Source organism: Coenobita brevimanus, chromosome 21 (genome assembly GCF_032717465.1).
Source record: "Coenobita brevimanus isolate Jiangsu-jjx chromosome 21, ASM3271746v2, whole genome shotgun sequence".
NCBI lineage: Eukaryota > Metazoa > Arthropoda > Malacostraca > Decapoda > Coenobitidae > Coenobita > Coenobita brevimanus.
Genome location: NC_136974.1, coordinates 35,998,996 through 36,123,995, shown reverse-complemented (window position 1 = coordinate 36,123,995; position 125,000 = coordinate 35,998,996). Strand labels below are relative to the sequence as shown.

Sequence of the window (125,000 nt, the reverse complement as noted above, 5' to 3'; positions counted from 1 at the left end):
GGAGCGATGCTAAGTAGGTAGAGCAAGGGGTATTTTGATGGGTAGGACTGTAGGCAGATTATTATTAGGTAGGACAGTATGTAAGTAAATCGCAGGAACAGTAGCTAGGTAGGTAAATAGAGAAGAAAACGTTAGGCATTTACATTAAGAGGAGGAGGGAAGGAAGGAAGGAATAAAGATAGCAAGGACTGATGGTAGTAAAGTAGGCAAATAGGCAGGTAAGTGGTATGAAGGTAGGCAGGCAGGCAAGCAAAGAGGCAGGTAGGTAGCAGTAGGTAAGCAGGACGGGTGGTGAGCAATCAGGCCAGAGTGGAGTCAGGTAGGTGGTTTGGTGGGTAAGAATAGAATGAGGGGAGGAAGGGAGAAAAAGAAATGAACTCACCAAAGACAATAGTAAAGGCGCGAGGGAAGGGAGAAGCAAGTGTAACATGTGCTTTATATGTATGTGCACGGGTATATATATATATATATATATATATATATATATATATATATATATATATATATATATATATATATATATATATATATATATATATATATATATGTATGAGATGTGGTGTGTGTGCCTTAAGGTGTAGGGTGTGAGGTAAGGGTGTGAGGTGTAATACGTAAGAGGCAGATATGTGCATGGTGAAGTGTGAGGTAGTGTGAGGTGAGGTGTGAGGCAGTGTGAGGTGAGCTGTAAGGTAGTGTAAGGTAAGGTGTGAGATAGTGTGAGGTGAGGTGTGAGGTTGTGTGGGGTGAGGGTTGAGGTAGTGTGAGGTGAGGTGTGAGGTTGTGTGAGGTGAGGGTTGAGGTAGTGTGAGGTGAGGTGTGAGGTAGTGTAAGATGAGATGTGAGGTAGTGTGGGGTGAGGTGTGAGATAATGTGAGGTGAGACGTGAGGTAATGTGAGGTGAGGTGTAAGTTAATGTGAGGTGAGGTGTAAGGTAAAGCAGCAAAGGAGGTTACATAATGGATTAACTATGGATTTATCGACAGCGTTGCAAAGCACTGTAATACTCTAACGACGGGATATAAACTATGCCTGTAAACTGCTTGAGAACTATTTAGGGAGGGACCAAAAGAACATGACAAAAAAAGAAAGACAAGTGAGAGGAGAGAAGAGGAGAAGACAGGAACACAAAAGAGAGGAGAGGAGAGGAAAGCGAGAGGAGAGAGGAGCAGGAGAACAAGACGGGAAGAGTAGAATGGATGAATGAAAAACAGATAAGAAAGAAACAAGAGTGGAGGACGTGGAACACAGAAATGGATGTGTGGGGGAGAAAGAATTGGAAGATGAAGACGGGGAGGGGAGGGAAGAGAGAAACAGACGAAAGAGGTAAAGACAAATAAATGACCGAGGTAGGTAGGTGTGAGGTGTAGCAGCGATGGAGGCTACATAATGCACTGGCTATGGATTTATCGACAAAGTTACAAAGGACTGTAATATTGTAAGGAGAGGTCCCACACCACGAATGTAAACCCCACATGAATAATAAAGGAAGGGAGCAAGGGAACACGAGAGGAAGAGGAGAGGATAGGGGAGGAGAGACGAGGTGAGAAACAGACTGAAGAGAAGGGAGGAAATATAGGAAAGAGGATGAACTGTGGAAGAGAGAAATAGAGATGATGGGAACGATAGACTTCATAGATGGAGACTGAATATGAGGAGAGATATACCTGGAAAAAAGATGAGAAAGAAGAAAATCGAACTTAAAGACAAGAGAATGAAGAGGACAGAGAATACGGAAATAGTGAAGGAAAGATAGAATTAGGGGACTGACAGAGAACTAGAAGAAAAGGAAGAAAGAACTACAGGAGAAGGAAAAAGAACTAAAAGACGAGAGAAGAATGAGGGAAAGGCAAAATTGGATGAAAGAGTCTGTGTGGGGTTGTCAAGGTTACAAAGTACAGTAATACAGTAACGACGGGGTCCACGTTATGCCTGTAAACTGCAAGGGAGTAACCTAAGCACGAAAAAAGAGAGGAGAGGAGTGAAAGGGGAAGAGGAGAGGTTTGGAGGCGGATACAGAGAGAAGAACTGAGGGAGAGGAAAGGTGAAGAGGGGAAAGAGGAGGAGAAGAGAAGAGAGGAGATGCGAGGTGGGGAGAGGAAAAGAGAAGACAGAAAAGGAAGAGGAAAGGCACGACAGTGGATATAGAAAGAAGAACTGAGGGAGGGGAAAGGTGAAGAGGGGAAAGGTGAGGAGAGGAAAGAAAGAGGAAGAGGAGAGGTATGGAGGTGAATATAAAAAGAAGAACTGTGGTAGGGGATAGGACAGGAGAAGAAAGGAGTGAAGAGGAAGATAAAACTGGAGAAGAAATAGAGCAGTCGGAGAGAGGAAGAAGAAGAGAAGGGGCAGGATTAATTGAGAGTAAGAGGAGAGAGCTGCACATGAAGACATTACTGGTAGAGGAAGAGAGAACTAAGAGGAAGAAGAGGGAAAGACAAAAGTGGAGAGGTCGACATAACTGAGATATGAGAGAGGGACAGAGAGGAGAGGGAAGCAGGAATAGAGGAGACAACTGGGAGGAATGGAGAGAAAAGAAAAGGGAGTAAGGAATGTTTGACAAAAAATACAGAAATGGATTAAAGAGTGAAGAGTGTGAAGATGACATCGGTACTGAGAAATGTTGCACGTAACGACGGGTCCCTCACCATGCTCTCTCTCTCTCTCTCTCTCTCTCTCTCTCTCTCTCTCTCTCTCTCTCTCTCTTAAATACCGTAGATAGGAAACTGAATAAGAGAAATTGTGTAGGTTGGCTGATACATTAGATTTCAGTCTGGGTACACACACACAAAAAAAAAAAACAACGTGTGTGTGTGTGTGTGTGTGTGTGTGTGTGTGTGTGTGTGTGTGTGTGAGAGAGAGAGAGAGAGAGAGAGAGAGAGATTTACACCCCCAAAACCACCGTAAGACCAGGGATAACCATAATTTAGCTCCACAGGTTAGATTATCAATACCCGAAGGCCAACATTTAACGTGACTGACAGCCACATAAGCCCATGAGGAAGCACATACACACACACACACACACACACACACACACACACACACACACACACACACACACACACACACACACACACACACACACACACACACATCGAGCAAAACATAGCACCCACTCTAGCTTAGCGAACGCGGGTGTAAAGACTGCGTGTTTTATTTAGCTAGCAACTAGGAGGAAAGCCTGGGTAATGAGAGAGAGAGAGAGAGAGAGAGAGAGAGAGAGAGAGAAACACGAGTAATACAAGATGATAATAGCGTGCTTTGTCTACAGTGAACAGCTGATTGGAAGAACTCGGGGCAAGTAATAACAAAAATGGAGTGTCCTGTTTATCAGCTGACTGGGGTGTTGATGGTAAATACAGAAAACAAAGTGTGTTTTTGTTTACATGGTCAGGGATTTAGGATAATAAGAGTATAGGTGGCGTGTTTTTGTGTATATGGTCAGCTGATTGAACGAAAAGCTGATAAATAAACAAGATGGCGTGTTATTGTTTACATGGTCAGCTGACAGGACGAACAATGGTAAATAAACAAGATGTCGTGTTATTGTTTACATGGTCAGCTGATAGGACGAAACACTGGTAAATAAACAAAATGGCGTGTTCTTGTTTACATGGTCAGCTGATTGGAGATAATAACAGTAAATAATGAGAAAGAAGGCGGGTTTTTATTACTACGGTCTGCTGACTGGAAATAAAAATAATCGTAAATAAAAAAAAAGATGGCATACTTTTGTTTACAGGGGAAGTTGACTCAGGATAACAGTAAATTATGAAAAAATTGCGTGTTTTTCTTAATAAAGTCACCTGGCTTGGGAAAATCGCGGGTAATAAGGACAGCGTGTTTTATTTATGATTTTACTACCGCTGGGAGCTGGTGGGGGGCGCCTTCCCGTGATGGCATTGGTATAACCGGGTGGGTCTATTGTCCGAGGATTTATACATCCCTCAACTCCTTCCTTATCTCCTGCAAGGAGGATGGTGGATTGCAGAAGGTCGCCTCAGTCTGCAGTTCGCTGGGTTCACATGCAAAAGAGCCAGAAGAACTTGTTCAACTTTTAGAGGGTCTCCCAGGGTGGTGGTAATAGTAGTAGTAGTAGTAGTAGCAGCAGCAGCAGGATGAAGAAGAGTAATACTAGTAGTAGTAGTAGGTTATATTAGTGCTGCCACATGAAGGCTTCCCCCACTCCTGAATACATCACAATATACACCCAGACACACAGCAGATATATATACTACACATAGAGATAAGGGCAATATACACATCACATAAACAAAGATGAAAGGTAACTAGAATGCGTCACGTCATGAGCAATCTACTGAATTAGATATAACGGAAAGATAGAAGGCTGGTATAATGGTGATGACGATGATTTAGATGTTAATAAAGGAAGAACATGGCGCTATATTCTTTTTACTCCAACTTGGGCCGAAAATTGCCATCTCTCCAATTTCTCAATACGTCCAACCATTATTATTTTATCAGGTAATCATAATCCATCCTAAACTATTTCTTTCAGCGTCAAGCAATTATTCTCCTTCACGTGATACGTGTGGGGGTGCCCATCATCCACTCATTCTATGTAGTGTTACCATCAAATGCCTACAGTGATTGGCAAGCAAAATGGATTTCTGTAGTCCAGGAAACTACTGACAACGTTGTGTGGTAACCATAAAACCAACAAAGAGATGCCTGGTGATCTAGTGGGTTAAGGCGCTCCAACCGGATCTGGCCCATAAAAGTCAGTTCCCATGAGGGTGGGATTACTGAGCAAGTAATGCTGCTCGAGGAGGAGTGATTGGTCATTCTAGCCTAGGAATCAGAAATGAGTAGTCTAACTTTTAGCCTTTTATATATATATACGTCATGTCTCGCAATTATCGACAAGTAATTCTTTTGCATTACGAACAGTTCTCAGTCGCTAACAATTTTTTCACGTCAGGGATTATTCGTCTGGAACAACTTTTCTCTGCGTCAGTTATTATTAGTCTTAGCGTCTCGCAGTTATTACTGAGTCAAGCAATTCTTCTCCATCGCAAACAGTTCTCCATGGCATGTAATGTGTTCATGTCATACTCCCATAAAGCTTACTACGTCCTCCTCACTCACTACACACTCACACACACACACACACACACACACACACACACACACACACATACACACATTTATTACAACCTTAACCTTACACCATCCTTCAAGGAGATGGGAGAGGCGGAGGTAGGAGGAAAGGTGGAGGAGAGAAGGGAGAGGGGGTAAGGGGGTGAGTGAGAAGAGTAAGAAGAGGGAATCAGGTTAAGAAGGGGGGAAACTAAAGATGAAGAATAGGGAGAATAAACAGAGAGAGACTGTAGGAGAGAGGAGAGAGGCAGAGGGAACAAGGTGAAAAAAGGGTAGGGAGGTAAAAAGTAGGAGGGAAGGGAAAAGAGGGGAGGGATATAGATGGGAAGCAGGCAGGCAGGGAAAAGAATGGGTGAGGGGAAGAGAGGGGAGGCGAGATGAAAGGGGAGGAAGACAGGAGGGGAGAGAAGAAGAGGATGGCAGATAGTGGGAGGAATGGCGGATGAAACGCAGGGAAAGGAAAGAAGAAGAAGAGGGAGGTTGGAAGAGAGGGGAAAGGAAGGAAAGGGGGGGGGGAGAAAGAGAGGGGAAAGGCAGGAAGGAAGGAAAGGGGGAGGAAGAAGGGAGAGAAAACGCAGGGAAGGAAAGAAGGAGAGGGGGGAAAGGGAAGGGGGGAGAAAGGGGTGATAGAAGGGGAGGGGGTGATAGCTAATGGTGGAAGGCTATAAAATCCGTGGCGTGTCACCTACGAATTCAATTTGTGTATGGATTAGATAAACATTATGGGGTCCAAGGGCAATAGCTTAGGGGAGAAGAGGGAGAGAAAGTGGAGAGGAAGGAGGGGGGTAAAAGTGGAGGAAGAAGGAGATGCGAGAGAGAGGAATGATGATGAGAAGAGAGAGGTCGAGAGTGAGATCTGAATACGTGAATGAAGACTGCATGTACTTTTACGTTTCAAAAGTCTCCTCTAAGAATAAAAACTTTTTTCCAAAGAATTTAAAAAAAAAAAATCATCCTCATGCATAGGTTAAAAAGAGGGGAAGGAAGAATATGGTGAAGCAAAGGAGGGAAGGGAGAGAGTATGCAAAAAGCGATGAAGAAAGGGAAGATGAGAAACAAGAAAGGAGGAAGAAGTGAAAAAGAACCAGGAAGGGGCACAGAAAGAAAAAAAAAATAGAAGTGAAGGAGAAGGAGGAGGAGGAGGAGAAGGAGGTGGAGGAGGAGGAGAAGGAGGTGGAGGAGGAGGAGGAGGAGGGTCAACATACATCACTCATACACCCTGCACCTCACGACGAAGGCAAAAATCGACACCCTACACAAGAAACCAGTACCGGTAAGGAAAAAAGTGGTGGAAATAAACGGTAAATGTGGATTTCTGTGCCATGTCAAGAGGGTTACGTGAAGGACCGTATACGTCAGAGAGGTCATTTATTTTAGGTAGTCCTTCGTTAGTCCTTCCTTTTGTGAGTAGCAATAGAAAACGAGGAACCATGTACTGTGTAACAAAATAACAGAATCAGACGCAAACTTAATATCTCAGGAAGCAAAATGAGCACAAACAGCAATAAAAATAAAAAAGTCAGCACCCAAGGTAGAACATACGCACCAATAGCCAAAGAAAAACGATGCAGAAAATAAACTGAAATTGCAGGTTTGCGTCCCAGTTGTCAATGGTTACGAGGAAATGGATATGTCACGGAGGTTGTGTCTCTTTCTCTTTGTTCTCCATTACCCCCTTTTTCTTCACACTTTTCTTCCCCTCACCTTATTCGTAGCATGCCATGATCTCATTCTTTGATCTGTCTTCCTTTCTCTTCCTTGTATCTCTTCCTTACTTCACTTCTACCACTCTATTCATATATATTTTTTTTTCAATAAGTCTACACTCTACCCTGCCCCTCTTCTTTCAGTCTTCCATTTTTCTCCTCTCCTTTCCTTGTCCTCGCTTCTATCTTCTCCTTATTCACAAATCTTCTCTAATCCTTCCCCTCTCTTCCCTTCCTCTCATCCTCCCATCCTTTTCTCCCTTTATTCATTGTATTTTTTTTTTCTGCTCGCTCTAGTCTCCCTCCTTACTTCCTTCGTCCGTTCATCCCTTCCTTTCCTCTCCTCGTTTTGTTCCTTTCCACGTTCATATTAAATCAACAACTCTGACCTTTCCTTTACCTTCCCTTCCCTTCCCTTCCTCTTCCTTCCCTCATCCTTTCCATAACAGGTCTATTCTTCATCTCTTTTCTCATCCTTCTCTTCTCATCCCTTCCTCTCTTCCTTCATTCTTTCCGTCTCCCTGTTCAAATCAAATCACCTTTCATCCTCCTCTTGTTATCTTTCTCTCTGTTCATAATAAAAGCAATTTCTTATGCTTTTACACCAATTCTTCCTGTATTTTTCTTCCCTGTTCATTAGGGCGGATATTGTTTCACACATTCCATTCGCTTCCCTAAATCGTTTCTTTTTATTGTCCTCCCTACTGTTCGTACAAAATTCTCTCTCTCTCTCTCTACTTTCCTAATTATTTTGGCAACATTTTATATCACACAGCAGAAAACCTCAAACACAACACTTTATAGATGCCCAAAGAAGTAAAACATCTCTATTATTCCCTTTCATTACAGACCCCTACAGAAGATATTATTAGAAAAGGCTGAGGGATGGTGAAGGAAGGGATGGGACACTATGGTAGGCTAGAGGAGTGCTGAAAATTTAACATGGGGCGAGTAATGATAAACATGTGTATGGTGGGTTAATCTATAAGGTGGTGGCTGTGGCGGTGGTGGTTGTGGTGGTGGTGGTGTGTGTGTGTGTGTGTGTGTGTGTGTGTGTGTGTGTGTGTGTGTGTGTGTGTGTGTGTGTGTGTGTGTGTGTGGTGGGTGATTCTAAAGAAATGCTGTTTTGTTGATAGTTGATAAAGGTGTTGGTGGTAGTTACGGATGGGTGTAGAAGGTGAATCCATGAAGGTGTTAGAGGTGTAGGCGATGGGTATTGTAGGTGAATCCATGAAGATGCTAGTGGTGTTGGTGTTGGTGTTGGTGGTGGTAATTAGTGGTGTGTATAGTAGGCGAAGTTACACGGTGGTGCAGGTGTTGGCGATAGTTAATGGCGTATATACAGTGGGTAAATCCAGTGAGGCGTTGCTAGTGGTGACGGTGCATGGGGTTAGTGGTGCCTATAGTGGAAGAATCTGTAGTTTTAGGGGTAGTGTACTGTAGGTGTTGGTAATGGTCAGAGGAGTTTATATAGTAAGTAAGTCTGCAGAGGTGTCGTTAGTGTGCTGGTTGAGGGACGCACTGTGGGAGACTGTTAGTGAGTCGTGCACAGAAAGGGACATGGGTGACGCCTGTGTTATTATGCCGTCATTTGTGAGGCCAAAGAAATGGGTGTAGTGTGAAGGTGGGAGTGTGAGTGGAGTGTGGGTGCAGTATGAGGGCGGAAGTGTGTGTGCAGTGTGAGGGTGGGAGTGTGAGTAAAGGTGTGGGTGCAGTGTGTAGATGGGAGTGTGGGTGCTGGTGTGGGTGCAGTGTGAGGATGAGAATGTGGGTGCCGGAGTCGGTGAAGTGTGAGGATAGGAGTGTGTGTGCAGGTGTGGATGCAGTGTGAGGGTGGGAGTGTAACTGCTGGTGTGGGTGCAGTGTGAGGGGTGGTGGGAATGTGGTACTCACGGCAGAGAAGACATATGCGCCGATGATGAGGTAGGCGAGGAAAATGGCAAGGACGAGGAGATGTAAGGGAAGGAGAAGGATGGATGAGCATGGTGCCTGTGTCATGGCGGGCGGGCAGCAGCAGGGGGCGTGTTTGCGGGGCTTGATGGGATCTGGGGGTGGCTGTGCGAGGGGTCGCCACAGCGTGTGGGTGTGGGTGGCGGCGGCGGCCAGGGCCTGGCGGCCCCCGCCGCTCCCCGCCACGTACTTGCGGCTCTTGGCGTCACGGTCGGACCGCCTGCGGGAAACTTTAGGGTCGCGCCGTTCCTCCCGCCGCAACACCGCCGCCAGGCTGGTGCTGGTAATTCCGTACCGCCCCGCCTGGGGAGTGGCCTGCCCGTGAGTTGGGGCGGGGGGTTGAACAGGGGCAGAAACGGATGCAGGGGGGACTGTGATGCCCTGAGTAACGGGAGTACGGGGTGGAAGGGCAGCTGCAGGCGTCGGTGGCGGGGGCAGAGGAGGGGGCAGAGCGGGGCGAGGCGGGGCAGGTACCGTGGTGGCGGGGAGCGAGGCACTGCGGGCTGGGGCGGGTACCAGTCGAGCCTGCCGCACACCATCACGCCACCCCCCCGCCCCCGCCACCGCCGCGTGCCGCACCCGCCGCCGGGTCTCCACCCTGCCCCGCCCCGCCCGCACCACACGCCCCTGCCCCACCCCGCTGCGAGGCCGTTGCCGGCCCGGAGTTAGCCGCTCCAGAGTTAGTGAGGAGGGCAGAGAAGTTGCAGAGCCCCGGCCTGCCCTGGCACCCTCCCCCAGCCTGGCAAGCACAGGGTCACTGCCGCCCCGCACCAGGGCCTGGTCCCGCTCCTCGCCCCGATCACCGACGTGTCGTTCCGTCCGTCGTGTGCCCCGCGGGGCCCCACGACGCTCACCCACGCTGCCCCCACCGGACCTGCAACACAACACACTCGTTAGTACACACACACACACACACACACACACACACACACATTTATATACCACTGGAGCCTTAGTCCACTAGAATGGATGTAATTGGGAGTTTTCAAATGTTAATAAAGAGGTAAACCCTGGGGACCCTTGAACTTAGGGACTATGAGCCGAGAGGCAGAGGGCGGTACGCTAAGTACCCTTCTAGCCACACCACACACACAGTAACCCTGAAATCTAATTAGTTAAACGCTAACAAAACTTTCCTTTTCTTTAAAAACCTATGCTCTATAATACACACTGCCCACACACCGTCTATCTGGTTATCAGTCACCCCAGCCTTTACTGCCACATCAAGAGTGAACAGCATCCGGACACAGGCTAATCAGTCCAGACATTTCAGGCAAGTGACCAGTCTCTAATCCCTGAGTGGCATCATACGTGTAATAACCCCAACCCTCACTCAGATGTAAACCCTTCATCAGTGCATTCGATAGAAGCGCCGTACGCTACAAACTAAAAGAGGAAAATTTCACGTCATACGCATCACACCACTACCAAGAAGAGGAGTCACCACAGGCGGTCACACACGCAAGCCAGTCATATATACAGAAGATACCACCCAACTTAACATGGAAGCTAGTGTTATTATCTGCATTCCTCCACACATCCTTGCATTATGTGTAGTACGTGTAGGTATTTTGGTAGCACGGTACATGACACGTAAACTGTTGCTTCTTTACACGTGAGGCTTTAGTTGAGCAAATATATCTAACGGTAGAACTGCACAGTACTTTAGGGGTATCGCCACAAGACACCATCGTACTGAAGGGGTTAATGGATCAAACCCCTTCATTACGAGGCCTAAAATCGTCTGAAGGCAGCAAGCGCACACGTACAGAGGCTGCGTCGTATTGCCCTAAAAAAATCGTCCCTTAAGCCGAGTTAAATCGTCTGGTTGAGTAAAATAATATAGTGAAAGAAAAAATTAAATAAAAAATGAGGTGAAATTAATCAAACACTTTCTTTTGTTTCTCCCTCGTCAGGTGGGTACAGTGTTGCCAAAGCAGAGAGGGATAGGGAGCAGTGTTGTCATGCAGGGGGTCAGACGTCAATATCTTGCACTTCCATGAACGTACTGCAATATTTATGGTTCCTAGTACTACACACACACACACACACACACACACACACACACACACACACACACACACACATCTTTTCTTATCTACAGCCTTTAGTTTATTTACACACAGGAAAATACATGAGCAAGCACAAACACACACAGTTCTTTCCTTTCCCATAACCATGACTTCCTTTACACACACACACACACACACACACACACACACACACACACACACACACACACACACACACACACACACACACACACACACAGGGTCAACATTTCCTTCTTTTTTGTCCTTAAGTTTTTCGTGCCATGCTTATCTAGTATTACTTCCGTCATACCCTAATCACGTATATACTGTTCCACTTCCGGGTCACTCTTAGTCACCTCTCTCTCTCTCTCTCTCTCTCTCTAATCGTCTGCACTGTTTCCTTCCCTCCTTCCTCCCTCTCATTCTCCCATTTTTCTTATTTTCCATCTTTTCTTCCCCTCCTTTCAAATGTCTTTCACTTCCCCCTTCATCCTTCGTTCCTTCTGTCCTTTACTTTGCTCTGTCTTTCTTCCCCTGTCTTCTTCTTGAACTTCTACACATCGTCCCCCAGTATTCGTCCTTCCTACAATCGTCCTTCTCCTACTCCTCCTTCCTTTCACAGTTCCAGTCTTCTTCGTGTTCATTCTCCATTAACCCCTACATTAACATTACGCCTGTCACTTTATATTCTTGCTACTTTTAGGCAATTTAATTATGCTAGTAGGAAAGGCATTTTAAGTTGAAGGGTTACTCGTAAATACAGTCTTCATCAAACTCATCACTAACTGGGGCTCTCCTGTAGGTAAAATCTATTGGATGTAGCAAAAATAAAATACGACACAGGGTTAAAGATGCTAATTCCTTCTTTTCCCCTCCTTCTCCTTCTTCTCTTACATCTCTACTGCTCCTCCTCTTTTTCTTCCTTCCTTCCTTCCTCGAGTAATATCCACACCCAATAATACGTTCCCAGAAGACAACCAGGATACTCCATTTCACTGCTAATGACACAGTATACACAATCACTTTCCAGTATTCCCTGATGTGAGGCAGACGGTCCTCCAGGTCAAGGTCAGCATTACCACGTCCATCACAGCCAGCCAGTGTGACCTTTGAGTGACTTTTGGTGGCTGTCAAGGTCACTGTTGATGGTACTCTTAGCAGAAAGTGTGAACAGCAGAGTGAGTGGATGGTGTACAGTGTTTTGGAAAAGATAGGGTGTGGCTTTTTTTTTTTTTTTATACAGTATACCATATGAATGTACGTATACCAGCATGGATGTATGTATTTTCGTATTTATGTGTGTACGTATGTATGTATGTATGTATGTATGTATGTATGTATGAGGAGGAGAAGGAGGAATAGAAGAAGAATCCTCTTCATCATCATCACCATCATCTTCTCTATGCCTCCCTCAAGCTACCAATTTCTCTCCATTTCTCTTCCCTCTCCACCCCTACCACAAAGCAACATTTCCTATCCCCATGTCTTCTCATTCTCCTCCTCCCTCTCTTCTTGCTTCTCCCTCCCATAAGATCCACTAATTCCTTCTTATTCTTGTTCCCCTCTTCCTCCTCCTGCCTCTCTTCCTTGCCCCCATCTGCTAGCCTTCATTTCTCCCCTCCATATATCGTTTTTCTCCTCCCCTTCCTTCATCTCTTTCTCCCTTCCCTCCCTACGCCTTCCACAAACCACCAAGGCCTTTCTCTGATTCTTTTCCTTCTCTCCTTTTCCTTTTTCTCTTCTTCCTTCCTCTTTTCCCTCTGCGCGTCGAGCAACCACCTACATCTCCTCTTCCTCGTCTTCCTCTTTCTTTCCCCTCCCACTTATTCCTCCCCTTCTCTCCCTGCACCCCGACAAGCCCCTCACTCCTCTCGCTAATACCTCCTCAACTTAATTATTTCCCAGAATTTCTTACTGGTACAAGGTTTTAAACTCTAATGTCCACTTTTTCTACAACACTAATGCTCTTCCTAATTTACGTGATATATTTGCTTCTACTTTTCTCGTACTTAAGGAATTTGCTCACGTAACTCCATCTGCAATAAAATCAAATCTGCAAGAGGTATAGATTTCACAGAGCCATGAGTGTTCAAATGGTAAAAATTAAATCCATATATTGAAACTCTATTTACTGAGAAGAAGAAGAAAAAAAGCCTTGTGCCCGACTTGGACCCATCTCAAGTACTGTACCATTTTTTTTAAACTGTGCTTGAGAAACTAGCTCTAACTCATTTAAAGTTTCAGCTAATAATTTTTTTCTTCAAGTAACAGCCCAATATCCAGGCGTACGTTATTGATGAAAACGGTGCCGACATTAAAACAAACGAGAATGTCAAAGAGAATATCAGATGTGTAATATGTAAAACAAATAGCAGGGGAAGTGATGTTACGAAGCTTACGATATGACTTAAAAATAACGGATCTAAGACGCACGGGTCGTTTACGTTGCTGTCCTCTGACGTACGAAATGTTTCAGTGCGCGTAACGTAACCCCTCCAGTACGGTGGCGTGTTATTGTGTTCTTGCTATCTCCAGACGATTTTAGTCAGCCTTGGAGAGATTTATAGAGATTCATAGGGATTTTTATGGGCTTAGATATGCTCTTAATTAACCCCTTAAAACAGGAGATTTTTACGTAAGAATAAGATGAGCAAAATCGTCTGGTGTCTGCATCGTAGGAGAGAACAGTAGGGGTTAAGATACAGCCTTCATTAACCCCTTCGCAACGAGGGGTTATCTTAATCTGAATAAAATCGTCTGTCTTGATTATCTTAGGAGACTTGGGGGGGGGAGATACCGCCTACATTAACCCCTTCAGAACGAGAGGTCTTTCCTACGTTAAATAAAATCGTCTGGAGAGAGAAAGCATTAGGAAAGATATATACGTCCTCGTCGTGAAGGGGTTATGACGTTATCAGCAGGTGACTCACGGTGCATCTGTAATTACACGTACTATGGCACTCAGGTAATTGAATCAACGTTATTATTAGTTTAGCTGACGTGATTGTTGGAGTTACCTCTATGCCCCTTCTCTGCGTTTATGGATTCTATTTATTTATTTATTTATTTATTTATTTATCTGTTTATAAGTTTTATTGTTATTATTATTATTATTATTATTATTATTATTATTATTATTATTATCATCATTATTATTACTATTATCATCAACATCATCATCATCATCAGTAGTAGTAGTAGTGGTAGTAGTAGTAGTGGTAATAGCAGTAGTAGAAGTAGTGCTGCTACTGTCAGATGCCTTTTTTTCAGAGGTGGAAATATATGAAGTTATTCCATTCTGCAACTTCTCATTTCGTAAACTCACTCCTAAGTTAAGAAAAATCGTCTGAACACACCAAGAATAAATACAAAAGCCTTAATCGTCCTGACAAGATAAAAATAACTGTTACTCTTTCACTTACGTAATTAAATCAAGGTTGTTATTATATCACGTAACGTGATCACTGAATTAATCTGTGGCAAATCCGGTTTGGTCACATTTTAATTTGTCTTCCCAACTGCAATCTGAATTACTAAGTCGATAATCCTCTTCACTACGGTTCTAGTTGATTCTTGATGCCTCTTGGTGATTTTATTTAATTTGAAAAAGACCTACAACAGAAGAGACAGGGTTAACGAAGGCTATATTTAATTCCAACAGCTAGAAAAATGTCTCTCCTAAGCTAAGAGAAGCCTCTGTAGGCAGCAAAAACAGATTTAAAATAACGTCCCCGAGCTGAAAGACTGAAGGTTGAAAAATGCATCTATTTCTAATAAATCTATCTACCACAGCACGAAAGCAATTCATACCAAAGAATCAGCACAGGAAAAAATATATATATGTGTATTTAACTATGCAAAGATTCTGAGTTCGAATTTTTGGCGGTAAGCTCGAATCTCCCATCATGTCGGCCGAATTATGGGCAAATTAAAGCCTCTAGTATTTCAAACAACATGATCACTAAAACGAACATCACTATTCCTGTCGACGGTTTTGTATCATTACTCTGACTGGGATCGCTCTATCAGGAATTTATGGACCCACTAACAAAACCAATGCCCGTCATCAACCGCCCTGACATTCCCGTTCATCTCCAGCCATGAATGTTAATGCCCGATGCAGGTTTTCTCCTTTCTCTTTGATCGAAAATTTATAGGACCATGAGTGAGCCATATTCTCGTGGGCTTCGGAGGCTCATAGACACATCTGCCTTATGATACACTCGTTTTCTTTCTGTATAATGTACGTTACTTAATGAAAATAGTATCGATAATAGACGAAAAAGACGATATCTCGTACTATGAATATAACCTTGTTGTTTGGTTGGGGTGGGTGGACGGAATGGGTGGATGAGCGTGTGTGTGAGGGTGGGGAGGTGGCAGTGTGTCGAGGTGTGTGGATGTGTGAGGGTGTGGGGATATGGTGACGTGTGAGGGTGGGTGTGTGGGTGGTTGGGTGGGAGTGTGAGGGTGTGAGTGCGGTGGTTTGGTGTGTGTTGGGGGTGTGTGGTGATGTGATAGGGTAGGTAGGTGTGTGGAGGGTGATGAGTTGTTGTGGTCTGCGTGTCGTGAGCCTCTCAGTGGTGGCGGGAAGAAAGGTGGTGCGGTGGTGAGGTGTGAGGGGTGGCAGTGGCGTGGGGGTCGGTGAATCAATAGCCCTCATTACCGCTAATCACCACACTCACAACGTTTAGGGCAGGCATTGTGGGGGTCGGTAAGTGTGGCCAGTCTGGGTTACCGTTTAATGCTGATGAACGGCCCACTTAAGACAAAATAAAGGAGAAAACAGGAAAACTGGAAGCCATTCAGAAATTCCCATGCAACTTGAGACATCTTTCGTCCTGCTGAATGCGTTGGGCCTACTTGTGCAAAACAGCTGCCTTAGAGTTGTTCGTCCCTTTCGCTCTGCTAATTACTAACACGCTATGTGTCCTCCGTCCCTTTCGCTCTGTTGATTACTAATACACTAAACTTTAACATGTGTAATGCAAATCAAACTCAGTCAGAAATTAATGTGGTTAGAGACAACTAACGTGTGACGTGGGCATATGAACTGCGCAGAAAGAGGACGAATCAGAGACAGGAGACCACTTCAAGAATTGTAAGAACCTGGCCGATGCTGAGAAACAGTCCATGTGATATCTTTTCAACCAGATTGATTTGAGAGATAAACAACTTGACTTATTTAAGCACAATACTGATATTTTGGTTTTTCAGGCATACAGTCTCTAAGCCAGTAAATCACCCACAAGTAAAGTAAATGAGCTTTAGGTAAAAGGGCAACGATAACGAAGAAAAGGTCTCCTGAAACTTCCAGAAGTAAATACCAATATCCCTGATGCTTCCTCAGGGCATTTGGAGTAGAAATGTTAGCTGTCAGCAATAAGATACCCAATAGTCTCTTCTACAAACTGTACCTGAAGAAATGATTTAGCTTTAAACAAGGTGAAAGCTTTTTATCTACTATCAATAACTTCCATACTATTTGCAGTTCATCTCTATACAGATCGCGCTTTCTTGTTAGGTATGCTACAGTCGCCATCAAAATTCATGTCACCTTCCGTGTTTTTCTAAGTACTTTGAAAATCAGTGCGGCGAATCTGCAGCAACCAACACTGAGGATTTTCGACCACAGATCAATGCCATCGTTGTCTTGGCTGCAGAATTACCACACTAGTTTTCAAAGTCCAGGGAGAGAGATGCAGGAAAGGCGACGACAGGGCTTTTGATCCCGACTGTACATGAGTGGGAAAGGTGGTGGTGGTTAGAGAAGTGGCCAGCAGACTGAAAGGACGTGAGTTCGATCCTAGGCTGGGGTAGGGCACAGTCCGATGGTTTGAATTAGGTTAGTAAAGAAAAAGTAGCACAAAAACATCGCCACAAACACCATCACATCATTCCGACTGAGAAATCCTTAGCAAGTTTTCAGTATGGACGGTGGGTGCTGGCGCGAGGAGGTTTCTCTCTCTCTCTCTCTCTCTCTCTCTCTATCGTTTGAGGCAACTTTAGTACCTTCTCTACCATGACCATGCATTCGTTTTATTTTTGCTCACTTTAAACGATTTTTTCTCCACCACGGCGACATGTCAGTTTGGAAGGGTTAGATTCAGCATTCCTAACTACCTTGGAATGAGAGGTGTTTACTAAGCAGGGTATGACTCGTCTAACTGATGCAACGAGAGAGAGAGAGAGAGAGAGAGAAGAAATGAAATATGCACTGGACTAAAAAGGTTAATCTAGTGACTCGCTAGTATCAAATATTGCTAAGTTGAGAGAGAGAGAGAGAGAGATGCAGAGGGACAGACAGAGATAGAGAGGCGCACTGGATTGAAAAGGTTAATTTATTTCCAGCTAAATTCCACTGTTTGGACTAGTTTCTCTGACGTCAAATATCGTACGTTTAGTGCAGCAAATTATTTAGGTGTCTGCCCCTCCCTTTCTTCGACTAATGAAGGTAGTGGTGATGATGATGATGATGATGATGTTGATGGCAGTGGTGATGGTTGTGGTGAGTGCTGTGGTGGTGGTGATGGTGGTGGTTAGCAGAGAGAGAGAGAGAGAGAGAGAGAGAGAGAGAGAGAGAGAAGAAAAGTGCTATACCATTCTCAGGCCATTAACTAAACTTAGACTTCAGGCGTGGAGCATTTTAATTTAGTTTGGATAATCTGAGCAGGAGAATCCAAAATGAATCCAAATACACTATACTTATGTAGTTTACCCAGACATTTGACATTAGGGTTGACATTTCCTTTTAGATGACCGTGATGTGACCTTTAGTGGCATGATATGTGCTAGAGAGAGAGAGAGAGAGAGAGAGAGAGAAAGAGTCTCTCTGGCGAGTGTGGATATGAACATAAAAACTTTATGAGCATATTCATAACATTACTAGCATTATCAAACTGTGTGTGTGTGTGTGTGTGTGTGTGTGAGAGAGAGAGAGAGAGAGAGAGAGAGAGAGACTTTTGCTCGATCAATCTCCTTCACACAACTCAGCTACCTTTCCCTTTTTCCAATATCCAGCACCACTGTACAGGCCAGTCACCCCACCACTCCATAAAACAAAATGTACTCCCATCTTGTTAAATTCGCAACACATGTCCTGGTGAAATGGGTTGCGTGTTGACTACGTGGATAACAAATTTGCGCCCTTGTTGCATGTCCGTGTGTGTGTGTGTGTGTGTGTGTGTGTGTGTGTGTGTGTGTGTGTGTGTGTGTGTGTGTGTAGGTGTAGGTAAGGGTACATGCAAGGATGGTTTAGCTGATTACAGTCTTAATGGTCACGAAAACAAAAGTGTGTAAAAATGTTAATGATACGAAAAAGGGACACTGCCGTACTGTACTCATTCTCCGACTATTTATGCATTTATTTATTTAGCTGTGACTAATACTGCATGTTGGTACTGCCTCTTTTTCAGCTCTCTGAATGCGTAGTCTTTTTATTTTATTTTTAATGCAAAAAGAAGGAGTCAAAGGCTGAAAGTCTGAAAATACGTTGTCCTTTCTAGGGAAAATTTTACAGTGAGCCAAAATCAAGATCCTCTCATTTCAATATGTCTGGGTACACTCTTTTTAAAAGTCCTGAGATCACAGGCAGTGGAAAATGCAGACTGAAGAAGAGTTCCAAATCTGATCAGCTGCATAAATGAAATATTGAGAGTACCGGTTATGTAATTCTTGCAATAGAGGGCTGAAAAGAAATTGGGATGGGGTGAGAGTGCTTTCCTGGACAGATACTGGGCGTCCGCTGTAAAGAGGGAGGGATGCAGGCAGACATTTCAAAAGATGAGTATACAGTGAAACAGCGACAGTACCGTAGAGGGAGAGATACAACCACTGACACTGCGGCGACGACAGAAAGGTTGAAGGAAGTCAGTCAGAGGAGTTAATGGAACGAAAAGTCTTATACTTCACTGTGTTTAGAAAAGTTGTATGTTGAGTCCCTCACATATGAGTTACTCCCAGACAATTTTATTAAATTTAAGAAGGGTCTCAAGGAAAGGAGGGGATAATTAAGGCTATGTCAAAATTTTCCTGACTGAAAATACTATCTGGACAAAAAAAAAAAAAAAAGTGCAAAAGGCACGAAAAAATTCAAGGACATTAGTAAGTAAATTAAAAATAAAGACCCTCGGAGACTAAAAGGCTTAAAGCTTTGCGGCGTCTCTCTCTCGCTCTCTCCCTCAATATACTACAGGAATATATATATATATATATATATATATATATATATATATATATATATATATATATATATATATATATATATAATTTTGTAGTGACATGATCCTTCGCCCCAGGATGACATTAAAAACTTCTTCAGTACCATGGTCTTTAGCTTGTTAGTACAGTAATACCTCCAGACAATTTTTATTAAGCTTAGCCTGAGAGACTTCAATTTGGCGGGGTTAAGTGTTGCATTCATTAACTCGATCAAGATTGAATAAAAATCGTCTAGGGGCAGCAAAAATAAAGTGAAGAAAGACATCATCATCTTGAAAGGGGTTTAATATATATGGGAGCGGTACATTATTTTACTTAACAATTAATGATCCCGTACCCACAAAGAAATTAATCACTATGAAAAGAAAGTAGTAACACCATATTCATTCGGCAACTCATTTTTTTTTAACTGGATTATATGTAGCCTTAATTTAAAGCACATTTGAGAGCAGTCTATTATTTTGTAGCGTGATTAATGACCCGAGCGTGCCAGGAAGAAATTAATGAAGTGAGTAATCTGAGGGTGGGTCGAGGTTGCGACGGCGACGACTTGTTTGCACTTCATAGAAAACGCGTGCAATCGGGTCTCCAGAGAGAACGAAGAGTACACGTCCTGTTACAAGGGTTACTATGCTATATTATTAAAATCATTACTTGTGAGTGGAAGATTGTTCTCTCTTCTACAGCGGATGAAAACATTCACTATGAAATTGTTGTATATAGCGAATGTGGGCATCGATACTGTGGACACTGGCGTTACCCCTTCAGTAAGATGACTTCTCATATATTTGGTCACCGATTGATTCTGTGATCTTTGGAGAGGCCTATCGTAAATATGAAATATACATTTTTTTTTTTTTAATATAGTGTTGTGAAAGGAATAGATACAGGCTCTACCAACTCTTCCGGCACAGTAACGTCATTTCTATTTCATTCTTGCTACCACCAGACGGTTCTCTTTACAGGGATAGATTAGAAAAAGGTATTCATAAGAGTGTCTGGCAATGAGAGGATTATTGAAGGTTGCCTAGCTTGCCTGTAACCCCTTCAGTTCAGTCAGCCCATCCTAAGCTGAATAAAATCGCCCAGAAATGATAAAAATAAAACATAATAGACGTCATCGTAATGAAGATGTTGAGTACAATTTCTGGCATTAACAAGAATGGATGACGTCACTTTACTGAACGATGTTTACGTGTAGACACTGTGCTGTATGATGGCAATTTAGATGAGGAAGTGGAGATTGTAGTATGTGTGTACATGCATTGAAGGACGTGATTAGTGATGGAGTTTTAGATACGGAAGTAAGTAATCATGGGAATGTACTGTACTATCTTGCACCTTCGGACTGCGTGTAATCACATGGGAAGGAAGGAAGGAAGAAGGAAAGTGCATACATTTAGATCGTTGGAAACGATGTAGTAGGGATATAAAGTCAAATCAAGTGTGTGTAATCTATCTATCTATTGCCAGAAGCCAGAAGCCTGTAAGGGGTGGTCGTTTGTCTCTAAGTTAGTTGTATTACGGGAAGGAACGTCAACCCACTTGTTGACACGTAGGGAACACGTATGGGTTGGTTACATGTTACCACCCAGCCTTGTAAATGGTTTCTGGCTTACAGAAAACCACAGTGTAGAGACACCTGAAAAGGACAGAGGAGTAATAAAAAGTAACAGGAAAGATGGGAGAAATAGGACGAGAAAGGACAGATGCAGAATAAGTGATAATGGTGAGGTAAGAAGCAGGTAGCATTACATCAAGTGAGTGGACGATGGTAGCCACCAGGTACCATCTGTGTGTAATCGTTTTACATAAAAAGGGAAGAACAGTGAGGGAAATCGTATTTAGATGGCCTAGTGTTGAAGATATTATAACAAGTTTATAAACTGCCACATCGAGGAAATTTAGTGATTTGGAACACAAAGAATGGCATCAAACGGTAAAACACTAAATAACAATGAAAAGGTATTCGAGGAGAACTTGATCTCATGTGAAAATTCCTGGTTAGCCCCCTGAGACAAGACAAGGAAGTAAGGAAATGTTTTGTCGTGGCAACTCCTAATAAAATCCTGGAACACTGCGACGGGACTCTGATAGCAAGATAACAAGAAGAAACTATCATCATGGGCGTGCGGCGAAATTATGTATCACCTGGTGCAACAGCTGACATGTAAGATCAAATTAATATTTCAAGATGAGCATCTTTGCATTTTATGAGAGCTGCTGAAATGTCACCTTATAGCCGAAACTGAAAATCGCCTAATAGTCAGCTGTTGCGTTAGCTGACGCAACAGCTGACATGTTAAATCAACTCAAACTTTCAAGCTAAGCAACTTTGTATTTCATAAGAAAATCTCTCAAAGTTCTCCAAGAACAGAGATTCAAACTTTCCTAAACAAAGAGAGAGAGAGAGAGAGAGAGAGAGAGAGAGAGAGAGAGAGAGAGAGATCCCTCAAGTGTACCCGGTACCACTTACAGACCTGTCGACTTCGCCGCAGGTAAAAACAGTTAATGATGAGGAACAATGAAATGGATGAGTATAAGGGAAGGTGATCCTGAATGGAGCTAATGGAGCCGTGATAAGGAAAATTAAGTATTTATTAATATTATTTATTCATTTATTCATTTATTTGCTATTTGCACTCCTACTTAACCCTAGGAATACGGCGATAAGTAACAGATTAATAGGGAGATGAAGACGAGTACTAAAGGTGAGGAATTAAGAATACGATAAAAATAAAAAATGACCTTAGATGAAGTTACAAGGAAGCAAAACAACCAACATAAAGGATTGACCGTAGAAGCAATTTAGTCAGTGCTGCTCCTAATGACAACTGATAACAGATAAAGAGGAAGATATGGACACTTCATGAGGGTGATTTACGTCCTTAATTGGCCCATTAACGGTGGTAATTGAGATAAAATGGATGATGCAGTGACTTAATAGTGCTTTTGATTTATTACCCTTAATAGGTAGCGATGGAGAATTAATGGTGAGAGGCATGATAGGAAGGACATCATTATCATTTTCGTCATCATCAACATCATATTATTATTATTATTATTATCAATATTATTATTATTATCGATCTTGTTCAATTAGAGAAAATACAGTATATTAAACGAATTTTGAGGCCCCCTTTAAATTATAAGCTCAACTACTGAAGGGACTGAGTGATAACTGATCGCGCAAATAAGTCCAGAGGAGAAAGTGCAAAGATCACCACCGCAAAACACACGAACGGGTAAGAATTTCATACTGATATCTTTGTGTGTGTGTGTGTGTGTGTGTGTGTGTGTGTGTGTGTGTGTGTGTGTGTGTGTGTGTGTGTGTGTGTGTGTGTGTGTGTGTGTGTGTGTGTGTGTGTGTGTGTGTGTGTTCTGCCCCCATTCCTATCTGTACCACTGGCATTCTCCGGCTTTGACTTTTCATCCATTCTTGCCCCTGGATAAAGGCTGCACCTGTTTCTCATGTCCCTTTTAATATTCATCGCCTGACATTAGCCCCCGGGAAAAGACAGGAATTTAGCTATTTTATTCTTGGTATTGATGATTTTACTTGCCTCTGGAGTGACTTTGATTTGAGGTAGGAGAAAGGTTAGTCTGCTCTTCCACTGTATCTACGTCTCACTTAGGACATGGCAGAGCAGCTTTGTTTACCTTTAAGAAACAGTCTTCAAGAAAGGTCGTCGAAATACCAGCACTGAAACATTTATCAAAACCAGCTGCGGGGAGAACATTTTGCTGGAGGGCGTCTCTCTCTCTCTCTCTCTCTCTCTCTCTCTCTCTCTGGTAACTGCGCTAGGGCTTTGAGGAGCATCAGTGTAAAGGTCAGCCTGGGTTATTTTAGTTCATAGGATAACCTGCGTCTGCGTTATATTACGGGTGCCCACGAAAGAAATACACACAGTCATACCGTATGAAGTAAAATGTATGTGGTATGTATTTATCTCTATCCTAAATTACAGTGTTTTTCATACATACATACATTCATACGCGTTCAAATACATGACATAAATTACTGTAAAATTACCTTGGTGAAATTACTACTACTACTACTACTACTACTACTATTCTTGACTGTAGACTGAAGGGATATGGGACCAGATGGAGGGTGTAGGGGTGACTGTAGACTGTAGAAGTAACTGTAAGAGTATAGGAGTGAGGGGAAGGGGTGAAAAAAAAAAAAAAACAGTCTACGTCCTACCGCATTTCACCCAGTATGAGTAATTGGAAGACCAGCCTGAAGAGTAACTGTGGAAGTGACTGAGGGAGTAACTATAAGGGTAACTGTGTGAGAAACTGTAGGAGTAACTAAAGGGTAACTGTTGGAGTAAGTGTAAGCTATAGAATAACTTTACTGATAGGGGTATGCGTGACTGGAGAGGGTGAAAAATAAACAGCCTATTCCCAGCTCCATTCCAACCCTAACTAGGTCAAGAGCATTTTTCCCGTCGCCTCCTAATGGCAGCTGTGATTTAGTGTTGCCTTGGGGTGTCAGAGGTGTTGGCAGGGGTGTTGGCATGGGGTGTTGGAAGAGATTTAAGATATATTTTCGTATGCCGCGGCTGTCGTGTCAGTTGTGTTGGTAAATGGGGCAGGTGGTGTCAGTGTTGTTGTCAATTTTGTACTATTTATGCTGGCAGATGTTGATGCAGTGGTGTCAGGAGTGTTGGCAGAGATTTAGGGTGTGTTGTGATATCGGTTGTATTTTGTGTTGTCAGAGGTGTTGTCAGGGGTGTTTTGGTTCTTTCTTAAAAAAAAAAAAAATCGTGCTAAAGGAGAAATGGAATTATCTGAAGGTTTAATTCTTTCAGTAGGTAATTTTTTCAGATGTATAAAGTCGCCTGGAGGTAGCAAGAATAAAAGAAAGCTATTATCATGCTAACAGGGCTTGAATTTGTGGCCCTTGTGTTGTATTTCTCTTGTTGTGATAGTGTGCTGGGTGTTGTCCGTGAAATACAACAACTAAAGCGCCTATTGTATGCTTGCTAATGTGCGTGGTGCTGTCAGAAATACAACAATAAATTTCTGTTGCATTTCTGCTTATGTGACAATGTGCATGGTGTTGTCAGATATACAAAAATCAAAATTAATGCCTGTTGTATGTGTGCTGATGTGAGAATGTGCGTGGGGCTGTTGAAGGAATACAGCAACTGAATTACTGTGGTATTATTGTATTCCTGCTAACCCCTTCCCTTCAATGACTTTTTGGTTTATTCTCGTTTCCTTCCAAATGATTATATTTACTTTAGGACAGACCCTCGTATTGATGAGGTTAATTGTGACTCTAAATTAACCCCCACAGTTCGAAAAATCTATCCAGGGTCGATGAAAAAGTCTAGAGGAAGCAAGAATGAAAGACTGAATACGTCGTTGGGCTGAAAGAGTAACGATTGTATATTTGTGCATAGGCTAGTGAATAAAGTCTGTAGGCTATACCTGTGCACTGGCCAGTGAACAAAGTTTGTATAATTGTGCATAGGCTAGTGAATAAAGTCTGTATATTTATGCACAGGCCAGTGAATAAAGTCTGTATACATATGCATAGGCAAGTGAATAAAGTCTGTATATTTATGCATAGGTTGGTGAACAAAGTCTGTATATATGTGCATAGGCTAGTGAATAAAGTCTGTATATATGTGTACAGGCTAGTGAATAAAGTCTGTATATATGTGTACAGGCTAGTGAATAGTCTGTATACATGTGCATAGGCTAGTGAATAATAACTACCACCCACCTAATTCTCGTGTGTCGTAAAAGCAGGAGTATTGTGGGGTTGGCTGCCCTTCTTCTCTGTATTGGCATAAGGACGTGCCGACCCCACTGACCAGCATTTAGGTTGCAAGCAGTCTCGCAGCTCCTACGATATAAGGGGATAGATATTAAACTGGGACTTCATTCTGTTTTGATTCACATCTATGGAGAGATCAAAAAGCTTTCCTTCAGATCTCCCTCCTGCTTGTATGAATGAAATATTTAGGATGATGATAATGATAAGTGCGTTGTTGTTGTTGTTGATGATGCTGTTGTTGCTGTTGTTGCTGTTGTTGTTGTTGCTGTTGTTGTTAATGATGATGATATAGCTTAGATGATTAACGAACTAAGTAGCCTAGACCAGCAAAGGTACCTGTAGGTAGTAGGTAAGCAGGTAGATGGGCACGTAGGTGGGAAGATGGGTATATAGGTAGGCGGGCAGATAGAACAACAGACTTGGAAGTACACACAGGTAAATATGTTGGCTGATAGCGTAAGACAATGTACTATACTAACAGTGCCGACAACAGTAGTAAGAGCAACGTTATCAGCATCAGTACAGAATCCTATGCGTTATTCTAAAAGTCCTAGAATATAATTATCAACGTCTTTTTCCTATGTATCCTCATTTCTATTTTGTAATGTACTGTACCATTCCCGATATTGCCAATCCTATTTCAGCTACCATTCCTAACTATCCTTCCTAACTATCACAGTAATCTATCCCTACTACTCACTATACTATACCGTAATCCACCTCCCGTTCGCCTTCTCTCGTTCTGTTAACCAAACTTGCAATTATAACTAACCTTCCTAACAATAATACTAACTAACCTACCATTCTATCATTAAACTCTACTCTTACTCTATCAGATATCCCTTCTCCATCAACCAGACTTATTTTAACTATTACCCCCAACTACCTCACTACAATTTTCGCAAGACCATCACTACAACCACAATTATCATCTCTGTTATTACCCATTCACTTTCCCACTCCCCCATTAATTAACCAAACCTGTCATAACTACCATTCCCAACCATAGCACTACTACCACAACTATCTCACCTGCTACCACTCCCCGACCAGCCATTACTACCAACTATCGCCATAATCAACTATCAGAAACATTCGCTACTTTTTGGAACCAATTCTGTCCTTCTCTCAAAGTTCACACATTCACGAGGTTTATGCGTCTTGGTTCTGGGAAGGGACAAATCAGGCACTTGTGGCTTCTTACGACAGGATAGGGTAGGGTAGGGTAAGATAGGGTAGGGTAACATAGGGAAGGGTAGGATAGGGTAGGACAGGGCAGGGCAGGGCAAGGCAGGGCAGGGTTAGGTTGGGTTGGGTTGAGCTATGGAACAGGGCAGAGTCGGGGTAATCTAGATATGGATAGGGTGGAGGAATATACATCACACACACACACCTACGTCTTACCCAAAATTTATGACACTATTAGGTTCAGGGGAAAGGTAGAAGGGAGGGGTACAGGAGGACATCAAGGGGTAATATTCAGAGGGGTATTTACGGCGGGGTAATAAATATAGAAATGTGTATTGCATAGTGTGGTTCACCTATTGTGGATCTAGCTTTTTTTTTTTTTTTTTTTTTTTTTTTTTTTTTTATGCGAGGAAGAAGGAACCAAAGGCATGAGCCTGCAGTAATAGTTCCCTCCAAGAGAAAAACAAAATACAATACAGAGCCAAATTCAAGATCCGATCATTTTGAGATGCCTGGACACACTACGTTTGAAAGACTGGAGATCATAGGCAGAAGGAAATACAGACAGAGGGAGACAGTTCCAGAGCTGACCTGTTGCATAAATGAAAGACTGGGAGTAACGGTTAACTCTTGCATTAGAGAGTTGGACAGAAAAGGGATGAGAGTTTGCTGCTAGACGGGTGCTACGCGCCCGTCGTAGAGGTGGAGGAATGCAAGCAGACAGTTCAGAGGAGCAGTGACCATTAAAGTAGCGATAGAAAAGAGATAAAGATGCAACAGTGCGGCGAAGAGACAGAGGTTGAAGGGAGTCAGTAAGAGGAGGAAAGTTAATGAGACGAAAAGCCTTTGACTCCACCCTATTGAGAAGAGCTGTATGTGGGGAGCCTCCCACACATGAGAGTTGTACTCCACACAGGGGCGGATAAAACCCCTGTATAGAGTCAACAATTGTGCAGGGGTAAAGAAAGAGCGGAGTCGGCTTTAGCACACCCAATCTCTTGGAAGCAGATTTTACAAGAGATGTAATATGATCTTTCCAAGATAAGTCCCGAGTAAATGAAACCCCAAGCATGTTCAAGGATGATGCAGGATTAATCTGAATATTATTAAACATCAGTGGGTATACCTGTGGAAGATTTTGTCGGGTTGATAGGTGTAAGAACTGAGTCTTAGATGCATTAAAGACAACCATATTATTTTTACCCCAGTCAGAGATATGAGTCAAGTCAGACATTAGGTGTGCCATAGCCTCATCCCTTGTTTCTTGAAGTAACTGTTGAGATGGGCGTTGCGGGAACCGAATGGAAAGGTGAAGGGTGGAGTCATCAGCGTATGAGTGGATAGGGTTAGATGTACAGCTTAGAAGATCATTGATGAATAAAAGGAAGAGAGTTGGTGATAGGACAGAGCCCTGAGGAACACCACTGTTGATAGATCTAGGAGAAGAACGATGGCCGTCTACGACAGCAGCTATAGAACGACCAGAAAGGAAGCTAGCGATGAAGGCACAGATAGAAGGATAGAAACCGTAGGAGGGCAGTTTGGAAATTAAAGATTTATGCCAGACTCGATCGAAAGCCTTTGAGATGTCAAGTGCAATGGCAAAGCTTTCGCCAAAGTCCCGAAAGGAGGATGACCAGGAGTCTGAAAGGTAGGTGAGAAGATCGCCAGTGGAGCGTCCCTGACGGAACCCATACTGACGATCGGAAAGAAGGTTGTGATAGGAAAGATGCCTTAAAATTTTTCTATTAAGAATTGACTCGAAAACTTTTGAAATACAGGAAGTTAAAGCAATTGGACGATAGTTGGAGGGTTGGGAGTGGTCACCCTTCTTTGGGACTGGCTGAATGAGAGCAAACTTCCAGCAAGAAGGAAAGGTACAAGGATTGACAGACAAAGGCGAAATAGTTTGCCTAGGCAGGGTGTAAGCACAGAAGCACAGTTTTTGAGAACAACAGGAGGGACCCCATCAGGCCCATATGCCTTGTTAGTACTGAGGCCAGTAATGGCAGAAAATACATCAACTGAAGAAATTTTAATGTCAGCCATGAGGAAGTCAGGGGGGGAAGTGATGGAGGAACAGCACCGGAATCGTCTAAGGTGGAATTGGAGGAGAAAGTCTGTGCGAAGAGATCTGCTTTATCAGTAGAAGAAATAGCTACAGAACCATCAGAGTAGAAAAGAGGAGGGAAGGATGATGAGGTAAAGTTGTTAGAAAGATTTTTGGCAAGGTGCCAGAAGGAGCAGGAAGAATTCGAGTTGGAGAGTTGAGAGCATTTAGTATGGATGAAATTATTTTTAGTAGAGCGAAGAACAGACTTAGCACGATTCCGGGCAGAAACGTAAAGATTATGTGATTCAGGGGTGGGTTGGCTCCGGTACCTTTTGTAGGCCTTCTCCTTGTTGCGGACAGCATTAGAACAAGCGTGATTAAACCAAGGCTTTCTTGCGTTAGTCAAAGGATATGAGAAAGGAATGTATGCTTCCATGCCCGAGAGAATAACCTCCGTAATGCGCAAGGCACACTCAGATGGCTCACGGCCATGGAAGCAATAATCATTCCAGGGAAAATCAAAGAAGTACTGCCTGAGGGCATGGTGTTGGATTGTTTATGTATTTATTTTAACTCCCAACTGACGAAGCGAGAGCGGGAGTAATTCTTTGATCAGTATGTGTGTGTGTGTGTGTGTGTGTGTGTGTGTGTGTGTGTGTGTGTGTGTGTGTGTGTGTGTGTGTGTGTGTGTGTGTGTGTGTGTGTGTGTGTGAATTTAAAAAAAGACGATTTCAAACAAACTCAGTGGAAGTATTGTTGATTAGCCAAGTTTTTTTTTTTTTTCATAGAACGCTAGGTCATAGGTCACGTTCATTATTCGAAGGCAATTCAAGCAAATTTAATCTTCCAGGAGCCAAAGTTGGTGTAAGAGTTGAGAGTTCAGTCGGTAATGAAGTAAAGTCAATTTGGAGAGCAATGCGTCGAGCGTCAAGGTCACACGACAAATTCCAATATTCGGTCCCTACACTGCTTGGTGGTACGGGTGTCGCATTCTCGGTGTCCTTCTCCTTATATATATATATATATATATATATATATATATATATATAGAGAGAGAGAGAGAGAGAGAGAGAGAGAGAGAGAGAGAGAGAGAGAGAGAGAGAGATAGATATAAAATTAATTTTTCTATTTAAAGGACTGTCTGCCAACTAATATAAGCCTATCTGCCCATACGAGTAAACATCCACTGAGAGAGAGAGAGAGAGAGACCCACAGTTTTATCTCCTTGCATTCCTATCGATCACTATTCTTCCACCTGTCGTAGCCTAACCAGCAGTCTATCTACCACTCTTCCTACATACCTACCTACACAGCTATCAGCCTACCTACCTACACACTAGTCGCCCTACCTACCTACCAACCCACACACCAGTCACCCTACCTACCTGCCTTCTACCAGTGTGTCTGCCTACCCACCTCTTCATCTACGTGCCTACCAAACTACTCACTCCTACATCTGCCTACACTTACCCCTCTAACAACCTACCTACCAATCTACCTGCCTACCTACCTTCCTACCTACCTATCTACCTCCTCTGTTGGTCATGGCCACCCAGTTCGTTAATAATGTAAGCCACAGGTCCCCATCCCGAGGTCACTGTCCCCTTTCTGACACTTACACTGATATTTTCATTTCCTTACCCCATATCTATTCTTTTGGTAGATACGGGAGCTGTTTAGGAGCCTCCCTGTCCGTCTGTCTCTCACTAATAACTTTCGGACGCAAGGTACTTCACTCCCACGACACCACATCACATCACATCACACCACATCACACCAAGCCACACCACATCAAGTATTTTTGTATTTGTTTTTCCTCTCTTCCACTTCTTTTTTCTGCCTCCCCCTCCTCTTACTACTACCACTACTACTACTACTACTGCTGCTGCTACTACTACTACAACTACTACTACATCTTTTACTATTTTCTCTTCCCCCCTTTCATTACATCCCAAACCCCTCTCCTCTCTTCCCCTCCCTTCTCTCATTTCACTGTCACAACCCCTCTTTCTTTCGTCCCTTCTCTTTACTTCTCTCTTCTCCCTCTCCTCTCTTTTCTTTCCCCTCGCTCTCCTGTCTTTTCTTTCCTCTCCCTCTCCTCTCGTATGTCTCCCCTCCCTCTCCTCTCTTTTCTTCCCCTTCCCTCCCCTCCCTTTTCTTTCCCCTCCCACTCCTCTCTTCTTCCCCGTACCCTTCTCTTCTCTTTCTCTCCCTCTCGTGCCCCTCTCACCTTGCCTTCTTCATCTTACTACCTCCATTAAAAACCAGTGTTGTATTCCATCCTTAATGGAATCGGTTATTTAAATTAAGATTGCCGAGGAAGCCTGTGATTACCATCGCAATTATGCTAGTGTTATTCCTTACAACAAGACTTGATTCCATGTTGAGTGAGTGAGAGAGAGAGAGAGAGAGAGAGAGAGTATTCACCCTCGTAAAACAAAAGTGTGACTAATAATGACTATGTACCAAGAAAAATAGTGAGTTATGAGGAAAGCAATATCAGATGGTAAGTAATCAAGAAAAGTAGTCGAGTCCTTCTGCCATGGAATTAAGCCTTCATTTATACTATTTGACCTTCAGAGACAAATGGGAATATGGTGGAGACATCTGGTATTTTATTTATCTGCTATTTTCTTCATTTTACACACACACACACACACACACACACACACACACACACACACACACACACACACACACACACACCTCATCACCATCAACCATCACAGCAGGCAGGGCGATGTATAGTGTAGCAAGGCGACAGTAACGTATGTGCGGACGGTGTATAGTGTACCAAGGCGACAGTAACGTATGTGAGAAGGAAGGCCCCGCTGTGAATGAGGTCAGTAATCAATATAAGGTTGAGGCTACGGGGACGACACTGCACATTACGCTGGACGCTGCCCCTGAGAATTACACGCAACATTACTGCCACTACCAACCACGCCTGACCTTAATCCCTGGACTGTATTGTGCTTCCGTAACATCGGCTTTTAGTTCACCTCTGTCAACCACGAAACATCCCCGGCATATTATCCTTGGTCTAACCCCCTTATTCCTGTGTGTGTGTGTGTGTGTGTGTGTGTGTGTGTGTGTGTGTGTGTGTGTGTGTGTGTGTGTGTGTGTGTGTGTGTGTGTGTGTGTGTGTGTGTGTGTGTGTGTGTGTGTGTGTCTAGACTTCAGTTAACATAACCAGAAAATTCCACTCCACGGTATGTAGGCCTGTGCTGGCAGAATTGGGGTACGTGTGAGAGAGAGTGACTTCAGTCCTCAGGGTGGGAAAGGAGGTCCGGATGAATAATAATAATAATAATAACAATAATAAAATAATAATAATACCATTATTTTTCGTTCGTGTTTTTCTTTCTTCATCTTCATCATCATCATCTTCTCAGCTAACCCCTCCCTCCCACACTGTTTACATTATCATTATGGCACTCTCTTTTGCCTACCCTCACACCATTGTCAGTCTTTTTTTTTTTTTTTCAATCCTTTTAATCTCTCTTTCTCCTTGATATCCTTGCTGTTCCTCTTCTTCCTCCATTCTTTTCTTCCTTCTGTCTTCTTCCTTATAGATTTGTGCTTTTCCTCCTCCTCTTTCTCCTCCTCCTCCTCCTCCTCCTCCTTAGTTAACCCTTCCCACTTACCTTCTATTTATAATTGTGTCATTTCACTTCCTGGGTAACTTTACCACATTATCTCCCCTTCTTCATTCATTTTTATTCTCTCTTCCCTTCTCTCCTCCTCCTCCTTTTCATCCTTCTCTCCTCCTTCTTCTCCTCCTAACTCCCCTTCCTTTTCTCCCTCACTGCCTTTCCTTCCTTCCTATTCTTACTCATCTTTTTTCTCTTCCTAATCTTCTCCCTGCTCCTTTTTTTCTTCTTCCTCCTCCGTCCCCATCAACCCCTCCTGCCCCACCCTCTCTTTACTTTATCATTATGGCGCTCACTTCCTGACCACCCTGACACCTATACTCCTCCTCCTCCTCCTCTTCCTCCTCCTCCTCCTCCTCTTCCTCCTCCTCCTCCTCCTCTTCCTCTTCCTCCTCGTAATTCTTTCTTCTCCTTCTTCTCTATCAATGTCGTTCCATCTCATTCTCTCCTTCCCTTACTTTCATGTTGAGCCTCTTCTCTCCTACTAATAATAATCATCATCATCATCCATCTTTATTACCCCTTTCTAATTCTGGTATGATCCTAGGCCAAGAAGGGTCCTAGGGAGAGAGAGAGAGAGAGAGAGAGAAACCGCCCTCTTGGTATCGAATCGTGGCGAGTTAACATAAGCTCTCCTCCGATCCGAGACTAATAAATCACCTATATCCTCCTCCTTCCTCTCCCCCTCCTCCTCCTCCTCCTCTTCCGTGACAAAGCGGGTGGGGTGGAACTAACCCAATGTCTGAGGTCACGGGCTGTGTGTGTGTGTGTGTGTGTGTGTGTGTGTGTGTGTGTGTGTGTGTGTGTGTGTGTGTGTGTGTGTGTGTGTGTGTGTGTGTGTGTGTGTGTGTGTGTGTGTGTGAGTCCTATCCCTTTTTTAGTTTGCTTCCCCCTCTTGATTCGTCAGTTCCTCTTCCTTCATTTCTCTCGTCTTCCTCCTTTTATTTATTTTATTTTCTTCCTCCCCGTCTCATCTTCTTCTTTTCGTCCTCCTCTTCCTCTTCTCCCGTACCATACTTAAATTCTGTGCATATCGCTTTTTTCTTCTTCTTCTCCTCTTTCCCATCCTCCTCCTCCTCCTCCTCCTCCTCCTCCTGCTCCTTCTCCTCCTCCTCCTCCTCCTCCTCCTCCTCCTCCTTTCGAGTTATAGATTTCTCACCAAAAATCGTCACGCAAGCTTAAGCTTTTACGTTCTCTCTCTCTCTCTCTCTCTCTCTCTCTCTCTCTCTCTCTCTCTCTCTCTCTCTCTCTCTCTCTCTCCCCCCAGTCGCGGTAAACACACTGACCATCGCAATCTTGACCTATCCTACCATTTTCTTGTGCCTGTGGTCTCAATTTCAAGACCAGTGGAAGAAAGAAATAAGAAGATTTGTTATTATTATTATTATTATTATTATTATTAGTAGTAGTAGTAGTAGTAGTAGTAGTAGCAGTAGTAGTAGTAGTAGTAGTAGTAGTAGTAGTAGCAGTAGTAGTAGTAGTAGTAGTAGTAGTAGTAGTAGTAGTAGTAGTAGTAATAGTAGTGGTGGTGGTGGTGGTGGTGGTATTGTTTTCATGCTATCTTGTATTATTATTATTATTATTATTATTATTATTATTATTATTATTATTATTATCATTATATGTATTGTACCTATGGATATTCAGATGAGTTATATTTACGGGGAACATTTAGGGATATTCATGAGCTATATTCAGGGGTATTATATAAAGCATACCAACCCACTCTATGCGATGACGGAACTGTTACGGTACTTAAAATTTAATTCATGGCAACCACTGGATGATTTATTTCATTTCAAGGGGCTTTTCGAACTGGGCGGATTAGAGATAGTCGTAACAAACTCCCTTATCACAAAATTTGATCATTACCACTGAACAGAATGATCCAAGGATGAATTTCTGAAAATGAAAAATACCTAACCGGTTTTTAGAAAAAGAAAAGGAAACTGCGGAAAATGAAACAAAAGCATTCGGGGGCCAAATGCTAATCGTCCGACAAAATGTGCTGTTGGCTAAGGCACAAGCTACCGTACTACAAAATAAATTTTAAGAAAACATAAAATTCTACGGAATTCGGTCACCACGTTTCACAAAAAGCCAATCCTTCATTTTATAATTATATATATATATATATATATATATGGTGCCCAGCATTCGGTCGTCTTTGATCAAATCATCAAGAGTAATAGACTTCTGCACATGGATATAGTTGCTGCTTCTTGAAGGTTTGGCGAAAATTCTTCTATAACTTTTCTAGATATTTTGGCAACACACACACACACACACACACACAAACACACACACACACACACACACACACACACACACACACACGCCGCCAAACATTATTTCACCTCTCCTTGGTAAAGGCGGGTGATAATGAAGGCCAGTAAAGAAAATCAACAGAAATACGTGAAACCACCCACTCCGTGTATATGAACTTTGCGCCTATTTTTAGCACTTCGATTTCAAGGCATTTCGATGGGGACACTAAACCAGTTGTGCACGAACCTACGTATGCGTCAACCCGACGGACACGAACACATGCACGATTATATGCGTACACGAACTAGATCCATTTATCCAGTTCTCCATCCACCTATAAATTCATCCATTCATCTCTTCACTCATTTATCCAGTTCTCCATCCATCCATCAATCCATCCATCCATCCGTCCGTCCGTCCTTCCAGTCCTCTTTATATCAAGGTACTTAAAGTGAGCATACAAGTTAGAACTAGAAGCAATTATTTGAATATAGATAAATTCCGTTTAGTAAGGATATAGGTAGAAACTGGTTTGACAACAGAGTAGTAGACGAATGGAATAAGCTGCCTAGTGATGAGTTTGCTGCCTCTTCCACTGAATGTTTCAGGCATAGGCTAGATAAGCATATGAGAAGTAAAGGGTGAGTACAAAAAAAAAAAAAAAAAAAAACTCTTTGTAATCAGTACTGATTCATTCTTATTCTTTTTCAGGTTACACTATGATAGTCTCTTCTTCTCCTTTCACACTTTCCAATAAAATGTCAACACCAGTTTTTCGATAGTACGAGGTGTTCCTTCCGACTTTTTCCTGCCGGCTTCAGCTGGAGGGTTTGGAGGGCTGGAGAGAGCCTTTTTCTTTGTTATCCTTATCTCATTCGAGTAGCTCGGTTACTCTTTTAGGAACTGCCTAGCATGGGCCACATGGCCTACTGCAGTTGTCCTCTCTTCTTATGTTCTTATGTTCAGCCATACAACTTTCCATCCATTCATCTTTCCATCAACCTATGATTACGTCCAGCCATTCACATCCACATCCACATCCATCAATCTACCCATCTAACCACACCCCATCCACCCATCCACTCACCTGGCCAAAGTACCAGCCACTGTATATAAGTCAATGCCACTTTCCCACTCAGGAAGGCAAATTACTCCCGTTATAGATTTCCATTATTGCCTACCCACCAATACAAGGCCATTTAGTGTCCACAAAATAAGTGGACGTAGTTTACGTCAAGGTCATTACATGTCTACAGAAAAGGTGCTCCTGTTTATGTCTCTTTTGTCGCTTTCGTTGGTGCAGTGTTCGGTGCTGATGTCCTTAGCCCTGCTACTGTGAAGGACATAATTTGATCAAAGGACATATTTAAATTTCACCATCAAAACGTCTCGTCAGTGCATAATAGTACGGTAAACCTTCGTAGTTAATTAATTCCAATAAAGTAAACTGACTTATCACACTATATCAAACTGGACAAGAAACTAAGAAAGAGTCTGTTCACTTTATTAGCACGCGTGTTATAAGTTACATAACCCTGTATCATTAGTATATAATATTTAACCTTGACCCTTCAGGCTTCTTTGTTTTACTGAAGCTAGTTCCACGGGTCCCTAAAATGCCAAAACCTTTACTGAACGCTACATAACGCTTCTTTAATTGTTTTCTGTGTAATCTGGTACCGAAAAATTTATACAGTCTTCAGAAATTAGTAGAGAATTCAACTTGGAAAAAGGAATGTGCTAATTCCTTTCCCGAACTGTTTAAAAACCAAGGTAATTTCACTAGTAGCCCAGTGATGATAAATTAGGTGGTCATGATTGTGTTATTGGTGATGAAGGTAATGACACTGGTAATGAAGACGCTGCGATGGTATTATGAGCCGTAATTGCAGTGTTAATTTGTAATGACGGTGGTAATGATAGCGGTAGTGATGATAATGGTGTCAGTGGTAGCGTTGTAGATGATAGCTGTAATGGTGAGTGTTGGTGAGGACAGAGGTGATGACAGTGATGTTGGTGTGGTACTGACATTGATGGTGATGATAGTGGCGGTTGTCGTAGTGCTACCAGTGAAAATGATAGCTGTGGTAGTGTGAGGCTAGTGATGACAGTGAAAGCGGTAATGGAAGTGGTAGTGATGATGGGGGTGACAGTTGCAGTGGCAGTAATGATATGCCAGTGATGATGGTAGTGGTTGTGACAGAGTTATAACGCAATATTTCTAACCTGACAAAGATCCCCAATCTCTTTCAGCTCGGTACGATAGCCAAGTGTAGCCAGGCTGGAGGGTCAATTTAACTAGTAACCAAGGAGACTCATTCCTATATCATTCAACATCAAGCAAACTCGATTTAGTATTCACGTTGTAGAATGTCCCAGTTCCGTCAGATAAAAATAGCCAATAGGGCGATGTTCTACGTCTTGAACTTGGCGCATTTTTTTTTTTTTTTCGTTTTGCAGCATATTTCTCGTAACACAGTGACGGAAAAAGGGAATGCTACAGCTCTATGTTCTTTCCATAACACTTCTTCGTGACTAGCATCATATTCTAGTGTTTCCTTCTTCGTATAACTCAGTAATCGGGAAAGACAGGTGGCAATCGGGGACCAAGTTGGGGTAAAAGGAGTGAATAAGAAGTGAAGGGCAAGCAAGGGCTGGTTGGTGGATGAATGAAAAGTGAGTGGTGAATAAGAGGTGAATGGTGAAGAAATGGCTGGTAAAGAAATGAATAAGAAACTGAATTGTGAATAAGAACTGAGTGGTAAAAATAAACTTGCTGGTGTGTACATAATAAATAAGTGGTGAAAAATGACTGAATGGAAAGAGACTGACTGAATTTACACTTGAATGATGAATAACACTTGAATAGTAAGGATAAGAACTGAACAGCAAGAATGACAGTAAGAAATGAATGATCAGTAAGAAATGAGTAACAATCAAAACAGTCGATTATGAGTGAAAGAAGTGAATATGAAGTGAAAGAGAGTGCTTGGTGGGTGAATAAGGGAAGGGGCTGTGATTTGCGTAGTTGAAGTGTGAATAATGGAGTGGGTTTTGTGGGGTGTACAGGGAGACTGACCTTGGTGAGAGAGAGAGAGAGAGAGAGAGAGAGAGAGAGAGAGAGAGAGAGAGAACAAAGGCAGATACATCACGGCAACTTAAACCCATCTCCTAGAAAATTCAAACCATTTCCACTTTATTCCTGCTACTGTCAGACGATACTACTACTACTACTACTACTACTACTGCTACTACTACTACTACTACTACTACTACTACTACTACTACTACTACTACTGCTACTACTATTACTACTTCTACTACTGCTGCTGAAGAAATGAAGAAATCTAAAAAATATACAGGGTGTCCCGGGAGGAAAGGGACATGATGGATGTGGGAATTCTAAGCAAAACATTCTATAGCTACATGTGTCCAAATTTCTGTGAATGTTTCTATCTATCTATCTATCTATTTATCCATCTCTCTATCTATCTGTCTATCTATCTACGTATTCAACATTAACTACAGACTTTTCTCGATAATCTATATAATTTTTTCTCATATTGTTTCTTTTTCTTTTTTTCATTTTTCTTCTATGCTACAATACTCCGGGGCAGGATGAAGTATGCATTTTATATTTCTGAGAGTGAAAAAGTGGATGGTTCTCTCTCTCTCTCTCTCTCTCTAAGACAAGCACGGCACACTGTCAAGTACAGTACAAGTAACAAACTTTATTGTTCGGGGAAAAAAAAAAAAACACTATGCACTCACTTCCAAACAAACAGAAGCCGTTGCCTGTGACTAAAGCACACACACACACACACACACACACACACACACACACACACACACAGCACGCAAGGTACAAGCGCATATACATTCAAAAGCGATTGGCAGAGAAAGCTTTTTTATTTTCTTTCTCTATTTTAGTAACCTATATATCGCAAATGGGTTGGGTTCTCTCTCTCTCTCTCTCTCTCTCTCTCTCTCAACAAAATAGCTCCTCTATGATCCAATTTTAACCAAACGTGGTGGATGGATTGAGGGTTAGTCAAGGAGTGAACCTATTTGTCTTTTAAAACAAGAGACTAAAGGCCAAGATCACATAGCAAGGTTAGCTTAAACAGTTTTTATTTTATTTAGCCCAAACTTGGTGGAAGAGTTGAGGGTCAGGCAGGAACACAAGGATTCGATTTTGAGAACAATCAGCCAAAAGTAAAGGTCACAGGAAAATACAGTTGCTGCGGTTTTTCTTTTCCTTTTATTCATTAACATTTCCAAATCCTTCAGCTTCTTCTCCATCCATCATCCAATCCAACCAGCTACATACCATCAAATCCACCATCTCAGTAGTCACAGTTCCAAGAGGTAAGGGTAAACTTCCTGAAACTAGTAACCAACATCGGCATAATAAAAATTCCTCTTCAGCACACGCCTCACGCACACTTCTCCGTAGTAGAGTTCCATGTGTACAAAGGCAATATTTTCCTTCGATACAAGTGCCCGCGTTCTCGTCGGGTTAGTAAGCTTCCTAACACCTCTTCCTTAGCGATTTATTTTACATGTTACACCCCAGTAACTTCATTCACGTTACTTTTTATTGACAACCATGAGTTAAATTTCGCGCAGCTGTGGCAATGGAAAATACGACACACACACACACACACACACACACACACACAGATAGATGTGTAGATAGACAGACAGATAGATAGATAGACAGATGGATAGATGAATGGATGAGTAGATATGTAGACAGATAGATAGATAGATAGACAGACGGATGGATGAATGAATGAATAAATACTTAGACAGATAGACAGATCACAAATAAGACTATAAACGTAATATAGGCTATGCATAAATAAGCAGGTAAGGAGAAGCTAGGCCGATCATAACACCCATTTTGTATACCCTATTCTACTGTGCACTACTTACATCTTTTTAATACCGACATAAACACCTCCTCCTGCAGTTCACCATCCTCCATTACGGGGGATGGGCTAGGGGAGGAATGGAGGGACGTTTGTATAACTGGGAATGGAGCCGCCCTGATATGTCGGTGCCACCACTTGAAGGCGTCCCTCTCCAGCCCCGAACTGAAGGTTATGAGCTATTACAACCCCAACATCTCGATTACGTCTTTTGAGGTGAATAAGAAATCGTCTGACTGTACTAAGAAAAATATAAGACGTTTACGTATTGAAGAGGTAAATGTAGGTTATTATGTGGCCTATCTTGCAACTGTAAATGGAGGGTGATTCATAAATAGCACCCCACTAGAAAAATAAATGATGCAGTGTAGTTACTGATATTGCTGACTCAACTGTCCCCGCAACGCACAAAAATCACGCGGCAGAGTGAAATAACAATAATGAATTTGTTTTTTGTGTTATCTTACTCATATCATACTGATGTGCGGAATGGACTCTTAGACACCCGCGCGAGGGAGTTATCTGCGTGGCTTACGTTGTCTGCCCTTCTATATGTCGGTTTCTCTGGTAGCAAAATTATGACAAAAATTAATGCATGGAATTGTATGAAATTTGGCATAATGATTAAGGACCATCAGAGGAACAGGCGATTAGTTTTGGGCCGAAAAAGATCATAGGTCACAGGCCATGGACAAGGTCAACTCAGTTTTGTTATGATTTTGACCAAGCCTAGTGGAAGGGTTTAGGGACAAAAAGAGTGATGTAATTCAGTTTTGAGGACACTTGGTCAGAGATAAAGGTCACAGGGCAAGGTCTGAGATTCTGCCTTTTAACTAAGGTTTAATTAGATTTGGATCAAACTTGGTGGAAGAGTTTAGGTATAGCTCATGATGAAACTGTTCTATTTTCACAAGCAATAGGTCAGAGGTCAAGGTTACTGCCTACGGTCAACTTGAACACTTCTGATGCGATTTGGTGGATAAGTTTCAGGTCAGGTGACGATGAACTGACTCGATTATGAAAGCAATTACTCAAAAGTCAAGGGCACAGGGCAGGGTCAAATGGTCGACTTAAGGCCCTTCCACACAGTCAATGGGCACCTGTCACGTCCGAGCATGTTGTTCAGCAGTTTCGAAGCATGGTGATGAATCAGGCTACAAATAGTAAATCAGAGAAGAAGGTGGCTCAGGACATTGTGTACTCTATCTGTTCCTACATATCTGAGGGGGATGGAGTACTGAGTATACTGAAGGAGTGGAGGTGCAGAGCAACTTAAAATAAACACCTACCCGCACATTAGTAAAGCCTCCTCAGTAAGCTTTAAAAAAATAATAAAAATAATAAAACGCTGTAATTTAGGTGTTATTCTGTACTGCATATTAGCGGTGTATAAGGAGTAAACTTGTATGTTCTATATTTCTTTATTGCAAAGAACCATTAAACTAAAACTTGGATCAAGATTAGTTCAAACTTTCAGGTCGTTCTAGAAGGGAGTTACGTTCGTAGTGCTTTAACTGCTGAGGTCGATCTACTAACCTTCAACATTCCTGGAAATTTGTGCTTTTCGTGACCAAAAAATGTCAATGTTTGGTATGAAGGATGGCAGGGTTACGTCTGAAGGAAGGATGGTAGGGTTAGGTCTGAAGGAAGGATGGTAGAGTTAGGTCTGAAGGAAGGATGGTAGGGTTAGGTCTGAAGGAAGGATAGTAGGGTTAGGTCTGAAGGAAGGATGGTAGGGTTAGGTCTGAAGGAAGGATGGTAGGGTTAGGTCTGAAGGATGTGCCGCTCATTGACTGGCTGGTTTGGTTAGGACTGGTCTGGGCGGTCTCTTCAGTAGCTTTTCTTTCGGCTTAGTATGTCAAAGTTAGGTCCGTAGGAAACCCAAGGCGGATCCAAAGAACAACATTTTAGGAGTCTGACCGTCGCTTGCTCCAAAAACTGGGGATTTTTTTTTTTTTTTTTTTTGGGGGGAGGGAGGGAATAAAAGTAACAAAACACACCAACATACGCCATTTTTTTAAAGGTCTATAAGTTAACATAAATCCTTAAATAATGGATATAATTATTAATCATATTCATTACCTAAAAACTCTGTCGACTCTACTGAAAACTGACACTAGTTGAATTCAAGCTACTTTCACAAACATTTCTGCGTTATCAATACAACTTCAGTGTGTGTGTGTGTGTGTGTGTGTGTGTGTGTGTGTGTGTGTGTGTGTGTGTGTGTGTGTGTGTGTGTGTGTGTGTGTGTGTGTGTCAATAAACCAATCAGCAGTTAGCGCATAAGTAATGAGGGCAGTGGTAGAAAGAAAGGGGGGGGAGGTAAGTGCAGGTAGGTACTCACGCAGTCATGGGTAGGTAAGAGAGGGTTGAGAGGTGAGTGTAGGCAGATCATGTCGGTATGGCACGCAACGCCTCCAAATCATCACCACTCATGTCACCACTCACTCCAGCTTCGTCACCACCTCATCACCACGCCATAGCACTTAAATTATACACTGTCGTCCACTAGTAAAGTAATGTTACTGTAATTATCGTCTTTAACAAGATACTAGTGTTTTCAGTTAGTCAGGCAGGAGCTCGGCGCGACGTTCCCACCCCACCGAAGGCCCAGCGGTGACTGAGGCCCGTCTTGCTCGCGGGACAGGTAAGAACTTCACAATTGCCTTCCTCGGAATTATTTTGATCAATAGTCGTAGTAGTGAGGGCAAGCTTGCACCAGTGATTACCGCGGCTTTAGCTGGAACCACCGCTGTAAGAGTGACGACCGTGGGTACACTTGAGCAAGTTGGAAAGTTCTTGGTGTTGGACAGAGTAAGAAATTCACTGATCGATACCGTACTGTGGGTGTGAGAAAGAGTAGTTTTTCATATTTTGCGGTATGACATTAATCTTTTTTTTTTTTTTTTTAAAGATAGTTAAACAGATTTCTTTGTATGACCATTGACCGCTTCAGCCTGTGCGCATATTTTTTACTTCATTCTTACTCCAAGTTTTATTTTCAATGATGATGATGATGATGATGATGATAATGATGATGATGATTATTATTATTTCTTAGTAGAGCCTAATAGTGATGGAAGCATTAGATTCTCTTTTAACCCTTTAGTACCATGTCTTTTTTTTTTCTCTCTCTTATTATTCTTTCAAAACGACTGATTCATACCTGATGAATATGGACCTGGAGAAGATAATGGTGATAAAACAGGTGAAGAAACTTATACTGTAGGCAGAAAGATACAGACAGATAGATGAATGGATAGGCAGATAGACAGATGGATAGATAGAGGGAGGGAGACTGAGAGAAGATAGTAAACACGAAAACATAAGAATTCAGCGAAGAAATGAGAAAAGAAAAAGACGATGAAGAAAAGATTATACGATATATATGAATTAAAACCAATCCACGAAGAAGAAGATGATGATGATGATGATGATGATGATGATGATGATGATGATGATGATGAGGAGGAGGAGGAGGAGGAGGAGAAGAAGGAGAAGGAGGAGGAGGAAAGAACACCAAAAAATACAAAATCGCCAAAAAGTCTACATACTTCCACCAACACTTTTTCTGAAGCAAAAATCGTGTATTATTTTCTCTTATATTTCTCGAGCTCTCTCCAACCCCAGCACAGTAGCAGCTCTTTAATATTTCTGTGCTCTCTCTCTCTCTCTCCCTCTCTCTCTCTCTCTCTCTCTCTCTCTCTCCGTGTCACTAGGCTTTTTATCACAGTCCCCCCCCCGTACTTACGAAATCGAAGGGGGTAAAGACGAAGGAGGGGGAGGGGGTAAAGGGAGGAGAGAAGGAGAGAGGAGGGGAGAGAGAATCTGGGAGAGAAAAGAGAGGAGGAGGAAAGGGGAGAACAGGAGGGATGAGAAAGAAGAGGGAGGACGGAGAAGAAAAATGGAAGGGAAGGAGGCAAGAGAGGAAGGGCAGAGGAGGTAGGGAGGGGACTGGGGAGGTTGGAGGGGAAAAAAGGGAGGATGAGAGAGAGAGAGAGAGAGAGAGTCGGGGGAGGGGGGGTTAACAGGCTACTGCGAGCAAGGGGTGTCAGGCTCAATAGCCCTTAGATGAGGGGTGGGGGAGGGGAGAAGGGGGGAAGGAGGAGGAGAGGGGTTGGAGGAAGGGGGAGGAGGAAGCTGATAGATATGGCGGGGGAGGAGGTGGAGAGGAAGAGGGGGAAGGTGGTAAGGGTGGAGGGAGGGGAGGGAGAGGGATGGTAAGGGTGGAGGGAGGGGAGGGAGAGAGATGGTATGGGTGGAGGGAGGGGAGGTAAAAGGAAGTGGAGGAGGAAAGGCTGAGAATATTATACTAAGTGACAGGACAGACGAGTATATTTTAATGACGTGTTGGCACTTCTTCGTGACTAGTGTATTTCTGCGTGTTTTCTTCAAGGGCTGATGATGCTGTATACTGTATTCTTTGGAACTTGATGTTAACTTCCTACAGTACCACTATTTATTTATTTATTTATTTATTCATTTATTTGTTGATTGATTGATTCGTTGATTTCTTTTTTTATTTGTTTATTTATTTAATTATCTATCTATCTATCTATCTATCTATCTATCAGTCTATTTATTTATTATTTTACCTCTACATATTTTCATTCAAGACGGAAGTGACTTTTCGAACTGGAGGGGGTTAGATACAGCCTTCATTAACTTTCCCACTACAAGCCGTCTTTCCTGAGCTGAATAAAATCGTCTTGAGGTAGAATGAATCAATTAGAGGCAGGAATCACCGTTCTGAAAGGCTTACAGGAAACAAAAAATACAAAAAAACTTCAATCAACGCTTCATCCTTCAGATTTTGTAACTAAAGCAAGTAAGATAAAGTTCATAATAACATAAGAATAAGTTTTGTATTCTTACGAGTATCATTAGCAAATTTTATGAGGCAAATTACGTAAGGCTGTGAGAAAGAGGACTGTAATAATTTAATGTCCCAGGTAATGACCACGAGAAAAATTATGTAAAAATATCCAACATCATCATCATCGTCATCATCATCTTCATCATCATCATCATCGTCATCATCATCTTCATCATCATCATCATTATCATCATCATCATCACCATCTTTATATTCATTATCATCATCATCATCATCATCATCATCATCATCATCATCATCATCACCATTATCTGCATTATCATCATCATTATCATCATCGTCATCATCACCATCTTTATCTTCATTATCATCATCATCATCATCGTCATCATCTTCATTATCGTCATCATCACCATCATCATCTTCATTATCATCATCATCAAACCTTTTAATGCCCCATCAGCAGCGTAGGGACCTGGGGCTAGGGTTCTCAGTCGTGGCACTTAAGGTGAGGGTGACAAGCCTCGCCCGCCACTGAGTAGCATTATAAAACCACTCCCAACCTTCCCTCAGTTTTAACCCTCTGTGGGCCTCATCTGATCGGAATGTCTTAACCCACTAGACCACCAGGCGTCATGTGGTTATATGGTTACCACCTAGGGTAGTAAATGGTATCCTGGGTTACAACAAACCATTTGGCCGAGTTGAAGGAAGTACTACATCGAGTGAGTGGATGACTGTCGCCCCACCTACCACGAAATGTAACTTTCAAATGCCATAGCTAAAGGTCAAGAGAAAATGCTAACGAATAGTACGAACGAACTCTGTAATCTCCACATTTCAGAACAACGCGTGAAAGGCCGCTGTAACCTTCGAATTTCGGGAGTAAAAGTGACGAGAGAGGGAGAGAGAGAGAGAGAGAGAGAGAGAGAGAGAGAGAGAGTTCAAGAGCCAAACTGAATCTATCTTTAAATTTCCAAAGATCATGAGAGACATTACACAGTATCACGGGAATTAACGCCATCTCCTTAAATAAACTACTAACGCCCTGACAACGGCAATATAATATACATAACAACGTGGAAATCACCTCTGTAATCCTCAAAAATAAGTTCATGAGGGAAATTATATAAGAGGGAGGGCAATGACACAAAGAAAGAAAATACGGAAAGAAAGTGGGCAAAGACAAAAAAGAAAGAAAATAAAGAAAAAAAGAGGGAAATTACAAAAAGAAAGGAAAGAAAATAAGGAAAGAAAGTAGGCAATGACAAAAAGAAAGAAAAGAAAGAAAAAAGGAAAATGACAAAAAGAAAGGAAAGAAAGGAAGAAAGAGGGTGATGACAAAAAAAGAAAATAAAGAAAGAGGGCAATGACGAAGAGAAAGAAAAGAAAAAGAAAGAAAGAAAGAGGGCAATGACATAAAGAAAAGAAAAAGAAAGAAAGAAAGAAGGCAATGACAAAAAGAAAAAGAAAGAGGGCAATAACAAAAAGAAAAAAAGAAAAAAAAAGAAGTGAAAAGAAATAGAAAGATATTGTAGCGTTCAAATTTCATAGCTAACGATTATCACATACATACATACATACATACATACATATATACTCCAAAAATACTCTGCAATCTTCAAACGTCATTACGACCGTGAGAGATTGCGGAGAAAAACTAGGAGCAAGAAATTACATAAAAATACATAAATTAGCCTTGTATTCTCTATTATCACAACTTAGACCATGAAAAAATAATAAAACTGTTTCTGTAATACTCAAATTCTGCAACCCTTCTTGAGAAATTATGTAACAATACAGGAATGGGTGTTGTAACGCAAAATTTTATAACTACAGTCCACAATGTGAAGATACAAGATAGAACTTCATCTTCAAGCAGCATATATGCGAGAGAAAATTATATAAGAAAACAGAAAAAAAAAAAACGCGAAAATACAGAGAGCATTGTAACCTTAAAATTTCAAAAACATGGGCCATAATACAAAAATGCAGGCGTGTACTCTGTAATCTTCTAATAATGTAAACCTGTAAGGGGAAAGCTCTTAACGTATCGGCGAAAGACATTACAAAGAAATACAAATATGGAGGCTGTAACCTTCTAACTTTATACCTAGATACCACGATACAAATAAACATCTATGCCAAAGAAAGAAAAAGACACTGTAATACTGAAATATTATACGCTCGCCGTGAGAAAAGTTACACAGGAATACAGAAATGACCGTTGTAACCTTGAAATTTGATAACTGGAGACCACGGGAGAACAGACATATAAACTATCGTATGTAGGAATGAACTTTGACATTTCCAAGTGTCACAAAAAAAAAAAAAAAAAAAAAAAAAGAGAGAGAAAAAATTACACAAGTACGTAGGAAGATGGAGTTACATAAATACACAAAAATGAACCTGTAACCTTCAATTCCAAAACTACGTACCATGAGGGATAATGTTATACGAGTACAGGGTGGTCCATATATAGCGCTCCTCTTCCACTCCACCAACAGATTTTTCGTGAGTTACGGGGGCTGCTCAGCGTTATCAATTTCTATCCTGCATCATTGATTTTATTCACATCCTACTCCCACTGCCACACCCAGGCAGCGTCATCAGTGTCTACCCTGCATCATTTATTCATTTCCCACTCTCACTGCTACACCCAGGCAGTGTTATCAGAGTCTACGCTGCATCATTTATTCATTTCCTACTCCCACTGTCACATCTACGTCCTCACCAGCAGACTAAGCCGTACCCGCAACACGTAAGATCCTGTCAGGCGAGTTTCTAGTGGAATGTTATTACTGACTACCCTGAATAAATAATGTATAAATAACTCTGACAACTTCATACCTCATTAAACCCGTGCGAGAAATTATACAACAATGCTGGAAAAAGAAATCTTGCACAAAAATACGAAATGAGAACTGTAACCATCAAATTTCGGAACTGCAGACAAAACAAAATAGAAATATAAGAAATGCAAGAATGAACTCTGTACCTCTTTTTTTTCTTCTTCTTCTTTTTATCGTGGAAAAAAAAAATGGGGGCTGTAACCTTTGAATTTCATTACCAGAAACCACGAAGAAGTAATTACATATAAGAATACAGGAGTGAACTCTGTAACATTCAAAGGTCACCACTGCGTGAGAAAAAATTATATAAGAATGTCGGAAAGAGAAGAAAAGTTACGTAAAAATTCATGCTCGAACGCTGTGTAGCCTTGAGGAGTCATTATTTGGGAAGGTTAATGTGTCCAACCACGAAAGCCAACCGACCATATTCTCGTTGCTATTGGAGACTTCGTTGCACCTCCTTCTTAGCCATTTATTATGGATATTGCGCCTTGGCATCACCATGTACGTACCTGATATATTCCAAAAATCAGTTTGATGTGAATTAGTACCATAGCAGAGGATACAAAGGTGTAATACGAAAGATAATTCACTAAGGAACAGGTGTTACGAAAGCTCCTGAACCAACAAGAAAATGGCGCTGGAACCCGTCACTTAGCACGCCATCCCTGTCCCTGTCCTCCTCCAACCCTTCTCCATGAGTGAGGGGAGCACATTTCTGAACTGTAGTTAATTTTGCCACTTTTTTCTTTTTCCCAAGGACGATTTAAATGAGAAGTAAAATGTAGTCGATTGGGGTACTTTGTCTAGGGCGGTTTAGACGACGTGGTGGTCCAGGAGTTTGAGAGGAGGTTTGCTTTCCGAAAAATTATTGAGCTGCAAATAAATACCTGAAACTTGATCAATCCGGTTAATTAAGCCAGGTACGAAGAGACAGGTGCTGGAGAGGTATGCCTTTACGTGGTGGTACCGATATGGTCGAGAGGATCCATTGTCCTTTTATGCAGACATTCTTCAGCTCCTTCACTCTCTCTCGAAAGGAGGCTAGTGGACCGAGGGAAAAGACCAGTTTCAGCCTGTAGTCCACCAGGTATACTTTCAGATGAGTTTTATTGGACTGCAGAACACCAGGTCTTCCTCTTAAACCCCTTCACTACGATCACATGTTTTCACGTCTTATACTTGCTGCCACAGGACGATTCTAGTCATTAATAGAGACAGCAGCAGTAGGAGTAGTAGTAGTAGTAGTAGTAGATGCAGCAGCAGTAGTAGTAGTAGTAGTAGTAGTAGTAGTAGTAGTAGTAGTAGTAGCAGTAGTAGTAGTAGTAGTAGTAGTAGATGCAGCAGCAGCAGAAGCAATAGTAGCAATAGTAATAAAAATAATAACTGGCTACCTTGTCAAGATCCAATTAAGGTGTGACACAATTTTCAGGACAGTGTAAAACAGAAAAATATTGACTTAGCTGTAGAGCCTGGGCAGTGGAATGCAAGTCGTGCTGAGTTACATTACCTTGCACGCACCACACCTTGCCTTCTACTCTTTCTTTTTTCGTGTTTTGCTTCATATTTTTCTTCTTTTTCCGTTTCTTCCTTTATTTTTTCTTTGCCTCCTCTTTCTTGTCTTCGTTTTCTATTTTCCTCCTTTTCTTTTTCTTCGTCTTCTTCTGTTCTCCATTTTTGTTTCAGCTCCCTTTCTTCTTCTTCTTCTTCTTTATTTCTTGTCTTTCTGTCAGGGGAGAACAGATATTGTTGTGTGTGTGTGTGTGTGTGTGTGTGTGTGTGTGTGTGTGTGTAAGAGAGAGAGAGAGAGAGAGAGAGAGAGAGAGAGAGAGAGAGAGAGAGAGAGAGAGAGAGAGAGAGAGAGAGACTTGCTACTCATCAATACCCATAATAAGCCCACCCCATCCAAACAACATAACCCTCAATATAATTACTCACATCACTCCTGCCACCTTATTATCGTCAGCTTAAAAGGTTCAGACTTTCTTCTTCTTCTCCTTTTTCTTCTTTTTCTTCTTCCTCGTCTTCTTTTTTCCTTCTTCTTCTTCTTCTTCTTCTTCTTCTTCTTCTTCTTTTCTTCTTCTTCTTCTTCTTCTTTCTTCTTTCTTCTTCTTCATCTGTAGGTGATCCGTAAATAGCTCACCACTAAAAACGCACCTGGCGATATCTTGTGTGGTGTGGGGACGGCTCAGTCTGCTGGTGTGGGAGTGGGTGGGAGTAAAAAGTGAATAAATAATGCAAGATAGACGCTAATAACGCATGGAAGGAAAATGAGCGTTTATATATGGACCTCTCTGGACCTCTGTATTTTATTCTTTCTTTCTCCACTAGGGGACTCTCTGAGCTGGATAAAATCATCTGGTAAATAAAGATAAATTATAAAAATACATAATCGTGGGGAAGTGGTTGCCTCAGTAAGCATGGATGTATTGTATTGGCCAGCTAACGCACGCTACTCTCTCTCTCTCTCTCTCTCTCTGTAAATTTTCTAATCGAGTACAATCAACCGTAAGTAACATTCATCCTACATAATACTAATGCGTAAATACATAAGTAACATAAATAACGTACAAAGATCAAGAACAACACATACGAGTACACGTCCTGTAAATAAAATAACCAACACCTAAATAACGAACAAGAAAATAATAACGAGCCAGGAGGTGCCGGGAACTTTCAAATATCTTCCCAAAGTCTGACGAAACCATAGCGGAAAAATCGAACCATTTGAAACATGCACTAGGAGAGATAGGGTTTTCGTTGTATTTCGCCAATTGTAAATATTCTTCGGACGGAATTGGGAAGATGGTTGTTTTTTTGGTCATACGTGCAAAACTAAACAGGTATAATATGTATGAGGTGCCTGGGTGACTAGTAAGCTGCTGGAAATACAGTGTTTTGTGTGGATGAGCGTCGTGGCGTTACCAGGAAGGGCTGAGTGAGGAACAGCCGAGGAATTTGGGAGTTGCTGGAGTCGTGAGTGAAGAATGACGTACGAGTGAGAGAGGGCTGCAAAGTGAGAAACAAGTAAGGAATGCAAGGCAGGGTTGCTGATAAACGTAAGAGTAAGATAGAGGTGTAAAGTGAGAAACTAGTAAGAAATGTGAAAAAGGGCTGCTGAGAAGCGTGAGGAGAATTGGTATAAGGGTAAGATACGGTTGTTGGGTGAGAAACAATTAAGAAATTTGACACAATATAATGCAGCGGGCAGAACATAATAATGTGTTATTGTTTTTTCCATTTTAAATTAACACTACACGCAATGCACATCTTCATCATTTACAGAGGATTGCTCACTTGCGCCATGCTTGCACTCCTCATCCCTCCCCTCTTTTTGTTGGCGCCTAATCACCTCATCCCACCTCCATCGTCCACTGAACAGCGCATAGAAATTACTCAACTTGTACTGAGTAATCTAGTTCTGATTCTTTCGAAAGGCAGGTTCTCAGTAAGATATTTTGTTCAGGCTAGGCTGCTGCCACACGATTTTTCATTCAGCTGAAGGAAATGTCTTGTCCTCTACAGGGTTAAAACTGGGTAGACGCATAAAATTACTCAGACCCGTAATACAAGCTCTGAATAATCCTCTGCATGTGTCACACTCACATGACTGCTAAATCCAGTGTGTGCCTAATTGCGTCGCCCACTCACTGAACTACTGTACCTTTTTGAAGGATAAAGTCTGGCGTGATGCAACCGTAGAGTTATATGAGAGCTACACTTTCACAGTCGTCTGTTATATGAAGGACACCTTCTGGGATGTGTTGTGGGTGGTGAATATGGTTTATGGGTGCGGCTATCTTGAAAACTTCATTGCACATGCATTTGTATTACCTTACCTCCCTCGAGGGGGAACAGGTAGTGTACTGGTTACCACATTCAGTTAAAAGCCGCAAGAAATCTAGCACGATTTTCGGACTGGTCAGAATGTTGGACTCACTTCATTTTCTCTTCGTCCCTGTTCACCTAGCAGTGTAATTCGAAACCTGGATATAAATCGAATATTCCTAGCCATGTTCTGAAGAAATATTTGAAGACCTAAATAAGATTGATTGTTTTAATGACTCTCGTGCGGTCAGTAAACAGTAACCTGTCTTCTTCTGTCTCCTCTACCTCACTAACCCTCCACCATTCCCCTTCCCCCTCAGTTCCCCGTACCCTGTAATCTTTTCAAACACCGTCCCCAGGTCCCCTGATCCCAACACCTAGTGAATGTTCTGGACTCATTTTCATACTCTCTGGGCTTACACCTTCAGGGTTTATCAGGTGGAAATGGGAGATGATGCAATATCACTGTCAAATGTTCCTGACACCTGCCGGCTGTGGCGATGGAAAGGGTTCATGAAACGCCCTCACGTGATACCAATACAAATCACACAACAAAATAGTATGAGAAGGACGGATATTCTCTGACGTTCGAGGAGGAATGAGAAATGAGGATGGGAAGACACAATGTTGCCGGGGGATTTTTCTGCCAACATTTGCTCGTGGTAGTGCCAAAGACTGGGTACCAAATGTAACACCACTTAACAGTAAGTACTGGAGATGACGAGGTGCACTGTCGGTATGAGGGAGAATAGGAGTCTGTGGAACAAGAATGGGAGAAGGAGAATCATGACAGTGACCTAATTAGTACGATAGGGAGCAGTTATGGGCAGGAAAAATGGTCACCTTGGCAACACAATAACACGATACTCGCATGTTGTGGAGAGTTAAGCAACTATGCCCTTTTTACTCTAGCTTGGCCTAAAATTATCATCTCTTCATCTTTAATTAGTAAGCTGTAACAAGAGATTAACATTAGATTATGATGCTAGCTATGAACAAATGGTAAGAAAGGATGCAGAACTATAGCATTATTTTGTTCTACCACTAAGCTATGCGAAAAAAAGCTGCAAAATTATGAAAATCTGGGTCAAATAAGGTGAAGGAACTATAATGACCATCTTGACAGTAAAACAGGTAATATGGTCTTATTTCCCCGTTCATTTCGATTACATTTTTTTTTTCTGTCTGCCAGCGTACGTTTAATCCTATATCAGATTTAACAGAAGTCTCTCAGGCTGAAGGAAGATTTTTTTACCTACAAGGAATTTCCTAAGCTGATTAATTAAAGCTGCCAGAAGGCAGCAAGGAAGCTGATTAATTAAAGCTGCCAGGAGGCACCAAGGATACAGTAACACGTCAACATACGAGAAGAAATCGAGCATTAATTTTTTCATGACGAGAGGTCGTTCATAAATTGAATAAACCGAACGACGCTAGGGTGATGAAATGAAAACGGTGACGCCTTCAGGACAGAATATATCACGAGATTTTTTTCCTTTTAAATTTCACTGGGTTATTGTAGGGCCAATTTTGAGTGAAAAATACATCAACATGAATTCATTTCACAAATATTACGGAGCTACAGTTACTGAGTGAAAATGGTCTCCCTCATAATTAGCCCTGAACACTAATAGTATTTGTAGATAAAAAGCAGTTCAGAATTGTAGTTATGTCGATAGAGATTTTTTATTTTTACTTTAACCTAACCTAACCTAAGAACTTCCTCTGGAGGTTCTTTTTTAAAAGTTTCGCGGTACCCCTTGAATAAATAGAGTATAAACCCAGTAAAAGAGTGTCATCATTCTTAAAGGATTCATCTAGGACTAGAACTTTGTAAGAATGTGACGGTGGTGTGGGTTCAGGAAGGGTGACTGGATGAGGTGAGGTGAGGTGAGGTGAGGTGAGGTGAAGTGAGGTGAAGTGATGGTGGACAAAGTGGATCCCATCATCACCATCGATCCCACCACACCACCACCACAAGTGCTCACCCCCACTTAGTCTTAACTCACACCTCCCCTCCCCCCCCGTCTCTTTCTTTCTATCTCTACATAAATATACGACGATTTTAAGATCACATAACAACGCACATACAAAGTTATTCCGTGTGTGTGTGTGTGTGTGTGTGTGTGTGTGTGTGTGTGTGTACACAATATATACATCTATCTATCTGTCTATCTATCTATCTATTTATTTATCTATCTATCTTTCTGTTTATAAACAGATAGACAGATAGATGTATGCTTGAAAATATTCTTTTTTTTTTTTTTTAATAGTCTTAAATCATGTGCAAAATTCATCACTTTCTCTCTCTCTCTCTCTCTCTCTCTCTCTCTCTCTCTCTCTTACAAAGCCTGCCCCCGTGACCAGATCGATGCCACCCTCGCCTCGGGGAACGAAACGTGAGAGAGGGCTTCGTGTCCGTGTCACTTCTATAACGTCACCAAACACAGTTTTTGGATTTTATCATTCAGTTTTGTATAGCTTTTAACATCAGTGGTATCATCTATAGTAACTTTTTCGTTTTCTTATTTTTCATTGCCATTCACACCTTTTATTATTTCCATTTATTGTAATTTTGTTTCTTGCTACCACCAGACGAATTTATATAGCTTAGGGGAACCTTTAACATTGAAGGGATAGATGAATGCTCCATGTCATTCATCAAGTTCGAAAAATCTATCCAAATATGAATATCGTCTGGAAATACCAAAAATGAAGCTGTAAAAAAATCTCTTAAAATTCCTATTTCTTTTGTCTTTTTTATATTATTTATGTGGCTTTTATGTTATTTTCCATTAAAATTTCAAGTATCTTAAATTGTTTCTATTGACCTCTCTATTTTCATTAACGTTTCTGTTATTATAATAACTTTTCGTATTTTTTGTCACAAGATTATTTGCTTTTGCTCACTGCCAATTCATTTCCTTACTGTTTTAGGGTAACTCTTCACTGCGATGTCTGTTGTATTTTTTCTTGCTGTCTCCGGACGATTTTACTGCGTTTAGGGAAGATGTTTTGATCTGGAGGGGTTAGATACAACCTCTTTACCTCCTTCACTACATGAGGTCACCCCCTAAGCTAAATAAAATCGTCTGGAGATGGCGAGAATGAACCCAAACCAAAAACATCATCGTAGTGAAGGTGTTATTAGCCTCCACCGTTCCCTTTCTAGCAATACTCCAGCCGTTGTCATGCTTTGTACACTGTTCTATTGCCTAGCTAGCCTGTCAACTCTAAATAAATCGCAATCCTGCCATACGTTCATGCTACTGCTACTACTACTAACTACTGTTACTACAACTACTACTACTACTACTACTACTACTACTCCCTCCGGTATTACTGCCACTACTATCACCAGCACCATCAATCACTTCTACTACCCAGCAAAATAACAGAAAAAAAAAAATCAAAAACTAAGGTTCGATGAAATAGAATGATGCTAGAGTAGCCAGTTCCCTGACATCATGGGCAAAGGTAAAATTGGACACGAAAATACATACCCCTCAGACACACACTCCCTCAACTACTCATTTTTCCCCACGCTCTCCCTTTGCCTTACACTCTCATTATCTCCCATATTCTTTGTCTCATACTTTGCATTTCACCCATCCTCTTATATTTAGCCCTGAGATCTTTAAATTATGATCTCTCTTTACCTCACACACCTGTTACGGTGATTCAAAACTCCCCCCGCATCCTCCCTCGCCAGTAAGCTTTTGATGTGAACGTGACCTTACACACTTTCCCAACCTCATACATTATCAAGCCTAACAAACTTTCTAACACACTGTATAAGACACACTCTAAACTCGTACCTGCGTATGAACACTTCCTACCTCACGCACTTTCCTTACACACTCGCTTGACGTAGTGCTGCCCTCTCCTTCCTTCAACTTCACCATTCTTTTTCTGTCTGCCCTCCTCTCTTTTTATTTCTCTCATGCTTCCTGTCACTTAATACTCTTCTTTCCTCTTAAGGTGGCTCATCACTGAATGACAGCCTAGATTGTTGCCTGCAAACCAGGAAGCCATTTACAGTGCTGGATGGTAACCATACAGCCAGATAACGAGAAGATGCGAAGCCTACTACTGCTCATCTGTTAACTGGGTGGAGAGACGGAAATGCGGCATCCATCTGGAAACCAAACTTCACACTCTTACCCGTGCCTCACTGCTGCAAGGCGTTGTCTACCATTCACTACGGTTTACTGCAAGGGACAACCCTGCTGGGACGGTTCCTTGCCTGCGGTTGATGGGCCTGCTGGACCAGACAGACTGAGGTTATTCAGTAACATCTCACTCTCAGTTACTCAACTTGCATAGCACAGTCAAAAAGGCTCGTCTGTAGGTAATGTTAAAAAAAAAAAAAAAATCGAGCTGGAGACAAAAAGTTGTTTGGTTATGCGTGTGACATATATTACTTCTGACACTCCTTAAAACTACGCACCACAGTCTCCCCACCACAGACTCGCCACAGCATGACTCCTTTGTAATGCTATTCTTGTTTTACAGTTAGAAACTCTCCATAGAAAAGTTTCTTTAATACTTTCCTTGTCAACTATACTTAAATTGCTTTGAAAACTCTCTTAAATTCCCAAATGTTCTAATTTCACTCTTCAAGGAAGTGATTCTCCTCTAATACTACTTTCCCTTTCAATTCTTTCCATAGACCTCCCTTAAACCTCTCCTTCAGAACCATTAAAAACTGTCCTTAAACTCCCAAAACTCTCCTTGATACCCTCCTTCTATCCCCACAAAAACTCACCTTCCATTATAAATTATACACTCTCCCCACCGCACCCCGCCATAACAGTGACTTTCCTCTAATGCTACATTTCCATTTGCACAACTATTTTATCGCGACAAGGCAGAACTTGCAATTGCGAGGGACAGGTTCAGGGACATGCATTCTCGGAAGTAGCCTAATAGTAGTAGTAGTAGTAGTAGTAGTAGTAGTGGCAGTAGTAGTAGTAGTAGTAGTAGTAGTAGTAGTACTAGTGGTAGTAGTAGTAGTAGTAGTAATAGCAAAGATCACTTGAATTAAAAGAAATTTCCCACGAGTTATATCAGTACTGTATTCTTTTTTATAGTGATGTGGTCAACAGGAACAGGAAGAAAGTGAAAGGGGATAGAGACACTGTTTTCACTTGCATTGCCAACACCACTTCCTATCCCACACAATTCACACAAATCCTTCTACCAGGCACTTCTATCATACCAAAGCCGAAACACCACAGTAGCTGCTCCAATTCCTGAGAGTGCATCAAATAGTTTTACAATAATACACCGGGCATCGGAGTGTAGCCAGAAGAGTGATGACAGCTTTCCGAGAACCATCTATGGACGGTGCTGGAAGTTACCATGGACCGCCGTACTGTACTGTACAGTCAGGCTGGTGAGTACTGTTGTACTGTATTCTTTTTTCCTCTAACTTGGCCTAAAACTGCCATCTCTTCATCTGGAATACTGAGTTGTAACCAGAGATTAACAACAGAATATGATGCCAGTCAAGAAAAGATGCTATGGAAAGGGTAAGGAATAGTAGTATTGTCTTATTCTGACACTGGGCTACGTGAAATATGCCGCTAAAAGACAGAAATCTGGGCAAGGATAAGCTATATATATATATATATATATATATATATATATATATATATATATATATATATATATATATATATTACCTGGTATTCTATTCCATCCCGCGCCAGGTTTAATTCAGCTGACTGTTATGTGAGACCATTAACCTTCTCAAGGTCCCGTCAACCTTGGTATTTCAATTGCGTTAAAACTTGAAGATTTTTATTATTAATACATCCTATGTCTATCTATCTATCTATTGCCAGACGCCTCAATCCCGTTTGGAGTGGCCACAAACAAATCGCCTCCACGTCGCCCTGTCCCCCGCCATTTCACTGCCCTGGTCCCAACTCACCCCCCCCCCCCAACTCTCATATACCTCTCCACCCCATCCCTCCATCTCATCCTCGGCCTCCCCCTCCCTCTTCCCCCCTCCACCTCACTCACATACACTCTCTTCGTCAGTCTTTCACCCTCCATCCTCTCCACATGGCCAAACCACCTCAGAGTGTTCCTCATAACGCGTCCTATCACATCCACATCCACACCACAACGCTCCTTTATATCCTCATTCGTCAGCCTGTCTCTCCATGTGACTCCACAGGCTCCTCTTAACTCATTTCCACTGCTCTCACTCTTGACTTGTGTCCTTCCAACAACGTCCAAGCTTCACTTCCATACGTTAGAGTTGGTATCACAATACTGCCATGTAGTAACTTTTTCACTTCCATGTTCACTTCCCTGTTTCTTATCACTGCTTTCAAAGAACCAGCAACCTTTCTTCCCTGCTGTACCCTTTCAAGCACTTCACCCTCCAAACCTCCATCCTTACTCATCACACTACCCAAGTATTTAAACGTAATCACATTTTCCAATTCCTCACCATCCAACCTCGCTGTACATTCACTGACTTCACCCCTCTCAAAGACATCCCATGTCGATATTAGAAAAAAAAAAAATACAAGACGATATTTAAGTGAAATGCGCAAACTAAACTACATAAAGGGCCGGACCCATACTTTGAGAAAGGGAGGACGTGATTCCTGGCAGAATTACCTCTTAATGCACTTAAATTTTTGAAATTTTATTTATTTTTCGTGTTTTAATTATATAACAATACTATAAGCAAGATCATTTGCAATAAGATATTCATTGCATATATTTTTCTACATAACATCGTTCTTTTAATATAAGTAGCCATTGGTCTTCCTAAAATAGGGGGAGGGGGGGGAGTACGTCCCCCACGCCTTCGCTTCCATCCGTGACTGCATGGATGCTACTATAAAAAAAAAATAAGTATCCTATGCCAACGACAATGTGGCCGATTGTCAAGACGCTGTTACATAAGGCACAACAGCAGCTTTGCACTTCAACTGAATGAAGGCAATGTTGAAGCTAGCTGATCCTTGCAAATTACCTTTTAAATTAGACCAATAATTTGAAAACGCAGAGAGAGACGATTCTATTATGTAGCCTATCAGAGTATATATATACACATTACTTACTAAAAGTAATTTCTTACTAAAGTTATCGTTTTTCAATCAGCGAAGTAGTTTTTTTTTTTCTTGTAGGACAAATATCTGAACTTTGTGTATTTCATAGATAACGTTCTATTTTTATGGCTTATTAACATAAATAGCAGGCATACTCATAAGAACCTATGGAAGGTTTCAAAATTTCATCCACTTCTTCAATCATGTAATCACGGGGGAAAATGGTGAATACTTTTCGTGGGCACTTTCAAATTAGACTTGCTAAATGCTACGATAGAAGTAAAATTTTCTAAGGTGAATCATCATGATCATCATCCGGACCTCTCCCATCCTAGGGCAGGGTGAGGAGTAGCAATGTTCAGAGAACTCAAATTTGCCCAATCCAATGGGCCACGCTTCCATTCACTCATCATTCAAGCCCCCGGAATCCTGGCTCTATCGCATACGCCAAAAACATTCACCACGTTCTGTAGCTTCACATAAACGTATCCGACTGGGTCAATCCGGACGCTGTCACGTTAAAATGGTGTGTCAAATCCCTGGTCATGCACTTTCCACAACATTAATCCAGCTAGCTCGATCTCCTGTCAGTCCCCTAGCGTCACCGACTTCCAAACCTCTTTTCCTCACACTCATCCATCATATCTCTCCACCTTCTCCTTGGCCTACCTCGCCTCCTCCCTCCTTCAAATTCGCTCAGATATACCTTTTTCACTATGGTTATCCACTGTCTCCGCACGACCATACCATCTCAGTACACTCTCTTCGATTCTGGTGTCCACCGACTTCCTCACTCCACATCTTTCACGAATCACATTATTTCGTATCCTATCCTCCCTCTGTACTCGACATACATTCCTCAGCAGCCCCATCTCCACTGCTCTTACTCTTGACTTTTCATTTTCATGTCACACCATAGTCTCACATCCACATGTTAAAGTTGGCACTAACACTCCTTCATGTAGCCTAAGCCTTGTGCAGCTGCAACACTTAAGCCTTTGTTTCTTATCAAGATTTTCATTGCACCAGCTACATTTCTTCCTTGTCATTCTACTTTCAACTTTTGCACATTTTCCTCTCTATCACTGTACCCAGGTATTTGAACTCTCACCAATTCCAGTCTCTATCCATTCACTGTAACATCGCACTGGAAGTCACCTTCTCTCTTAATAACCATCACTTTATTCTTTCCTACATTTACTCTCAAGGCACGACGCTCACAGACCTCAGCAAAACTCTGCACTAGCCTACCAAGTTCTTGTCCGGTACTTCCAAGCAGTACTGCATCATCAGAATGCAACAAATTTGAGATATTCCATCCATCACCATTCATTACCAATGCCATCCCTCTCTCCATTACTCGTGTTTTTACTTCTATCATCACCCCATCCATATACTGTATACTGTATATTGAACAACCATGGGGACATCACACAACCTTCACTAAATGGTGTTTTGCTTAGTTTCTGTCTAATGTTACCCAGTCGCCTGTCGGATGGTGATTTTTGTCCGAAACAAACTATGTCAAACTTTTCTCTCCATTACTCCAAAAAATTGAGATAGAGACAGATAGATAGATTGATAGATAGATAGATAGAGAGAGAGAGAGAGAAATGAATTCCCCGAGCTAGACATCAAAGGTCATATAGCCCCGCTAGGTTACAGGAGGGAGCTACCTCTCCCGGCACGGCAGACCCAGGCGCAGCTTGAACTCGCAACCCCCCAGTCACAAGCCCAAAGCGAGACACACACAAACCTTACATTCCAAACCAAGATGGTTTGGCCTTGGACACATACAGTATTCATATAATAACTGAGAACAAAGTCAAGGACCTCAGTGAGTGGATTATGAGTGCGCCTGGGCTGGATGAGTCTAATCCTATGCTGCCCCATGAGAAGCATAAGAGCCCGGGGCTAGGCAAGTTGGTCCTGACATTTAAAATGAATGACCAGCCCCACTCATCCCTGAGTGGCATTGCATGAGGAATAAACTCCAATCACCCATTGGATATAAACCGGCACCAGCTCAATCCGATTGGAGCACCGAAATTACTCACTAAACCACCAGATGCCATAATTTGGTTATATGGTTGCCACTCATCGTAGTAAATGGTTTCCTGGTGTACAGGAAACCATTTGGCTTGCCACTCATGTTGAGTCACCCATAGGCAGAAGAGAAAAGAATGAAGGAAAGACAGAAGAGGTAGGAAGGACGAAATGAAAGGGCAGACACCCACAGCAGCACTACATCGAGTGAGTGGATAGTGAGTGCCCCCACATGAATATTTAAGTTTCAGTATCTACTAGAGTTGGGGGGGGGGGGAAACACCAAGCTTATCAAAAATAAGTTTATACAACAGTGAATATACATCATACATACTATTACGAGCAATTAGAAAAAGTTGCAATACATTGCTATGTACACATCACAGTTCTGAAACAACAAAATTACACAGACAAACATTTGGAAAATATAAATCTTTTCACATTTCAGGTAACTTCAAAATTCCTTTCGAAACATGAACATTTGTCAACCAAAATATCAGCCTGGAGGCCATGAAAAACTGTAAGTACTGTATTTGTCATGGCCTTCAATCATACAGGTATTTGTTATAGACTGACCAAAGTCCACCTCAGGGGACCCTAACAGGAAACGTGACAATCTGTATAAAGAGACAAATGACCTTTGGACATTTTGGGGGCTCTGGTGAAGGCAAATGGTGTACAGGGAGATAAAATGAATACTCATGACAAATGTGTTTGTTGGAGATCCTGGCAGGTTTGAACAAAAATTTTGAGCTTAATTTCAAGATGCAATTAGCTCAACCATGGACTCAAAAGCTTTGTGTAACTCTGCAATTACTTCTATGCACAGAACATTACAGTGTACAAATGAGTGTTTCCTTGAAAATGCTGAGCAAATAAAACAAGGTTCCACTCTGTTCATATGAATGACAAACTTTCACAGGAGATTCAACTACAGTAAGTAGTTTACTTTCCTTTCCAACATCAATTCAGTTCCAATCAGTTTTAGTGCTTTTTATCATTAACATGAAATACATTTTGATACAATTACAGTACTGTACTCTAAACATTTAGAAATAACAGCAATAAAATGATGCTTATTCTTTGCATTAAACTCTGATACAAAACATTACAGCATAAAAGTTAGATGCATACACTTACAATTTTAACCTGAGTAATTAGCAAAACTATATTAATGACCAGATCTTCCAACCCTCTGAACCAGAAAGGGCCTTCTCTCAGCTGCATTCTCTCCCTCAAACTACTTTGCAAATTTCATAATTTCTGTACACCACTAACATTTGATATGACAAAACTCTTCATATGAAAAATGTCAGTAAAAAAAAAAAAAAAAAAAAAAAAAAAGTAGCTTTACATGAAAAATATACCTGTCAGTAATGGTATGTGCTACATGGAAGAAACAGCCTGGTAATGAGATTTGTGTGTCATGCTTGCCTATGAACATAATTTATGACCCACTGCAGCAGTCTGCGTTGAGAACAGAACGTTAATGCCATACTCACTAACAAACTCAAAACATTGGAATGCTGGAAAATGACATCTTAAACTGAGTCTTTTATGTGTGCTGCACGTAAACTGAGTCTTTTGTGTGTGACGATGGAGTGCTGGAAACTGATATCTTAAACTGGGTCTTTTATGTGTGCTGCAATTATGATGGGGTCCCAAGAATAGTTTCGTCAATACACCGAGACTGAAAACCAGACAGCTCGTATGCTTCATGAGGACGAATTATGTAAAACTGTCAACTAACCTACTCTGTGTTCCTCACTGTTAAGGAAATGCACCCAATATACTATGCTTATTTTTGAACTCTTGGAGGGGACAATGATTTAATTGTGAAAACTACTGCATTTATAAATGGACGACTAACACATGGCACCTTTTCTGATAATATATATATTTTTATATATCATTAAGAGTAAAGCACAATAGAATGAGGTTATGATTTGAAAACCTGCTTTATCCTAGCATAAGTGAATAAATCTCAAAATAAGTTAAATACTACCTTGACAAAATAGAAAAGGTTCCATCAAACTGATTGGCAATGAACTGAATGCCAAATATATTGTGTATATATAACTATACACATAACTGTACAAATACTTCATATTTTCTTGTACATTACATACACTTTACAGTGTTGACTAAAACGATACTAAAAAATTTACAAAGAAAAACTAACTACTCTTTTTATAAGAGTTAATTCTAAGATTAACCCATCTCTCATTTTGTGTAGGGATATAAGTAAAGGATTGATACACTCTTCTAGCTACTCTCTACATGCCTAACTAACTACCGTCGTCGATCTCTGGACCTCGACCTGTGCCTCCCATTTTTTTTGGACTTATGTGGCTTACCAAAGCCATTGTCATAATACTTCTTGTCATCCCGTTCATACTTTTTCTTGTCAGTGTCGTACCTGTCAAACTTGTTCCCGTACTTGGCAGATGAAGCGTATTTATCTACCTTCTCCTTATTCTCATATTTGTTAGCCTTCTCCTCTCTCGTGTACCTGTCATTCTTTTCATACCTGTCTCCACTCTTGCTGTACCGATCCCCCTGCCTCTCAACCTTATCATACTTTTCGTAGCGGTCATACTTGTCAAAGTTTCGAGGAGGTGACGGACTGTGAGACCTTGATCTTGATCGTACTATCATCCCTTTGTCTCTGAAATAATGTAAAGAACAAAGTTATTCATACTTCTGTGCTAGATCATCATTACCTGATCCTTATTCCCACCTAAAAACAAGGTGATGTGGGATTCAGAAACAATGCAAAGAACAATACTTAACTACAGTATCTTAATCTAAGCTAGATGATAATCATGATCAACATCACAATCATCCTGACCCTTATTCCCACCTAGATATGGGATAAGGTGGAATCCAGAAAGAATCAAATCTAAAACTGACAAGTTTCCTCTTAAGAAATCACTGTAGTACAAAAGACAAAATATGAAAAGTGCAGAACAATCAACTGGAGGCCCAGCTAAGTGGCACATCATTCAAGTTTTCAGAATCTTTGGTCTTACCTCACAACCACGATAAGCTCGAGCTTTGTTTCAGATTTTGAGTAACCGATGAAATGATATGACAGGGATGTGTGAAAATGGCAAATTGATAGCAAGGCAAAACTTACTTGTTTTTAGTAAAGCGCGGTGGTGGAGTGACGGTGGGAGATGGAGTGCGTGAATACTTCTTATTGCCCCGCTTGTCCCTGGAGTGTGATCTTGAGCGGCTGCGAGACCGACTCCTGGACCGAGAGTGAGATCGAGAGGAGCGTGAGTCTCGGCGCTGCTTCTTACGGGAGCGGCGGTGGGAGGATCTGGAGTGGCTACGGCTTCTTGATCGGCTTCCGCTACTCCCACTTCGTTGTTTTCCTTTCCTTCCAACGGAGTTTCTGAAACAAAATCAGACAAATTTTATTTGTGCTCACCTTAACAACCTTTGAGAGCCATTTCTCAAAATATTTTTTGGTCTTAATGGTGTTATTACATGCTAATCAATACAGTACATAAACATAAGGTCTACTTGATTACACAGCAGAAAATTTTTATTACTAGCCAATCAATCAGTCAATGTGAGCAAGGCCTGTTTGATTACATGGCACAAAAATGGTCAAACTACCATACCAGTATATATTTCAAGGAAACTGAAAAAATAATGTCAATCAATAGCCAGATTTTGGAAAGCAATCCCTCAATTATCCAGATGCTCCATATCCGGATGTTATGCCTTGACTCTATTATACCCGTATCTTGATGTACTTGACCATAACCGGACATAAAAGTTCCAGCTTCGATGGCCAGCCACCTTACAAAGTCAAAAATGCCCGTTGGGTGGCTCACAGGCTTCTTTGCCCACACACGGGTAATAGACCGTAACCCACAAGCAATGCAAACAAGGCCTTCCAGCTCCCTACTGGAAAGTCGAAATCCCCCGGCCACCCCGATCACCGGCAACAAACTGGCAGCACAAGCGGAAAACAGCGTAACCCTCAAGCCGGGTTAGAATGACTGTCCGAATCCCTACCGAAAGGTTGAAATCGTCCAGCCACCCTGATCACCAGTAACATTCCAGCAGCGTCCATGGAAGATAGAGCATAACCCACAAACTGAGTGAGAATGGCTGTCTGGATCCCTACTGAATAATCAAACTCTCCTGGCCATCCCGCCAGCCTGGGGGGGGGGGGGGGGGACATTGGGTGGCTCACCGGCCTCTCTGTCTACACGCAGGTAATGGACCATAACCCACAAGCAGAGCAAACAAGGCTGCCCAGCTCCCTAACAAAAGGTCGAAATTCTCCAGCCACACCAATCACCAGATACATATTGGAAGCACGTGAGGAAAATACATGTAACTCACAAGCTGAGTGAGAATGGCTGTCAGCTCCCTACTGAATGGTTGAAATCCCCCAGACATCCAGATCACTGGTAACGTTCCAGCAGTGCACAAGGAAGACAGAGCGTAACCCACAAGCTGAGAGAGAATGGCTGTCTGGCTCCCTACCAAATGGTCGAAATCCCCTGATCACCCAGATTAGTTGGAAACTCCTGGCCATGCATGGCCACCTGCCCCCTTACTGAACGGTCAAAGATGCATTGCCATCCGGATTACTCAGCCACTCCTTAGGTCCAGGATGCATGGGGACCCAGTGTTTCTGCCATGCTGTGACATTTGCCTAGGTGAGTGGGGGGGAGGAACTTGCGTTCCGAGGACAGTGTGCCGTTTTTTGCTTGAATGCACATAGCCAAGCATGGGTAGAGACATGGCAACACCGTACACTCCCAGCGATACCACATCTCAGTTCCCACCTTTGTCTCTCCACAGGTGGATGTGCTTGGCTGAGGTTAAACGATGGCAGCTTCCACTGTTGCGTTTGGGGTGGTGCCTTACCTTCTGCAGGCCTCAACTCTCCTCTATGGTGTTCTCGTGTGTGTGATGATGGCAACACCACCACTTGAGAAATAAGGAGGGTTTTGACTTTGGAGAAGAAGTGTGAGATACTGGGCAAGGATGATGCGGGCTGGTCAACTTCACACAGAATTCTGCGTGAATCTGACTTGGCCTATTCAACTTTGATATAAAGAAATTGTGGGACAAGCTGACTCAATACGGACAGGACTACGGCGATGCCACTCGGAAAGGCGACAGGAAGGTGATATCCCAACCCCGCCACGCCATCAATGACCAGTCGACTTTGTTTTGGTTCTGCCGGCAACGGGGTGCCAGCATGCTTGAACAAGGGACAGAGTTGAAGGCTGCAGCTGAGAAGTTTGCACGCCTGCACAACATGCAAGACTTCAAGGTATCCGAGGGTTGGCTCTTCCGGTTCAAACTTTGACATGGACTTACTGGCAGTTTGGCACATGGTGAGGCTTTGGACATAGCAGTGAAGAATGTTGGGCCATTTTGCCAAAAAGTGCAGGGCCTGATTGAGAAGGAGGGTCTTGCTCTCGGTCAGGTATACATTGCTGACAAAACTGGCCTGTTCATCCACTTCTTGCCCATCAACATCCTGGCAGAAGAGATGGAGATGACTGTGCCTGGTCGGAAGTTGTCCAAACGTGTCTTGGTGTTGTGCTGTGCCAATGCTAACGGGAGCACCGCCTCAAACCCATTATTGTTGGACGTGCAAAACAGCCACACTGTCTCAGTGGGTTGACGGATAGCCTGCCTGTTGTGTGGTACCATTCTGTGAAGGCCTTGTTTATGGCAAAGATCTTCAGAGATTAGTTCAACAAACACTTCGTCAAGATTACCTGTTATCAAAGAGAGGAACTTGGTATCCCTCACAGCCACGTGAAGGCTCTCCTGATCCTCGACAATATCCATGTGCATCCATCAGAGAAGGATTTGGTTGCTGATGACGGCCGTATTAGGTGCATGTTTCTGCCACCTAATTAGACTGCTCTCATTCGAACAATGGACCAAGGTGTTATTGTGGCAGCCAAGAGACTGTACCGTCAGAGGTTCCTCAATGAGGTGATGGTGGTGCTTGAGGACGAGGAAGGGGTCGACACACGTGGGGTGCAGACCTTGGTGAATCTGCAGCGATACAACATCAAGTCTAAGGCGTTCAACTGGGCCAGTGCTTGGAAGGATGTCTCCATCAAAACCTTGGAAAATGGTTGGTCTCGTTTCCTACAGGGATGCGAGGCTATGCAAGACTTTGAAGGATCTGGCATGGATGATTTCCACCTTTGGCTATGAAATGCATGCGAGAGTGTGGACGTCAATGACGTGATGAATTGGTCAGATGACAACAGCGGCGATCCAGGTTATCCGACGTTGTTTGATGAGAAGATCACCGCTGTTATCTTTGCAGAGCTGACAAGGATAACAACGAGGACAAGGACCCTGACTCTGGCCATCCCGCCACTCCATCACTCCCTCATATTGGTGCATTGCAGGCCGGCATTGAGCAGGTGCTGAATATGCCGAGCACCCTCACTGTGACAGGGAGTTGGTGCCACTCAAACTGGCGACGGACCTGCAGGCACTCAGAGATGCTGTCATCCTCTGACAAAATCACTGCACCTATCGTCAGATGAAGATCGACTCCTTCTTCAAGCCTGCCACCCCTGTGAGTGCCAGCCCCTTCTCCCCATCACGGCTACCACCTTCCACTCGACCCAAGTCTTCACTCTTGAACCCACACCCAAGCACATTGACAGACGTTGAGTCACCGTTAGACATGAGCTTGCAGCTGTCTTCAGAGTCCTGAGGTGGGTAGGGTTCCATCACCTCGCCACACGTCCCTGCTCATCAGCCAGCTGCAGCAGATGGAGGAGGAGGAGTTCTTTGACCTTTGCTAGGTGGCTGTGTTAGCCACTTTACCACATGGGATACATGTAGACCAGCTGCAACCTGGCAGGTTACAAAGCCTGTCTGCCATTCACTGGGTGGATATAAGTGTACTGTGTGTGTGTGTGTGTGTGTGTGTGTGTGTGTGTGTGTGTGTGTGTGTGTGTGTGTGTGTGTGTGTGTGTGTTTGTGTTTATTTTTATTGTTTATCCATTGATTTCTTGGTGTTCAGGATCATACTGCATATTGAAATGTGTGCTCTGATGTCTACAAATGATTGAAATACCACAGAACATGGCCAAAATTAGGAGGGGTACTCTGAATGTATGTAGTTTTTTCTTTTTATGCAGTGCTTTCTTAATGTTTAGGTTCTTTTCATACTGCAATGTGTGTTTTGATGTCAAAAAACAGCCAAAAGACCACAGAACACTGCCAAAATTAGGAGGGGTACTGTGCATAGATTTTTTTTTTTTTTTTAATGCATTGTTCTTTCAGTGTTTATGATTTTACTGCATATTTCAATGTGTGTTTTGAGGTCTTGTAAAAAAGAAAGAAGGAAAGACCCCAGAACACTGCCAAAATTAGGAGGGGTACTGTACATATCAGTAGGGTTGTGCATTTTTTGTTTGTTATATTTTTGTTGTTTATGCACTGTTTTCTTAGCGTTTAGGATTATACTGCATATTCCAATGTGTGTTTTAATGTTTAAGAAGAGCCAACAGACATCAGACCACTGCCAAATTAGGAGGGGTATTGTACATAGTGGTAGGGTTGTGCACAGTGGTAGTTTTTGTTGTTGTTGTTGTTGTTTATGCATTTTTTCTTAGTGTTTAGGATTATATTGTATAATCCAATGTGTGTTTTGATATCTATAAAGCAAAAAAGACTGCAGAACACTGCCAAAATTAGGAGGGGTACTGTGTATATCATTTTCTTTTTTTTCTTGCTGTTGCTTATGCATTGCTTTCTTAGTGTTTAGGATTATATTGCATAATCCAATGTGTGTTTTTATGTCTAAAAAGAGCCAATGGACCACAGAACATTGCCAAAATTAGGAGAGGTACTATGCATTTTTTTTTTTCCCATTGTTTTCTTAGTGTTTAGGAATATCTTGCATATTGCCATTTTGTGTTTTAATGTCTAAAAACAGCTGAAAGACCACAGAACACTGCCAAAATTAGGAGTACTGTACATATAGGTTGGGTAAGAATACAGTAGATGATATTGCTCTGTATCTGGACAATGCCCCTATCTGATTATGCTTTTGACTCTACGGATAATCGAGGGATTCCTGTATTATACAACACCACTCCTGATTGGGTTAATGAAGATAGGTTTTACACCCTCAGAAACAACAAGCTCCCTAGGGGAGAAAAAGAACTGGCAATAGTTTGAAATACTGCATTCCAATATCACTCCTCACCAACACACTTTTACTTCTATGTGAGATTTAAAAAAAAAAAAAAAACTATGGAAAGAATCTGTAGAACCTGAGATATGGATGATGCACCAACTGAGATAAGTGCAACATGTATGTAGATGCACATGACAAGGGTTTCATTCCTTTTTTAACTTGTAGTTAACAATCCCTTTATCCCAAAGATGTATAATATGTGAACTATCTGACCAACATGACAAGCCAAGACTTGTTAGAATCAAACAACTGAGTGGCCCACTTAAAAGTTCACTCTATGAAGTTCGTTCAGAAGGTATCCAACCCTAGGCTCTAAAAAATTAAATATCGGTAGCTAATCTGTTGAGCAAGGACACTAATTCCCCTCAAAGTAGGCCCTTTCTGACTTGACATACATAGCCCAGCATTCTTTCCACTGCCTGAAACATTTTTCAAAGTAACTTATCAGTACCTCCTGCAGATGCTTCGTTACACTCGTCATGATCTCTTCTCTCATATGAATGTTGCTTAATACATGTTGAAGTGTGCTAATCACAATCCAGACACTCTGAAGACTTATCACTGGAGATGAGATTTGGGTGTGCTGATACGACCCAGAAACCAAAGCACAGTCATTCCAGTGGAAGCATGCAAGGATGTCTAGGCCAAAAAATGCACGACAGGTTTGGAGCAAGGTGAAAGGCACTCATATGTTGCCAGTTTTTTTGACTATCGTGGTGCTGTGTATCACAAATATGCATCAGAAGGTCAGACTGTCGAGACATTACTACCTCGACATTATCCGTCATCTTCGTGACGCAGTTTGGCAAGAGAGACCAGATCTTTGGAAGCGGTAAATTCAAAGCTGCACCAAGACAATGCCCCTGCCCATTCTTCTCAACTGATTCAAGAATTTTTGGCCAAACACAACATCCTGCAGGTCCGGCAGGATCCCTACTTGCCAGACATGGCTTCATGCAGCTTTTGGCTATTTCCCAAGCTCAAAACTCCGCTTAACGGTTCCCGATTTGAGATGAGAGGAGAGACCATGACAAATGTCACGAAACACCTGCAGGAGATACCAAAAACTGACTTTGAAAAATGTTTCAGGCAATGGAAAGAACACTGGGCTATGTGTGTAGAGTCAGATGGGGTCTACTTTGAGGGGGATTAGTGTCCTAATTCAACAGGACAGCTATTAATTTTTTTTTTTTTGCCTAAGGTCAGATACTTTCTGCACAGATCTTGTGTTGTAATGTGGATTTAATAGCAAAAAATAATGTCAAAAAAGAAAATTCATAAGGAGAACTTGCTGTATTTGTACGAGTTTGAAATTTTATAGAAACCTCTCTCCTCCAACCCATCATCCCCATCCTTGCTGCCTTGGTGTATGACACCCAACTAACCTTTCAGGTGATGACGATCGCTTGTGTGTGGGTGATGCAACCTTGATGGGTGTGTTGGCACGGGAGGCAGGACTGAAGTTGGCATTGGTCTGGGGTGTGGCAAGGGATGCTACTGCTTTACTGCGCAGCCGTGCTTCTTGCTGCTCTCTGCGGATCTCCTCAACCCTTTGTTCCAATGCTTCCAATTTCACCTGCAGAAAACATTCAATTACAGTACTATTATAAAATCTTTAGTCTTTTACTGTTACTTTATTTTTCACAATTATTAAATAGGATGAAGGATCTGACAACATGAAGAAGAAAACACACAAGTATGAGTAACTACCTTTTAATTTGGCCTAAGAAAAAAATTTGCATCCAGTAATCCCTCGATTATCTGACATAATAGAGCCAAAGGCATGTCTGGGTAGTGGCTCCATCCAGATAGTGGATTTCTCCCCTAGCCCCCAATCATATATAACCTAACTTTGAAAGCCAGTTTAACCCCTTAAACGAGGATCGTTGCGTTTGCGACGCTCGGCGAAAAGGACATATGGCGGATCGTCGCGTTTGCGATTCTAGTAAATTTTGAATAACCGCGGGCAAGCAGGCTCCAGCTGGTATTGTCTATCAGTACCACCACCCTCTAGCTACAACTAGCATACTTTACCTTTGTACTACTGACCTCAGTTGTTGCCAAGTATCGCGTTTTCCCCCCGTCCCCCCCCCACCACGGCCCGGCCAGCCTGGCTGTGATACATGGCAGTGATTTGAGCGCTCAGAACTGTAAATCTGCGCTCTCCTCTCACAAGCAGTTTATGCTACTAGGAAATGCTTGTTTCCCCAGTTGTAACACTAGCTTTTTTTCGCACGGTTTGCCCCTGTTTAGCGTCAGTTTACTGCAGGCTTTCAAAGTGACATTATGGCGAGTTCTAGCTCTTCCCAGTCAGTGCAAGCGGCCGACAGGAACGGGAATAAAGTGGCGGGCGTAAGGCAGAATAAAAAGCGTGCCGTGGTGATCTTTTGGGAAGTAATATGATTGAAAATAATGTAGTATACATGTTTTTAGCTGTGAAAATGGAAATGTTTGTTGAGTGACAGGAAGACCGCCGCCACAGTGCATGTCGGCCGTACGCTCCGTTGATTTTAGCCTTATTTTCAGTGCTTATTGTACAAATACGGAATCCTAACTACCTTTACGTTGTAGTATAAAGTTTACTGTGACAGAATGAGGCTGTGGTAGAGGGGAAACCGGGTTGCTGGAGGTGTGAAAGTGAAGATTTGGTTACTCAACTTTGCAAGTCTCCACAAGTCCTTGGGTAGTCCACGAAGGCTCAACACCTGTCTCTGGAGAAAGCTGAATGTAAGTACTATCTGCCACACCAAGTATAATGTTCTAGGGTTAATCTCTGATTTTTGGTGAATATTTTCCTACAGGTACTCAGACCGCGATACAACCTCGCCACTCGGGGGGGGAACGACTGTACACGGCCGCGTTTAAGGGGTTAAAAGGCCACTACAGTACACCATACAACACTTACTCCCGTTGTTTAACACAATCTGTTCAAGCGGACCTAAAAATGCAGTGGGCACACAAAACATAATGGTAAAAAAGAATAAAATCATGGCACAGTACCGTAAGCTACAATAAAATCAATGTCAACACTCATGATTCGACCATCCCGCATCAATCTTACCAAGGATCTCCTGCTTCTAAATAGTGAGCACTACCCTTTTTCTTTTCCCTGATAAAGGGAAAAGGTATACAAGGAATAGCAAGGCCAGAAGTATGTACGGAACAACCAAAAACATGTGCCACTATAACAACTGTTTACGTCACTGCACAGGAACTGAGAGCTAGTGAGAGCGGGGTTCGTAGGACGCTGGGCAAACTAACCAGCCAGACATGGTGGTGCCACCAGGCAATTCCCACCCTAAATTTTTTGCATGACCATAATTTCCAAATGGACGCAAGCAGTTTGTCCAGATAGTGGGAAAAAAAATGTACGAATAATGGTTTGGAAGAGCCATATCACAGCATACGGGTAATGGACTGTCAGGGTAGTGCTCGTCCTGATAATCGAGAAATTACTTTGCTTTTTAAAAAACTTCAATCTTCACATGTCTTTATCTAAGTTTCACATAACTGTAAATGAATGATGAAAGGAATGGAAAACAACAAAACCCTAAAGTGACAGAATATACAGTAATTCCCCATTTATCCAGATGTCCATTATCTGTATGATCCATAACCCAGACACTGTGATCTGGCTGTATTAAACCATTATACATACATTTCTCCATTTTATCTGGATAAAATACTTGCGTCTGGGTGGAAATTATGGCGGTGCAAACATTTTTGCCCACCCAGGTGGAAACAGCCCGGTGGCACTATACTGTCTGGCTCGGTAATTCACCCTGTGTCCACTAGATACCACCTCAGCTGTTCCCAGTTCTTGCACGTCAACCATGTTGTGAGCAGCTCCACTTGTATAGTTGTTATGGCGATGCACATGATGATTTTTGAGGCTGTTCCCCACCTACTTCAGGCCTTGCTTTTCCTCTTTCTAGGGTGTTTGATGATGGCCCCTCCACCACAGAAAAGGAAAAGAGTGATGATGACTCTGGAGATGTGAGATCCTGGGTAAGACTGATATGGGATGGTCGACTTTCCACGTCATATAGGAATACGATCTGGCCTGCTCAACACTACATGACATAAGGAAATCCCGTGACAAACCGACCTAGTACATGACAGACCGGTGAGAAACAGATGCAATGCCAAATGAAGGCTATAGGCTTTCCCCGGCATGCTCATGTTGACTGTTCGACACTGATCTGGTACAGCCAGCAACAGGCTGGAGGCACGCAAGTGCGTGGGACTGAGTTGAAAGGTGCTACCAAGAAGTTTGCCCACCTTCACAATGTCCCCCAACTTCAAGACATCCGAAGGATGGTTGTTCAGATTCAAACTTTGACATGGCCTTACAAATCATAAGACTCATGGCGAAGCTTTAGATGCTAGTGAGGAGGGAGTGGAGGAATTTCGTCAGGAACTGTTAGGTTTGATTGAGGAGGGGGGCTTCACTCTGTCAAATCTACAATGCTGACAAAAATGGCTTCTTCTACCACTCAGTGCCCACAAACACCCAGGCAGATGAAAAGGTGAAGCATGTGCCTTGCCATAAGCCGTCCAAGCAATGGGTATGTGCTTTATGCTGTGCCAATGCTAAAGGGATGCGCTGGCTGAAACCTGTTCTTGTTGGATGGGCAATGCAGCCCTGTTGCCTTTGTGGGCTAATGGATGGCCTTCCTGTTGTGTGGTACCATTCTGTGAAGGCTTGGTTTACCTCCAGGATCTTCACATATTGGTTCCACAGGCATCTTGTCAAGGAGATCATCAGTTATCAAATGGAGGAGCTTGGAGTCCCTCGTGACCAGGTAAAGGCTCTTTTTCTCCTGGACAATACCTTTGTGAATCCGTTTGAAAGGGAATTGGTTGCAGATAACAGTTGCATTAGGTGCTTGTTTTTGCCACCTACGACCACTGCTTTAATTCAACCAATGGATCAGGGTGTTATCATGGCCACAAAGAGGCTATACCGATGGAGGTTCCTGGATGAGGGGATGGTTGTTCTTGAAGAATAAGACAAGCAGAGTCAGGCTGAACATGCGAGGACAGAGGACACTGGAGAATCTACAACACAAGCACCTCAGGTCTGCAGTGCACAACTGGGCGAGTGCATGGGAGGAAGTTTCCATAAAAACCCTAAAAAGCAGTTGGTTTAGTCTCCTTCACAAACACGAGGGCAGACACGACTTTCTGGGATTTGATGTAGACCTCCATGCCTACCTTCATAATGCAGGCGAGGCTGTGGATGCTTATTATGTGTGGGAGTAGTTAAGACGAGGATGGGAGCAATCCCGGCTTTCAGGTTATGTCTGATGTTGAGACTGCCGTTTCAGTTGTTGCTGCCCGGCCAGACAAGAACGACGAGGAAGATGAGGACGACGCGGACGACCCAGAGAACTGCAGGACTCCAGCCATCCCCTACCTGAGCACATTCCAAGCAAACCTTGAGAAGGTGCTTGAGTATGCTGAGCACCCGGATTGTGATAGAAAGACGGTGCCTCTTACCCTTGCGGACAATATGCATTCTGTGCGGCAGAGTATCATTCGACAACTGAATCATCGCTATTGTGTCCAAGATCGACTCATTTTTCAGGCCTCTGACCCCAGCCCAGTCCACCTCCTCTCTGCCAACATCACAGCATCAAACCATGCCTTCAACAACGGAATCACAAACTAGCACGTCATCAGCCACTGTCTCCTCCCTGGAAGTGAGTTTTCAGCTGTCTTTTGAGTCACCTGAAATGGGCAGTCTACCACCACATCCCACAGCCCCTTGGCTGAGCTGGAGCTCCTCCTTGACTCTGACCGCAACTAAGCTCATTAGGGTACACCACTAAACCACGCAGGATGTACTGTGCAGTGCAACAGTTAAGAGTCATGAAGCTAGAGGGTTATTCAGCACGACGCCCTGTGGGAAATCGTGAGTGTTCACCTTGATTTTAGTCTTGCTTACTGTACTGTACCATGATATTATTCCATTTTACCATTACGTTTTGTATGCCCTCTTCATATTTCTTGAGTAGCTGTATTTTTCATGTTTTTTCAAACCACTGCAGGGTACAGCCCTGCAGAGGTGATTGCACGTCTGTGCTTGATGGGTCTGTTTCAACAGATAGAGCAGTGCAAAACAACAGAAACAAGTGTTGTATGATATACTGTACTGGCCTTTTAAAAAGGCTTTCAAAGTTAGGTTATGTACAAAGGGTGGCCATGGGAGAAGTCCATTATCCAGACATGCCTTTGGCTCTATTAAATCAGATAAATGGGGGATTATTGTATCACTAAAGACTGAATGAATCAGGCTAAACATCTATTCATTTTCAATTTAACACCTTAATTTAGTTTTGTTTTGTAAAGGCTCCAATTTGCTTGCAAGTGTTGACACTGGTCACCTAATGGCAGTTCTCCATACTGCTCAATTTCTGGCAGCTTCCCTATTCAGTCTGTTATCCCTGAGGTCACACTCAATGACCTCGTCCCAGGTCCTTTTCGGTCTACTTCTCGCAACTCTATCCCTACAGGCTTTCTATTTTATGAAGGCAGTTTGGGTGGGGCCTCCTAAGACATCACACCACTAGGTCTGTTGCCACATCGCCACCACACACGTGCTCCTCTCTCTCGCTCTCATATTTATACAGTATTAACTGCTACTAATTTTTTTTTTTCTCGTTTTGACTTTTGATGGGCAAGCTTCTATGGCGGGAGACTGACTGAGTATGACCCTCACACACATGGCTATCCCTCATGTCACTGCCCTTAACAAAGTCGCAAAAGCAACGCTGACAAATCCCATGGGACTCATATTATACTATAGTTTTTTTTTTTTTTATTGCATCTATACAGAGTATTTAAAATTCATTTATAAGTAGTTACTAACTTAAAATAGGAGAGAAAGAGAGGGAAAGAGGGGTGAGCAGGAGTAATTACACGTGTGTGGCGCCGATGTGGCAACTGAGCTAGTGGTGTGAGGTCTTAGGCTGCCCCACCCAAACTGCCTTCATAAAATAGAAAGCCTACAGCATTAAAACATCTCACTTTCAGCATCCAATTATCATCCCCCATCATCTTCACATGCCCAAACAATCTCAATCTACCCCTCCTCATCACAACACCAATACACTCCAGTGCCATCCTACCTCTCAATTCTTCCATCGTAAACCTAGTACCCCCGGGCCTCGCACTCTGGGATGCACTGAACATCCACCTAATCACTGTCGTTTCTACATGTCTGAGCCTATGAATATTCTCTTCCTTTACTGCCCAGGTCTCTCTACCAAACAGCATTACACTCCGAACACGTCACTTACAAAGATTCCTTAGCACAGAGGGAAAGCCCTCTCAAGTCAAGAGAGGCAACAGCTCCCTGAACTTTTTCCAATCAGTCTTTACTCTAGCCATGGAGTCAAGCCCCACCTCCAGCAAATAACATGTCTCTCAAATAACAAAACTCTTCCACACACTCAAGAGACTCACCCGCAAGTTTAATCCTTTCACGCCTGACAATCTCCACCTGCTCTCCTCGACACACCACACACACAAAATCAGCATTTTCTCGCAGTCTACCTCTAATACCACTACATCTCTTATGCACCCACTTATCACAAACACTGTACAAGATGGAATTACTTCCCATGTCCTTGTGGCAAATTGCACATGGCCATTCTCCCTCTTCTTTGACAGTACTGCCACCAACGCTGGATATTATCACTTTTATCTGCATTTACTCTTAAGCTCCTGTGCCCCATACCATCTCTCCACTTCCTAAATCTTTCCTCCACCTTCCTTTCATTCTCTGCAATCAACATCAAATCATCAGCATACAACATCTCCTAGGGAAGTCCATCTCTGAAATCATGTGAGAGCTCTTCAAGTACCATGATAAACAACAAGGGACTCAACACTGACCCCTGATGCACACCAACATTCATGGAAAACTCATCAATCAAATCTCCATTCACTCTTACCTGGGTGCGAGCACCCACATACGTGGCCATAACCATCCTAACCAGCCACTCTTTGATCCCAAGCTTTCACATTGCCCATTTCACCACCTCTCTAAGGACTCAGTCAAAGGCTTTCTCCAAATCAAGAAAAACAAAATACAGTTCCCTTTTCTTTCTTATATATTCTTCCTGAAGCTGTCAAATAATGAATATGGCATAAGTGGTCCCCCTGCCTGGCATTAACCCAAACTGCATCTGAGAGTGGACAGGATGTGGAATAATGTGATTCATGAAAGATGCGGATTGAGGAAGTCTGTGGACACCAGAATCGAAAAGAGTGTACTAAGATGGATTGGTCATGTGGAGAGAATGGATGACAATAGAACGGTGAAAAAGGCATATCTGAGCAAATCTAAAGGAGGGAGGGGGTGAGGCAGACCAAGAAGAAGATGGTGGGATATGGTGGATGAGTTCAGAGAGGTATGGAAGTTGGTGAGGCTAAGGGACTGACAAGAGACTGAGCTGGCTGGAAGAATTTTGTACGAAGAAGTGCATAACCAGGGATTTGACTCAATCAGTTAGGTGTATGTGAAGCTACAGGACATGTAATTTTTTTTGGCCTATCTGATGGAGCCAGGATTCCGTGGGCTTGAATGATGAGTGAATGGAAGCGTGGCCCATTGAACTGGGAAAACATAGGCTGTCTGGATGCTGCTACTCCTCACCCTGCCCTAGGGTGGGAAAGGAGTTCCAGATGATGATGACGATGATGATGATGAAAAGCTCTCTCAAACTGAACTGGTTAGTGAAGGGTATATCTAACACCACCAACTGAAAAATCTCCAATCAATCAATCAATCATTTCCTGTGGCACCCTCAGGGATGCATAGGGCCTCAATGAACTCACACCACCACATCCTATCTTGTGCTAACTCCTCAAGATCTCCCCAACACTCATCTCCAGCTTCCCATCTCATTGTCCTCACCCACGTCTCTTTTAGCCTTCCTCTACCTCTCCTACCAAGTGCCACCCACCCTGGTGTACCTCGTACTATTCCCTGTCTCCTATACACATGTCCTAGCCACTTCCATCGTGAGAATCTAACATATTCATCGATCGGCTGCACTCCCGTTATTTCTCTAATTCTACTAATTGGTATCCTTTCCCACCACTTAACTCCTAATATTCTTCTAAGTGCTTTATTTTCAAACACCAAGAATCTCCAAAGCTGAATAAAACTGTCTGCTGATAGCAAAGACATATTTTAAAATGTCATCTTAATTCCAAGGAGTTTATGAGTTCTACTTTCCACATTAATATAGGTATGAGACTGATGTGGCATGAAGATAAAGTCAGTGGAAATGGGGACATTTACATATAAGTGTGAGACTTTGATGTGGCATGAAGATTAAGGGAGTGGAAATGAAGTAACTGCGGAATCTGTGTGAAGTGCAGAGACTGAATAAGGTAACTGGTAATGTGATTCATGAAAGACATACAGTAAGGAAGTCTGCATGCTACAGCTGAAGAGATAGTGCTTAGATGGTATGGTCACATGAAGGGAATTAATGTAAATGGGGTGATAGAATGGGTGTACATGTGAGTGAGTCTGGTGGTGGGATGTGAGATGATAGGACAACCTGGCGGAAACACAATAAACCAGTATTGAAGAGGGGGGGGGGGGGGATATAAAGGTTCAGGATGCTAGGAAACTAACAGGGAAATCATGCGGATTTGAAGAATATTGTATGGCAAAAAATGTATATGAAAAAGGTGTGTCACCCCAGTTTTTATCTAGTCATATGGAAGTCACTCGCCTGACTCTAACCGAGAAGCACAATAGTCATGTGAAATGCGCAAGTAGACAGTTTTGTGTAGGAGGTATAGTGAGGATTCTGAGGGCCTGAATACCCCATTTAACTAATCAGCTCCTATCTTCACAGGACCCTATCTCACTCTATCCTAAGGTGGAAGGGGTCAATAGAGATGATATTTAATCCTTCCTAACTGAATCACCAAAGAAGTCATTGTGATATAAACCACTGAATAAATTATCGTCAAATATGATGCAAGGTACCCATCTGAATAAAGTGGTCTAGCATTGGCCAAAACAATATCTCCCTATGTTCAAGCTATCTTTTAGGTAATCTTAACCTTCTGAATCTATTGACATTGGGGTGTCCACCATCACCTCATTCAATGTTGCTTAGCCCCAATCAGTCTGGCCAAGAAGACCTGTCAACCAAAGACAGGCAACTGCTGCTGCGAGGCCGTCCTACAGGTACAGTACAATGCTCTATATACACCATGTAGGGATCCATTGCCCCATTGTGGTAGGTAGCACCTAATCAGGGTTGGATTAGTGTCTTTCCTTTGGCGTAAAGTAGGGAAATGCAAGTTAGTTTGGCTCCCAGGTAGAAGCTGCAATTGGTCCACCTCAGGAGCACAGTGCCACCAACCCCCGCCTGCCCCACTTACGGGTGGAGTGTGGTAAATAGAAATAATGTTAAATACAAACCTTTTTCCTTGTATACAGCCTGAGTATAGATGCTGCTACTTCCTCTATGTGCTCTGATTTCACCCTGAAAACCAGGTACCACGGTGGCTGTTCTGGAAGTGGGTACTTAAGGAGCCGTGCCGCCAGCCAGATGCAAGCACAGGCAATAGTTTCTGGGTCGTAGCGTACAAAGGCATCCGTCCGTAAGGCATCATTCATGTAGTTCCTGTGGAAGAAAAATGAGGGGCTGGGGGGGACAAGCCTGTGCCACACCCAATGAAGTTGATGGCTACCAGGCACAGTGACAACTGCAGTGAAGCTGCATACTGTTATCATCATTGCTACAATTTGCATCACCTTCCTCCACAGAAAAGGGGATATTAAAAAAAAAAAAATCCTTACACCATTACTAAATCAGACTTTCTCAAGAGAAAAGATTTTTAAAAGTCTGATTCATTAAGAAAAATTATAAAACTTATAATTCAGAAGACTGTAAAGTGGTGTATAGCACTGCCCGTAGTCCACCTGTTCAACCTGACCCTCCTTCCAACCACCAATCCACTGGTCTTTGCTGTTGCTGGCTACCAGGAGTCTGTCTGGTAGATGGCTGGCAGAGCCCTCTGTCCAGTTACTGTGGCCCTGGCCCTCAGACACCTGCAAAGAGAACTTAGTGCATGGTATTCCTCCCCCCCATCACTGCACCACTGTCCTTCTTGTGATCAGTCTTGCCATCACATCACTGTCACTTCCACTACCAAAGAGATAAGTCAACTGGTTAAATTTTCCACACCGATTACTTAGCTCCACAAATTGATTAATCTCAGCTCTGAACCTGATGTTCTGCACATCACTTTTGCTGTACAAATTTCATGTTGACGTGTCATTTGCATGCAATCCCTTTACATCTCCCACCCTGAGATACTTGACCTACATTACAATAGAAACTGTCTTTTTACGGACAAATCTTTCATCAAAACTGTATTAATAGCATTTTTTTTTTTTTTTACTCAGAAAGTACATTTTCTAGGATAATTCTTAGCAACACCATGATGCTAAAGCAATTACCAGTTCATCTGAATCTTTACAAAGAAAAACTGCAATTCCTTCTGTGGAGCAAAAACTGATGTTTGCTACAGAAACATAATCAATCCTAAGTGTGGAGTGAGGCTTGAGGAGCTCTAGTGTGGTAGCAGGGGAGGGCCAGGAGAGGCACTGGTGTGGAAGCCAAGCAGCCAGCCGGGTGAACTAGAGAGCCAGCAGAGCCAGCCGGCCAGCCACACACCGCGCCACGCTAGCACAGGGGGAGTGGGTGTGGTGGTGGAGCTGGAGGTTGTGGGTGAAGATGGTGGTGGATGGAGGGCGCTGGGGCAGTGCTGGACTCACCAACACTACTTACCTTGCCCCACCTTCCTCTGAGATGGAACAAAACCTCACATTAATATTGGTCATTATGTACACATTGATTGATTGAGTAAATATCACCAGATTTGGCAAACAAACACCTTCAGCAGTAAACACTTGTCAGAGAATTGAACTCAAAACCGTTTTTTTTTTCTATTTACACCTTAAATCAAATTTGCATTAAAAATCTGCAGATATTTTTAAACTCTTATACCCAAACTAAGTACCAGTTATCATATATTCCTCACAGTGATCACTGCATCATAAATCTAGCACCTCTAATTTTTCTATTTAATTCTTCTTTTTCTGTTTTTGTGCCTGGTTTTCATGCCATCAACTTCACAGAAACTCATAAAATACCTGTTAACAGTAACAAACCTACGATGCCAAAAGTCTCCCTAAATAACAGCAGCTTCCTTTAGGTTCCAATGGCATCCTCGCCTCAAGAAGTCATCCAGAGTCTTTGATGAGCCTCCATCAAATCATACATTTTGAAATCTGGCATTAATCAATTGTCTCAACTCCGGACAACAGCATAGTCTGATGAGGTAGCTTGTTAAATAAAATCAAAGTTACAACAAAAATCATAATCTTATGATGCAGTGTTTAAAATGACAACCAAAACTGGCTAATTGTCACCAAACTATATTACATCCACTGAGCATGGTGGTTGTCTGAAGATGAGGCAACTGGGGAAAACACAATCACACTGAATATTTCACAGCAAGAACAGACTCCTTGACTCTCAACAAGACGTGCCTTTTCCTGGGTCCCAAAACAGTAGGGACCATGTCAAGAAGGTGAGGTGAAGCCAAGTACTGTACAGGCAGAGGTGAAGGTAGTACACAGAGTCAGACACCATCACCACCAATAACAATGTGCTTCTTCACTTTCAGATTACTGGGGTTCTGCACTGCATTAAATACTGAGTCAAGCTGCTACTCTTTGCAATCAAATAACTTCTTTACTGATATTTACTTTGACAGTTAAAAAATTCTGAAATACACAGCAATAACAATAAAATTGTAATAAATACCTATCTGTTTCAATAGTATATCAAAATGATTGCTAAGTCTGCCAAATATGGTACTGAAATGAACATTATTCAGATGACAGTCTATCACTAATCCACAAGAAAATCATGTGCACTACCTTCCCCATCTGTAAATCACGAACCACTGCAAAACAAAAGGAAAGCAAGATACTGGTAGCTCCATCCCTCAAAATATGCAGGGTTAACAGAATCTGAAGTACAAACCTTAATTATACTAAAGTAATTACTGATGCACTGTAATTATTTTTTGAGAGGAAGTACTACTCTACTACCCAGGCAGTTATCACTAGTAATCATTGTACTTTAATACAATTGGCAATATGGGATAATAAGAAGTAAGGGATTCTACAAGTTGAAAAAAAAAAAAAGCATAAAAGGCATACATCTTTTTTGGTGAACAAGAACTAGGCAAATTAACACACCACTTCTATATAACCATGGGTAGTTGAATCTTGAATATAAACTTGCCTGGTCTTTGTTCATCAGGTTGATCAAGCAACTGGCACAATTTTGAAAATGAACCAATTAACTCCCACACACTGCAACAAAAAAACACCTAAGCACCTGATAAGGGTCAGCATGAGAACAAGGCTTCTCTCAATGCACAGATTCCATCGTTCTTAAGTTTCAAGGATGTAATACTCTATCCCTTCATACGGACGGCCAGCAAAAGTTAAAGTGCTGGAAGACAGTTGTTTGTGTGTGTCTGTGTATGCATGTGATTGAGTGGAGGGCAAAGATGGAGCTGCCAGTAGTAGCCTAGATAACAATACTCACCATGAGGATTGGGCCAGACGTCGGTTGTTGTCCGCATCCAGGGCTCGCAGGTACATGATAATGATCTACAAGAAGAATGAACATCAGTCAACCAACCTACATTAATAGTCCTACCTATGCCCCCTAAAAGTTTTGCATATCAGGACAAAGTAGTTGGCATGATCAAGGTTTTGCATTCATCAATTAATCATGCTTTATTACAATGTTACATTTATAAGATGGATGGGGAAAATCTACAGAATATAGCTTTAGCTCAAATTAAGGCTCTTCTTATTGACACATGAGGAAATTCTGTAATTACAGTTATGGTTAGAAGCACTGACTTTTAAAATAATTAATGCTGTTTTGAGCATATTTCCACTGTTATTGCTCAGCCTATGAAAACTGTTACCACTACAAAAGCAACACTGTGGGTAGTACAATACTAAATAAAAGTGCTGTACAGTTCAGTATTTTTTCTTTTTTTCTTTTTTTTTTTACTTTTTATTTATTTATTTTTAATCAAAGTGGGGACAGGTAATGGACTTAACTAGTTAAATGATAATGTATGGAAATCACTGACTTGCCTGTATGATGATGGAGTTATGATGGCACAAAAAGTGAGAATGATCTGATTTACAAGTCTGTGAATGAGTCTGCACTAGAAGAAAAATGAAAGTGAAAGAACAGTAAATAATGATACTGTACTTGAAACGAGAGAAAATACAATTTATTTTGGCATGCAGTACAGTATATAAGAGTGGAAGCAGGATGTACTCCACAGTACAACTGAGAACTGAGGTGACTGTGGGTAGGGTGGCTAGTATGAAGGTCAACAGGACCCAGTGTGACTTACTGCAAACACTCTCATATGGGAGTGAAACTTAACCCTATGGCTGCAGCGGCCATGAAGACAACCCGTGAGCTCAGTGCAGAGATGTCGGAAAAAAATTATGTTTTCAACTCGTGTTTTAACCCACTTATCCTTAATCTTAAAAGTTCAAATTTCTGTCAAACTTAAATCTTTCTACTATCCTTTGCAACAAACTGCATGTCCGTAGGTACTCCCACCCCGGAGAACGCGTTAAGACAAGGTGTTTTTTGCCAGTTTGACGCGCGTAAAATAGCCCAGCGCAGTGGAAATCACCTCTAACTACCAGACCACAAGATTTTTTTCACACAAAATAGGGTTACTGCCATGTTGTTTCCTCACTAAAAACACTTCCAGCCAGTCTTATATGATTTTATTGCGATTTTCCATAGAGTTCACCCTTGAGTTTAGCGAATAGTAGCGATGCAAGGAAAATCATTACAAACTTTACAAAACTTCATCAAAGACTTATTATCATTTATTTTCTATAAAATTATTGATGTAACGCCATTTATTATTCATGTCATTGCCTTGTTGCACACTTTCGCAACCACTAAAACACTTCACTATCTTGGCAATGTACCACCTGACTTCACTTACCTAGGTAGAAATAATCACTAATTCCCTTACATTACTTCATGAAAGACTTTTATTCATGCTTATTTTGTATAAAACTTATTGACAATGTTATTTACTATTCATTTCATTGCCTTCCTCCACATTTTATGCAACCTCAGCAATGTACCACATGACTTCACTTTTCATTGAAATAATAACTAATTCACTTATATAAAAAATAATTCAGAACAGAACATAAAATAACAGTTTCACACACTCTGGTTTGATTTGACCCACATATAATTACCTAGTATTTAAGAGGGAGGGGGAGGCCAAGGATGAGATGAAGGGATGGAGAGGTATATGAGAGAGAGGGGTGTGAGCTGGGAGCAGGGCAGTGAAATGGCAGGAGACAGGGTGACATGGAGGAAATTTGTTTGTGGCCACCCCTTACGAGATTGAGGCATCTGGCAATGGATAGGTAGATAGATAGATAGTATTTAAGAGTGGACAGGTACCCGCTGTAGCGTCTGTGCACGTGAGCAGTAATTGCAAACTTCATAAAATTTCATGAATGACTTTTATCAGCTCTTCCTGATAAAATGTCATCTACTATTGATCTCATTGCCTTGCTATACATTATCACAATCGCTAACACTTTGCTAACTCAGCAATGTACCACATGACTTCACTTATTTTCATAGAAAAAAATCACTAATTCATAAAAAATTATTCAGAATATACTAGCAAACCCCGGTTTAACGATGCTGTTGGTTAAGTAAAACTCATCACTGGGGGGGGGGGTATGGTATATCGGGGCCGACTTAACATGCAAAGTATAGGGCCACGTTTTTGAGCCTTGGGTTTCCCCTCCAAACAAGTCCTAAACCTAACCAAAGGAGTAAAAAATATATATATATATATATATATATATATATATAAATATAAAAATATATATATACTGTATAATAATAATAATAATAGTAATAAATAAACAAAAAGATATATAAATAAATTACAGCCAATCTAAATTGCCTAACAGCTGTAAAAGCTAACCTAAGCCTACCACCTTTAAATAACTCACTAGCCCTAACACATGCAGCGCCCTTACCATATATAAGCACACTTATTTAGGCCAAAATTCACACAAAACCACACTCCACACACGATAAGTATCACTGCTCTACTCGCGGCACTGCTGAGACACAGTTATGATGCACTATGATAATGGCCTGTGTGATGTTGGTGATGCAACACAATGCAGGGTAGGTGAGCGTAAGAGAGTTTCTCACCCAGGGACAGCCAGTGCGACACAATGCGGGGTAGGCGATCGTAAGGGAGTTCCTCACACAGAGACGGCCGATGCGAAAAAAACAACGTGTGCACGCAGGGTGAGCGATTGGTGTGGGGACTGAGCAAGCGTTTCTGTGCATCCTGGAAGGCAGGCGGGCTCAGCTGACCACGGAAAAGCACGTGATTCAAACTTTTGGCACATCACTCCCAGACAAAGCATCAGAGGATCCATCATTAAACCAGGGCTCGGCCATTGTTAGGTGGGGTAAGGTGGTATTTCTACCCCCATCACTAACCCAAGGTATGACACATAGAGGTATCATATATCGGAGTTTGCCTGCAATATAAAACAATGCTTTTACCCATTCTGGTTTGATTTCATCCACGTATTTTTTCCTAGCATTTACGTGAGTGACCAGTAGCATCTGTGTATATTTGGGCAGTCATGACAAACTAAAACTTCACGAATTACTTTCATTAGCACTTGCCACACGACTTCACTATTTCCACAGAAATAATAATAAATTCATAAAAAAAATAATTCAGAATATAATTTCATACTTTTAGCCACTCTGGTTAGATTTTACCCGCGTATTTTTATCTAGCATTTATGTGACTGAACATGCAGACTACCAGTAATGTCTGATAACACATGCGCAGTCATTACAAACTTTATGAAAATACCAGATATAACCACAGATGTAAATTTTTCTCTTACATGATGCAGTGCTTGGTGTGGTACTGGAAGGGGCAATGTCAGTGGTCACCGTGGCAGCACTGCCTCTCCTCTTCTACCTCAACATCATTGTCATCCCAAGTACTCTTTACTACATGTGTTTCCGCAAAATCATCACTGGCCTCGCCCTCAGCACCTGTCCACAGGCCATCTGGGTCATATTCACTCTCACTAGATAAGCAAAGTTTGCTACTCTGACTGGGTCAGATGCTTGGAGTGGTGTCTTTGGGGTCGTGATAGTGAGGTGGAAGTTACGTGTGAAGTAATGCCGGATGCAACACAATTCACTTTACGTTTCTTTGGCCATGAATCCCATCCAGTCAGGTGGTGGGAGCTGGGAGTTTTCAGGGGCTTGGGAGGTAGGTCTTGACTCCGAGACGTCCAGATGTGTACTGAGACCGCAGTGGCCACTGCTTTACCCAGGCAGTACCTCTCCCTCCCACTCAGAGTGCGTATGCATGCACTATTTTAAAAAAGCCCATGAAATTTTGAGGAAATTTCACGCCACCCTTCCGGAATATACGATGCAGTCTACCGATCAGCATTTCCGGAATCCTGGACACAGCCAAGAGGTTAATGGCAGTGAGTGACAAAAGAAAAAAAAGAGCTTCCTTGGTTACAGGCTGCAATAATTATCTTTTTTCAAAACAGCTAGAGGCACAAACAGGATGAACAGTGTACATAATACAAAAATCTACGAGATATTTTGAATGGAGGAAGGGGTGATTGAGTGAGCAGTGGTAATACAAACTAATAGAGCAATGCACTGAGATGGTATGTACCTTCAAGGAATGCACACAGATAGGGCATCTAAGGCCCTTTGAAGGTAGTGCTGAGGCTACTGTTAGAAGATGTAATAATATATGATACAGAAGAGTGGAACAGTACTACATACTGGTCAGGGAGAAGGAAGAATATGAGGAGTGACTGAAGAGGCAGTTCTGTTTTGGCCATCTTCTGTCAGAGGTTAGAAATTCTAGGAGGGAGTGAGGCACTGTTGATTATGATGATGACCAAGGAATATGACCATAGCATGTTCACAAAGTAGTTGTGCTATGTTTCATGGGTTTTAGAAAGTTTAACAGACTCACCATAACATACTCTGACTGGTCAGATGTATCTTACAACGATAAAATATAACAAGTGTTGCTTAGTACAGTGAATAATGATCAGTCACTCAATACTGTACACAGTAAGCCTTTGTTATGTGCTGTCTCCTTATGTTCATTATTGTAACTGTCCACAACAAATTACAAAAAGATGGACTACTGGAGTTCAATTGTTACCTTCACAGTCAGCTTACAAAAATCCCCTCCAACCTAGTTCCTGATGTATGGAAGAAGTTGAAATGTTTTAAAACATACCAAGAGACAACAAGGGCTTACTGTACTGAACTGGTTGTATCTAAGTGAGGTTGCATGAGGACTGAACTGTGATGCAACCTGGATTGTGGGATGTATTCTTACCTTGTGTGGATGTTTAACGTGGCAACAGAAGCCCAACTCCTTCAATAGTCTACGTTCTGCTTTGATAACCTGGTTCTTCAAAGCTATGTAGTTGCTGTCTAGAATCACAGGTTGAATGGTCCTGCAATCAACTGAGTATTAGTACACTGTCCACTGGCAAACAGTACCATTCGCATTAAGCTATATAATAACCGGGAAAAATGGCAGTTCCTGAAAATGACATGTGGATTTTTAGTAATCTATTGAAAGTAACTTAATTTTAACAGAACACTTATCTGAAACAGCTACTAGTTATGTGCACGAATAAATTCTATCCTGAACACTATGCAAACTCTTTAAGCTTTCCTTTTCTGTCACCAACTTAGTGTCACCTCGCGCCTTGCTGTGGCAAGAACCTGTCTGCCACAAGAGAACATCAGTTCTCTGCTAACGACAGCCCTGCAAAGGCAACTGCTTGCCTGTAGTAGAAGGGTCTGCTCAGCCTGACAGATGGTGGTAACTCATAAACATCTTATCTAAGTCAGCAAACTTTGTTTTGCTGATATGAAACATATTATTAACTGTTAAGTGAAAGTTACATGCACTAAGCATGCTAGTTCTGAAATGTGATATAGTAACATACGCTAGCTACAGTAAAAAAAAATATACAATTAGCATACCTACACAATGAAAAGGTTACAGCAGTGTCGCTATTTATTACCTACAATCACTGAATCTCAACAATACTCACTTTCCATTCTTGACTTGTCTTATATGGTTGAACACATTGATGACATCCCTGATTTTACGTGGTGCCTCCTCTATCTTGGATGCGAGAGCAATGCAAGCCATAGCAGTCGTCTCCATAGGATAGCGTACCATTGACTTGGCATAGTAGAATCGCTGGAAGAGCACCTGGCCTGCTGCCATTGCAACCTGTGGCAAAATGATCACTCTTATTAGATCTCATGACTAGTGCTCTAACTTCTCAAAAGGAAGAATGAGAGCAACACAATACAAAAGGTTAAGAATTTGGAGGATATCAATATCTGCACTACTTTCACCATCTGAAAAAAATAGAAAGGTTTAAACAATAATTCATACATAATGGGTAAAGTTGTAAATAGACCATTTGACTGAACAACTTCAAGGTATATGCCAACTTATACAAGACCAGATTTCACAAGAAAGCGACACAACCTCAAGGTATATGCCATCTTATACAAGACCAGATTTCACAAAAAAGCAAAACAACTTCAAGGTATATGCCATCTTATACAAGACCAGATTTCACAAGAAAGCAACACAATTTCAATGTATATGCCATCTTATACAAGATTTCACATGAAAGCAAATTTAAAAGATAAAACACCAAAAGTATAAATGAAAAATATACAGTAATAATTTCTCATTTCCGAACTATTTTGGGCAGGGGCTTTCCAAATACTGAACTCAAGTTTCAAAGACTTACCCAGAACAAACAAACATATACAGTACAAACATCCCAAGCACATTTTCCTTTGATACAGTATGTGGGGAAAAAAAAAAAAAAAAAAAAAAAGAGTATTGCATAGGCTCTGCTAGCCATTCCCATAAAATACAGTACAATACCGTAGCAAAATTCTGCTTTCTTGACGCGTGTTTGCTTCTTGAGAGTAATGGGCAAACACATGCTAAAACTTGTTCCAAGTTACTCAAACCTAAAAAATTTAGTCTTGCATTTCAGAGAGTTTGGTTGTCAGGTTATGTCAGGTCAGATTACATTATTTCACCATGTGAAATAAATACTGTACAGTATTCAGGTTTGTCTTGATTACTTGGCTAGGTTTGGTCAGGCACGGCTTGGTCATGGCCAAGTAACATTAGATATGTAACAATACGTTTGGGTAGATATGAGTTTGTTTTATTGACCCCTTGGGGTCCGGCATTGTTTATAAAATCGACCGTCTGGAGCATGCATTTTTTTTGGGGGGGATTGCTCCTATGAAAACTGTTAAACCTATCACAAAAATCTTTACACCCAGCAAAGTACAACTCTTTAGCTGTAAAATGAGTGGTGTTCCAATGTCCTCTGAGTGTTTATTGTAGAGCAGTGGCCAAGAACGTAAGCGTGTCTGAGGAGAGGCTTTTTCCCCCCACTCACAGATGCTTTGTTCATGGTTGACACAAGACAGAGGGATAGAGTAGGATACACAAAGAGTAGCAGGAATGACACTGCAGATTCCCTAGTTGACATTGTGACTCATACAATGGCACTCATGTTTAAATTAATGGCACACAATGCTAAACGTTTCGGAACATGGACCAACGTCCCCCTGACACGTTCCAGAACAGGGACCAAACTTTAGGGGTTAAATCTCTAACATTATACTCGAGCTGACCAAGCCATCATTTCATCTTAAGATATCACATTTATTTTGCTCAATTGTCAGTACCCTCTTAAACTACTCTGTGAGGAAGGAGGTGTCATCATGATAACTATAGCAATACAAACTAGGGAAACAAACAGCTAGCAAACATGGAAACACTGTGAGTCTGGGAGTAGGTATGCACATGCTAGTTGGTAAGCGGTGATACAACTGCACAGCCAGATGAAGCCACTGCCATAAATCATATGGTGCCTTTGTTAACTGAAATGCTCGCAATATTTAAAATATAAGTTTTTCATGGTTCATGAGGTCCACACAATATATTCAACATACAGCAAAAGGTGTCTGGCTAAAAAAAAAAAAAAAAATCCTATGTTGTTACTATCTTACATAAACACTCATCAGGTACACACATGCTTTTCCGATGTCTTACAAAATAATAATGATAATAATTCATCCATCACTTCAACCTCCTTTACACATCAGGAACACAGATGTGATGTGGTGGCTACATCCGTCAATATTAAATTGCTCACCATTACTGGAAACTGCTGTTTGTACAGTCTGAACGTAGTTCATTAGCATTGAACCCCCTTTACTCTGATAACATATTTTGTATGTAAAGGCTATCCCGATCGCATCATCAATCGCATTCCCCATCAAAACATCAATGATTCTCAGTCACAATTCGCACCCTGGACGATTCTGCATCACTTCTATATTATCATTATACATAAGATATTTATTTAATTGTCACAGGACCGTCTGATGGTGGGATTGTATACGATGCTGCTGCTTCTTCTCTACCAAATTTGAATACGAGTCGGAGATCACATTCTCCATTGGCCTTGACTGGGAACAAGTGAGATGGACACTGATTTTAGGCTTAGGTTAGCTTCTTTTACAACTGTTAGGCAATTTATTTATTTTTTTTACTCATTTGGGTGGGTTTAGGACTTGGTTGGGCTGGAAACCCATGGCTCAAAAATTCATCCCTATACATGTTAAATCTACCTTGATACATCACCTAGCAATGGGTTTTTATTTAACCAATTGCATCGTTAAACCGGGGTATGTCTGTATACATATTTCTACAGGTGTTGAATGAAGCACTGCATCTCAAGCCCCTGATCTGCTGTTAGAGAAGTTCTTCCAGGGTTTACTGAAAGATTTTTACTGATCCATAAAGAGTAAATACTTTATTCTTTAGCATTTTCACTGCAAGATGATGCACGTACTGGCACTTTTACAATGTTAATCCCTTCACTAAGATAAAAATTACCATTACCTTTTAAGTGCTGTGAAATATCTATCCCTGTATGATTATGTTAAATTTAAAAATCTATTAAATCAAGGTTCAACCTTTACAGTTCATGTGCAAATGGCAGAAGCTGGATTTGAATGACGCATCACTCTCAAAAACGATGTGGTCTGTGGAATGCTTCGTTAAGATTAATGTTGTTTCACACCCAGTAATTAAAATATGTATATAGTAACAAGGCACATTCTCAATAACCACATTATTTTTTTGCAAAGTTATTTCCACCTTAGCTGAACAGTAACAAACAATGGCACTCCCACTGTAATGATAGGCAGCCTACAAATGCTACCAAATATTCCAAGACAAGAAGAAGAAACACAGCTGTTCCATATTTTTCTCTATCCAGTTCTTTTTTCTCACTTAAAACCCGTACCTGACGACTCTTTGCTACAACACCTGATACTTGTTTTGCTAAGCATTGCAAGACAGCGATGTGACAAACTACAAACACTGCAATGACCATGATCATCACAGTTAAACATGTTATGAAAGTGATGCATTACCAACAGCTATTTCATGTCACGTAAGCCATTATTTTTACATACATCTGTAATTGAGAATGACATTAAGCTTTAAGGACTGACAGACTACAGTATATAATCCTATCAGTCCAGTCATGACCGCAATGCTTAACCTCTTTGGTACCAGATGCCATCTGTGGTCCCAGACCCCATATCCTGGATAATTTTAACTTCTTGCCAAGGCTACATTATGTATGAAAATGGTGTGTTTTACCTGTATTTCATTTGAACAGCATTATTAATGACCTCAGAGATTACAGACATATAGGGAGGCTGCCAACAATTGAGCAGCATAGAGAGCTGCCATTAGTTGAGCAAGGCTGATGCATGCAAGCATGTTAGAGGATATGAATAACAATAATAATGATCCATAATGCTAAAACAGCACAAAGAAAGCCTCAGCATATACTTTCCACAGCCTATGCATACACAGTACACCTATATATATATCTGAAGCCTATGTCATTTGTCCATAAGTGGTATATACTAACATACAAATACCTGTATATACATATACAGTATATATTACTATATCATCATCATGATCATCATCATCCGGACCTCCTTTCCCACCCTATATGTACATACACACATAGTATATAAAATAAGCATCACTTGCAGTGAGTAACGGTGTGGGGCCGAGGGCAGGATTAACGTCTGTGAACACGTCAGTAAACTATGGCTTGGGTTGTGAGAGATGGTCTTCAAACACACTGGGCACAAGTACTCAGGAATCTTCCACTTCCCCCACTTCCAAAGTATCTTCTACTTCACTTATCACCATCAGAAAGATCATCAGCATCAACTTCATCTTCACCTGGCAGATAATCACTCAAATTTTCAGTCTCCGCTGATCTGGGGCAAGTTGGGGATGGGGAGCATCTTTTCTAGTGAAAAATGGATATTGTTCCTCTTCTGTCATCAGATTTAACATGCCCAGGCAGCAAGAATCACGAGACACCAACAAGGGAAATGCTTGATGAGCTTACCCAGACATACCCATAGCAGCAGGTGAACTAGCCCCCCAAGCTTCCCCTATACACTACACAATTGTTTGACTTTTTTTTTTTTTTTTTTTTTTTTATGTGCCCGACTCTGGGCAAAGGCTTCACTTTTTTTCCCTAGATACTTAGGAATGATGGGAAAACATGGAAAACAACAATAAAAGTACTCACAGAAGCCTAAAAGGTCAATTTTGAGTTCAATTCCTTCCAGCCGTTGGCTAAAATGTTCGGCATGCCTGTGACACCCAGTGAGTTGAGGTGGGAGACTGGTGTTTTTTTCTTGGGTAACTATCTCAAAAGACCCAGGGACATTCTCAGAAGGTACATAGCTAAGCATAATGATGTAGGGGGCACATTAAGACATGTGAGTGAGTGGCATTTAGCAAGTAAATGTCTGTAATTTTGGAGTTAGCATTTTACACATAAAAGTGTGTTTGCATAGTCTTTATTAGTATCATCAACAGGTGAATCACTTTCACCATCAATGAGGACCTTCAGGAGATCGTCTATCTCACACTGGGAAAGACCTTGGTGGGACATGATGCTCATTCACTCACAAAGTAAGACTGAGGAGACAGCTACCCACGCAGCCTGGGGGAGGCGTGGGTGAGTCATAGATTCGGTGCCAACCCTTCAGAGGTGCGGGCCTATGCCTACCAAAAATCTCCCGCCAAATCTGTATTTCCGATTTGGGAGGAATTTTTCAATTACAGACCGTATATTTACGGCTCTAGCAATTTGTGCACACACATGGCAGACCATATATTCACGGCTGTGGCACACGGCAGGCTAATAATGGCAGTGTAAAAGAGATTGGTCCCCCGTCCCTTCCTAAGAACCCAATGAAAGAATGAATGAAGAACTAACACCATGCCATAAAATGGCTACTGGTATATGGCACTAAGGTGGAAGGTAGCAAAGGACATAATTAAATTATATGCAAGATGTGAAGAGCAGAAAGAACTCACTGAAGAACTAGACTCTGCCACTTGGCAGTTTGGGAGTGAAGCTGCTTGTGAAGACCCAAGTAAAACAAATAAATCTGTCTTTTACTCCTTCAGCCCAAGGAATTTGCTATCACAAGACTATTGCATTCAGCTTAAAAAGGAGTTTCAGAATGAAAGGGTTAGGTACAATTACAGGCAACCATTTCAGTTTGACAATTTCTAACTCAGGCTACTCCCAGAGTAATGTCCTGTATGTGTGAAAGCAGCATATTTCCAATGGTAAATTCTATATCTGACATGACCAAGCTGTACATGGTTTTCTGTTTTTCAAAGAACAGCAGGCACAACTTCAGCTCTCCCACCTTTAGCCTATACGATTCACCCAACTGCATAATGACTCCCAGTTATCCAACTTTTACATCCATTTTCACAATTCACCAGCCAAAATTATTTAATCATACAATTTTCAGCACATTTGCCTTACCTTACCTATCAATATAATGTCATCAATACAAACTGAAATACACACATATACAGAAGTAATACCATGGATGCACTATTATTCACTGGTCAAACATACAGTAGTGTCATGTCAAGTTCCACTCAGTGACAAAGACAATCCAAATTAAACTTTATGGAATATGCACAGATAATTATGAAGTAATGCTTCACACATGATGTTATAATTACAGTAAACTATTATAACAAGATTCAATGTACTACATTTCAGCATCAGTGAACTCTGAGATAACCAAACAATCTCTTCTCTCATGGGAAAAAAATAAAAGTTTGATACACATAGCAGTGCAGCTGACCAACCACGACAGCCTGGTGGACTGCACAACACATTTGTGTGTCAAACGGCATCACATAAACAATTCTGCCACTGCCCTACCACTTACATCCAGTGACCTCTCCAAATGCTTGGGTTACCTGTGCATTAGAGTAAAAAGTAACAACAGAAGTGTCCTATACACAGAAGAAGCAAGACAAGCGAATGGCAGTGTTTTGTCCTGTAATGTGAGAGGTGTCTTTCTTGCTTGAAATTAGTGCCCTCATGGTTAATTTTTCTTTTTTTACTTGTTTTTGATCACCATCATCTAAACCTGTGTTGCCCCATAAGGAGTGTAGGAGTCTGGGGCCATTGAAGTTGGTCCTGACATTTAAGATGAGAGTTACCAGCCTCACTCATCCCTGAGTGGCATTAGGTGAGCAATAAACCCCAAACACCCCATGGATATGAACCAACACAGGCTCAATCCAGCTGAAATGCCTTAATTACTCACTAAACCACCAGGCGCCAGAGTTTGGTTGTATGGTTACCACCCACTGCAGTAACTGATTTTATGTACAGGAAACCTTTTGGCTCGTCATTTAGTGCAGCGAAACCCACAGACAGAAGGAGAAGGAAAAAAAGGAAAGAATGACATACAAGGAAGGAAGAAAAGAAGGAAGGGAGAAGGGAAAGGGCAGCCGCCCAAGTGAATGGATGGTACGTGCCCAGACCTTGTTTTTTATTCCATTAAACCTCTTTAATGTTACTGTTTTTTGTCTGCTTTACCTTTATACAAAGTATATTTGTAATCTACTTGGAGCCACAGTGGGTTTCAATAGGTATACAGTAATCCCTGCATTATCCGACGTAATAGATCCAAAGGCGTGTCCGGAAAGTGGACCTGTCCAGAAAATGGACTTCTCCCCTCGCTCCATTTCGTACATAACCTAACTTTGAAAGCCATTGTAAAAGGCCACTACAGTACATCATACAGCACTTGTTCCTGTCACTTAATACTACTCTATCTGGTCAAGCAGACCTATAAATCAAAGCCAAGCAATTACTGTGGTCAAGCAGACCTATCAACCACAGACAAGCAATCACCACTGCAGAGTCATACTCTGCAGTAAAAAAAAAAAAAAAAAAAAAAAAAAAAAAAAAAACTGGCCCGGCCCAGCTAAAATGTTTGATCGGCCATAATTTCCACTCAGACGTAAGCATTTTGTCCGGAAAAAACGGAAAAATGTACCAATTATGGTTTCAAACAGCCAGATCACAGTGTCCGGATAATGGATTGCTTGGATAATGGACGTCCACGTAATCGAGGGATTACTGTATTGGGGGTCTATCTGATCCCCCCCCCCCAACTTTTTTCTTCCTTTAAACCCCTGACACTGTCTTATTTATGGTTTACCTCTTTACTGTAGGGTATGTCCTCAGGGTACCTATCTATATTCAAGTCATAAATGGTCTTTAGCAGGCATGTTGGGGCCTGGCTGGAGGACTGATTAACACACTGGAATTTTATGAAGAAGTAAGCTTCTTGAGTGCATGGAACCCAAGGTTAACATATTACTGTACAGGTACAGTATTTGAACATATGGAGGGTTACTGTTATGCAGTTCATTTTCCTTTGCTTAGGTACATAAGGCAGAGAAAATATATATACTGTATGTACTGTACACACATATGTATATATATTTGGAAATTTTTAACACAGGACCCTACGGATAAGGCTCAAATGTTAACTCTCGAGTACTGCCCAAGCAATGCTGGTGCACACAGAGAAACCATACCCCCTCATAAAAATCAGTGTTAATCCTCTGGCCTGACCCCAGTTTGCCTACTAAAGACCCTGTACGACCCCAACTGCATTAGATATACAGTACTTCCTATGGGCACAGTCTACTATACCATGGTAAAAACTCACCATGATAAATCCCAACCTGCCAACTACAAACCTTGTTTGACAAGTACACTAAAAATATGTTACTTATCCCCTCAGCTGCATACTGCATTCCGGAAATGCCGATCGGTAGACTGAATCGTACATTCAAGATGAGCTACGTGAACTACTGTGAACTTATCGGTCATTTTTCATGCCTACTGCATGCTTATGCCTGATGAGTGGGTCATGAATTGTCAGTGAGGAGTGTAAACTTTGATCAAAATGTTATGATGTTTGGTCAGGCATAAGTGGGCCAAAACACAAGATGAAAACACGATTTTTAACCAGTTTTCTCGCACCACAGACATAGGAAATGTTCAGGGCCACTGCAGCCTAGGGATTATGGGCACAGCCTACTGCAACAGGTAATGGAGACACAGGAAAATGAAATAAAGATGTTTAAAGGAATGTGGGAAAAAACTAACTGTGCTGATAGTTCTAACCACTAAGGACTCCTTTCCTGAGCACCACCACATCTAGGGGCTTACTTTCTCTGCATTTTTTTTTTTATCTAACAAGGAGATTCTGTGCATAGTGATCATGTGTACATGGAGGGTTTTCTGTGCAGAAAGTCCTAATTAACCCTCTCAAACTCTTTCAACGTAACCTGTGTCCAACCCCTTCTGAGTATTGCATGACCCCCACTGGCTAGTCCAGACCTTACATGCCACACACCCTTCACTCAGTGATGTGCGTGACAACGGAAAATTTTTCCATTCAACTGTCTCCCCTGCCCTTACTTATAACTGCATTGTTATGAAATTGCTACATGTTACAGATGAATAAATGATCTTCCTAATGAACAAAAACTAAAAAAAAAAAAAAATAAAAAAAATAAATTACCATATTTTATAATTCACCGAGGCACTTTATTTGCTTTTTTAGTTAGTTCGTTTTACGGGGTGGGGCACTAACCCACCACCAACCCTTTTAGTCGCCTCGTACGACAAGCAGGGATACTGGGGGAGTATTCTTGAACCCCCCCTACCCCCAGGGGGTATATGAGGGAGGGGGGAGTGAGTTGGGGGGAGGGGAGTCAAATGGTGGGTGACAGAGTGACTCGGAGGCGTTTTGTCTGCGGCCACCCTTTGCGGGATTAGGGCGTCGGGCTATAGATAGATAGATTATCATTCACTTACTTAGTCAATGCGGATTTCTCGCAGATATACAAACATTTCATCAATGCTTGTTGAGAGAGTGTTATAGAGCATTTATTTGCGATGATTTTCATAAAAAATGACACTCTTAGCACTATTAGAAAGATTTTTATGGCATACAGAACAAATATCTTACAGTCTTTGACCACACCCAGCCACTCTAGCAGTGGCTGGCTCACCATCATAAAATGTTTCCAATCATTTCATTTCCCTGCCCTTATCTTTAACTGTACTGTTATGAAATTACTACATGTAATAAATGAATAAATGATCTTCCTAATTAAAGAAAGAAAAAAAAAAAAAAGCCAAACCGGGTATTTTTTCGTTCACTCATTTATTCAACGCTGACTCTTTAGATACATAAATACAGTACAGTACTGTATTTCATCAATGCTCGTTGAAAGTTGTAGAGCATTTATTTGCAATGATTTTCATTAAAAACGAAACTTGTAGTACTATTAGAGAGATTATTATGGCTTACATAACAGAAATGCTTTACGCTCGTTCTCTGCACACTGCTGTCACCAAGCAGCCCCTGGTTCAACATCCACATGGCCCAGACCTGCGCTGTGTCCTCAGCCTAGGTTAGGACCCAACCGAAAATCATGGCGAAAAAATACTGCAACCTATATGGATCTGGCAGCAAACTCTCATCCCTTTTCTGTCCAACTCTCTAATGCAAGCGTTAACCGTTACTCCAAGTCTTTCATTTATGCAACAGGTCAGCTCTGGAACTGTCTCCCTCTGTCTGTATTTCCTGCTGCCTATGATCTCCAGTCTTTCAAACGCAGTGTGTCCAGGCATCTCAAAATGATCGGATCTTGAATTTGGTTCTCTTTTGTATTTTGTTTTTCTCTTGGAGGGAACTGTTACTGCGGGCTCATGGCCTTTGGTTCCTTCTTCCTCGCATTTATTAAAAAAAAAAAAACACACACACACACAAATTGCATCAAAAAGTGCGAGTGGTTGGATTTCATTAAGATGCAACCATCATCGAAAAAGTATGACCATTTGGATTTTTTACCAAGCCCTCGTGTATCAGAGGGTTAAAAATAGCCCTTTTAAAACTTTTTTGCTGCCTACAGAAAAAATAAATAAATAAAAAAGTTTAACAGTTTTACCATCCATCCATCCATTCATCATCCAATCCTATGTTTCTTCATGAGGAGCATAAGAGGCCACAGCTAGGCAAGTTGGTCCTGACATTTAAGATCAGAGTGACAAACCTCACTCATCCCTGACTGGCATTATGTGAGCAATAAACCCCAACCATCCCTTGGATAGAAACCTTCACTGGCTCAACCCGATTCGGAGCACTTTAATTACCCATTAAACCACCAGGTGCCATAATTTGGTTATATAGTTACCACCTAGTGTAGTAAATGGTTTTCTGGTGTACAGAAAACCATTTGGCTTGTCACTTAGTGTAGAGTCACCCAGAGGCAGAAGGAAGAGGAAAGAATGAAGGAAAGAAAAACAGAAGAGGGAGTGTGAAGTCACCCAGAGGCAGAAGGAAGAGGAAAGACTGAAGGAAAGAAAAACACAAGAAAGGAGATGAAAGGGCAGACACCCAAAGCAGCACTACATAGAGTGAGTGGATACAAAGCTGATATGCCTGTTTCCCATAGTTTACTGAACCAATGAAAATGCAGTTGCCTTTCAAAACATATCCTTGACTTCTAACAAGTACCAGTTATAGCATATAGTACTGAACTGTATACAATACAGTATTGAACTGTGCCATACTGTAATAAGCCCAGAGAATATGAAAGTACAGTACACAGACACCAACTACCACAATACAGTATATCTAACTAAAGCAAATATACAATATACTGAAAATGGTTTTATAAATTAAGGTAACTATCAATTCTCGGATTTAATAACCTGTTATCTCCTTATATAGTTGTTATACAGATGGTTTACTATGAATATGAAACATTCCCCAATTCTTTCATTAAGTCATCACACAGCAAATGTTTTGATACTTGTTATTCACTCTGCACAGGAACAACAGAGTGCAGCCAATCAGTTGCCATCTGACATTACAGTTGTTATCAGGCCCTTCACCATGAAAACTTCACAAGGGATATATGGCCCTACAACCAATCTCCCCAATGGCAGCTTCTGCATCTGGATGAGCACAATAAGTAACAAAAATTCCTACTACGCATAACAGGATATGTCTCTACCAAACAACATACTGACATCATCTGAGAGCATGGCTACTAACAAGATACAGAGTCAATAGGTATTATGTCAAATTGATTCAAGTAATCTGCTTCCTGATACCTCTTGTGATGGCAGCAGTGGAACTAGATTGTTTGGCAAGGTAAATATGGATAGATCAATAATTTAGATTCGATGTAACTTTTATAGGATCGGCTGGACCTGATATGCAATGTGGTTCCATTTCTGAAAACCCAAATGTATACTGTACAGTATATAACACCTTTAAATCAAAATCTGTCTTGAGGTGAATAGTATCATTCAGAAATATTACAAGGTGGAGGCACTCACTATCCACTCACTCTATGTTGTGCTGCTCTTGGGTGACAGCCTTTTCCCGTCTTCCTTCCTTCTTTCCATCCTCCCTCGCGTTTCTTTCCCTCATTCTTTCCTCTTCCTTCTGTCTACGAGTGACTCTACACTGAGTGGCAAAACAAGTGGTTTCCTGTACACCAGGAAACCATTTACTGTGCTGGGCAGTACCCATATAACCAACTTATGGCGCCTGGTGGTTTAGTGTGTAATTACAGCGCTCCAATCAGACTGAGCCTGGACGGGTTTATTTCCAGGGGGTGGTAAGGGTTTTATTGCGCATGTAATGCCACTCAGGGATGAGTGAGGATGGTCACTCTCATCTTTTGTCAGGACCAACTTGCCTAGCTCCAGGCTCCTACAGTCCTCATGGGGCAATACAAGATTAGATGATGAATGAATGAGTGAATGAAATACCACATCCCCTGACTCATTAGAAAATGAAATGCCATGCTGTGCCTGATCCAAGTTAGTGTTATTGGTTAAACATCAGGGTATCTCTTATATAACGTATTTTACTGCAACTAAAATCAGATGGTTTTATTTGCAACTGGAAAATCACCTATGGTGTGAGAGTTAAGAAATTATTAATATAACCTATAAACTTGAGGAATGACATACAGTATTTTACCTTCGCTAATCAGAGGCAATTTCACTCGCTGCATGGAAATCTGAGAATTACGACATTAATCATTAAACTTTGAGAGACAACTTTTCTACAGCAACTCGATGTTCTGCTGATCATACTTTATGCAATGACCATGACATACTCAGAGCACATATGGAAATGTACACTGTATACAAGGAAATATTTTTTGATATTACCAAATCAAGTTCAAGTAATATTTCATACCTGCACAGTGATGTCATGCCATTCCCAGGTAAATGCCACAATTTCTATGCTAAACTATCACTTCCTGCAATCCCCTAAATGCTGAGATGCCACCCTCTCATCAATGCACAAGTATAAGATGTATAAAAATAAAACCCTAATCTTGAAAATTTGCATGGGTAATCACAGGCTATTCCATCCATCAGCCAGTCCTATGTTGCCCCATAAGGGGCATAGGAGCCTGGGGCTAGGCAGTTGGTCCCGACATTTAAGATGAGAGTGACCAGCCTCACTCATCCCTGAGTGGCATTACATGAGCAATAAACCCCAACCATCCCTTGGATAGAAACCTTCACCGGCTCAATCTGATTGGAGTGCAATAATTACTCACAGAACCACCAGGCGCCAAAATTTGGTTATATGGTTACCATCCAGCGTAGTAAAAGGTTTCCTGGTGTACAGGAAACCATTTGGCTTGTCACGCAGTGTAGAGTCACCCACAGGCAGAAAGAAGTGGAAAGAATGAAGGAAAGAAAGAAGAGGGAGTGTAAAGCCACCCGTTGGCAGAAGGATAAGGAAAGACTGAAGGAAAGAGAGACAGAAGAGGATGGAAGGAAAGAAGGATGGAGGAGAGGAAAGGGCAGACACCCGAGAGCAGCACTACATCGAGTGAGTGGATGGTGAGTGTCCCTTTGTCTGTATATCTCTTGGATTCATAAATGGAGGTTGGGGTTTGCTTTGCAGTTTGGGGAACACACAAAATACAAGAAGTCTAGTGGAATAACACCGAACAAGCCCAGAACAAAACTGAGAAAATGGGGTGATTAAAAAGAAAAAAGAAAAAAAAAAAAAAAATCATTCCTTCATTCACCATCCAATCCTACATTGAGGAAAAAAAAAAAAAAAAAAAAAAAAAAAAAATCCTCATACTTTCTTTATAACACAGTTCCATGGGGGAAATCTAGTCTCTGTTATCTAAGTTTTTCACTTTTATTGCTTTTGGTGTTACTCCATGAAGCTCCTCATATAAAACAATCAATCTTACAGCACCAGTTATGCAATTTCCTAACACTCACATCACAGTGTGGAAACTTTAACATATTGAATTTTATTATGACTAATGCAATACTATTTAAATCACTGCTGGGGAACTTCCCAAGATCAGAGGGTTAGTATCAGTACATGCCATCCTCAGCACATGATCTTTCAGGACACAATGTGAGTTTTTTTTTTTTTTTTTAACCAATCATCAACATGTAAGAAAATATTCTGGCACATGACTGGTCCCCTCCCTCATTTAACCCCTAATGTGCGGCCATGAACAGTCGACCCCCCCCGGGTGGCGGGGTTGTATCGCGGTCTGAGTACCTGTAGGAAAATATTAGCCAAAAATCAGAGATTAACCCTAGAACATTATACTTGGTATGGCGGATAGTACTTACATTCAGCTTTCTCCAGAGACAGGTGATGAGCCTTCGTGGACTACCCAATGACTTGTGGAGACTTGCAAAGTTGGGTAACCAAATCTTCACTTTCACACCTCCAGCAACCCAGTTTCCCCTCCACCACAGCCTCATTCTGTCACAGTAAACTTTATACTACAACGTACAGGTAGTTTGGAATCCGTATTTGTACAATAAGCACTGAAAATAAGGCTAAAATCAACGGAGCGTACGGCCGACATGCAGCGCGGCGGCGGTCTTCCCGTCACTCAACAAACATTTCCATTTTCACAGCTAAAAACATGTATACTACATTATTTTCAATCATATTACTTCCCAAAAGATCACCGCAGCGCACTTTTTATTCTGCCTTACGCCCGTCACTTTATTCTCGTTCCTGTCGGCCACTCGCACTGACTTGGAAGAGCTAGAACTCGCCATAATGTCACTTTGAAAGCCTGCGGTAAACCGACGCTAAACAGGGGCAAACCGTGCGAAAAAAAGCTAGTGTTACAACTGGGGAAACAAGCGTTTCCTATTAGCATAAACTGCTTGTGAGAGGAGAGCGCAGATTTACAGTTCTGAGCAGTCAGAGCGCTGCCATGTATCACAGCCAGGCTGGCCAGGCCGTGGTGGTGGAGGGGGGGGGGGGATGCGATACTTGGCAACAACGGAGGTCAGTAGTACAAAGGTAAAGTATGCTAATTGTAGCTAAAGGGTGGTGGTACTGATAGACAATGCCAGCTGGAACATCCTTGCTCGCGTTTATTCAAAATTAACTCAAATCGCAAACGCGACGCTCCGCCATTATGTCCTTTTTGGCGAGCGTCGCAAACGCAACGATCCGCGTTTAAGGGGTTAATGAGTGCCATGGTGGAGACACTCCATAAATGGCCCAACTTGGTTCAATACACAATTGACACAGAACCCACTGCATGTAGCACAGGTATTGCTGTGTGCAATAATTTTGGTGTAAAACTAACATTCAAGTATTTCTGAGTCTAAGACATCATCCACTGATCTCTGGTGTAGAAAATAAGTGAATTATGGATTAAATAAGAGACAACTGCAACCAGCTTCAATAGCTGAGGGAGGTAACTGCAAAGCAAAATGCCACCAGTAAATATTATTTTTAATATACAGTACTGCAATTTCTGTAGCAGCACTGTGGTGACAAGACTGTTCACCGCAGGGGAATGTCAGGTCACTGCACGGGAGTGACTGCTTGCCTGCGGTTGAGGGGTCAGCTTGGCCAGACAGATCAGGGTTACTCAATAACTAAAATCATGAACATCATGTTGGCCTTGGAAAAGAATGGATTGCCAGAACATAATATCAAACTGGAATGTTAGCTAATTTAATATTAATCAAAGATGAGAAAACATACATTCAACAAGGACAACGTATGTTGCTGGAAGTACCTAAATTGGTCCCCTCTGGGTATTTACCTAACCAAAGTCTAAAACCAACAAAACTGAAGTTCACGGCCACCTAAAACACCACATCTTGCCACTATACACCATTGTAAATAAACTGTCCAGTATAAAATATGGTGAAATCATAATATGAACACTCACCAAGTCAGGGTGGCATACTACATCACTGTCCTCCCAAAGGCTGGAGGACAGCTGTGCTGGATGGCTGCTCCCTCACTTCAACTCCCACCATAACATATATAAACAGTTTGATAGCAGAAGCAAGGAATGATTAGTGACAAATATTATTATACAATACTCTTTACATCTCTCTAACTCATCAATTTTATTTTCAAAAAATAAAACTGTTCAGAACTGCAACAAAAACTTACAATAAATATGGCATGTTTTGTCATTATCCTCCTCAAGATTGGACAGTCTTGTTGTGTGGCTGTTCACTAATTTGCATTCCTGCCACAAAAAACAAGGCAAATGCAATTTTAATGTAATATTCACACATTATCACTCATTCTTTGTTACTTCAAGAGCCCCAAAAATGTTCACTTTCTTTCAGAATTGTAATACATAGATCACAGTTAGCATCACTTTGGCGTACTGACTCAGGATGACACAACTTTAGTTCGCCTGGTGGTGGTGGCAATGACTATTTCCCACTTGTCTGGGCATTAATCAGCCCGTGCTACCTTCGTTAGACAAAAACAAGATGACAGCTCATCACTACTTCAGAAAAGGGGCACTTTCTTCCAGTTTGTTTCACACCTAAGTAGGAAGATTTAATTCAATCCATCATCCAATCCTATGTTGTCACATGAGGAGTGTAGAAGCCCAGGGTTAGGCAAGTTGGTCCTGACATTTAAAATGAGAGTGACCAGCCTCACTCATCCCCGAGTGGCATTACATATGCAATAAACCCCAACCATCCCTTGGACACAAACCTGCACCCGCTCAATCCAATTGGAGTGCCTTAATTCTCACTAAACCACCAGGCGCCATTATTTGGGTATATGGTTACCACCCAGCAAAGTAAATGGTTTCCTGGTGTAAAGGAAATGATTTGGCTTGTCAGCCACAGGCAGAAGAAAGATTTCATCCATCCATCCATCATCCAATCCTACATTGCCCCATGAGGAGCGCAGGAGCCCGGGGCTAGGCAGTTGGTCCCGACATTTAAGATGAGAGTGAAAAAGATTTAACTGTGTATTAAATAATTATGTACAAGATGTAATTCTGCAAAAACCTTGCATCAAACCAGATTTCAGCAGGTGTTTATGCACCACAGAAGCTAATAACACTGTCTCTACGCATGAAGCCCATATTGGGTGGACGGCTGATTTGTAAATTGCGTGTCAGCCTGTGAAACACAATATTTTGCCTCTCCTAGGAATGTTAAACTGGGTGATGATTTGTGAATTGCATGTCAGCCTGTGAAACACAATATTTTGCCTCTCCTAGGAATGTTAAAATGAGTGATGCACTGTTAACCTGTAAACTGCAATGTACCTCAAAAGTTCAGTTAAATTAAATTTACTGCATTTCCTTTAACGCTCAATATGGCAAGAGTAGTGGATGTTGGCCAGGAAATACATATTACATATTTCGGCACAGTCTCTTCACTCTCATATCCATAATTTGATATTTTTGGGGGGTCCAGAACATTAAAGCAGTACAATATGACACATCGCTCTAGAAAGTCTCTCTCTCTCTCTCACACACACACACACACACATCACATTTTCTGAGCAAGTATGATTAAAAGCATACTCTGGAGAGAGAGAGAGAGAGATACACAAAGACCTTTCAGTTTAATTTTCAATGCCAGTCTTTATAACAAATACTATAATTTGAGGTAATTGTGTATAATGGAACTATTTTAAGCATGTCAAACAATGTTACATGGAAGGATTAACTTTATAAAAATTTACATGAACTTAACCACAATCAAATGAACACACCCTCTGTATGCTGATTAGATGGCATGCTACTTCCATCATATTGCATACATCTGCAAATACGAGGGTCTGTTCAGAAAGTACCTGACCTTAGGCTCTAAAAAAATTAATAGCCAACCTAGGACACTAATCCCCCTCAAAGTAGGCCCCTTCTGACTTGACACACACAGCCCAGCATTCTTTCCACTGCTTGAAACATTTTTCAAAATCAGTTTTTGGTATCTCCTCCAGGTGCTTTGTCACATTCAGCATGATCTCTTCTCTTGGATGAATGTTGATCAAGACATGCTGGAGTACGTAAATTGCAATCCAGACTTTCTGAAGACTATTATCACTAGAGATGAGATTTGGGTGTACGGGTACAACCCACAAACCAAAGCACAGTCATCCCAGTGGAAGCATGTAGGGTTGCCTCAGCCAAAAAAAATTAAATAAACAAATAAATAAATAAAGCAACAGGTCCACAGCAAGGTGAAATGCACTCGCATGTTGACAGCTTTTTTTCGACTACCGTGGTGTTGTGTATCATGAATACACACCAGGAGGTCTGATTGTCAAGAAACATTACTACCTCTACATTATCCGTCGTCTTCGTTCGGTGGAAGTGACCAAACCTCAGGAATACGCCAAGTTGGATGCTGCACCATGACAACAACCCTGCCCATTCTTCTCAACTGATTCAGGAATTTTTGGCCAAGCACAACATCCCACAGGTCCGGCAGGCTCCCTAACCAGATACAGCTGTGTGGCTTACGGTTATTCCTCAAGCTCAAAACTCTACTGAAGGGTTCCTGATTTGAGGAGAGAAAATATCACAACAAATGCAACAAGGCACCTGCAGATCCCCAAAACCGACCTTGAAAAACGTTTCCAGAAGTGGAGAGAACACTGGGCTACTGTTACTTCAAGTCAGAAGGGGCCTACTTTGAGGAGGATTAGTGTCCCAGCTCAATAAGGTAGCTATTTATCTTTTTAGAGCCTAAGGTTGGATACTTTCTGAACAAACCTCGTACTGGCAAGTATCAGCTACAGCACATGACTGATGAGCTTTACCTTTTTCATAAATCCTCTCATAATTGACATAATTAATAACTTCTGTATTATCTTCCAATCTCTCCTACCTCAGATGGTGGATGGTAGAATGCAGAACAGAAAATGTATACATGGAGAATAATCAATCACCATGACCAGTTACATATTTTAATTATCGTTATATGTTTCATGCTTGCATGGGTTGTCTTTTTTTGCCTGATGGCTGCTATCGAGGCTGTGCAGTCTCCCATACATTTACACATTCAAGCCTTTGAACTTCAAAGCAAGAATAATAAACACAATCTTATTTGTATTTTTCCCTTTCCAGTTGCACTTCACATACACCTTGGGGCCAGGATCATTTCATCAACTGCCAAGTTAAAACAACCCTTGTAATGTCCACCTTCATCCATCCACTACAATACACAATCAATTCCACAACTCCCACTACCTTGCTTCTCACAAATTTAATAACATTTAATAACACATATAACCATAGGTGAATTGGGAGGATCATAGTGTAATATATGGCCTAACCATCCACACATATTTACTGACAATTTTTCTTTCTAGAATCTACATGCACTTTACGTTATCTATCAGATGGTACATCAACTGACTATCAAGCTAAAACAAAAGAATGCCAAACCCCTGTCATATGCTCTTCCAGACATAAGCAAAACAACTCACTCATGTCGGTTTCCTGACTTTATTGACTTCCATTTATCACTTTCTTACATACAACCATTTACTATATCAATTCACATTCTTGCCCTACCATGCCTCACTGCAACTTCTAACTCACTCACATACGCCTTTTTCATCACTCTACATCCATTTGCTACATATGAGCCCTCATTAACCCTACTGTAAAGAGACTTTCTTACATACACTTATTTACTCCAGATCTTTCACAAATCACAGCATTTCTTATCCCATCCACTCCACACTCAACAAACATTCGTCAATTATTTAATTTCCACTACTATTACTTATGACTTATTCTAAGGTCACATCCAAATTAATGTAGGTATTAATAACACTCATAATTATTCTTTTGCAGCCTCAACAATTAAACCTGTTTAGTATCAAGACCGTCATAACACCGGTCACTTCCCTTCTCTGCATCACTTTACTTTCCATATCCTTTGCATATTTCTCTCTTTTCTATTATAGCATAAAGGTTCTTAAAACTCTCCCCATTCACCAACATATCACACCAAGTCAGCACTCTCTGAAACCATAATTTATTCCTATCTCCAAAGGCTTTCAAAACACAAAACAGTACAGTACTCATCATCACAAATAAATACTCTACAACTTTCTCTCAATAAGCATTGATGAATTCTTTATATATCTGTGAGAAATCAGCACTGAATAAATGAGTGAATGATAAAATGTGGTACCAGTAATTTTTTTGTTTGTTTGTTTGTTTTCCTCCGTTCATTAGGAAGATCATTTATTCATTTCTAACACGTAGCAATTTCATAACAATACAGTTATAAATAAAGGCAGGGGAGAAAGTTGAATGGAAACATTTTCCAATGTCGTGGACATCACTGAGTGAGGGGTGTGTGGCCCTTAAGGTCTGGGCCAGCCCATGGGGGTCAAGCAGTACAGTACTTGGACGCAGGCTGCATCAAAAGAGATCATGAGGGTTAACTACACAAGAAGCTGAACTATGGGCCATCCTAGAAAACAGGTGCTACCACAATAACTGTATAGTATGGCACTTTGCCAAAATCACCAAAACGAGAGTCTTCGATCAGTATTTCACTTCTGACAATCATTATGTGATGAGGGTGTGCAGAGAAGGAATGCAGTCTCTGGAAACATGACACTCGCATAGGTGAAGAGCACTGTGAAGCGGCTAAAAAATGGGAAAGCAGCTACAGTTAATGGGGTGTACACAGAGATGATTAAGTGCAGTGGAGAGAGCGGAATGAAGCGCTTGTTGGTAAGAAGGCATGGATGAGTAAAACTGTGCCAGCCAGGTGAAAAAAGGCTGTGATTGTACCGCTGTACAAAAATAAAGGTGAGCGAACTAAGTGCAACAATTATCCTAGCATAAGTTTATTGAGTGTGGTAGGGACAGTATATGGAAGCATTATTATAGAGAAAGTACGAGATCCTGTATAAGAAGTCCAAGGGAGTCATGAATAGGGTGGCTTTAGGAGTGGCAGAGGATGTGTAGATCAATTATATGCAGTGAGACATAGTGGTGAAGGCTTGTGAGGAGGACTATAAGGTGTTTATGGCATTCATGAATCTGGAAAAGCATACAACAAAGTAGAAAGAGTAGGATTGTGGAAGGTTTTGCACATGTATGGTGTAGATGGTAAGCTGCTAGGAGCCATCAAGAGTTTTTATGATGGTAATGACGCATTTGTAAGGGTTAATGGGCATCTAACTGAATGGTTCACGATTGGTGTGGGCGTGCGATAAGGTTGTGTGATATCCCTATGGTTGTTCAATATATATATGGATGGGATAATGAAAGAAGAAAAAAACGAGTAATGGAGAGGGGGATGGCGTTGGTAATGAATGGAATATCTCAAGTTTGTTGTATGCTCCTGATGCAGTTCTACTTGCAACTACTGAGCAAGAACTTGGCAGACTAGTGCAGAGTTTAGCTATGTCTGTGAGTGTCATCCCTTGTGAGTAAATAGAGAAAAGAGTAAAGTGATGGTCACTGAGAGAGGTGGCTCCCACTAAAATGTTACTGTGAATGGAGAGAGACCAGAATTGGTGAGAGTTCAAATACCTGGGTACAATGATAGAACAGAGAGGAAAATGTGCAAAAGAAGTGGAAAGTAGAGTGACACAAGGAAGAAAAGTAGCTGGTGCAATGAAGGCCTTGATAAGAAACAGAGGCTTGAGTGATGCAGCTGCACAAGACTTACTTTTTTTCTTTTTTTTTCTTTTTTTTTTTTTGGGGGGGGGGGGGTGGGGGGTGTCCGACTCTGGGCATAGGCTTCACAGCCTGCTATCAAGGCCCAGCAGTCCTGCTACATACCATACACCTCTCATGTCACCACTTTGGCGCTAACACCCACCGTCCATATTGAGTACATGCTAGGGCTGTCTCATACAGGACTGGTGTATTGGTATTAGCGGGGGTATTTTTACGACATGTCGGCGAGTCTTCTGGTAGATCAGTAAAGCCTGATTTAATGAAATTCAAATCCTTAAACTGTTCCCTGCCCCAGCCTGGATTCGAACCTGGGTCCATTAGGACTGCAAGCCATCTCTCTACCGATTGAGCCACCACCATGAAGGAGTGTTATACCAACTTTAACATATGGATGCGAGACTATGGTGTGGCACGAAAATGAAATTCAAGAGCGAGAGCAGCGGAGATGGGACTGCTGAGGAATGTATGGGGAATACAGAGTGGATAGGATACGAAATAATGTGATGTGTGAAAGATGTGGAGGAAGTCTTGTGGACAACAGAATCAAAAGTGTACTGAGATCGTATGGTCAGTGGAAAGAATGGATAACAACAGAGTGGTGAAAAAGGTATATCGGAGTGAATTTGATGGAGGGAGGAGGCAAGGTAGGCCAAGGAGAAGGTGGAGGGATATGGTGGATGAGTGTGTGAGGAAGAGGGGTTTTGAAGTCTGTGAGGCTTGGGGACTGACAAGAGATTGAGCTGGCTGAATGAATAGTGTGAGGAGAAGCACATGACCAGGGACTTGGCACCCCTTTTTAATGCGGTAGTGTTTCGACTGACCCTATCAGATATACTTATGTGAAGCTACAGAACATGGTGAATGTTTTTGGCATAACAGATAGAGCCAGGATTCCATGGGGGGGTTGAATGATGAGTGAAAGGAAGCGTGGCCCATTGAAGTGGGCAAATTTGGGCTCTCTGGACATTACTACTCCTCACCCTGCCCTAGGGTGGGAAAGGTCAGGATGATGATTTTCTTTTTTTCTTTTTTTTTTGTGTGTGTATGTGTGTGTGTGTGTGTGTGTGTGTGTGTGTGTGTGTCTCCGACTCAGGGCATAGGTTTCACAGCCTGCTTTCAAGGCCCAGTAGTCCTCCTACGTACCGCACAACACTACATGTCACCACTTCGGTGCTAACACCCACCGTCCATATTGAATACATGCTAGGGCTGTCTCATACAGGACTGGTGTATTGGTATTAGCAGGGGTATTTTTACGACATGTCGGCCGGTCTTCTGGTAGATCAGTAAAGTCTGACTTTTATGAAATTCAAATCCTTAAACTGTTCCCTGCCTCAGTGGGATTTGAACCCGGGTCCGTTAGAACTGCAGGCCACCTCTCTATCGATTGAGCCACCGCCTCCCACAAATGGATGGACACCTAAGTCAAGTGTCGCCAGTTTGCACTAGGATTCGAACCCTGCTGCTATCAGGCTGGTAGTTTTATATCCAGCAACACTAGCCATTGTTTGTGTATGCTTTTTGATGATGATGACAACTGAACAAGCAGTGTAAAGTACAAGTATTATAGGCACTGCTTTCTTCAATGAAAAAAGAATGTTGCTCAAGGATGCAAATAAGCTCCTGTTTATCAACTGGAGACTTCTTATGGAATCAATCCATTAAAAAAAAAAAAAAAAAAAAAAAAAAAAAAAAATACTAATGTGTCTGGTTTCTTGTAAACTTCCCGTTCCAATATGCATCACAACTTCTGCTTCAGAAATATGAAGGCAATATGCCTTTACAAGATCTACGATTATCTTAATGTTACAACAGCTGGAGTAAATACTGTACCTGAAATACCATTCTTTCCAACACAATATCATCATCATCTCTTTTTTTTTCCCTCCTGCAGGAAGGGTGAGGTCTCTTTTTATACTGTAAAAGTTTCAGAATCATAATCTGAAGCTTCTCACACACACACACACATACAGACTAAAAATAAAATAACTGAGATAACATTGGTAGCTAAAGCATTATTAATCCAATACAACTAACCCTGATACAAGCATAACCTCTCTAATGCTACAAGTACTTGATACCTGATATATATACCCATTTAATGCTCAATGTATCTGATACCCCACCAAATGGCTGATCTTTCTGTGCAGTGGCGTCTTGTTCCCCTGGTGCTCGGCCCTGGCACGAACCTTTAACTCCCAGCCATTAACTTCACCTTATGTTAGGCTTGCACAAGATGGTTCAAAGTGCAGCTTTATGATCCACCCTGTAGTGCTCTTCAGGAGTCCTGCAGCCAAGATCAACTAAGTTGCCCAGCAGTCCAGTGGAAACTGCCAGTCTGCAAAAAAGACACTCATAAGTTTGAAGAAAACCTCACACCAGCCTCTGGAACAAATTTGGCGATCAGTTTGGTTCTCAAGTCTTGGTCGTCTTCATTGGCCTGGGGCAGAGTCTCTACATGCAGTACAGAGTACTATGCTTGAAGCAATTGCTATGCTTCTATAATGAAATCATACTGCAACATCACAGTAAGTTACATTAACAAGAGAACTCCGGTTTCCTGTGCCTTTTAAACAAAATGACCCATTATTTTCCTCTGTAATACAGCAACAACTAGTTCAGCAGCTCATTCACTTTTTGCTTTTTTTTCAGATTCCACCAGGTCAATCCAAATCCCTTCAAGTCAGTTCACATCATTAGATCCCTGTAGTCTGTCAGGTGCTCTTTACATCCATTCACCCTTAGGTCCAACTAAGTCAATTCACATCATTATATCCCAGTTGTCTACTTCAGGACTAGTCAGGTGCCTTTTTACATTCAACAGACCTAATCAGGTCAATTCCTGCCCATTTTAACATCAAGTAAGGCTAATTTGGGGCCATTCAGATTATCTTTGGAACAACTATGTCAATAAGGGCCAATCACGTCAGATACGGACTACTCAGGGTTATCATACCCATTCTTACTCGGTAAAGTTAATTTTAGGTTCTAACTCAACTGAGGTACAATCAAATCCATTAAGGTCTACTGGGATCTAATTCACTTAAGGTCCAGTCACGAAAGTCTGATTAAATTGCATTTTCAGCTACACGTTGCCCAGTTCATATTCATTCATTTCCTGGTTGGTTTCTTCAGTCCCTTCACACCCATTCTAACCCAAACACATCAGTCTCATGTCTGTGTAGTCAATTCAATCCACCTTCGGTTACTGTCCATTAAGAACCTTCGCGCTGACTTTTCATTCATTCTGGTTGTCCAGTTTATTCAACCGCTTCTGGTCCACCCACATCTCTTCAGTCAATGAGGTTCATTTACACTCATCCATTCAAGAAGAGGAGGAAAACAGTAAGCAGAGAGATGAGAGCTGTATACTTCCATTCCTTGAAATTTAAGGGGATGGGAGAGAATATTTTGGGTATGCCAAAACTAGTGGGTGATGAGCCTGCTGGGTAAAAGGCAAGGATTTCTGGAAATTCACAGAAGGAACAAACAGAAATGAGTGGGAAGGGTAAAAGACAGGCATTTTTTTGGCCAAGATGGTGGTAAAGCATGAAGGAATTATACTGTACTCCAAAAAGGTGGATACTGTATGTTGGCTGGCAAAAAAGTGAGCAGGAAGGGCTGAGATGATGGTGGAACAAGGCAGGAGAAGAACACCCTGTGGAGATGAGTGTCGTATATGTTGGCAGAAGGAAGATACTGGAGGCCAAAAAGGTGGGACGGGCTGGGATGGTGAAGGCAAAGGCAGTGCACCCTATGAGGCTGGGTGCTGCAGGTTTGAAGGTTTGGGCACAGTGAAGGCTTAAATTAAAGCATTTTCTCCAAGAACAATACCATGTAAGTAAGCACGCATCTATCTTACAGAAGACGTAGCATCACAGACTTGTTTGTCAAGACAAACTTTTACGGGCAGTTTGGTGTCTTGTGATCTCAGACTACTCAAATTCTTGTTTATATACAAACAATGTTCTCTGGAAAAGTGGTTACATTTAAAAACCTGGCTTAGAAAATCCTGTACATACTCCCGCATCTCAGCTATCATGATCATATAACCCAGTGTTGCCCCATAAGGAGCATAAGAGCCCTGGGCTAGGCAAGTTAGTCCTGACATTTAAGATGAGAGACTAGCCTCACTCATCCCTAAGCGGCATTACATGGGCAATAAACCCCAAACAGCCCATGGATATAAACCTGCACAGGCTCAATCCAGCTGTAGCGCATTAATTACCCACTAAATCACCAGGTGCCATATTCTGGTTACACAGTTACCACCCAGCATTGTAAATGGTATCCTGGTGTACAGGAAACCATTTGGCTTGTCACTCAGTGTAGAGTCACCCGAAGACAGAAGGAAGAGGAAAGAACGAAGGAAAGTAAGACAGAAGAGGAAGGCTGGAAAGAAGGAAGGAAGAGAGGAATAGGCAGTCACCCGAGAGCAGCACTACACAGAGTGAGTGGATGGTGAGAGCCCCGAGCTAAAGAGGCAATGCAACTTTCAATATTCGAAAAGCGGTAGAGTATTGCCTTGTACACAGCAGCAAAAATTCTCTACATACAATTGAATATATAATCAGAAAACCCTTGACTAATCCTACATATACAAAGGCAAAAACTTTAAAATAAAAAAGGTACTTACTGATGCATCTACATAACATCACGATTTGTTACCATATGTAAATGACTGACTTACTCAAGAACGAAAGTAACAACTTCCAGACCAATCTGCTTTCAAGCCAGAAACAGCTCAGTAAGACCCATCAATACAATTCATTAACCTAATGTAATAAATATGAAACTGATCTTCAGGTCAACTGAAAATCTGTTTAATTTCTATTATCATATTCAGGTAAACAAATGACAATAATGGATGTTATAGCTCCCAAATTTTGTGAGGACTCTCCGAAACTATGTCCACATAATACTGCAATGTTTTTCATAAGAGCAGTTTACATGAACAACCACAGCAGAGATCAGAGAGGTTACATGCACAGTGTTTACAACTACTCTAACTCATATTTTATACTATATAATAATGTACAAGTCTTATACTTTACAGTAGATATTCTGTATCTGTACTGGTTATAAAAACACACAAGAGTGTTTCAGAATCTAAGGTCAATATGAGTATAATAAGAGCTGATCATGAGCTTAGTTCTGAACAGTTAACACTGTATGCTATACTGTATTCGTATAAAGTAACATTTACTTCAGAAAATACATTCATGTACATAACATGAATAATTTTCAAACAATACAACAGTAGGTACCATATTGTATGTAACATCTACTGGGCTACAAAATAAGCAAACATGCCATGTTCACTTGTCAAATAATCTATCTGCACATAATTCATGGAGGATTAAAAAAAAATTTAATGACAAATGTGACTATGGAGATAACTTGAATCACCTCTGATGATACATCAAACATGTTACAATTTTCATTACCACTTATTTTCTCTATGTACTGGCACCACAAAACACCACAAAAAGCTTATTGAGGGCTTAAATGCAACAACGACACTAAACTTCAATTTACAAAAAACACCAAGACTCCATTACTGTACTACATTTATGTATTCAGGAACTTTTTTTTGTTCTATTCTTTTTTTCGTCTCCTAACTCCCTTGGCTTGGTGACAGATCCAGGTCAGCTTCCTTTAAAATTATACAGTAATAATTTTCTACTGGGATGATAAACAGATCCCCAACAACAAATAATTAAGAGCTTACATTACACATTACATGATATTCAATGTGTGATTTGAGGTCTGGGTTGCCATGGGAGTAGCTGTATGCAGATGAGTTGATGTTGATAACTGACACCAAGGAGGGTACTGTGGAGAAACTAGGAAATTGGCTGGAGGGGTACTGTACTGGCTTGAAATCTGAGATTAACTGTGGAGATGATAAAGGTTTTGCTCAGTGGGGTGATGGGGCTTATTGGTGGAGTTGTCAACACCCTAAATCACATACAAGAATGAGGTTGGTAGTCAGTTTGGTTCCACCAGACAGAATTGGGCCACTCGCAGCAACTTTCACATAGGTATTGCCTGTTTACTGTCATCTGAAAGATTTTGGCCACTCTAACAACTTTAATATTATGTTGCAGTTGCACCAAATTTGACAGGCCTTAAATGTAGGATTGCGTCTCCTTGGATAATAGTGACTATACTTGGCCAGAAACTGGGGCTGTAAGAGGCTAGGAACAACAAACTATAGTAAGACTTTTATGGTGTCTATGGAAGATGGGAAGAGAAGCCGGGTAGCACTATGAAAAGGACACTGCAAGGTAAAACCATCTTAAGAGTTTGTCATTATCATTTTTCATAGCAAACTGAGATTTAAAAAGAGGCCAAGTTAAATGAAACTTCATAACAGCAATTATGCTCACAGCCAAGAGTATGAAGTGACAATTTAGACTCAACTTCCTTAACAAGTTAATGCTGTCAACCCTTTAATGGCCATGCCCTTTGAAATCTTGTGTACATAATGCTGAACTGTCATCAATTATTCAGTCCAGCAGTTTTGAAATTTTTGGACTAGAGATGTTGACCAAGGTCTGATGCACGAGGAACTGACAACTGAAATCCCAAAATCCACTCCTGTGGCTTATTATGGCACATCAATTATTGGTGGGGAATTCCCTGATAAAAAAAAAAAAAAAAAAAATGTACTGTATGTACCTAGAAATGTAAGAAGGTTGGGACATTCTTGAAAGGAACAGGATGCTGACTGGCTGGAGATAGTCACAGGTATGAACGTGGAGGGAAGAATGCCCAGCAGACCAAGGAAGACTGGGGCGAGGTCCTGGCATTTTGGGAAGGGTTTAAGCAGATCATAACAAATGGACAGCTGTCAGTGAGTGAAAAAATCCTCCATATATTAGCTAGTGCAATGGTCTCTCAAGACACTGTAAAGTAACATATAGTAACACCATCTTAATTTTTTTCCCCAAAAATTTTTTTTCATTTTTCATCCAGCCATTCTAATGTCAAATCATTCAGTACAATTTATTTAAGTACCATACTCACACTGTGCAAGTTTTGGTAATGCTGTCTTGATCAATAACGAAGGTTGATTAAGCCCGTTGCACTGACTGATGAGACTGGCAGTGAAAGGGTTAAGGTACATTTGACGCAGATGACTAAGTCTGATATATTGTATCTGAGTACTTTTAGGTATAGTACATTTCACTCATATAGCTATTGTCACTACACACTTCATTACCTATTAAAATGGTAATTTCACCAACAACACTAGTACTGTAAAAACAACAAAAAATGGTATGGTATACTGTATTGACAAGTACATCAGTACCATCAGCATATTTTGTATTTCTCAACCTATTACAGTACACTATATTACCATTAATCATATAGGCTACCTAATACTTGCAGTGATTTCCTTTCACAGGAGTATTAAAGTTCGAAATACATGTACTGCATCTTTCTAAAGAGTGAACGAAAAGAGAATAAAAACATTCATGGAAGTGACAGCTTGTATTGGGAACAACCCTACTATCTCTAAACAAACACCTGTTTTCTACAAGATGGAGATAAATCTAAATAATCCACCTAGGATTGCTACCTAAGCTAATCTAGAAAGCTCCCAAATGCAAAACTGTACTTACCAGGCAAAATCCCAGTCAGTCCTGACTTACTAATCTACTCTAACCCAACCAATCCAGATTATTCCACTTGCCCTATCCTATATTTCAGCAAGGAATCTGAAATTTAACCAAAATTATGAAGTGCATAAGAAGACTTTGGCAACTTCGTCAGAGTGATGGTATGTATACCAAGTCTTTACATACTTCAGAGCTAAAATTTTATACGCACCCAGTATGTACAGTAATCTATGAAACATAAATAACCTGAGAAAGGCCCATTCTTATTGGAAACTTGCAGGACCTGTGCCCATGTGGCAAAGTACCTGTATCATTAACTTTTCCACATAACGCATCCATGCGTGTATGTTGGATCCTTTAAAAATAACACAACAATCACAAATAATGCAGCATCATATCCTACATGATTTTTGGCTAAAACTGAAATACTATGAAGGTAGAAAACATTTAAAACCCATTAAAAGACATTAGAAAACACAAATAATCCTGGGATTGTACGAAGGCAAATCTTTGCCTACTTTTCCTGGCTAATCACCTAACATGAAAATGGTAACATATTAGAAACACTTTCATAAAAAAATGGGGGAAGCATGCAGTACTTTTGGACGAACTGCGGGACAGCTCCCATTAAAAAATGATGAAAATTTTTGTCTGATTACCTAATTATTTATTCATTTATGACACTCAAATTCTGCAAAATACTATTTACCTTACTAAAGTTTCATAATTCATTTACAACACCCAAATTCTGCAGAAATAACACTAATGTTACCTAAAAGCACTAGAGTTTGTTGGCGTCAACAGTGGCGTCCTATTGGGAGCAATGAGTTGAGTCTGCCCACAATTGTTTTGGTTCATTAGGCTATGTTAAACCTCTCAGGAAACCTGGCCAGCGCACCCCTACTCCCTCTCCCGGTTTCGGCCCAGCCAGATATTTCCCTCATGCTGAAAGTACGGTTAATACTTTTCGTTGCAGGATAGGCCTTAATACAGATACCGGTACTAATTACTCTTTGTTGTGTTGGAAAGCCAAAAAGTGAAGCTTCCTTTTGTTCTAGGGCTGTAAATTCCAAAACTTATAAATTTACATAGAAATAAGAGTGTGAATACTATACAGTATTTCATTCTTTCACGAAGAAATTGGAACTTTTTGAGGAAGTAAAATACAGTACCATTATATAGTATCCTCGTGTCCAGTATGGTATTTTTGTCAGACAATACTACCATACTGGACAAACAACAGACCTTATGAGAAAAATGAATAATATCAGAGAAGCCTTGAAAAAGTCCCCCCAAAATTCAACTTAACTACATTTTGACACCACTAAGATTTTACCAACCTTTAAAAGGTGAGTGGTGATGGGCTTGGGGGGGGGGGAAGTGGGAGAAGTTTCCGAGGCTGTGAGAGGTCCTACTAACCCCCTAGAGGAGGGCCTTCAGGATCCTAAGGAAGCCTCTCTACCTCAACCTCCCTCATAAATCCCTTAGTCACACACTGGCACATCATCATCTTTGTCATCAGGGGGAAGTGCAATTTGACTGGCACACGTCACGAATCACGAGGAAGGTGTACTGGACTGGCATGGCAGTACGAGGGAATATTTCCTCGGTTTTGGCCACCTTCCCGCGGGCGAGCAGGTAGCAGTACTGGACGCAAAATGCCAATACAAGAGAAGAAGAACTCGGATTTGGCCCACTTTGCGAGGCCAATCCGTACTGGCCCAACAAATCCTTACTACAGTAATAAATTAATTTTTTTGCCGACCGTACTGGATGAGAACAGTACTGGACAAACACGTACTGGGCACGAGGGTACTGTATTAAATACAATCCCTATTCTGTTTGACGTATTTTGCATTGTTATCAGATTTCTCATGACATAGTGTATAGAGCACACGAAAATTTGCTATACCGGTAGTACTATTTTCTAGTCCCAGTCAAAGCAAGATTTACTCTAATGGGCTCTATTAGCCACAAAAAGTAAAAGACTGTCACTTGCTACCTGCACCAGCGAGACACACATTTACAGTAAGGCACATCATTTTCTTACATATGAGCCTATAATCCTTATGAAAGCAGATAAAATGGCCTATCTTTCTTGTGTTTTTTCATCCAGTGATTCATACGCGTCTAAATGCGTATGAAAACCGCGATGGGGCAAGTAGATCATTTGCATTGAACTGTCCAGTTAGCTTAGGTTAGAATGAACAAACAATCTGTGAATGACTGACTTAGGAGCCAAATAAATGAAGTCTGACATGACAGATGGCTGCTTGCCATGACTGGCGTGTAAAACTTACGGCCGCGCAGTTGATATCTTCAGTATTACATTTTTCCGTAACTTTTTAAAGCAATCACAGTTATAATTATCTTACAGAGTAAAAAACAAGACAACTGTGATGTGGCAATTTGAGATGATTTCTTACAGACACATTCTTAAATAATTTTAGTTGCTACTACATACATCATGTGATTTACATTTTATTTTCAAACAAAAAAATGTTGATGAGAACAAGTAAAATATAGTACATACTTTGCTACATTACTGAAAGCTGCCTGAATGCCCCCAGCTGCATGTTTACTGCCAATCCTGCCGACTAAACAGGACATCAGCACACCAAACTCACATGTACATAATTTAAAAACCATTAACAGCTGTGGAACTCTAACTCGAGGTGCTGAAACCTAACTGGCGGGTTTTGCCCCCTAGACCTCCCAATGATTATAACCTACCTCAGCATGCAAACTAAAATACGCATTAGGCAAAATTTGTGCCAAAGCAGTTCAATGCAATGTTTGTTTGTTAATCGAGGTGCATTCAGTAATCATTACACGACCATGTGAGAGCAAAGGTAAGTGAAATCACAGAGCAAATCTTTATATACATAACACAGGAGATTGCCATCAAATATGATACAGTTTAGCAAAATAATGCTTGGTGATTAAAGTAAAATACTTCATATTCTGCAGAATCTAAAATATACAAAGTATGACATACAATAATGGAACCCCCTATTTATGAACTTGAACACTATATACACTAATATCAATAAAATTACAAAGGATTCTATCAACACTTCATTCCACCCACCAGGAAATATGGAAATACCAAGTCACTGTCATAATATTTTATACATTATAGTTTACCATAAAAAAAAAAAAAAAACTAAATTCTATGCATGGGAGCTCTCTTGCAGTTTCACCATACTTTCTATAAAACAAGCTACGGCGCTAAAATTCGCCAGTGGTGCAAATAAAATAATACAGAAAAAACAAGGAAGTGAACCTCCAGTGTCCTTGTCTCCGTCCTCCATGATGCTTCCTCCAAACTTCTTACAACCTGTAACCTTAAACATCACTCATAGTAAATACACAATATACAACAAATTTCCCAGTAGGAAACGTGGAAAGTGCAGTAGGATCACCATTAAAAAAAAAAAAAAAAAAAAAGAGGAAGCGTAGGCAAATTACATCATGTTCGGGGGATTCCGCCTGTCCACCATGATGCAGCATTGCACCACAATTCGTGCCACGTATCTCGTAATGACATACAACCACCATAATTCTGGACACCAATCTTCCTGCATAAAGTGACAGATGCACACCCCTACAAAAATATTTGCAGCATGTAATTGTACGAGACGTGAAAGCCATGAAAATATTCAGTCTTACCTGAGGTAGCTTGAGAAGAATTCCGCCCGTTTGTATTAGTTCACAACCAAGTATTCTGAGGTCCATTTCGATCTCCTGATCTAGGCCATCCTGCTGAGAAGGACTCGGATGTAATCTCTCGGGCGGTATGAGTACATTATCCAAAGTTATAATCACGGAACCGTACTTTTTCGCAGGCGGATTCATCGCTTCCGAGGATGCAACCGCCATCTTGTTCCGTAAGTGTAGAGACGCCACAAGCATCACTGGACTCAGGACGAGTAAAAACAAGTGCGCATCTCATAGGTTGGATAGGATTGGAATAAATGAGATTCGTTCTGCTTGACATTAACTGTGATCGACCTCAATCTTATTATAAGGAGCTATTGCAATCACTTAAAAACGTTTTCACAACTACTGTTTTATCGACATAAATTTGTTTTTTTTTTTCAGCAAATGGGGTTGCTTTATACTTGGAGATCTTCGCGTTTGCGGATGCTTACCGTTTCACTCTCTGATAGATCCTGTGAAAGCTTTAACTTCGAAGTTTTCCTGTTTGTGTTCTGGAAAAACTTCTGAGTCATTGCCACAGTTGCAGTTGTACGGAGATGCCACCACTATCTATAAATAAATTGTAGTTTACAAAAGTGTGGATTACATCATAAAGTGTGTTCTCCAAGTGATTCTCTTCTTTATAAAGCAACATATTTTCTGTAAAGCGTACTGCAAGTTAGAGATAATGCAATCAAAGCCAAACCCAGAAGTGATGCAATCAGATAAGTTATATAGTTATTCCATAATATTCAGTGATGACTGGCTGACTCAAACAGCTTTCGCACCAGGAAGACAGTTTTTAACAAGTCAGTGTTCGAAATTACTGTTAATTTCAAACAGAAAATGTTCCGTCAGTAATTAATGGGGGACTTCATTTGTCTGAGAAAACCTACAACGTTCCCCAGAGTGTTAGAGCTTTAACTGAATGGTAAATAGAGAATAAATAAAATCGACCAGGGCTGATTTGTTTAGTGTATTTCTTTAGTACTACCTTGTACTCCTGTATATAGTGCATCAAATAAATGCCTCTGTAGGCCTATCGTATAACATAGGCCTACTGTAACTTATTTTTTTATCAAAGGGTATTTGGTTACACCCAAAAGACTGGTGTGGCCACACTCGCAAATGTCTATCTATTTATCTATAGCCCGACGCCCTAATCCCGTAAACGCCTCCAAGTCGCTCTGTCACCCACCGTATGACTTCCCTCCCCCCAACCCGCTCCCCCCTCCCTCATATACCTCTCAACTCCATCCCTCCACCTCATCCTCGGTCTTCCCCTCCCTCTCCCTTCCTCCACCTCACCTATGTAGGCCTACACCCTCTTAGTCAGTCTTTCATTTTCCATTTTCTCCACATATCCAAACCACCTCAGTATGTTTCTCCTATTCTTCTCAACCACATCCACATCAACCCAACAACGTTCTTTCACTTCTTCATTCGTCAAATGTCCAATTACTAACTGTATGTAACTATTTGCTGAAGAAGGTGTGTGGCAAGACCCACCACCTTCTTCTGTTGTATTAGCACTCTGTACCTTTTACAGCAATAAATATTTCAATTCAATTCAAAATACGGATCAAGGTATGCTTTATTTGTAGCAGTAGAAGAACCTTACCAATTCAGTTCATATTCCTTCAGTTTGTTTTCTGTATTTTTCTATTTCCAGGGTGGTAAATTGCCTTTTCCTGCTAAAAATTTTTCCACCATTTTTATAATCACGTTCCTCAGGGAGTACTTACGATTGTCTGTCTCACTCAGCGTACTCAAAGGTGGATTTCGTTTCCCAGCTTCCCAGCTGGATGTTTTATCCTGACGAGTCAAACCATTTGACATACCGGAACACCTAAAAACGATGGGCAAACAGATTTCGCTTGGAACGTTTATTTACATCTCAGAAATAATAAAAATATATAACGGACTATCGAGAAGAAGAACTGATTTGGAAAGGTGCTTCTACTGCATCAAATAAAGCGCACCTTCACCAAAATACGTATCCTCAGTGGCAGTGCCGTTTCTAGCTTTTGGGGGGCTCTATGCGAAATGCTGTTTGGGGGCCCCTATTTTGTGAAACTATGGTGAGGGGATTCCAAACCCTCTAAGGTGGTCCGGGGGCACGCTTTTAACATTTAAATGTATCAATCAGGCGCACTTTTAAGAGAAAAAGAGCCAATAATGGCAGCTCTGGGTTCCCCTGGTGGCTTCGGGGGCCGTATGCAACAGCGTAATTCACATAGTAAGAAGCGACATTGCTCAGTGGTATCCTATGTATTGGGAGAGGGGACTTCCCCTCAGCTTTAAGTTACTCCATGTAGTTGTCTTAATGGGACTCTGAACTGAGTAACAACACTAATGGTGTCTTGTAACCCAAGAACCTAGATACTACGTTGAGTGGTAACCACATAATCCACTGGCGCTGGATGGTCTAAGTTAGTGTGTTAAAGCGCTTCAACCGTTTGGGACCCGTAAGAGTTCACATCCGTGAAGTATCTGGGAGTAACTACCCACATAATGCCACTCAAGCATGAGCAAACTTGATCACACTCGTCTTAAATGTCGAGACTTGGTAGACTAGCCTCGAGCCCTTATGCTATTGGCGTTGGAAAAAAAAAAAAAAAAAAAAAGGATTAGATGATAGACCCGTACTTCTTTCAGATCGCGTCCAGTAAACTTAGCTGAAGTATATTCTTAGTTGGTTTGCTAAAATGAGGCTTGTGTATCAGATACGTGATAAGGCTGCCATTTCGCACCGGTGTTGCAAGGCTGGCAAAAACACTGCTTGGGCAAACGATGGTTACTGATCGATGGCAACAGATCGATGAATACATGACACAGAGCCAGAAGGGTGGTCAGGGTGACCGTGGCCATCGGTCACCGCAGAGGGCACCTAAAGTTTTCGGGGAATACCTTTAGACCCCCCATGAACAGATTTCCTTAGGCCACCTGATAAGTAGGTTTGGCCGCCCCATTTTAAAAACCATAGTTACACCCCTGTTGATACGGAATGTAACAAATCAAATAGGGATTTTTTGTTTTTTAACACACACAAAATCATTACATTCGACTTCTAACCCGCCTGATCGCACGCAATCAACGCCCAGACTCAGCCATGTGGCCTGGACATTGTGTTATTAATTGTCATTGAGGTGCAAGTCAGTTTTTGCTAGAGGGTTTGGTCTGAACCAGCAGGGACTTTCGCAGACATACAGCATTCTTGTTGGGACCAGCACAGAAATCCGCTGATCATGACAAAATTTTGGTTGACTTCACCGTACGAAAACCATGCATGGGAGTGACTGTGTTCCCTATGAAATCATACATCCATCCTCGGTGTGTGTGTGTGTGTGTGTGTGTGTGTGTGTGTGTGTGTGTGTGTGTGTGTGTGTGTAGTATCTCATGGATTTTTGTCCAATTTGGACCAAACTCGGTGGATGAGTTGAGGGTCATCCACGAGTGAAATAAGTTAATTCTGAGAGCAATACGTCAGAGCAGGTCCCAGATTATGGAAAAACTCGTTTATTATTTTTATTAAAAAAAAAAAAGGGTGATAATAAACATATAACCACCGTTAAACTAGCCCACCCCCTGCTGTGTGCAAAATTTTCACTAGCCTAAAAAAATCGAAGTTTCCTATAGTAGATAAAAACCAACCAAGAATACAGATCGGATTTCGTAGTGGGTAATCGGCAACAGACAATACTCATGTTATAACTCAAATACATGAAATATTTGTGCATGTTTTCTTTTCCAAAATATTTTTATTCACTTCATTAATCAAATGCAGAAATGAGAGCAATTACAGGACGAGGTGGAGATGGAGGAATTGTTACAGTACTAAAAGATAGGCCTATTTATAAAGATACTACTGCCATCATGAATTTCATAAAAATCAACCAGGAAATATGAACAAAGAGAGAAACAAGGTGATACATTTACACCATTGTAATTCACAACATGCCCTTTTTTTATGCAAGGAAGGAGGAATCAAAGGCTAGAAGCTCGCAAGATGCTCCCTCAAAAAAAAAAAAAAAAAAAAAATCAAGATCAGTTCATTTTGAGACGCTTGGACACATTGCATTTAAAAGCCTGGAGCCCATAGGCATAGGAAATACAGACAGAGGAAGACAGTTCCAGAGCTGACCTGTTGTATACATGAAGAACTGGGAGTAATGATTAACTTCTGCATTAGAGAAACGAGCAGAGGTCGATTTCAGAAATACAAACAGCGATGAAACGTTAACGATGAGCGATTGAACAGTCCCTGATTTGCTGTCGACGTAGCTCTTTTCAGTGAATCAGGGAAGGAACTACAAGAAATAACAGCCGATCTGAACAAGGAGAATGTGGAGGTAGTCCTGAAAATGAACATGAAGATTATGTTTAACAGATATATTTAGGCCCTTCCGGTAAATATGAGAGATGGAGACCTAGAATGTGTTAAGGAAATTATCTGTCTGGGGCAAGATGTTCAGGCAGACCGGCAAAGAAATCAGACGAATAGGCATGGGATGGAGGGCTTTTGATAAACTAATAACTACATGAAAGATAATGCCAACGGATACGGTTGAATAATCACTGTATCTGTCCTGTTTAAATTATAGATCGGAAACCTGGAGTTTAGCAAAATCTTGGAACCTAAACTCTTTATCCCTCTTTCGGGGGATAAGGAGGGAGTTGAGGGACGTTTGCATCATCGCGCTGTGGAGCCGTCCGGTCACATCAGTGCCACCACGTGATGGCGTCTCTCTACAGCACCAGCTATCCTTACTGAAAAGGTTAAGTGTTTGGTCAAATATTTCCAGCACACTGATCATTAAAGCGTCCAGTGAATAGTCTTGGCTGACCGTGTTAACACTATCGATCTGACAGTATTAGCACATTTGTTTAAGCAATTTATTTTTCAAGATGCTTTTCAGTGCTTTCTTTTATGTTATTTATGAATTTTTGGTATCGGCATAGTTTGCTTCTGTCACGTACAGGTGAATAAAATGGTGTAATAGGTAAAATAAATTTCTGAGAGAGAGGGACGTAACGAAGTCCTCAAAGTAACAAAATATTAAAACCTTAGTAGTAGTTGTTGTGAACCCGGTGAACTGCAGGCAGAAGTTGCCTTTTTCCTGCTGTCCAACTTCCTCCTTTCGGGAGACAGG

General features: G+C 41.5%; 2 protein-coding genes across 3 annotated transcripts in view; both read right to left on the bottom strand.

Annotated features, from left to right (window-relative positions):
* Positions 1 to 41,506, bottom strand: part of LOC145392152 (uncharacterized) — a 49,551-nt gene extending 8,045 nt beyond the window's left edge. Inside the window, exons 1-3 of the mRNA XM_080266602.1 lie at positions 41,262 to 41,506; positions 24,768 to 24,890; positions 8,718 to 9,648 (exon numbers count right to left, since the gene is read on the bottom strand). Of these exons, the coding sequence (XP_080122728.1) occupies positions 8,718 to 9,648; positions 24,768 to 24,890; positions 41,262 to 41,269 (1,062 nt within the window). The 5' untranslated portion in view covers positions 41,270 to 41,506. The remainder of the gene's footprint in view (positions 1 to 8,717; positions 9,649 to 24,767; positions 24,891 to 41,261) is intronic.
* Positions 41,507 to 59,863: 18,357 nt separating this feature from the next.
* LOC145392259 (cyclin-L1-like) lies at positions 59,864 to 120,048 on the bottom strand. Of its 2 annotated transcripts, XM_080266725.1 has the most exons (9): positions 119,818 to 119,950; positions 110,733 to 110,855; positions 87,081 to 87,265; positions 86,351 to 86,471; positions 81,448 to 81,512; positions 78,237 to 78,441; positions 69,163 to 69,353; positions 62,696 to 62,956; positions 59,864 to 62,224 (listed from the first exon to the last, which is right to left on the bottom strand). In XM_080266725.1, the coding sequence occupies exons 3-9, from the start codon at positions 87,257 to 87,259 to the stop codon at positions 61,849 to 61,851; spliced, it is 1,398 nt and encodes a 465-aa protein (XP_080122851.1). In that variant the 5' UTR covers positions 87,260 to 87,265; positions 110,733 to 110,855; positions 119,818 to 119,950; the 3' UTR covers positions 59,864 to 61,848. The 2 variants fall into 2 exon arrangements, with proteins under 2 accessions (XP_080122851.1, XP_080122852.1); XM_080266726.1 differs by lacking the exon at positions 110,733 to 110,855 and having other exon boundaries at positions 119,818 to 120,048.
* Positions 120,049 to 125,000: the final 4,952 nt, after the last annotated feature.

Bases quoted from the DNA above. Each gene is read 5' to 3' on its own strand.
- LOC145392259 (XM_080266726.1), bottom strand. From the start codon at position 120,027: ATGGCGGTTGCATCCTCGGAAGCGATGAATCCGCCTGCGAAAAAGTAC. The intron at 86,472-87,080 runs GTGAGTATTGTT...AGTTGATTGCAG, and splicing joins AGACAAGTCAAGAATGGAAA to GACCATTCAACCTGTGATTC. The intron at 62,225-62,695 runs GTAAGTTTTGCC...ACATTATTTCAG, and splicing joins CCGCGCTTTACTAAAAACAA to AGACAAAGGGATGATAGTAC.